This window comes from Momordica charantia (genome assembly GCF_013281855.1).
Source record: "Momordica charantia cultivar OHB3-1 chromosome 6 unlocalized genomic scaffold, Mcharantia_2.0 BLBB01000006.1, whole genome shotgun sequence".
NCBI lineage: Eukaryota > Viridiplantae > Streptophyta > Magnoliopsida > Cucurbitales > Cucurbitaceae > Momordica > Momordica charantia.
Genome location: NW_028275164.1, coordinates 25,001,313 through 25,114,553, shown reverse-complemented (window position 1 = coordinate 25,114,553; position 113,241 = coordinate 25,001,313). Strand labels below are relative to the sequence as shown.

The following is a 113,241-nucleotide window of genomic DNA, read 5'->3' as shown; positions in this document are numbered from 1 at the left end:
ATATACAACCTTAGGTTTTCCAAAAATAAGTAATTAATGTTATGTTTAATTAGAAGAAGAAAGAAATTAAAGAAGATGGAGATGAATGGGGCATGGGTATTATTGCTCATCACTCTTTCTTTAACCAGACAAAAAAGACTTACTTTTGTGGAAGGCTTACATTTTGAAAAGAAGAAGAAGAACCCTTTTTAGAAAAACTTGTAGCAAAGCAATTACTATTTCAATTACTAGCATTAGTTAAATTATAAGTTTGATTTTCCAAGTTTTTAGTATTTGTCTAATAACTGTTTGAATTTCTAAAAAGAGTTTAATTCATCGTTAAAATTCTAGCTTAGAATTTATGAAATTTTAAAACTATGTCTAATAGGTCTCTAAATTTTCAATTTTGTATTTGTTTGATCACGAAAGTGATCAAGTTCGGATTCGCGAAGCTCAGACTCGGTACACCGATATATGAAACGTGCAAAACAGAGTTAGCACATAATCCACTTGGTAGTTTGGCTTCCACTACCAAACTGCCCAGACAGCTTGAACCAATTCGAAAAGTTCATTTGGCTCTTCTGATCATCACAGTGAAGACAGTCTTGAATGTTAACACGTGGAGGGGATAATTTGCCCCCAAGAATTCAATACCCTTTAAATAATTTCTTCAAAATCATACCACTTCACCCAACAAATAAATAAAAGCTATTCAACCCTTTTTTCTTTTAAAAGGAACAAATAACCTTTTTCTTTTTTGTATGTTAGTCTCATATTGAATTTGAATGTGAAATGTGCAATATAGGAAAATGGTAGGCTCCGAAGAACATTTTGAAAATGTAAAAAGCTATGATCTAGAATGTTCAAAAACAAATTCTAGAAGAACAAGTGGGGCATCCTTTCAAAAATATATATTATCTTATAAAAATTTCAAACATAAACATAAACATAAATAAATTGCATTATTAGGGGATGAAGATTAGGTAAATTAATGCATCAAATCTTGGATGCCATTAAAGTACCTTTTTGGGCCTAAAAAATGGTAATAATTACATTACAATTTACAATTGTGAACACGATTTGGACCTCGCAACAAACTCCATCTCTCTTGGCAACCAATCCTCATTTCTTGATTCATTTGCTTAGTTTGCTGGCCTATCCTATTTGATAATATTTGTTAGATGCCTTTGATAACTATTTTATTTTTAATTTTCGAACGTATAAGTCAATAGATACTATTTTAATGTTTTTTTTTGTTATATCTTTTTTATAACGTTTTCAAAATCGAGGCCAAAATCAAATGAAGTAGTTCTCAAAATTTTGTTTTTGTTTTAAAGTTTGACGAAGAATTCAGATGTGTTTATTGTAAAAAAATAATAAAAAAAAAATCAAGAAGTTGTACAGAAACAGGTATAATTTCTAAAAACATAATACTAAAATTGGAAGGGTAATTAAACCACTCCTAAAAGTTTAAAAGTGGATAGAGGTCATAGATGTTAGTTTGGAATATTTTAAATATTTAATTCTACAAATTTATTTTACTATTATAACATTTTAGGATGTATAAAATTTTGATTTTATGTTTTGAGCTATGTTTACCTTGTGTTGTTAACAACAAATGAAAGAATATTAATGTGATATTTCATTAGATAAACTTTTGAGTAAGACCACGTGACCTGACCATAATGAACTAAACATAAGTTAGAATTAATTTGAATTGAGATGGATGGTCAAGTCGAGTGTGAGATAAAACCATAGTTAAACTGTAATTGTTGGTTTATGAAATTGAGGACTCGTTTGGTAACATTATCATTTCTAATTTTTTTTAAGAAATCTAAGTACTTTGCAATTAACTATGTTTATTGTTTTTTTTTTTTTCAGGGAACATTATCAAAATTGTATATAAATTTTGGAAACAACCAAAATAAGTTTATTTTTTCCTGTTTTCATTCCTAATTTGCTTCAAAACATAAGTAAACAGATTGTTTTATCATACTTGAATTCATAAATGTTAGGGTCATGCAATTCAATTTTCTTTATTAAAAATGAAGAAATAGAAACAATAAACATTAACATTACCAAACGGACCCGAGAGTTGTGTCACGTTAACATTCTACTTCAATCCTATGCAGTAATTTATAGTGCAAGGACATAATAAAACTCTTTTAAAATTAATGGGATAAAAAGTTACCATAGTTTAAGAGGTAAATAGTTCCAACAATTTCCTACAAAAATTCAATGCTCAAAATACAGGGAGAAATTTTATAATACAAAATTATTATCACAATTCTTAAAAGTTGGAGACTATTTTTTCTCTTTTTTGTTGGGGCTCAATATTATCATTTTTATGGAGGATTATTTGACACCAATTAGAGCCATTTAGGCAGAAGATTTAATTGTCCCTTTGCAAAGAAGAAAAAAAAGAGATTTAATTGTCAATATGTTTTTTGTGCATTAGCTGTTAACCATAAAACCCTAAAAAAAGGCTTTGGATAATTTTTTATGAAAATTTTGAGCCATTGTCTTATAATAATACAAGATAACATGATTCAATCAGATCATTACACATTTATGAGATAATTCAAGTCTACATCATATGCATTGATTTTCAACTTAAATTTATAGAAAATATGTAAAAGTTTATTATTTGTCTTGTTAGTGGATATTTGAAGAGTGTGTTATATTGACTACTTTATTTTAATCTGTTTGCCACTTTTATTAAACTTGAGTGATTAGTTTATTATAATTTAATGAAGTTTTAAAATTTTGTATTATCTTGTTGAATATAATGCCTGTTTATAACCTTTTTTTTTTAATTTATTTTATGTTTTGAACAATTGTGACTGGTTTTTTTTCTTTCACCGTTAAAATACTATTTTAGTCTCTCTACTTTCAATTTTGTATTATTTTGGTCATTTTACTTTGAAAATGTTCATTTTGGCTCATATACTTTTAACTATGATTCCTTTTAGCTATGTACTTTCAAAATGTTTGTTTTGGTTTCTGTATTTTTAAAAAGTGATTATTTTGACTAAAAGCGAACCTAACTCAACGGTAATTGGCATGTACCTCAAACGAAGAGATTGTGAGTTCGAATCCCCAACCTTTTATTTCAAAGTCATTGCTACATTTTATTAAATATATTAAGTACAACAGCTTGTTGAAATTACAATTAAAAAAATTAGATAGAATAAAATGAATGGACTAAAATGACCCTTTTTAAAAGTCCAAAATGAACTTTCTAAAAGTAAAGAAACTAAAGTAAATCAAAGTTGAAAAGACATGGCTAAAATAGAAGATATTAGAAATATAACTCCGACACTTAGAATGATAATAATTTTTTTCTTTCTAATTTATGGTTTGCCTTCTTTGAAACAGTAATTTTCTTAGTCCTTAGAAAAAATTATAAAAAATAAAACTAAAACCAAAACAAAACAAAACGTGAATATAAATGGTTTAGATTCATTTCATAAGGTTAATTTTTTAAAAGTATAAATATAAATTATAAAAAGTAAAAATCGTTATTAAATAAAATCTAAATGTTTTATTATACTTCAAACAAAATTCTTACAATTTTTTTTAAGCTATAATGTTAGTCTATGATAAAACAAATCATTTAAGATTTTGTATTAAATACAACATGAAAATATAAGCATAAGATTTAAGATGGACTTTTATAAATTTTTATTTTTTTAGTTCTACCATTATAAGATAGAATTTGTCTATTGATATTTGAAATGACAAACATTATAAACTTAATAAATATTGAAATAATGTCATAACTCTTACTTTTCAAGGAAAAAAATGTCAGAACTCTTCAAACAAAGATTCAAAGATAACACAAATTTGATTTTTAATTATTGTATTTTATATTACATTTAATTTTAATTATATTATTTTGTAACACTCCAAACTTTTGTTATTTATCTTATGCTAAATTCATTCAAAATTTTTCATACAAATGTATAAGATAAATAGTGATCCTTTTTTTTTCATTATGATTTCGAACCCCTATAACTTTTGTTTGGTAAGTACACATGTTATATGATATTTAATTTGTTTTTTTTAGACATTTAATTTGTTAAATTTATATACTTTCGTGGAAAATTATTTTTGTTTTGGAGATATTTTATTAAACGTTTATTGTAATCTAATAATCATTTTATAATCAAACGTTTTATTTTTGTGACATTAATTTATAATAGTTGTACTATTTATATTTTTTTTAATACCACATGTAGGAGAGGACATTCGAACTTACAACCTCGAGATATGCATTTATAAATTAATTATATCTATTAATAACATTTAATTTATTTTATAACGGTTTCCTTGGTCTCGTCCATATATAAGTGTCCGCTTGTTTCGAAGAAAGATATATACAATTACAAAAAATTTTCCACATGTTTTTACAATTTTCACTATCGGGTTCTTTACAAAATTAAGAGCTATTTTTTTTTTCAATCCACTATGACGGTTGCACGTTAGAGTTGGGTGTTGTGTTAATCTTAGGAAGCAATTGACGTGTCCAATTTAGCACAATGGTCGTGTCAAAATTACTTTCAAGGCAGTAGTTCTTCCACAACACAACAATCGTTTTCCACAAAAATATAACGTTAGTATCATCGAAAATTCAGGCATAAGAAAACAAAACAAAACAAAACAAAATTCGGTTTCTCAGATAATAATTTAACCATACGTTGGACGTTGTTTATCTAGTCTAGTTATTATCCAAATGTCTTTTTTCTTTTTCTTTTTAAGTTAATATCTCAAATGCAGCCATGCTTAAATTAATGAGTTTAGCCGCATGCCAAAAAAAGCTTGCCAAATGCCAAATATATGCACAATAATAATGGAAGTAGTTGGCAGTATTTACAATTAATTAACACATAGTCGGCAATTTAATATGCTAATTATATTGAATTATTAATCTCTTTTTAACCTTGTTCCCGTGACTATAGCTTAACTTAACTGACTAAAGCATATAGTGCTTTATTATTAACTAATGTCAATTATATTATTTTTCAAAAAAAAATCAATTATATAACCAAAACTAATAAAAATCTATTTTTTTATTATATAACATTAATTTGAAGGATAAACAGTCAAACAGATAACTTACCCATGTATCCAACTATGAGGTTGAGAGTTCAAATTACTAATGTTATATTAAAAAAATTGAAGGATTAATAATAAAAAGAAAAGATACTAATATTAAGAGTTTTTCAATTTAAGTATATATACCCATTGAAGAATAGTTTGTGTGAGTAACCAAGTTTAAATCTCCGCCCTCAAATTTGTAATGTTATTTTTTAAAAAATAAAATAAATAAGTATAGTTGAAATTATTGAATATCGAGTATATAGTATATTTCTTTTATTAAGTCAAGTCTCCACCTTAATTATAATGTGATACTTAAAATTGAAATCTTGGTTAGACAACTTCTTTTCTTCTTATTCTTCTTTTTTTATTTCAGAAAAAAACTATTATTGTCTAACAAGTCCTATAATTGAAGATTTAATTATATTTTACACCAATATTTTCAAAAATATATATTTTTGGGACACAATAGTTTCAAATATTTCGTTTTACTTTTAGATACTATATATAGTATTGAACTTCGCATTAAAAAAAAATCAGTCTCATCAATTAATTTCTATTTATAAAATAAAAAACATAACCCTTTGATAACTCTTCATGTTGTGTATGTTGTTTCTTGTTTTTTTTTTTTTTTTTTGAGTACAACATTTGGGATGGAAATTGAACTCGCAACTTCTTGATTAGAGATATATGTCAATTATTATTGAGCTATGCTCATTTTAGCTGTCTCTTGTTTCTCATTTCTAATTTTTAAGAAACCTAAATGTTTGATAACAATAAAATTAAGTTTCTTGTTTCGTGTTGCTATTTCTACTTCTATTATTTTTTTCAAAACAAGGATAAAATTATTGTTTTATTATTTTTACTTATAAAATACATTTTAAATACCAAAAGAGTAAATATAACATAAAATTTTTTAATATTTAATTTGAAAAATTAAACTTCATATAAAATTGTTACTTTTTTAATTTCAAATCTTATAGAACAAGAGACCATTACTAACTTGTTTAGTACCTCGAATTTTGAAAAATTTTAAAATCACGATGGATTTCAAATGAATGTGGTACCACATGATTTTGAATAAGATTTCAAATCCTATTTTTAGGTAAAAAAAAAAATCACGATCAAAATGGTTGAATTTTACAAGATTTCATAGAATTTCAAAATAAATTACCTATTTAATCTTGTCATATTTTAATTTATATTAAACAAATTTAAATTAAAAGTCCAAATCAATTTTAAAATATTTTCTTTTCCTTTAATTAATTTTAAATCATTATCTTTTCGATAAGATAAAAATTTAAAAACATTTGTCAAATTTTCAAATCAGGAAATTTTAAATCATTTATGTTGTCAAAGAGAGTGTAAATGCGAGCATACTTTTCTCAGTGATAAAGATGAAACGAAATGGGCATCTAGTTTTAAAATTAAAAGGGGGAGAATAATTAAAATATAAATAGAAAGAAAAGTGCTTCAAAAAAAAAAAAAAAAAAGAACAACCGTCTGCAGTGCAGCCATTAAAAGAATGTGGACAGAAACAATATTAAATAATTTATTTAAAATTATTGGAAAATAAGAATTAAGATATCCCGTGGCAGTGGCAGGAGAAGAATTCCTAAACGTTACCTCTGAGCAAAATAAAAAGTACAAAGAGATTTTTTATTTTTTATTTTTTTGATAAAAATTTTTTAAAAAGAATGGTGGAGCATTGGACAAACATCTCATCTTCACCAACCTCTTAACTGAAAATAACATTAATATTAATAAATAAATAAATATTTTATTTTAATAAAGTCAACTCCACTTTAAAGCTGTTAGACACAAAAAGACGTAAATTGCACTCCTCCCCCATTCAATTCACCAACTACGCCCTCCACCTCATCAAATAAAATTTTTAATTATTCATATTAGACTTAATTGAAATGAAATGTTGAAGTTTTGATTTTATAAAAAAAAATGAAATATCCATAAAATGTTGGTATTAATGGAAGGAATTGTAATTGCTAATATAGGTATAGTTCAACGGTAATTGACATATACTCATTCCTTCAAAGTTGTAAGTTTGATCCTCGTATCCTTAAATTATTACACTAAAAAAATAGAAGGAATTACAAAAATCTACAATTTCATACAAAATAATTTTTTAAATTAATAAATAAGTATTTTACTAAAAAAAAGCTAAAATTTTCATTAATAATATATTTTTTATTTTGCCAATTTTTTTTTTCTACATCAAATTTATAAACATATAGAAATGTCAATTGAAATATTGAGACCAGAATTTAATATCTATCTCATATATTTTTAAAACGAAATAAAGATTTTTCCTTTTCTTCTGTAAATTAAAAAAAAATCAATTTTACCTTAATTGGTAAAATGCTTCTTCTTGCCCATTGCTTTGTTTTGGTCCAACAATGCAAAAAATAAAAAAAAATAAATAAAATTCACTATATACCCAATTATTAAGTTTAAACTTGAGTTTAACTCAGATTGATTTAGGTAGTTATTAATTTTTTTTATCTTTTTAAATTTCATGGAGTGATTTTCTTTTTCTCTTTAATAAATAATAATAATAATAATAATTTTATTATTTTTAAGAATTTATGTCCGCATTAATTAATGTGACTATATTGATAGAAACAATTTGATCATATACTACTTGACTAAAGCGAGTCAAAAGGCAAAGAAAAGAAAATTTCTAGGTTGGGAATGCAGACCAAAGCCTCACATTGGTTAAATAAAGAAAACGAAAAGATCATGTATATATAAGTATGAGACAATATTTCGATTAATACACGACATTTTGGGTGATACTAAAAATAAAGTCATGAGCCTTATGTTCAAAGAATTGCACTTAATATCATGCATAACATTGTAAAAATATAAAGAGACTCGTTATCATAATACAATCAAAGACCTACCATGTGCGATAGGTTATAATATATCTAATGTTTTACGTGTCTTATTTTATAAACTTGAAATTATCCATAAGTGTTGGATATGAATTTTTACTTACCACGTGTCAGAATTGAAAAGGTGGGTTGGATTGGCATCCGTGCAAAATATAGAAATTAACCTTAAAACATTGAGGTCGGCAGATGGAGTGCGACCTAAGGAGCCGAACTGACCTTCAGTGATGTCCGTAACGGTGTCTCTTTCGAACCCGACAACACGCCGCATTTTTAGGGTGTGTCAGAGTTTCTGTCGGGTCCAATTTCTATAAACTTCTGTCTTAAATGCAAGGTACGCAAATCTAGACATATTCGACAAGTTAGATCGGATTGGAACTAACTTGCTCGTCGAAGTGTTAACATTGTTTTGCAGGTTCCTCAAGTGTTCTGAGAGGTCATTTAGTAGTTCAGGGAAGATCATTCCGATCACTCCGACCTATCTTTCTTCCGAGCTTGGCGAATCCAAACTCAAACTACGGTTGATTATGACTAAAAATGTAGACACAAAAACAGATTGAAAAAGAAAAAGTTAACAAAATTGTACAAGAAGAAGAATTTTGTGTTCTAAACTTGAACGAACAGTGTGATGTAGAGGTAGGAACATGAAGACTAGAGAGAGAAAATTGAGTAAGGTAAAGAGTCAACAGCCAATAAAATTAGAGATATAAATCAAGAGAAGTCAATGTATGGAAATTACCATACAATCTTCCATGATGCTGGCCAATGAGGAAAAAAGAGAGGGAGAAAATTTTCTTATTATTGTCATTTAATTTTCCAGAGGTCATTGATTATTGTTCATTATTACCTTTCCAATTCATCAAGAAACAAGTCAAGAGTCGGTCATCTCCATTTACTTTGGCTTCCATGTGAATTTGACAAAATCACGTTAATTAATAGTTTTAATGATTTACTAATCCACGATCAAGATGTTAATATTTATCTCTTTCAAAACTTGGGAATCTCACCTCCTTATATTTGAATGGTAATTAAAATAATAAAAAATAAAAATATTTTTTACCTCTTCATTGGAGAGATATATTAATTACCACTAAATTATGTTCACTTTAACTATCGGTTAATTATTCTCATTTGAAAACTCTGTTATATGTTCAAATTACACTAAAAAAATAATTATTCTAATTTGAAAATACAATTCGTCCCCCCTTAATTTGTCTCAACTCAAAATTATGTATAAACAACAATTTTTTTTTATTTTAGTTTTCCTATAGTTTGTCTTCCTTCTCTATTTTTTTGAAAAATAAGCATATCATGGATATGTAGGTACGTAAAACGTTACGATACAAAATTTTGTCTCTTCGCCTCAACTCATGGGACATCAGAACTAAAGTAAGTTGAGATTATTCCAGTATTATAGTATTACCAAAATATGCAATTATGCTATTTGTAAAATTATATTAAACTAGATGAAAATAATAATTTGATATTTGAGTAGCTAAGGCTAGCATGTTACACAATGTCCTTAAAAGTAAATTTGTTTCTTGGGGGATTGGAGATGCGAATTTATGTTCAAATTCGTAGAAGCATGAAAAATATCGGATATATAAGTAAGGTCGTCATTTATTGCTATGATCAATATAATATCATTATAAAAATATAATGATATAGTTAACAATACTCGTAGAAAGACGTTTTCGACCAAAGTCAATGTTCTACGTTAGAGGTGATTTCTCGACTGCCATGTGTCAACATTCCACAGGTCAGAAAGCGTCAAGCCATCATAATGGCTCCATCTGAAGATCGAACCTTAAAAAGAAAAATAGAAAACACGATACTTCGTAAAGGTCGGGCTGACCAATATAGCCATCGATGACATATCCATGTAATGGACGAGCCGATGTTTATAAGCACTTTGCGTCATTTACCTCTAATGGCATTTCAGACAACACACCACGATTTACAAGACAATTGTAACGATTCAGTGAGTGATGTCGGATTCCGAAATCTATGAATAGAGAGATCCTGGTTCATTTTATAGGTACGTAAAATTATTCTCTTTTTGAATAATAGATCGAATTTGAACTTATTTAAGCATGAAAAGCCTTTTCTCCCTCTGTACAAGTTTCATCCTTCATCAGCCACACTCAAGTCCGAGCTTCATGGAATTGGGTCAATTTCTTAAACATTTTATGCATAATAGAGCACAATGAGAAAAATTTTCGAACAATTATTTCTTAACATACTTGAGAAAAGCTACAACTTTCCAATAAAGTGGTCCAATCTACACTACAAATTTTTATTTTTATTTTCCAAAAAACAAACAAACAAACTTCCATGACAGGGACGCATAAATGATGGAAAATAGAGTAGATAAAATTTCGTCATGAGACTAAATTGATTTGAGTGGTCTCAAAATCTAATTAATTATTAATAATGGACTGGATTTGTGGCTGAAATAATGAGGTGAGTTTATGGTGTTTATATATAATGCAAAGTGAATTGACAGATTTCACCAAATAAATAAGAATGAGACACATGGAAATGGAAATGGTACTACTAGTGGTTGCAAAATAGGTAGGCTGTAATATAGAGCTTCTAGAAGCAGAATTACGTATAAAATTGGCCCGAAACCACCGGGGCCCACCCCAAAAATTCCTCCCACCAACTCCCTTCTACAGCTGATATTTTTGGGGAGGCCAATTTTTTCTTTTTCCTCCTCTCACTATATATAAAGATTAATTTTTAGGTTTATCTTTTCATTTTTGGTGAGTTTAATTCGGGTAACTTTTGAAAAAAGTGTTTTGTTTTTAAGCAAACTACTATTACATATAAGTATCATTCAAAGAAGAACATGTTGTCAGCATATTAATATCCATGTAGTAATTGTAGCTTCAATATTTTTTTTTAGTACGGGTGGGATTCAGACATGTCTCTTGGTTGAACTTATCCTAGTAGGCTCGAATTAGCTAATGTAACTTCCATGACATTGAAAACCAAAACGATTTATTTTTAAAAGTTCACAGACTTGCTGACATTTTCAAAGTTTATAGATTAAAATTGAATAAATTTGAATGTAGGAACCACAATATGAGATTTAAACATAAATGTTTGTGCTACTTTCTAATTTTGTTTTTAATGTTTTGAAATTTTTTTTTAGAACAACATTGTAGGGGTGGGGGTTACCTTCTAATCAGAGATAGATGCCTTAACAATTTGAACTAGGCTCGGTTTGGCAATGTTTTGAAAATTTTAAGTTTGTAGATCATTTTTATGCATAAAGTTTATTTTCTTTAAATCAAATTCTTGCTTTCAAGGAAGTTACATAAGGCAAAATGGAAAATGAAGGGTTGAAATCAATTGAACCAAGTTTGATTCAAACGGTTTTAAATAATGTATGTTGGTCGTATGTGTCAATCCATTCATTTCCACATAATTTAATTAAAAACTACTTAATTATTTGTTTAGAATAAATTTTATTGATTTTGGTTGATTTAATTTGATTAGAGTCATCGATTGATTTGGTTCAAATTCACAAAATCCACCTTTCTATATTTTCATGGCTTAATCTTTTTAACACACTAGTTAGATTATAAGCACGTGAGTTAAAAACTTTAGAATGTAATTTTTTATGCTAAAATTTTAAATGTTAATGAATATACCTTTTATTGATGTTTAACTATTGAATTTTAAAAATAATGAAAGCGAGAAAATGATAAAAAAAAATATCATAGATAATTAAAGTTTAAGTCCATATAATGGAAACAACTTTTTCCATGTTCATAGTTTTTCTTTTTTTTGACGGCTCCATGTTCATAGTTAATACTAAAATTCGAATTAATTTTCATTTAGAAATAGTAATATATTGCAAGATTGACATAAAAATAAGTTAAAAATTTTAAAGAAAAAATGCGAATTATGCTAATCGAATAGCTATTAAATGAAACGATAAATATGTAATTGTAGTAAAAAAAAGTGAAATAAGTAATTTCTTTTTATTTATTTGAGATATTTTATGGGAGATCTTTATTATCATCATGTAAAATCTTTAGTTTATAAAACAAATGCTTATTATTATTATTATTATTTTTACAACATTTTTTTTTATAAAAGAGATATTGGATTATATTTTAAAATTATAAAATAAAATATTTTTAGGAGAGAAAGTAATTACTAACTCCTAAATTTTAAATTTATGTTAAATTTTTAGTTTTTGAAAAAAAAAATCTACCTCTTATTTTTAAAATTTTTTTATGACTACTTATTTTCAAAGATGATCTTCAATTACACTTTAAAATCGTTAGTAATATTTTATTTAGTTAAAGAAAGATATCAAACAAAATTGAGAGAAAAAAAACAATGATGCTCTAAATTTTTATCATTATAAATTAAAAAATAAATAAATCATATGCACATTATACAAACTAATGACAATGTTGTAGAGTTAATGTCTATTAAAATCTACTATAAATATACGTATGATTTTAAAACGAAAAAAAAATAGATCAAATAATAAGTTAGTTTGAAATTAAAAAAAAAAAGTTTGAAACTTGTTCGTGTGAAAAAATTAAGAGTTGTTAAAGATAATAGAAGGAAAAATAAATTAAAAAACTTGAAAAAAAAAGAAATTAAGGAATACAAATGATGAAGACTTACTTTTCATATAATCTCGTATTCTTGTTGATTTTTTTTTCACCAAATTGGTAGGATTACAGTTGGTGTAGATTTTCATTCATAAAAAAATTATTCTATAAAAATATTTAAAAAAAATGTAAACATAATATAAACAGAATTCAAAAGGAGTTAAAACCAACATCAACTAAGAGAACTATTCTAGAATAACTATCAACGTTCAAACTAAAATATAACATGAATATTTTGTATTTTAAAACTTAAAAATAACATTAACTAAATATCAAAACTTGAAGATAAAATCAAATAAATTTGTGGATTCTCAAATCTTCAATCTGACACAATTTTTACTTACTAAATTTCATTATTTTTTGGAATGATGTGAATTGTCTGATCAAAGAAAAAACCTTAATAGACGTTCTCGACAAATGGAGAAAAAAGACAAAGTGTATGAATGATCACTTTAGTTTTCTTTTAATTTATAGATGGTTTGCAATCGCACCTATGCGAAGAGTTGCACCTCTATTGTATTAACTTATCATTTGAATGTGTGAAAGGATGTGTGACACAACTCTCTAATCTCCATCATACCCATATGTGAAATAGGCACATCTCTATGGTCTCGATCACACCGTTTCTCTCAATAGACTCCTAGATCCAAATAGAAGGACAAAATAGACGTGTAAGACATACGTATTAAATCAATAAACATCTCGACCAATCGCATCCCTTAAAAATTTGAAAGGCAAAATAGATATATATTAAAAATTTGAGGGTAAAATTGGTAGAGAAAGATTCTCCTTCATAGCCCCATTTATATATGCTAGTTAGATTCACGTGCATTGCACATGGTTTAGAAATTTTGGAATGTGGTGAAACTTTACATTTTGAATATATATATATATATATATATATATAAAACTAAGAATTCTTAAAAAAAAAAAATTGATTAAAGTAATTACATAATAATTAACTATCATTAATAGTAAATAAATAAAAGTTAGGAAATATTTTTTTAACACGGTTATTTTAGATTAAGTAATTATTTAATATAATTATTGATTTTCTTCCTAACTGAAAGGTGTGATTTTTTTTTCTAATACAAAAATGTATACATGTCAAATTTTGATTTTTTTTCTAATACAAAAATTTATACATGTCAAAATTTGTAATTAATTAAGAGTGAAACGTATATAGACAACTCAAAAATATGTTGATATTATACAATAAAGTTTTTTCTTCACATATAAAAAAGTAGTTTTTCACTGTTAAATCATGTTAATCATGAAGTAGTTATTAAACGATCGAATGAAGTAATTCTATTTTTTTTATTTTATAGATTTCTTGCATTCTCTGGTGTTTGAAAAAAAAATGCTAATTGTTTTTGTATGAATTTGTTCTTATTTTTATAAAACATATATTAAGTTATATTTTAAAATTTTAATGTATATTTCACTTATAATATTTTATCAATAAAGTATGACACGAAACAAATTTTTTTCTCTCCATAGATTCTAAAAACTAAAATTTAAAATTCTGTCAATTTTTTAGTTTACGAAAAAAAATACCTCTTATTTTTATTTTCTATGAATTTGATTCTTATTATTGTTTCGTATAATACTTCAAAAGTTTAAACAATATATTATTCAATATTCGATCCATGAGAGTAAGACATTAAACAAATTTGAAAAAAAAAAAGTTAATAATACCATAAAATAAGTTTGATTTGTTAACTTTGTGTTTGGTTGATGTTAGTTAAGTCTAAATTTGTTAATTGTGTGTTTTGTATTTTGTTAAATTGGCTTTATTAAACTTGTGTTTGGTTGGTCGAGTTTAATTTTCTTTTAAAAAATATAATTTATAAACTAATTATTTAATTAAAATAATTTACATGTATTTTCTTATGAAATTAAGAAATACTATTTTAAGGATATATAAAATATTTTAATATATTTGTACACCCACTTTTTAAAATAAATAAGTTATTCAATTATCTAGGAAAATACTTTTCAAGTATTTATCAAAGTTTAAACAAGAGTATACAAATTCATTCGACGTAAATTTTACCGTAGAGAAAATGTTATCAACCATTTATTTTTTTTTCGCTATTTACTATCTTAAGTAAATTTGATTACTTAATTATTCTAAAAAAATTGATTATTACTTAATTATCATCGAAATTACTTATTAAATTTCAATTATTTTTATTTGACAATTACATTTTATTAAAAAGTAAAAATCTTTTAAATAATATTTGTTTAAAAACTATTAACTTCCTAAGTTAAAAAGAATATATTAAAATTAAGATAAATAATTATACAAAATTATAACGTCTTTTACAAATGTGATAGTGATAACAAAAAGTAAATAAAAATGGTAGAAACAAAATGAACAACTATATAAAATGAAGAAGAAAAAAGCTAGAAATAAATACCAATAACAAAAAAAATTATATTTTTCTTGGATCATTTGGAAAAAAAAAAACTAGAGAAAAAATTGTCGAATTAATTATTTATTACATGTCATTTTAATTAAATTGATTTACTTATTTATAATTAAAATTATAATTAATTAATTTCTTCATTTATTTAATATATTTAATTGAAAAATTATTTTATTTTAGAAAAGAGAATAAAGACAAAATATACACTGTAACAACCTGAGGAGTAAGGATAAAGCTTGGTAGCAACCTGTTGAGTGAAATAATATTTATTGTAGCTAGGGAGGACAAAAAAACCCGCGAGACTCAATCCCCGCGAGTACCCGACCATCCCCGGTTTGACCCGAGTCGGGTCAAACCGGGGATCCCAATCGGGGACGAGGGGAGGATTCCCCGCCTTGTCCTCGTCCTCGACCCCACCCTATTTAATATTTTATTATTTTTTTTATATTTTTTATATAATAATATTAATATATATTAATTTTATAAATACTTTTTACTTAAAAAAACTCTAGATAAATATCATTTAGCCACTTTTCGTTCACTTTTTATACTATTAATAACAAAAAATAATTAAAAAATTAAAAATTAATGGGGACGGGTTCCTTGCTCCAAATTTTTTGGGACGGTGGCGGGGATGGAGGAAAAAATCCCCAGCGATGATGGGGATGGAGATGGCCCCCAACGAAGATGCGAGTGGAGGATCGAACTTACAACATTTCGGTTGGAGATATATGTCATACCGCTGAGCTATGCTCTTTTATATATATATATATAGGGAATGACAACTGATAATGTGTATTTACAAAGAAAAATAACTATTGTTTTTTATTATTATTATTATTGCTTATATTTTAAAGTTTTAATAATAACGTTTTATTTATTTTTAATTAATTATTTAACGTTTGAATTAATTCATTTTATTTTGTAACGTTTTAAATAATTATTTCAGTTAAAATATTTTTATTTACTTTCTTTGAGTTTTGTTCTTTAGAGACCAGACAAAACTTTTGAAATTTTTTTTAGGTATGTTTTTTTGATTTCATTCGACTCCGACGAACATACGATATAGTACCGTGGTCGTACCGAGATTGTCTTTCAAGGTTGTGGCTCTTTCCGCAATGCAGCATAATGTTTTTCATCTAAATTCTCATTGAGTTCCTACGGGTGTGCTTGATTGGTAATCAGAAAACAAAAATTTGAAAACAATAGATTCAATGAAAACCATAGTTTTATTCTTTGTTTTCAATGTTTTCAGATATGTGTTTGGTAGCAAATTTGGTAATTGAATCTCAATTAAAAAATTGTTCAATGTGTGTTTAGTAATATATTGATAAACTAGAAGTAGTTACAAACTAAATTTTAGTTTAATCTAAACTTATATTAATTAATTTATTAACACTTTTTTTAAATTTTGTATAATTATTATTTTATAAGATTATATAATTTAGAATACATTATATTTTACATATTTTAATTTTAACAAACATAAAATGAGTTTATAATATGAAGTAATATATTTATCAAATTTTTTATCATTTTTAATGTAATTCTGTATTTTAAAATTTTCAAATTCTGAATCTGAAAACACTGAAAACAACTTTGTTTTCAGAATTTCTACCGTTTGGATCACAAAATTCGAAGACAATTTTAATAACGAATCTCCAAAATCCTGCCAAACGCGTATTCACTGAATCAAATCTGGAAACAAAAAACATCATCGAAGTTTCCAACTAAATAGACCCTACATATTTGTGTTAATTCAAAAACTTGTGTTATAAAGAAAAATTAATAACACATTGAGAACAAAAATATTACAAGAATTTAGATACATAATTAAACTAGGTAAAATATATTTTAACCATAAGAAAAGTAACAGTTGATGGATATAATAATTAATATGGTAACCTAACAAAAGAGTATTTTTTTTCTCTACACATCATTTTATGGAAAAGAAAGTTAACAAAATTCGTGCCACCAACTTCATTTTCTCACCAATTACAAAACATCCCATTTGTTTTTCCAAGTGGGGTTTGGTAATGGCTGCAGCTAACAAATATTTCAATTCAAGGTTTTATTAATTTTTCTCATTACTATAGGCTTAGCTTATAAATAAATTTGATTTTATTCAATAATTTATAATTTATAGTATTAAAAAGACCATCATTAATTAAATAAACTTTTCTCTATTCTACAAATAATTAATACATGTGGAAGATGATATAATGCATTTAGAGTAGGTAAAGACTTTGTAAATACAAATGAAAAGTCTCCTAGCCAAATTTCAAACTTGGGATTTTTATTGTGTCCTAAAATTAGGTCATTAAAACCTAATTTTGTAGCATTATTTCAAAAGGGGGTTTTAAAAACATTTATGGATTGGACTAAGACTAGGAGAAAATAAAAATTTTACCAAGTTTTTTTTCGGAGTAACAAAGGGACAAAAAGCCCAAAATACAAGAAACTAAAAGTAATAAAGCGGGGCATGGAGACCCCTACACTACCCGCCATCAATAGATGAAGAAGACCTCTAGGAGGCTCTTCGCAGATATGAAAGCTATTACAAGCATGATTTGCCAACCAATCTACATAGAATTTTGCCTCCCTACAGATGTGTTGTATCGTTACTGACCATTCCCTATCCACTAAGCATATAATCTTAGTCATAAGTGTCCTAATTAGAGCCATAAATTTTACCAAGCTGTATAGGGTGTTAAATAATATTTCCCAAGTATGCTCAAGAAGCCTCTAGAAACCACTAGGTCAAGTGGTTTGCTAAATCTTGCTCAAGAAGCCTCCTTGGAAATAGAAATCTCTAGAAGCTACCGGGATAAGTAAGCTTGCTCAAGAAGCTTCATTGGATAATTGAAGAAACTAGAAGCTACTAGAGTACAATATATGACAAAATTGTGGCCACTAGATCATCATCTATCCAAGGTTAGTATGTGGCTCAATTACAGCCATATAATTTTGCTTGATGAGCAAGTATGGATGGACTATAAATAGGAGGGCACCTATGCTTGGCAAACCATCCAAAAAATTCTCCAATTCGAAGTGAGCTAAAGTGTGACTGTGAGGCTTAGTGAGATGAAGATAGATAGTGTTTTTTATTTGAGAGATTTTGTTCTCCATAAGAAAGAAAGTTTGTAACTCCTACTTTATTGAGTAGATTTCTTCTTCCTTGCCCGTGGTTTTTTTACCCTAATTCATTTATGGGTTTTCCACGTAAAATCACTGTGTCATTTTCTTCTTCTTTCCTCTCTAGTTCTTTTCAAATCTATTTTAGTTGCTTCTTACTCTATCTCATTCCAATCCTTTTTTACAACAAGTGGTAACAGAGCCTGGTTTTAGGTGTTAATATTTACTTATCTTATGTTCTGTGGTTGCCACTAAAAGTGAATCCTTCACATCATAAAATAAGTTAGATATTTTTCACCTTAATTGAAAGGTGTGCATGATTGTCTACAATTCGCAATAGAAGTAATGGCGGCAAAGTACGAGATTGAGAAATTCAACGGGACTAATTTCTCGTTGTGGAAGATGAAGATGAAGGCTATCTTGAGAAAAGATAATTACCTTGCAACCAGTAGTGCGAGGCCAGTGGATGTCACAGATGATAAATGGAACGAGATGGATAAGAATGCTATTGCAAATCTTCATCTGGTCCTAGCAGATAAAGTGTTGTCAAGCATAGAGGAGAAGAAAATTGCGAATGAGATTTGAGATAATCTCGAGAAGTTGTACGAGGCCAGATCACTTCACAACAAGATTTTCCTTAAGAGGAGATTGTATACTCTTTGGATGTCAGAATCTACTCCAATGACAGAGCACATCAACACGTTGAATACTCTATTTTCTCAACTCACATCACTGGGTTGTAAAATAGAGCCAAATGAACGTCTTCCTGATTCGTATGATCAACTTGTCATCAACTTGACAAATAATGTTCTCACTGACTATCTAAACTTTGAAGCTATTGGAGTTGCTGTCATGGAAGAGGAAAATCGGCACAAGAACAAAGTAGATAAGTTGGCGAGTTCGCAACAAGCAGAGGTTCTGGCGGTGACAAGAGGTAGATCAACGGAACGTGGCTCAAGTGGGAGCCAAAATCAAGGAAGGGCAAAATCAAGAAGTAAGAAGAACATAAAGTGCTACCACTGTGGTAAGAAGGGACATCTGAAGAAGAATTGTTGGAGTCTAAATAAGAAAGATTCCAATCCTCAAGGAAATGTAGCAAGCACCTCAAATAAAGGTGATGTCTTGTGTTGTGAAGCAGCGACAACTGTTGAAGGCAGAAAGAGTCTAGCTGACGTGTGGTTTATGGATTCAGGAGCCATTTATCACATGACCTCTTGACGAGAATGGTTCCATCATTATGAACCTGTCTCTATAGGATTTGTGTTCAGCTGACGGTCATGCCCTGAAAATTGTCGGTATTGGAACTATCAAGTTGAAGTTCCATGACAATACAGTTCGCACAATTCACAAGTGCGACATGTAGAAGGCCTGACAAAGAACTTGCTCTCGATAGGTCAACTAGATGACCTTGATTGCAAGGTGATCATGGAAAAATGAATCATGAAGGCGATTTGAGGTGGAGGGAAAAAAGGTGGCTACAAACTTGTACATGTTGGAAGGAGAGACTTTACAAGATGGGGAAGCATCAGTTGCCTCAAGAAGTCCAAGTGAAAAGCTCTCGATGATCTGGTACCAGAAACTTGGACACATGTCGAACAAGGAATGAAGATTCTTGCAGAGCAGAATCTACTCCCACGGCTCACTAAGGTATCTCTATCCTTTTGTTAGCATTGTGTTAAAAGTAAGCAGCACAGGTTAAAGTTCAACACATCAAATTCTAGAAGTAAAGAGATTCTAGAATTGGTTCACTCTAATGTATTGTAAGCACCGGTTACATCTCTAGGAGGAGCAAGGTACTTCGTGTCCTTTATAGATGACTACTCTAGAAGATGTTGGGTGTATCCTATCAAGAGGAAGGCAAATGTGTGTTCGGTCTTCAAAGTGTTCAAAGTGCAGGTAGAACTTCAATCTGGCAAGGGGAATATACAAGCAATGAGTTTGCAGATTTCTAAAATCATGAAGACATCAAGAGGCAGTTCACAACGGCTTACACTCCTCAGCAAAATGGAGTAGCAGAGCAGATGAACAGAACATTGGTGGAGAGGACAGAGCAATGTTAGCAGCTGTAGGCTTATACAAAGCTTTCTGGGCAGAAGTAGTTAATACCGCCTGTTATGTAGTGAATCGTGCTCCATCAACCGTAATTAAGCTGAAGACACTGATGTAGATGTGGACGGGCAAGTCAGCTGGTTATTCAAACCTCCATACATTTGGAAGTTCGGTGTATGTAATGTACAATGCCCAAGAAACTACAAAGTTGGATCCAAAATCCAAGAAATATTTATTCTTAGAGTATGCTGATGGTGTGAAGGGGTTTCGCCCATGGGATCCCACTGCCTACAAGGTTATCATCAGCAGGGTTGTGATCTTTATGGAGGACAAGAGACAAGCTGTAGAAGATGATAGCACTGTAAATAAAAATTCAGAGACTACAACGGTACACGTGGAGAAAGAATCTGAAGAAGACTCTTCTGAAGGTGAACCAACGCACGAGATCCAAGAACCAAAAGGATCACAAGTACCAGAGACTCGTAGATCAGATAGGCTGACAAAACCACCTGTTGGCAGTCTGATTACATTATGGAGAGTAATGTTGCATATTGTCTTCTAACAGAGGATGGAGAGTCATTATCTCTCCAAGAGGCAATGACTAGTTCAGATGCTACTCGGTGGATGACAACAATGCAGGACGAAATAGAAGCTCTCCATAAGAACAAGACCTGAGAACTTGTAACGCTATCACGAGGGAGAAAGCTCATTGACAACAAGTGGGTGTATAAGATCAAACGCAACAACGATGATCAACTGGAGCGGTATCGTGCTAGATTGGTGGTGAAAGATATGCTTAGAAAGAAGGTATAGACTTCAATGAGATATTTTCTCTAATAGTTCAACTGACTACAGTTAGAACAGTCTTGGCAATGTGTGCTACATTTGATCTACAGTTGGAGCAGTTAAACGTTAAAACTGCCTTTCTCCATGAAGATCTTGAAGAAGAAATTTATATGCTCCAACCAGAAGGCTTTGAAGTAAAAGGAAAAGAGAACTTCGTTTGCAGGTTGAATAAATCTCTATACGATCTTAAACAGGCGCCGAGGTGTTGGTACAAGAGATTTGATGCCTTCATTGTGAGCCTTGGATACAACAGACTTAATGCAGACCCTTGTGCATATTTCAAGAGGTTTGGTGAAAAAGACTTTATTGTCTTGCTGTTGTGCGTTAACGACATGTTGGTGGCAGGCCCCAAGAAAGATCGTATCGAATAATTGAAGGCTTAGTTGGCTAGGGAGTTCGAAATGAAGGACTTGGGACCAGCAAACAAGATCCTGGGGATGCAAATTTACCGAGACAGAAATAACAGGAAGATTTGGCTATCATAGAAAAATTATTTGAAGAAAGTTTTGCGATGCTTCAACATGCAAAACTGTAAGCCAATCTCTACCCTTCTTCCTGTTAATTTCAAGTTATCTTCTAGTATGAGCCCTAGCAGTGAAGCAGAGAGGATGGAGATGTCTCAAGTACCGTATGAATCAGCAGTGGGAAGCCTAATGTTCGCCATAATCTGTACTAGACCAGACACTGCACATGCAGTGGGGGTAGTTAGTCGGTATATGACGAATCTAGGTCGAAAGCATTGGAAAGCTGTTAAAAGGATCTTTAGATACATCAAAAGATACACTGATGTTGCATTGTGTTATGGAGGATCATACTTTATTGTCATAGGATATGTTGACTCAGATTATGCAGGTGATCGTGATAAAAGGAAATCCACCATCGGATATGTGTTCACTTTTGCTAGCAGAGTTGTAAGCTGGGTTTCAAAACTGCATTCAGTTGTGGCTATGTCAACAACAGAAGCAGAGTATGTTGCAGCTACACAAGTTAGTAAAGAAGCAGTTTGGTTGAAAATGCTATTGGAGGAACTTGGGCATGAACAGAAGAATATTTCTTTGTTTTGTGACAGTCAGAGTGCCTTGCAAGGAATCCAGCTTTCCATTCCAAGTCAAAACATATCCAAGTGCAATACCACTTCATTCGTGAGAAAGTGGAGGAAGGAACAGTGGACTTACACAAAATTCACATAAAAGAAAACCTAGCAGACTACTTAACAAAGACCGTCAATGCTGACAAGTTCAATTGGTGTCGATCCTCGAATGGCCTAGCAGAAACATAAGCAACATGAAGGTGGCAAGGTAGAAAGAATGGTGTGGAGATGTGATTGATTATCAATCAAATCTCCAAGTGGGAGATTGTTAAATAACATTTCCCAAGCATGTTCAAGAAGCCTCTAGAAATCATAAGTGGTTTTCCAAATCTTGCTCAAGAAGCCTCTTTGGAGATAGAAATCTCTAGAAGCCATTAAGATAAGTTAGTTTGCTCAAGAAGCTTCATTGGATAATTGAACAATCTAGAAGCTACTAGAGTACAATATGTGGCAAAATTGTGGTCACTAGATCATCATCTATCCAAGGTTATTATGTGGCATAATTATAGCCATATATAAATTTGCTTGAGTAAGTATGGATGGGCTATAAATAGGAGGGCACCATGCTTTGGCAAACCATCCCAAAAATTCTCGAATTCCAAGTGAGATAAAATGTGAGTGTGAGACTTGGTGAGATAAAGATAGAGAATGTTTCTTCTTTTAAGGGATTTTGTTTTCCATAAGAAAGAAAATTTGTAACTCTTATTTTATTGAGTGGATTTCTTCTTCCTTGCCGGTGGTGTTTTACCCTAATTCGTTTAGAGGCTTTCCACATAAAATCGCTTTGTCATTTTCTTTTTCTTTCCTCTCTACTTCTTCTCAAATCTATTTTAGCTGCTTTTTACTCTATCCGATTCCAATATTTTTTTACAACATAGGGTACCTTAATTCCACTATTTCTTATTGATTTTGGAGATAAATTGTACTATTTTAGTTAGCTTTGTACTGCTTATTTATTATATTTTTTAATAGTTACAAAAAACTTATTATTTGTCAATTTGAACAAAACTCAATTGGTTCAAGTATATATTCTGAATTAAAAAGTCGAGGTTTAAATTCCGCACTTTTTTTTACCTAAAGAAAAAATTACTATTTATAATTTTGTGATTACGTATTTTTGCCAACTAAATACTGGAGAGGAACCTTAATTACAACATACACAAATTAAATTTTTAACAAACAAACTTGGTTGTTAGAGTTCAGATCTCATCTTAGCTTTTATCGAAACAAGCTCCACTCTCGTCCCCACACAATACTACAAAATTGAGTTTACATAACTGTTATGAACAGTAAAAAAAATTGTATAGGTTTAGATCTCATCTTAATCAAAACAACAATCACTCTCATCCCAAACAATACTAGCTTATATAACAGTTATGAACAGTAAAAAAATTTGTAGAAAAAAACTGTCATAAATTATTAGAGTGTATTTTTTTTGCCGAAAAAATGTTGCTTTCCTAATTTTTTTAAAATTTTATTATAGTTAAAAACGGTAACAAAAACTGAACTTTTTTTAATCGTGAAAAATTGTTATGAAATGGTTGGGGCGCAATTTTGGCCGGAAAAATGAAGATTTACGATGTTTTCCAAGTTTTATGATACTTTATAATTGTCACGACAAATAAAAAAATTTATAGTATTCGATGACAGTTAGTTTGTCCATCTTGAGAATCTATGATATGAAAGAAAAAAAAAGTCACAAATGATTTCGGACGTGTTTCTTTTAGGGTGGAAAAACGAATATTTAAAATGACTTTAATTATTTGAGAATTCCATGGTTGCAATCAGCAAAGAGATTTATGATTATTATTATTAATTCCCACAAATACCCCATGAAGTAGTAGTTCTATTTCGCGTTTTTCAACTTAACATTGGGACCATATACAATCACGTCGTAAATATTTTTGGGGTCGTTTTTTTGTGGTAAGAAAAAACGGAGATGAAAGTACTCAAAGGCTATGCGCGTAATAGAAATCAGCGATAATGAAGTATTGCAGAGATCATACGTAATATAGGAAGCTCTCAAATTTTATACGGAATATCTATATGAAGTATTGCAGAAATCAACCCTCACTAAAAATTCTATCAGCTCCAAGATTGTCTATTGAGTAAATGGTTCATAGTTTGATAAATTATGATTTAGCTATTTGGAAGGTGGATGAAATCCAAGATGCATTCTCTCCTGATGAAGCTAAGGGTATTCTCTCTATCCCGTTGGGGAGCCGAAATGGGAGGGATAAACTGATATGACACTACGAGAAAAGGGTGGTGTGGGTATAGGATTGCTGTGATGAAGCAACCACTTTTACATGCTTCTTCTTCATCCTCTGAGATTATGACTTCGTGGTGGAAAGGACTCTGGAATATGAAGATTCCCAGCAAAATTAAAGTTTTTATTTGGCGTTTATGTTTGGATAGGCTCCCTACGAGTGTCAATCTTATTAAAAGAGGAGTTGATGTCTTAAATTGCTGCTTCTTTTGTGGCCACAAAGGGGAAAACAACCTCCATTTGTTCTGGGATTGTAGTCATGTTAGATTTCATTGGCTCCACTCTAAGTTCTCTCACCTTCCTACAACTCAACCATATCACAACATGCTGCTTCTTCTTAGGGATTGGAATGAAGTTTTGGGTTGATCGGATTTTGAGGAATTAGTCGTTTTCCTTTAGGGAGTTTGGAGTCGGAGGAATGATAAGGCTTTTAATCCAGATTTGGACAGGACAACCAATGATCTATCGGCTTGGGCCTCTTCTTACATCACAGCTTTTTGGACAGCAAATTCTAATCTTCTACCGAGGGACCATCCTCCTAGAGAAACTCGTTGGCTTCCACCGATTGAAAGGGTATATAAGATTAACATTGATGCTTCATTCTCTCCTATTGAATGTAATGCAGGTTTAGGGATTATAATTAGAAATTTTAGAGGCCAAGTGATGGCTTCTGCTACGAAATACCTAGAGCATGGTCAGTCGGTCGATAATGCAGAGGCCTTAGCGACTTCGGAGGGCCTACGGTTGGCGTTGGAGATCGGTCTTCTTCCAGTGCAGCTGGAAATGGACTCTGCCAGAATCTTCAACCTTTTCGTTCATGAGGTGGAGGATTTATCAGAAACGGGAAATATTGTTCAAACTGTCAAAATGGAGGTGGCTACAGTCATTCATGCATCCTACAGCTTCACGAAAAGAGATGGTAACGGAGTAGCGCACATGCTTGCTTAGAGAGCTCTTCGGTTTTAGGATCATGGCATCTGAATTGAGGATTGGCCAGGGGAGTTGAATAGTCAACTTGAGTTAGAGTGTCTGGATTCCCTTCTTTAATTGTTGTACTAAAATAAAATAATTCCTAAATTTTTAAGTTTATTCTATTTTAGCTTTATTTTAATCTCTATATTTTTTTTAGAAAATAATTATTTGATTTCTAAACTTTCAAATGATTTTTTTTTTCTTGCTCTCTACCATTTTAAAGTAAAAAGAAACTTTATATAAAAATTAAAAATTAAAGTTTAAATGTTATATGTATTATGCAATTTGTAAGTAAAAAATTATAATCTTACAAAAATTGAAAGTAGAAATAAGAAACATGATTTTATCGCTGTCTTACAAAAATTGAAAGTAGAAACAAGAAACATGAAACATGATTTTGTCGTCTCAAAATTTTTATACAATTTTAGAAATGTTTCTTAAAATTGAGAAACAAGAAACACATAAATTACAAAATACTAAAAATTACCAAACTTAAAAATTATTTTTCAAATCGATAAAAAAATTATTTTTCAAAAATTAGAAATAATAAAAAACGAACAATATCAAACGGGCCTTTTAGAAAACAATTATTAAGCCCTAACATGATATATAATCTTTGTATTTTGTCATTCAAATAAAGAAAAAATTATCTTTGTATTCATATAATTGTATTTTTAGTATATAAATCCCTCATCCATATTTTAATACACAAGGCACATATAAATGCCCATGTTATATGCCATAACACACTCCATTTCATATGATTTTTGAGAGAGACCCATTATATTTTCTAAAAAAAATAATAATAATTTTTTGATTAATTAATCATTTGTAACTCAATCATAACGTACGTAATATATATTGGAATAGGACTTGGAAGGTTAATGATATGATATTCAACCCAAAAGACTTCATCCAAATGATAATCCAATTAGCTAGAAAAGCAAAGTTATAATGATTCAATTCACAAACTTATATTATAAATGATATTCCAATAAGCTAGTTTCAAAAGGAAAAAAAAAATCCAATTAGCTAAAAATTATATATATATAATATTTGTATGATAAAAAATCTCTAAAAAATATAAGCTTTTGTGATTATATTTGGCACATTTAAATCTCAGCAATACAAAAGTTCTACTAACTCCAATTTATCTATATAAGATGTTTTAGAGGGAAAATGGACAAAATAAGTATTCTATTGATATAGATCCGTAATCAACATATATACCAACACTAAATAATGAATTAGCTCACAAAATTTGAAGTGAACTGTGTTGGATACTGATCTTTCACCTGCCATGTGTCATAATCGTAAAGCTGCACGGATTGGAAACCGCGTAAAATATAATAATTTGTCCAAGTTCACTAAGGTCGGAATCAAAGGCATGACCTAAGTAAGTTGAGCCGACCTATAGCTTTATCCGTAATGCTGTTTCCTAAAACCCGACAACAGTCGCGTTTTTAGGGTGTGTCGAAGTTCCTGTCGAGCCCAGTTTCTATAAATAGAAATTCTTGTCTTAAATGAAAAGTACGTAAACCTAGATATACTCTGCGAGTTAGATCGAATGTTCCTCAAGTGTTCTGGGAGGTCATTTGGCTGCTCAAAGAAGATCTTTCCGATCACTCCGACCTCTCCTTCTTCCGAGCTTGACAAATCCGAACTCAAACAAACTGTATGAATTCCTTAATACTAAAAAAAGAAAAATAGTATGAATTCGTTAAGGGAATTGGAAATTATTTCCCGCTAATCCTAAAATCTTAGCACACTCAATACTAAGAATTAGATTGGAATTATCTCAAGATTAGAATTCTTAATCATAAAGAATAATTTTTTTGTCCAACAATCAAATACTTCACAAGACTTCACAAGATAAGATGATTAAATCTACTTGATTTTTCTTGAGAATAATAATTGTAAGAGGGACGAGACTCATGACTTCCTAGGGTAGAAACACCAAAATTAATTCATTCACTGAAATATAACCTCTTTCAAATGCAATGGGCCAACTTATATACATTCGACCATCTAACCCTAACTCTGAGCATAAAATTAAAAGTGAAATTGAGCTAGGCAGGTGTACTCAGATTATAAAAAAAATGGCCAAAGATATGAGAAATAATTAAAAAAAAAAAAAGGCCAAAGGTTTTCTCCATGGGTGGACTAATCAACACGATAGGTCAGATCAAATTCACACCCTCTTTGTTGGAGAGCTATACTTGCTTTAGTAACGTTATTTTTATTAGTTTGTTTTTTTCATTTTGTAATTATTACCGATTAAATCATTAATTAAACTATCTCATTCCTTCTAAAAACCATGTCATCCATCTGGTAAGTGGTATCATCTCGTTCTCCGTTTCATATTTCACATTATAAAAAATAAAACAAAAATATGTTTGATAACTTTTTATTGTTTATTGTTTTATTTTTAATTTTCTTAGTACAACAATTGATTGGGGTATCAAAGATTTGAACTGATGAGATCTTGAATGGAGTATACCTAACTCATATTTGACTATACCTTAACTCATATTTAATAAGTTTAGATATTTAATTTAAATTAACTATGACAAAACAAACATAGCTCAATGATAATTGGTATGTACTGAGTTTGAATCCCCTCTCCAAATATTGTATTAAAAAAAATTAATTAACTATATTAAATAAAGTTTTTAATTTTAAAGTGAATTGTTGCTTAATTAGCTCATAATGGATCACCTTTAACCATTAAATGTAAGAATATGACCATTTTACTTATGAAAATGTCGACGTCGATGGAAATATCCAAAAAAGATTTTTTTTTCTTTAATGAAGATTGATGAAAATTATTTGAATATGTAAAGCAAAATTCCAAAAAAAGATTTTTTTTCCTTTAATAAAGATTGATGAAGATTATTTGAATATGTAAAATAAACTTTAATTGTAAACTTTTGACTACTTTTGAGTGTCTTTCATAATAGGATTCATTTGGAAATGAGATAATTACCGACCTAGTTTTCAAACACATTTCTAAATTCTAATTAACTCGTACATTTTTACTTTTTAACTACCTCTCTTTTCAAATTTGAATTCACATTTTTCAAACACATTTTCAAATCAATCATCAATCCAACCTTCCAATCAAATCTACACATCTCCAATTCACTCAAATTATTCTTACTTCCTTTTACCTTTTTAATTTTTACCTAATTTGAATTTATATATGTCAATATTTCATATATATTGTTCAATTGTGTAACTAAGGATTAGATTAGATTATAAATTATCAATAAAATAAATTCCAAATCTTATTAAGTATACTTTTATACCGTATTAAAATGCGAATGTTGCATTGAACATACTAAGGTTACAATCATCGAGGTTGTGAGAATTATAGATTGTAGTGACATAGTAGGAAGAAGACGAAAATAAAATAACCTTAAAAAAACGATATGTCGACAACATGGGAAAAATCGACTTTTCCTCCTGTCGAGCATGTCGGCACGTCGACATGTCGCTCGACATTTTGAACACTAGAATAAAGGAAGAAGTGAAAACATTAATACGGGGAAAACAAAAACATAAATTGGAGGGAGATGGAAAATACGGAAAAAAGAGGGAGCATTAAAAACATTAATTGGGGAGAGAAAATGGATAATACAACATCAAATTAAGGTCGTGTTTACCAACCAGGAATCGAATGGGAATCAATCGGAATAAAAATCAACCATGTTCTCCTTTGATGTTGTTTATCAAAAAAAATTTGGAATCGAAACAGAACTCCTTTCATGTTGTTTGTTGAAACTGTTTGGAATTCGAATCGAATTCAGATATATGAAAATTACTAGTATACCAATTTCTTCTAGCTAATTAAAAATACATTGTGCTAATTTTTTTAATTAAAATAATAATTTATTTTATTACTCTATTATTGATAGTAAATATTTTTTTACCATAACAATTTATTTAATATTAATATTAATAAATAATAAATAATTAAAATAAAATTACTTCCACTAAAATACTATTTTATTAGAATCATCATCATTTGATATAAGATATTATTAAATTTTATTATTATAATAATGCATTATATTTTAAAAATATAATATTAATTAATAATAACAAAATATAATTAAAATATTAAATATAAATTTATAATATTTTATAATAAAATTACATCAAAGTGTATACATTTTTACTAAAAGTAAAAGAAAAATTATTAGTAGTTTAAATGAAAAAATAAAAAATAAAACAATTATAAAAAAATATGGTTTCACTAAAGGATTGATGAAGGTGTAGGAGATGAATGAGATTGTCGTTTTGAAGGGAATGTGAATGAAAAAGGTAGGTGGATCCCACCATTTGATTCTCCTTCCTGAAATTATCTCGATTAGAATACAAGTCAAGATGCGTGTTCTTTCTTAGTACAACACGTGGAGATGGGGGACGATTGATATATGTCAATTACTACCGAGGTATACTCGCTTTGGCGAAATGTGTGTTATTTAGATCCAAGATTAAAAAATGTTGTTTATTGTATACATATTTTGATAAATCTCAATAACCTCCCAATTAACAAGATTTTTCTTTATTTGTTTAAATTAGAGATTTGATTTAAGAAAAGTTTATTCTCAATTTCAGTTTTCTCAGTATTTTTCAGGAGTAAAATTTGGTTCTAATGAAAAAAATTGTAAACTTATTGTTCTAATAAAAATATGTTTGTTCTGTTAAATTTAGGAGGATTTGAAAGGAAGAAAAAAGGTGAACATAATAATTATATGGATTCGTTGTATTACTTCTCTTTAATTTCAACCATCTAAATTAAAATAATATATATATTTTTAAATCAAACGAAAGCTTTTATTAAAACTTCAAAACACCACTACGGGTTACATTTGGAAGACCCACGCCTCGCTACAGCCCCTTTTGCCGGTGCATCTACCTGCTAATTCCATCTAGGCATAGCATGGCAAAACACACACCTTCAAACCCTTACCTAAATGTACTTCCAAACCTAAATCATATCTTAAATTATATCGAGTACCTCACATATCTCCACAATGGTATGATATTGTCCGCTTTCGACATAACCCTCACGATTTTGTTTTTAGTTTCACCTAAAAGACCTCGTACCAATGGAGATCTGATGCCTCCGTTCATTCTGCTTCATTCTTCCATGTTTTTTGTTTTGTTTATTTCATTTATAGGTCCGAAGCCCTTCTTAGAAAGCTCTTCTTAAGTAAAAAAAAAAAAGAGAATGCTGCTTGATTTGAACAAACATTGTAAGAACCTTTCTAACCGACACCCCAGTCATAATGCCACCCACGTCTTTCTTTCTTTCTTTGAACAAAAACCTCATTTTTTGTCTTTTTATATTTGAGTTATAAATAAAATTAGTCACTCCTCCGTCAACTCTCTGAGATCATAACGAGAGTTTGTTCTTATCCAAGGTTCAATGTAACACAACCTGATAGAGTACACCCACAGATTATACCATGACTACACCTTCCGAGGCTCACCACTTCTTGTTCGCCACCCAAGGATTTCACTAACACAATTAGGTTTTAGACCATGGCTCTGATACCACTTGTTAAGGACAAGTGTACCCCGAGTACCCCATGTATCTCTACAATTGTATGATATTGTCCGCTTTTGCACTAACCCTCACGATTTTGCTTTTGATTCCATCCAAAAGACCTCATACAATGGACATAATTGTCATATCTTATATACCTATGGTTGGACATGGACATGTCCTCCAATTTGAAAAAAAAATGTAATTTCAAATTATATCAAACCCTTTCAAAAAAAAAAAAAGATATGGATAAAAATGTAATTCAAATTTGCGTTTTACCTATCATAAAAACTCATTAAAAAAAAGAAGAAGAAAGACCTACAATTGTAAAATGAAATAGAAATGGTAATTTTTCCAATTTTATTAGGCCGCGAACTCCGAAAACTCGCAAGAAAGGAAGCCCGGGAAACAAACGGGCCAATTACGGATTTTCATTATTTTTTTTTCACCCCACTACTCGCGAGATCGCTCGGCATTTTGTCTCCGGAACTTGCAGAAGCTTTGTTCATATTGCCGGAGTAGAGGGGCTTTTGCTCCGGCGAACGGCTGAAAATGGATGCACCGTCGCCGTGTGAGTTGAACTTGAATAAAATTGCTGCACTTATAGAGGGCTTAGCTTTGAACGTCAAACATATCGGCCAATTCGACCCTGGCCAATTCTACAGTATCTGCATTTCCCTTGCCAGGTGTTGATTTATTTATTTGTAATTTAGGTTTCCAAGATTTTTTCTTGTTCTCTTCTTGTTGATATTTGATTTGCATGTTTTTTTTGTTTTTTTGTTTTTTTTACTGAATCCTGTGTGAATTTTGTAAGTAGGGAGGATTTGCTACTGGTAATATCTGCCGTTTGCTTAAGTGGTTGCAGTCAAATTCTGTATTTTCTGTACTTTCGCACTGAAAACTCAGTGGTTGCAAACTTGAACTGCGCGTGAATATAACATTGATTGTTTAAGGAGTGTTAGAGGAAGACCATCTATTGGGAGTTGGCAAAACGAAGGTTCTTTGATGAGTCCGTCTATATTGATTCATAAAGGTCCAACATTAGTGTAAATAGTGGAAGATTTAAATTACGAGGTAATTTTTGAGGTGGTAGAAAAGAAGAGTGGTCTTCAGCAACGATCGGGAGTGGGATTTATTGTTTCAAGAGGGAAGTTTGGATGATAGAAATATGACAGTAATTCCTGTGGGTGAGGCTTTTGATGTTGGTTTTGGGCCAAATTTCAAATGATGAGATATGTTTGGGGGACTCATTTTTTATTATCAAATTCCGAATTGGTGGGTGTTAATGAAGAGACGAAAAACTCACTTTATAATATTCTTATAAGACTATTTGAAAGTATGGGGTTAATCTTACTCCAGTTTTAAGTGGAAAGAAAATGAAGAAAGCTAAAAAGAAAAAACCTTCAAAAGGTAACAATACAATTAGAAAATCTAGTTTCGGTGGTAGATTATAAAAAATGAATTTTGAGTAGGTTGTAGAAGTGTTTATTTCTTGCATGGCTTTTGAGATTTTCTCGAGGTTTTAGTGGGATCTAGAACACAGTGAGTCTTGCGGTCCAGATTTGGTGGTTTTTCTTATATTTTGTTGTCTCTAATATTTCGTTATTTCTTGAAGATTGCCCAGCAAGTATAGTGAAGACTTTGTTATGTGGTTGCAAGGGCAAAGGCAGATTTTTATTTTTATAGGCTAATGGGACCTCTGGGACAATGTTATAAATAAACCAGCTATCAATTTAAGGTAAAAAATAAAGTTGTTAACTAATACTAATTAAAACAACCATAACAATTATAAAGCAAATCGCAAACAACACCCTTAATCATCAATAATCCTCAAAAGATATAAGGTCGACCCCAACCAAGCATCAGGGCCTTTTAATTTTCACTACCCACCCTTGTTGCTTGATATTAATGCCTGCAAGTGCTCTTTTACCAAGAATAATATTCATACTATGACACTAGTTGCTGCTTTGAAATTATCACGAATGAGGATAGTGTTATCAAGTTCTTTATCATCTTAAGTATTAGATGTCCAATAAATGAATTAAATTTACCCAACTCATCAGCTTAAGCTTTTGGGTTGAGTGGTGGTTTGTTCATTCTTAAGATGGTATCAGAGCGCGTGGTCCTGTGATCGAACCCCTACGTAGTCGTTTCCTCCCCATTTTATATTGATTTCCACTTATTGGGTCTTGATGTTGTTTTCTAATGCCACAAGTGAGAGGGAGTATTAGATATCCAATAAATGAATTAATTACCCAATCCATCAGTTTAAGCTTTTGGGTTGAGTGGTGGTTTGTTCATTCTTAAGATTAAGCCTAAGAAATGGGGTATCATGAAGGTGATTTAGTTTGATCTTATTGCTGCCAATTTCAGGACCCTTGAGAAAATTAGATGTATGCAAAGAGAGGTGCATGAGGATAGAAGCCGTATGCGAGAGGGAGTTAGTTAGTTAGGGAGCAGAGAAATATTTTGTAATTGTATAGGGGGACCAGTGGGCATTGTTTAGTTATGCTCTAGTATAATGATATGACTTAGAAGTGTAGTTGTCTGTGCGGGTTATATTGTGTTGTGTATTTTTGGAGAGAGTAGACATCTCATATGTTTCTGTGATTTTCTGTTTTATCTAATATCATAGTATTAATATTGGTTCCAATTGTTCTATGAGCTTTGTACTTTTATTGTACTCTTATTCCTAAGTCAAATACCTCATTGAGGATTTATAAGTAATGGCGAGACAACTAAAATGGATCTCTCTTATTCTTTTACTTTGTGGCCTTTTTTTGTATACTTTTGTTATATACTGGTGTCACTTCATGTGTTTAAATATATAAGTTTTGTGTTAAATCTTTAATTTCCTGCAGTGCAATGCAAGGTTACGACTGTAAATAATTCTTTTTCTTTTTGATAATTGGGAGCCAGCGTTTTGCTCCCTATACCTAGGGGCACCCGTGCCCTACGACTATAAATATTTTTATATCATCAATTATGTAATTTTGTTGGTCTCTTATTTATAATTATTTGTTCTAGTGTGAATGTAATTGTTGTTCTTTTAAATTTCTTTCCATGTATGTGCTTTGGCTTCTGCTCACAACCATCTATTTATTGTCTTTCTTGACTTTACTAGATTAATTTTGATAATACAGATCTATTGACTTATCTATAGCAAACAACAAAGTTCCATCTCAAGCTCACAGTTTACCTGGTCTCTTGAAACAGGTAACGTCCTTTATTCTAGTTGTAAAGGAATTTATGATGTTCTAAATCAATTTCACAGTTTACTGCATGCCCTATTGGCTTCTCTGCATTACTTTGCTTCCACCGCTTCTTGAGTTCGAATCTCAAGGCCTAAAAAAGTCTATTTCTCCCCCAAGACACTAATTTTAAAGCCAAGTACTTCGTTGCCCATTTTCTATAACTTGTTGGTCCATTTGACCGGCAATTTAAGATGGTGTCACTATATGACTCCTGGCCAATATGAGGCTTTTTGGGTATATACTTAACATAATTTGAGTAATTTCTTGACCCTAGAATGTCCAATTTCTGTCAAGTTACTACCTGTTAAATAGCATTCCTCGTTTTTGTACAATCACTACCAAATGTCACTGGCCTAAATAGTTGACTGTGTCATCTTCAAATTATTTTGACATTCTTGTTTTGGTTCTATGCTATGCCCAAATGTCACTATCCTAAATAGTTGACTGTCATCTTCAAATTATTTGACATTCTTGTTTTGGTTCTCTGCTATGCCTTAGAGATCTTGGCAGGACGTTCAATAGGTTGGGTTGCACTAGCCTATTAGTTAACTGAAACTTTTGGATATGTGAGGTAAAGATGTTGAGAAAAAAGTTGTATTTGGGTTTGGAAGATGGGTTGTCATCCTGGTGTAGAAGTATTGATATTAGCCTAATGACGGCCCAGTATAGATATTATTGTTTCGTTTTCCAGCTGCTGTATCCAAAGTCTCTGTTTCTTTGAAAGATTCATTTTCAATTTGTTATCCCTTATTTAAACTACCTTGATTGCCACTGGTATTTGATTTTTCAGCAGGAAAAATGTTCTTCCAATTTGTACTGTTTTGGTTATCCCAAGTTGTTCTTCGAGTGTATTGCTATTTGAAGTGACTGTTATTGTTCCTCTATCATAGTAACCGTAGATATAGCTTTGTTGAGGTATCCAATAGGTGGAGTGCAAGGTATTCTTTAATATCCATTCGCAATCTGCCAATGTATCTTGCCACAAAATATTGCTCATTTTCTCCAAGATTTGTCCTGGCACCCAATCTGTGGTCCGGTGGAATTATTCGGTGCAATCTACTATCGATTGAGTTTCTTGCTTGAAATTTTGATATTGATTGTATAGAATTTGTTCTCAGTTCATGGGTAAGGATCTTTCTCGCATGAGCTTCTTCATTCTTTCCCAAGTTCGGATTGGCTTCTATCCATATCTTTGTCTACTTACCTCTAATTGATCCCACCAAGCGGATGTTCCTTCGTTTAACTCGAGAGCTACTAATTTAACTTTCTTGTTATTCATGTAGCTGAAAAAAATTTCAGCATTTTTCACCCAATCAAGAAAACTTTCAATCTCCATTTTACCATTGAAGCTAAGGAGGTCAATCTTCATTATGTAGCCACTAACATTCTGGAATTGTCGTTGGTCATTTCTAGATGGAAAACTCTCAGTTCTCGGAGCCTTCTTGGATGCGCAAGCTGTTGGTTTTGAAGAACTCTATTATTCTGTTCTATTACTTGTAATTCTTGGTCAATTCTTTCATTATTTTACTGCGGACCCAAATTTTCCAATATTTCGACTATTTCTCCCATCAATTGTTTTATATCACCCACATTTTGCTGGATTTCATTGATAGCTCCTTCAACCAACACAAGCGTTTGGTTGTGGTTCGTGGTGAGTGGGCGCGGTGGTTTTCTCCGCTTCCTTTTCAGCAAGAGAATAGTCTTCTAATGTGGGGGTGGGAGTTTCTTGCTTGCCATGCTTTGATCCCAAGAATCTGGGTGCTCTAATACGAAATATGGTGCAGTAGAGAATTTTAGAAACAAAAAATATTAGGATCAGATTCTATGGTCTAGTCCGTTTGCGCAGGATTTATGGGTTTGTTTCTTTAGATGCTTTGGGATTGGCTAGCAACACGGATTGCAAGGTGATGCTGGAGGAGGTGTTGTTCCCTCTGTTTCGAGATAGGGGTACCTGCCTGTTTCTTGGCTATAGCAATTGTTCCATCCTTGTGAGTGGGAGGCCTAGGTGTAAGATTCTTGCCTCGAGGGATCTAAGACAGGGAGATTCTCTATTCCTTTTCCTGTTCATTCTAGTTGTGGATATCCTTAGTAAACTCGTCTCTATTGGAGTGGAGAAAGGTGTTCTTTTGGGTTTTGGTGTGGGTTGAGAGAAGACTTGTCTCTCTTATCTTTAGTTTGCAGATGATATCATCTTCTTCTGTTATGGAAAGGAAAGTTTGTTTATTAACTTGAATCATTTACTTGCTTTCTTTGAATCCATATTGAGGCTTAGTGACTGGGCGGCTTTGGTGGGGTGTGAAGTTAGTGCTTTTCCGTCCTCCTATTTAGGGCTTCCGTTGGGTCAAAGCCTTAAAAGTGCGTCTTACTGCTGCCAATGCTAGAAAAGATGCAGAAGCGTCTATCCTTGTGGAAGAAAGCGTTTTTCTCCAAGGGTGGGAGGTTAACTTTTATTCAGTCTGTCCTTGGGAGTATCCTGACTTACTTTCTGTCCCTCTTCTAAATTCATGTGGTCGTGAGTGAGAGCTTAGAGAAGATTACGAGGGACTCTTGTGGGAAGGTGCGGAGGAGAGGGGGGGGGGGGGTGATTCTCACTTAGTTAACTGGAAAGTCATTGCAAAGCCGCTAGAAGCTGGAGGATTGGGCATTAGGAATCTGAAGCTTAAGAATGAGGCTTTCTTGGCTAAATGGTTGTGGTATTTTTTCCATGACCCTATTGTGTTGTGGTGTAGGATTATTGTAAGCAAGTACGGACCGCACCTTTTTGACGGGTCTCGGTTGGTGGCCTGAAGTTGTCCGATAGAAATCCCTGGAAGGCTATCTCTTTGTGTTTCCCCTTTTTCCAGTTCATGAGGTGTTTTTTAGGTGGGGTGGGGGTGGTGCATCTTTTGTTTTGTTGGGTCTCTGTCCTTCTTTGACAGATCGAGAGACTTTAGAGGTTTCTGCTTTGATTAATTTGCTGTTTGATGTTCCGTTTCGTTTAGGGGGAAGTATGTGCGGGTTTGGTCCCCCAGCCTTCTAAGGGCCTTTCCTATAGTTCTTGTTTCCATATTTTGAGCTCCCCTTCTAGTGCCTCGTCAGCCCCTTTGTTTTCCTCCCTCTAGAAGGTCAAGATCCCAAAGAAGATCAAGTTCTTTAGGTGGCAACCCTTACATGGTGTAGTTTTGTGAGAAGGGTTATATTTTTCTTATTCTCATTACAACCCATTTAGGGGTAAATATACAAGAAGACCTTTCAACAAATAAGGAATTAATCTAAACCTATAAGGAAAACAATAAAATTACAGAATATACAGAGACATAATGTAAATTCTAATAAGGAAAAAACTTAATTTACGGCTTGATTTTCTACACTCCCCCTCAAGCTGGATGATATATGCTTGTCATTCCAAGCTTTGAGATTAATCTACTAAGGCTGGGTCGATGCAATGCCTTAGTTAAAATGTCAGCAGCTTGTTGTTGGGAAAATACATATCTCAGATTGATAGTATTTGTCTCAGTCTTCTCGCTGATGAAGTGACGATCTATTTCGACATGTTTCATCCGATCATGATGTATTGGATTTCTTGCAATGGCTATGGCAGATTGATTGTCACACAATACCTCTATAGTACCTTCTGTCTTCACCTTGAGTTCAATGAGAAGACGTTTCAACCAAACTCCTTCACAGATCCCATGGGCTAATGATTGAAACTCAGCTTCAGCACTACTTCGAGCTACAACTTGCTGTTTCTTACTACGCCAGGTTACTAGATTCCCCCATACATAGGAACAATATCCTGATGTTGACTTACGGTCAATAGGAGATCCAGCCCAATCTGCATCCGTGTAGACTTCAAGAGCTCGGTTTGTGGTTTTTCTGAACATCAGTCCTTTTCCAGGATCGTGTTTGAGATATCTCAATATTCAATACACAGCTTCCATATGCTCCTTTGAAGGTTTGTTCAGAAATTGACTTACCACACTAACAGCAAAACTAATGTCTGGTCGCGTATGAGTTAAGTATATTAGCTTTCCAACTAGGCGTTGATATTTGCCTCGATCAACTGGTTCATCTTCAAGATTAACTCCAAGTTTTGAATTTGCATCCATAGGAGTGTCTGTTGGTTTACAACCACTCATCCCGGTCTCTATTAGGAGATCTAACGTGTACTTTCGTTGAGTGACAGAAATCCCTTTACTAGATCTTGCTACTTCCATACCTAAGAAATACCTTAGGTGTCCCAAGTTTTTGATCTCAAATTTCTTCGAGAGGAGTTGCTTTAGACGAACCATTTCTTCAGAGACATTTCCTGTAAGTATTATATCATCAACATATACTATTAATACAGTGATCTTACTTGGTGAGAAGTGCTTGATAAAGAGGGTATGATCGGATTGACACTGAGTATAGCCGTCTTGTTTCAACACATTTGTAAATTTTTCAAACCAGGCCCGAGGTGACTGTTTTAGTCCATATAGAGACTTCCTGAGTTTACATACCTTTCCCTTAGTATATCTGTCCTCAAATCCAGGAGGTATGTCCATGTACACTTTTCCTCTACTAAATCACCATTTAGGAATGCATTCTTCACATCAAGTTGAAACAATGGCCAATCTAGATTTGTTGCAATGGAGAGAAGTACCCGAATAGTGTTTAGTTTGGCAACTGGAGCAAAAGTTTCCTGATAGTCAATCCCATAAGCTTGGGTGAAGCCTTTAGCCACCAGACGAGCTTTGAATCGTTCTATACTGCCATCTGGTTTGTGTTTGGTTGAGAAAATCCATTTACATCCAACCGTGCGCTTACCTGGAGGTAAGTCTGTAAGGATCCATGTCCCATTTTTTTCCAAAGCCTGCAATTCTTCTAGAGTAGCAGCCTTCCATTCAGGTTTCTGCAAGGCTTCTTGAACTGTGTTGGGAGTTTGAACCTGATCTAGTGAAGTCACAAAAGCTCTAAAATACGGCGACAGATTAGTGTAAGACAAGTGATACCGTATGGGATGTTGGGTACATGAGCGAATACCTTTCCTGACAGCAATGGGTCTATCATCTCCTGATGTCTCGTGTGCTATTTCAGGGACATTGAGATTTTGGTTTAGATCTTGGCTTTGCTGAGCTTGTGTAGGTTGTATTTCGTTTCTCTCAGGTTGTCTTGTTCGTCGCGAATAAACTTGCAGTTCAGCCTCAGAGGGAGATACGTGAGTTGGCTCAGAATGAGGTACAGGTGAACTCTCAGAGAATGGAATTGGCTCAGAATCAGAAGAGGGTACAAGAGAACTCTCAAAGGATGGGTTTAAAGAGAAGTCAGGAATGCAATCCCAATTTTGTGATTCAAGAACAGAATTCTCCCCCTGAAGGACAAAATTGGGATAATATGGTTGATTTTCAAAGAAGGTGACATCCATGGTATGAAAGAATTGTTGGGTGGGAGGATGATAACACTTGTATCCTTTCTTATTTGGCGAGTATCCAAGAAAGATACATTTTATGGATCGTGCATCAAGCTTACTACGATGCTGAGGATATATATGAACAAACGCAGTGCACCCAAATATTTTTAATGGTAATGGAGACACAAGATGGGATGTAGGATAAATTGAGAGTAAACTTTGTAAGGGTGTGTTGAATTTGAGAATGCGGGATGGCAAACGGTTTATAAGATAGGTAGCAGTTAGGGCAACTTCACCCCAGAAAGATTTTGGAACATGGGATGTGAGCATGAGAGAACGGGCTACATCGAGAAGATGACGATTTTTGCGTTCAACAACACCATTTTGTTGAGGTGTGTCAACACAAGAGCTTTGGTGAACAATACCATGAGATTGAAGATATGGACCAAGGGTAGAGTTGAAGAAATCACGAGCATTATCAATTTTAAGTATTTTTATATTGACTTGAAACTGAGTTTGGATCATTTTATGGAAAACGGTGAATAAGTGGCTTGTTTCAGATTTTTCTTTCATAAAGAATGTCCAACTCAAACGTGTGTGATCATCAACAAAGAGAAGAAACCAACGTGCCCCATTGATATTTTTTACCCTTGAAGGTCCCCAAATATCTCCATGGATAAGGGAGAAAGGCTGAGATGGAAGATAAATGTGAGGTGAATAACAAGCACGAGTATGTTTGGAGAGTTGACAAATCTCACACTTGAAAAATTGACTCTTTTTATTGAGAAATAAAGAAGAAAACAATCGTTCAAGATAAACAAAGTTGGGATGACCAAAACGATAGTGCAACATCATGACAAGATTATCTTTATGATTTAAGGACTCAGAAACATAAGCAGACTCACGATTAGACTGAACTACAAGTTCATTGCATTTCTTTGTTGGTGGAGGACTCGTTGCTTTAAGAAGATACAATCCCGCACATAATTCAGCATTGCCAATCATCTTCCCCGATCCCAAGTCCTGAAAAATACAAGAATTTGCAAGGAATTTAGTGTCGCAGTTCAAGTCTTGATTCAACTTACTCACAGACAATAGATTATACTCTAATGTGGGCACAAACAATATTGATGCAAGAGTTATGGAGCTTGATATCTGAATACTCCCAATTCCAGTGACTTGAACAGGTGTACCATTAGCAATTCGAACAGACAGGTTACCCGTATAAATTGAAAATGATGAGAATAAGGATCTATCACCTGTCATATGATCCGCTCCTGAATCCACTATCCATTCAGATGGAAGAGTTTGAGTGTGGAGAGCACGAGAATTTTGGTTACCTTGTTGTACATTCCCATAACCACTTACTGTTGTTGGTGGAGTTGTTCTGTTCAATAGTTGTTGTAGCATGTCCAACAACTCTTTGGTATGTGGATGTTGGTTAGAAGTTTCAGAGACAGCAGCATTGCCTCGAGTTTCTTGATCTGATTTGGTAGTGTTCGGCTTCCAGTTCGCTGGTTTTCCATGTAATTTCCAACAGGTTTTTTTGAGATGTCCCACTTTATGACAATGATCACACCATGGTCGCCCTTTGCGCTGGCGGTTATCGCTATATAGATTCCCCCAAGCAGCAAGAGCGATTGGATCATTAGGATGATCTCGTTGGGAAATGAGCGCAGATCCATTTTGAGTAGGAGGATGTTCGGTTTGTCCCAACATGACTTGCTTTCGACTTTCCTCCCTACGGACTTGGAAGAAGACTTCTCGAAGACTCGGTAATGGCTTAGTACCAAGAATGCGACCACGAACTTCATCAAGTGATTTATTTAGACCCATCAAAAATTTGAAGATCCTTTTTGTCTCCACAAATTTTCGAAAGAGGATACGATCATCAGAACATTTCCATTCATGAGTTCCAAATAAATCTAGTTGTTGCCAGTAACGAGATAAATTGGAGTAGTACGATGTAACAGTTGAATCACCTTGTTTAATTTCTTGGAGAGTAGTCTCTATCTGGAATAACTCAGCAGTGTTTTCTTTATTGGAAAATGTATCCTCAGCAGCATCCCAAATTTCTTTGGCAGTAGAAAATAGGAGAAAGTTCTCACCAATTTCAGTGGTCATGGAATTTATTAACCAGCTCATGACTTGATTATTTTCAGCCCTCCATTTGCGAAATGTTGAATCATCGGGTTTGGGTGATTCCACTTTACCGATGATATAGTCTTCCCGTCCACGACCATACATGAACATCAGCACTGATTGGGACCACTGAAGGTAATTGTGGCCATTGAGTTTGTGACATGTTATCGGATTATTGTTGCTTTCGGAAAAGGACGAGACGTTAATTTGTGATTCTGAACCTGCCATTACAAAAAAAAAGGTGTAAGGAGCTGTGATTCGGAATAAAGTATGGGTAGTAGCGGCGGCAGCGAGCTCGACGGTGGCGCGGCGGCGGAGAGCTCGATGGCGGCGGCGGAAAGCTCGGCGGCAGCGGCAGACACAGCAGCAGAGAGGCGGGCTTCTGCGCGACGAGCGACGACCGGAGCTGCGACGTGCGACGACCGGAGCTGCGACGAGCGATGACTGGAGCTGCGACGTGTGACGACCGGAGCTGCGATGGGGTGACGGCGCCTGAGACGAGAGCTGCGGCTGGGATCTGCAGCGGAAGCGGCGGCTAGGGTTTTTTCAGATTGTGACGGCGCCTGAGACGAAAGCTGCGGCTGGGATCTGCAGCGGAAGCGACGGCTAGGGTTTTTTTTTCAGATTCTGGCGGCTAGGGTTTTTCAGATTCTAGGGTTTTTCTATCTCTGATACCATGTAGTTTTGTGAGAAGGGTTATATTTTTCTTATTCTCATTACAACCCATTTAGGGGTAAATATACAAGAAGACCTTTCAACAAATAAGGAATTAATCTAAACCTATAAGGAAAACAATAAAATTACAGAATATACAGAGACATAATGTAAATTCTAATAAGGAAAAAACTTAATTTACGGCTTGATTTTCTACACATGGGAAAGTCAATACTTTGTATCATATTCAGAGGTGTTCTTCTTTTATTTTGGGTCCACATACAGAGGAGCCTTGGAGGATCTAGATCACATTCTATGGTCCTATCAGTTTGTGCAAGATTTATGGGTTCGTTTCTTTGGGTGCTTCGTGGTGTCCTTGGCTCGCAATTGGTATTGTAGGGCGATGCTAAAAGAGGTGTTGTTGTTCCCTCTGTTTTGAAATAGGGGTGCTTTTTTTTGTGGCATGCTTGTTTCTTGGGTATTTTGTGAAGTATTTGGCCAGAGAGAAACAATAGAATTTTTAGAGGGTGTAGAGATCCGATGATCTTGTTTGGGATCTCATTAGGTTTAATACATCCTTGTGGGGGTTGGTCTCTAAGGTTTTTTGTAATTACCAATTAGGTGTTATTCTTTTGGATTGGAGCCCTTTTCTTTAGTCGGTATCCTCTTCTTGGGTTGTCTTTTTGTATGTTTTTGTCTATCCTTTTCATTTCTCTCAATGAAAGCTTGGTTTCTTATCTTAAAAAAGAAAAAAAAAACAAAGAACATTATTCGTCATATTTTAATCGGTAAGCAACCAGCCATAGGAAGCCTTTAACAAACAACTAACTTAACAAAACAGAACCTAACTAACTTATAACTAACCGAACTACTTTATTAACAACTAAATAAAGTAGTTAGTTACATCACATCCTATCTCTATAATATGTAGATTGGGTTATAATTTCATGTTAAAATGATTTTCTAGCAGTTATTTGTTCAGGAATGTGTATCTGGTTGCTAAATCTTTCCTATTATGAACTTGTTTAAGCATTAGTTTACATAGGATATTTATTTGTCTAGATATGTCAGAAGAAACATACTCATCAAACAAAAGCAGCAATTATGGTGCTCATGATATCTGTCAAGGTACATTTTGCTCGTTCTTTTACATTCATGTCATGTTTATTTTCATCTTTTAGGACTTGTGATCAAGTTTCTCTAATGTTCCCCTTTATTTATGATGCACATGTTTTTTTTAAATAAAAAATATTAAAGTATGTTTAATTGTTTGTGTTATTGAATCAAAATTTGTTTAGATGAGTAGTAATCTTTCAAAAATAAGTAACAACTTTAACATCACTTTCAAGGGATGGAAGTTTGACAGTCTTTAGGTGAGTATCTTACCAATGAAGTCTGTCTAGGTAGTTTAGTTGTATAGCATATAAAGTGCATTTCAATTAGTCCATCGCTTGCAAGGAAGTTTCATTCTTTTTACATCAGCTTGCAATTGCTAAAATGTTCTTTTTGGAGCCTCTTCAACTTCCTTTGGACTGCAAGTATTAAGAAGGCTAGTTTTGAGAAAGGAGTGATGTGACTGGATAAACTTGTTAATTGGCTGATTTTAATGTGGTTGGTGAGAAAATAGATAATGGTGTCATCAATATGGAAGTTAAAGAAAAGCTTTCAGTCTTCCTTGCATGAAGAATTCGGCTGGTGATTGGATTAATTCTCCGATACCAAGGAGTGTTTTGTAAATAAAAAATGATTTTAATGCATTGTTCCCTTGCATGTAGAATTTGTTAGGGTTAAACTTGTAATTGTCTTAATTTTATTTTGTTTAGTTGGTAGGGTTATTTTCTTTTTTTACCTTGTAGGTAACTAGTGTAATTCTATCTTCTTTACCTCAAGTCTAACCTATTTGCACTGGTTGGGCATCTACTTTTTGTACACTCTTTCCTTTGGGCTAAAAAAAAAAGAAAAGAAAATATAACATTTCTCGTTCTTCTTATTCTTTTTGTAATTTTGTACAAATCACTGCTTCTTCTTGGTGCTTAAACCGCAAGTTTCTTTTGTAACTACAGTCTTATGATGCTCACCTGTGATTGGATAACGGTTCTATTAGTTCTTTTTCTTTTTTTTTTTTTTGTAAGGAGGGGGCTTTCTCATCCCCTGTCCTTTAGGCAGTATACTTTTCCTTTCATTGATGTTTCTGATAAAAAAAAAAAAGAATTGTCTTTTGGTAATTGTTTTTGTTTCTTGTTCTTTTTTTTTTAATTGAACAAAGAAATAAAAACATGTTTGGTGACCTTTTCTTGTTTTTTCCACTCTAAAATTTTATATTAAAAAAAGTAAATTTTTATATGAAAATTAATTTTTTTTAATTAAATATTCGAAATTGTTACCTTATTTTATTTTTTAATTCTTATTATGCATTTTATAAGTCAACAATAATAAAATAATGCTTTTATTTATGTTTTAGAAAAAAATTGAAACGACAACAAGAAAAAAAGAAACTTAATTTTGTTGTTTTCAAAATTTCTACACAATTTTGAAAATGTTTCTTAAAAGTGAGAAATGAGAAACAAGAAACATGAACAATTAACATAAACAATGCCAAACGGGCCCCAAATAACCTTTATTGGCTTGGTTCGGTATTATAAATGTTTAGTTCAATTGAAATAATCTTATACAGACCAAAAGTGATGTAGGCCTTAGTATTAGTTAGCCGTTAGACTGTTAGTTTCATATTTAGCCGTTGGGTAGATTAGTTAGTTAGGTTGGTTATCTATAAAAGCCAACTCTTTTGTATTTGAAAGGATTCATTCAAAGATTGAATAAAAGTTTCCGCCACTGACTTTACATCAAATTGGTATCAGAGCCCTATTTGAAACCTAGGACCTGATGGCCGGGAAGAACGCGGCAACTTCCGACAGAGGACCCACAGCGGATCCTTCAACAAACCAACCTTTGTCACCTAAATCCGCCACTGAGCGTTTACTGCTAGTGGAAGATTCCTTAGGTGAGGTACGTTCCAATGTACAAACAATTCACGGGTTAATGGAGAATCTTTTCCAAACATTTGGAGAACATAGCAATCGAGCAGGAACGGCTGCGTGACGATCTAGGCGACCGCGGTGGTCATCAAGAACGTGTACACCAGCCAAGAAACCGATCGCCTTCACCAATTATTGCAATAAATGCTGACGGACGGGGTCGACGACATCACGAGCTGCAAGTGAGACTTCAAGATTCAGATTCTTCAGGCGAAGAAGAAGATTTTCTTCGTGGAAACCCTCGCTTCGACCTTTGTGACTTCAAGAATAGAGGGGGTATTCGCACAGACTGAAAATCGATTTGCCTACTTTTTGTGGGAAAATGGATGTTGAAGCATTCTTGGACTGGATCAAGAATGTCGAAAACTTCTTTGATTATACAAATACTCCGGAAGATAAGAAAGTTTGTTTGGTCGCCTTCAAACTCAAGTCTGACGCTTCGGCTTGGTGGGATCAATTGGAAATTAGCCGTCGCCGTCAAGGGAAGCGTCCTATTTGCAGCTGGCCACGAATGCTTCGTTTGATGCGAGAACGTTTTCTTCCCGCCAATTTTGAGCAGCTCTTGTACCAACAATATCAACGGTGTCGGCAAGGGTCCAAGAATATGGCTGAGTATACGGAGGAATTCCATCGATTAGGAGCCCGAACGAACTTAACCAAATCAGAGGATTATAAGATTGCCAGATTTGTTGATGGTCTTCGCGAAGATATACAAGATCAAATGGATATTCAGTCGATTGGATTCCTTACTGATGCCATCACCATGGCTACAAAGATTGAGGATAAGATTGATAAGAAACGGCTCAATAACCCTATAAGACGTACGCTCTGGGACAAACCTGTAAGTTCTAAATTCCCTTCTTTTGATGCAGGGAAAACTGGAGGAGCTTCTACATCCACAGCACCTAAAGCCATTGATGACACCGTTAAGCCTCCTACCAAATCTGCAGAGACAGCCATTAAAAAGGGCGCCAATCCGTATGCTCGGCCTACTATTGGCAAGTGTTTTAGATGTGGCCAGTGGGCCATTTATCTAACGATTGCCCTCAGCGGCGTGCCCTTGCCTTAGTGGATGAAGAAGGTCATTACGATCCTGATGAAGAGGTTATTGCCGATGATGACACGGCCTATGTTGAGCCCGATGAAGGGGATCCTGTTAACTGTGTCATCCAACGAGTCCTTACTCCAAAGGTTGATGTTATTAATCAACGCCATTCCCTTTTTCGCACTCGCTGCACAATCAATGGTAAAATCTGCAATGTTATCGTTGACAGCGGGAGTAGCGAAAACATGGTTTCCCAGAAGTTGGTCACTGCCCTTAATTTGAAAACTGATCCTCACCCACAGCCTTACAAGGTTTCGTGGATACGCAAAGGAGGCGAGGTCCAAGTTCAATCAGTTTGTACGGTCTCGCTCTCCATTGGGAACCAATATAAAGACCAAGTTATATGTGACATCTTGGATATGGATGCGTGCCACATCCTGCTAGGCCGACCCTGGCAGTATGATCTCCAAGCTATACATCGGGGCCGTGAAAACACGTATGAATTTAGTTGGATGGGAAGAAAGATTGTTCTTCTACTAACGGTCTTAGATAATAAACAGAGAAAGGATAATCCTTCTCCATCCAAACAACTTTTCTCCTTATTTCCGGGCAAATCATTCGTACAAAAGGATGAATCCCTTCTCCTTGCCATCGTTGCTAAGGGAGATTCCACCCCATCTTCTCCTCCTCCCACACACCCTGCTATTTCCCAATTACTCCAAGAATTTCATGAAATAACAGAAGAACCCATAGGACTACCACCTTTGCGCGATATTCAGCATTGTATAGACCTTATGCCCGGTTCATCTTTGCCTCATCTTCCCCACTACAGAATGAGTCCTGCTGAATATCAAATTCTGCACCAACAGATACAAGATCTTTTGGATAAAGGATATATTCGGTCAAGCATCAGTCCTTGTGCCGTTCCTATGTTGCTCGCACCAAAGAAGGACGGATCATGGCGCATGTGTGTGGACAGTTGGGCAATCAATAAGATCACAATCAAATACCGTTTTCCGATCCCTTGTTTATCTGATCAGTTAAATCAATTACATGGCAGACGTTTCTTCTCCAAAATAGATCTAAAGAGCGGTTACCACCAAATTCGAATCCGGCCTGGAGACGAGTGGAAAACAGCATTCAAGACCAATACGGGTCTTTTTGAATGGCTGGTCATGCCATTTGGACTATCCAACGCGCCAAGTACATTTATGCGCATTATGCACTAGGTTTTGCAACCTTTTCTTAACACCTTTATTGTTGTATACTTTGATGACATACTTGTTTATAGCAAAACCTGTGATGATCATATCTTGCATCTTCGCATTTTGATTGAGACATTACATAACAATAAGCTCTATGTCAACCTAGCTAAGTGCTCCTTCATGACAACTGAAATAGCATTCTTAGGTTTTTATATAAACCAATTTGGCATTTCTGTCGACCCATCTAAAATTTCTGCAATCCAAAATTGGCCTACCCCTACCTCTATTAGAGACATCCAGTGTTTCTTAGGTCTAGCGTCATTCTATAGAAAGTTTATACAACATTTTAGTACAGTGGCAGCACGACTAACGGATTGTCTAAAAAAGGAAAATTTTTTTGGGATGCACCTCAGTAACACACCTGTTCTAGGTCTTCCTGACTTTTCTCAACCGTTTGAAGTGGCCATAGATGCTTCGGGGATAGGTATAGGTGCGGTTCTTTCCCATAATGGTCACCCATTAGAATATTTTAGTGAAAAACTCATACCTCCTAGGCAAAAATGGTGCACCTACGAACAAGAACTATATGCCTTAATAAGAGCCCTTAAACAATGGGAGCACTACCTCATCGGCCGTGAATTCATTCTCTTCACCGACCACTTTTCCCTTAAGTACATTCAAACTCAGAAAACCATTAATAGGATGCATGCTCGTTGGGTTTCTTTCTTACAATAGTTTGACTTTGTCATTAAGCATAAAGCAGGGACAAGTAGCTGATGCTTTAAGCCGTAAAGCAAGCCTTCTAACTCTTTTATTCGGCCAAGTGATTGCTTTTGACAACCTCCCTACAGCATATGAGAATGACAGTGACTTCCACACCATTTGGCAACAATGCAACCAACATGTCAATTGCAATGACTTTCACCTCCTTGATGGTTACCTGTTTAAAGGAGACCGACTGTGCATTCCCCATACTTCTTTACGGGAATCCTTGATTCGGGACTTGCACAGTGGCGGCTTGGCAGGCCATCTGGGACGTGATAAAACGTTGGACATCGTGGCTGCTCGGTTCTATTGGCCTCAACTAAGGAAAGATGTGTATAACTTTGCTTCTAAATGTTTTATTTGGGAAAATTTGTCGATGGACTTTGTTCTAGGATTGCCAAAGACACAGCGAGGTTATGATTCAGTTTTAGTCGTGGTCGACCGTTTTAGCAAAATGTCTCATTTTTTACCTTGCAAAAAGACTTCCGATGCCATCTATGTTGCCAATCTTTTTTTCCGAGAGATTGTGTGACTCCATGGTATACCAAAGACCATTGTCTCTGACAGAGATGTGAAATTAAAATTCTTGAGTTATTTTTGGAAAACCTTGTGGAAGAAATTTGATACCGGGTTGAAGTACAGCACGACCAACCATCCTCAAATAGATGGCCAAACTGAAGTTACTAACCGCACACTCGGGAATCTTATACGCTGTCTTGGTGGGACAAAACCGAAGCAATGGGACCTCACACTTGCTCAAGCCGAATTCGCCTACAACCACTTGCGCAATCGTTCCACAGGGAAGTCCCCCTTTAAAGTTGTATACACTAAACTCCCTAGACTTACTGTGGACCTCGCTAATATTCCTTCTTAATATTCCTTCTAATGTTGACTTTAATCAGGAAGCTGAACACATGGCTGAAAGGATAGTAGAGTTGCATAAAGAGGTCACAGACAACTTACTACAAGCTACAGCAACTTACAAAGAACATGCAGATACATGCAGATAGTCATCGCCGAGAGAAGCACTTCAAAGTTGCGAATTTGGTGATGGTTTACCTATGGAAGTCCAGATTTCCTACCGGAACATATCATAAACTTCATAATAAGAAGATTGGACCATTTGAAATCTTACAGAAATATGGTGCTAATGCTTATAAGATCAATCTTCCAACTGATCTGCGCATAAACCCCATATTCAACGTATCCGACATCTATGAGTACCAAGCGGCAGACTCCTTCCAAATAGCTACATAAACTCGTGGTTGAGTTTTCTTTTAAGGAGGAGGGAATATGATGTAGGCTTTAGTATTAGTTAGCCATTAGACTGTTAGTTTCATATTTAGCCGTTGGGTAGATTAGTTAGTTAGGTTGGTTATCTATAAAAGCCAACTCTTTTGTATTTGAAAGGATTCATTCAAAGATTGAATAAAAGTTTCCGCTACTGACTTTACATCAAAAAGAAAAAGAAAATAAATATATTTATTGGAAACATTTGTCACGCTGATGCAGCGATGCAGAAAATGCAGAGTTTTGTTTTTTACATCTGGATTTAAAAACTTTGTTCGCATGAGGAAGTTTCCTTTTCCGTTTTGTTTGTTAACACTGTGGTTTGAGTCAGTTGGCTTCATTTTTGTTGAGTAGAAATCATCTTGGAATGTTATCTGGTTACAAATATCTCAGCTTTCTTCTATATTCTGCATAGTAGAGTGCTTGCAAGATGAGATGGTTTTCGGAAAAGGAAGCAGAGGAACTCTACAGTCTTGCTAATGAGGTTCTTTTTATTTTTCTAAAAGTAGTATTGACTTGTTCCCTTGATAGAAGTTTGTGTATTTTATGGATTCTTAATATTTTTATGTTGCCGAGATATTATTATGCTATGTAGATTGGTAGTGATTTCTTTGGAGATGTGAATACTGGACAAACCAATTCCCTTACCACGATTACTACTGTTATGGAAAGGTGTGAATTTCTTTCTTGATTTATCTGCATTCTGTTTTCTTTCATCTTCTTTCTGAAAAAAGGACAATTTTCATTGATATAATGAAAAGTTACTAAGTTCAATAAAACCTCCCCACTTATCTCACAATCCCAAAACAAAGAAACCTTTCCCAGCTGGAACTAAGGATAGAATATGAATAACAAAAGAGCTATTTTTCTAAAAATACCCAACATGAACAATTTACTTTGAAGCTTTCTAATGCCTATACCAAATCCCCGGAGACCTCATTAAATAAACCTATAATTCCTTTCCAACCAATTATATTCAATAGAAAATATTTTACAGCATTAACACACAGCTTCTCAAGTCTCCCTTCAAACGTATTCTACAAAGCAACTACTCCATATTTGCCTTTAATGAACTATGAAAAAGCCATGAGAACCCAAAACCTTGTAGCAAAGCCAAATCTTTCTGCTTACTGAACATGAAAGAAAGGATTCAGCATTCAAGTCGGACATCTTTGTCTCAAGATATGCTGGCCACATTAAACATTTAACCCTTTTTGGACAAGTTTCTTTTTAAATTGTAGAGCACAATTCTTTTTCCAAAACATTTCCATTGTAGATCAGTTTAAGATCTAAAGATTTTACCCAAAAACTAACATTAGGCTCCAAAAGCCACACCCTCTTATCAATCTCATCCTTGTACTCACTATTCTTCCAACAAGTGTATGGATTGTGAGCCCTCAGTTTATCTGTATGAGTTTGGTTTTTCTCGACTGAATGCATTATGATTGATTATTATTCTGACTAGATCCCAGTTTGGTTTCCCCATCTTTCACTCCCGTCTTTGCCAACGTTTACTAGCCTCTTTGACGTTGCACATTCCTCCCCCTTGGTACATGAGTTTGTGGCTAGATTTGTATCGGGTTTGAGTTCGACTAATTCATCTTCTGTCTTCCTTCCTTTTATTTTCTTCAATTTTATTTCACCCCTCCAATTCAATTGCCTTTTTGATGAACTTGGATAGCTTCCCACTGCCTTCGCCTCTCTTCCATAGCCTCGAGTCTCAATTTAGTCTCCTTATTGAATCTTACTACTACAAACTCACTTATCATCTCCTCTTTATTTATTATTTATTTTTTTTATAAGAAACTTAACTTTCATTATCAAAAAGGTATATACACAAAAAGGGGAGATGAGATATCCCCACTAGCCAAGAGGTTACAAAAGAGCTTCCCTGTTGGCAAAAATTTGAGAGACACCATAATTTCAAAAAGCTTTGTTACTAGATGTCCATAAAGACACAAAAATTCTAACGTTCTCCTGAAAAACTCTTCTATCTGATTCTTGTTCAAAAAAAAAAAAAAAAAAAAAAAAAAACTCTTCTATCTGATTCTTGTCTCAGGAAAGTCTTTTTGTTACTCTCAAACCAGAGTCTCCACACCAAACCAGCTATCCTATTGGACCAAAGAAGGTTTGCGCGACTTTTAGAGTCTGTCCCTTTGATGAGCTCATGTTGAAAAGTCTGAATAGATCCATCCAGCAGGCTGTCGCAAATGTGCAATTGAAAAAACAAGTACCATTGGTCTTCTTCACTATTTTTGCACAACCAACTAGGTGATAGGCACATATGGGGCATCTGAAGTCTGCAGCAAGTATTTAGCCTCTCATGAATCAGGATCCATAGACAAATTCTAACATTTTTGGAAACCTCCAGCTGCTAAATAAAACTTCCCTTGAAATGTCTAGCATTTGAGTTCTGCTGTATGAGGCTGCCCATGAGAGATTTGACCGAGAAAACACAACTACTTCTGAGAGAGAGAATCTAGTGAGTAAATTTGTCATCCCTGCCCATTATTCAACTTCCAGGTCTGATAAATTTCTTCTAAAAAGCAAATCCCAGCCTCTACTAGCTTCTGACTAGCATTTATCTACTGTAAACTGCTTTGAATTTGCCCACCTTAGTTTTATACCAAACATCACCACTGCCTTGCAACACAAATGGATACTAAACCAGGGACCCTTAGACTTTGTTGTTCCTTTAACTGCTGGCCACCATTGCATATCGATGATATTTTCTCGTGATCACCTATCTCCAAAAGAGCTTCGATTTCAGCCACAAACCTCCAGTTCCATTTTGCAGGTAAAGCACAGTTTTTACTAGCCAAGTTACCTAAACCTAATGCCCCCATAGCCTCATACTTGGCAACCATCTCCCATTGTATAGGATTCGGACCTCTGCCCTCCTTATTGGTTTTCCATAAGAAATCCTTGATCAACTTCTCCAACCTCACTATGATTTGCTTAGGGCATTTGAAAATAGAAAAGTAATACAGTGGTATACTTGAAATCACATACTTCGCGAAGGTGAGCCTTCCTTCTCTAGAAGACAAAGGTAGTTCCACTTTGCCAACTTTATTTCCACTTTATCTTGAATAGGCTGTGGCTGCCAAAAATTTCTTATTTGCCTTACCTCCGAGAGGCATGCCCAGATAGATCAAAGGCCAAGACCCTATTTCACAACTCCAAAGGTGAACGTGGAAGCCAATTCTTCTTTTGAAACATTCGATCCTGCCACTTGAGACACGGCCAAATTAATATTAAAGCCTGAAATAGCTTCAAAACAGCACACCATGTGCTTAAAGTTTTAGAGGAGATTGTTGTCGTCTTGAGAGAAAATTACAGTGTCATCCGCAAATTTGTGGTGATTAATATGAGTCCCATCCAAACCCACTGTAAAGCCTTCAAGACAGCCTTCCATCACACCTCTATCAAGCATGCTACTTAGAACATCAGCTACAAGTACAAAAAGAAAAGGTGCCAGCTGGTCACCTTGACATAACACCTTGAAGCCTTGAAGCTTTGATACGCCAGCGTGGTCTTGCATTGATCAGGATGGAGAAGGACGTATTAGAGACGCAATCTCTCCCAAAGCCTTTCCTATGGAGCACTTCTAAGAGAAAATCCCAGTTAACCATATCATAGGCTTTCTCAAAATCTAATTTGATAATCCAACATTTTTTCTTGACTTTCTATTCATTGACAAGTTCATTTGCCACAAGGATTGGTTCCATGATTTGTCTTCCATGTATGAAGGCTGATTGATTCTTGCCTGCTGTCCAATCCAAGACTCCTCTTAATCTCCTAGCAAGGACTTTTGCCACGATTTTGTAGTGGCTTGTTGCCCTTGATTTTTTGGGAATTAGGCATCTCATTCACGCATGAGTTGACAGTGCCACTTTCGAAAAAGTCTTGGAACACCCCAAGCACGTCTTCTTTAATGATGTTCCACAACTTTTTCAAAAATTCACGAGTAAACCTGTCGGGGCCAGGGGCTTTGTCAGCTCCCATGTCTTCAGTTGTTGATCTAATTTCTTCCTCTATTAAAGTGTCTTCCAACTTCTCACTAAGTTCCTGGGCAAGGACTTCCAGTTTATGTTGCCAGGGCAATAGCAATGGTCAGATCTTTGTTAGACCCCCAATCATGAAGATGTATAGTAGGAAGGGTAAAATGGGGATTTGAGGGATGTTAGGCCATAAGTATAACGGCCAAGAGAGAGAAAATTCTAGCTGTTAGTAAGGGGAGTGAGTAGGCATATAAGGAAGGGAATGTTGTGAGGGAAGGATCATCTTGTATTTCAGTACTTTTGGCTTAATAGTGAAGCTAGGAGAGGTTCCCCACCCTCTTGAATTGGTGGGTTGGCTTTTGTATCGCCTTCGGCCTTTATTTTCCTATCAAAGTAATAGAAATTGTGAGGAGATACCTTACAATCTTCTAGAATACAACTTCTTATAAAAGGAAACAAATGGATCCACAATTTCTTTTTCTTCCAGCAAACTAACCCCGTTTTTGTTTTGAATTTTGGTGGTCAAATTCTTCTTCATTTTAGCAGTCGCATATCTGTGGAAGAGCTTGGAATTTTCATCACCCTCCTTTAGCCAAGCAGCTCTGCACTTCTACCTCCACTTCCTATCTTCTTTCAGGACTAGATCCTCCAGCTGAACCTTCAAAAGAGCTCTTCTGTTAAACTAAAATTCAGATAAGCCCATCCTTTGTTCCCAACAATCAAGCTGGCATATTTCTCTAATCAAGTTGTCCTTTTGAGTTCTTATGAAACCAAAAGTAGCTTTATTCTTACAGGCTTGAATTCTTATCTATAAAAAAAATTCTTACAGGCTTGAATTCTCCTCCTTAATATTTCTCATTTTTTAGTAATATTCTTACAGGCTTTGAATCAATTCCCAAGAAATAAATGCTCTGGTAATAATTTAATAGGAAACTAAACTTAAGATAGAAATCAATAATATAGGGGTTGGATGTATTGTGTTGTCAAAGTGAAATGCAAAGGCTTGCCAAATACTAGAGAGGCTCATTTCTCCCCCAAGACTTCCAAAATATGCTTCCCACACTTTCCTAACCCATGTTATTTATAACCATTATTCGCTTACAGACTTACCATTTAATTATTTATATACTTCCACTATCATTCCCAACAGTTTCTTGAGAATGCAGGATTTGAATTGATTATTTTAGTCTTCTTACTTTCTATTTGCATGTGTACCCAGATTTTTTCCTCGAATGAAGCTGGGTCAGATTATTGCATCTGTGGAAGTTAAGGTGGTTACTTGTCTCTCTGCTGAACTTTTTCCACTTTTTTAAAAAATTCTTTTTAAATTTTAAATTTATTACCTGGATATATTCTCATGTCATTTATGTTTTCCCTGTTCTAGCCTGGATATGGAGTATTTGCCACTGATTTCAATATTTCAAAGACAACACAATATTCACAACAGGAGAAAATAGTAAGTTCCGTGTTTTTCAGAGGCTCTTGGATACCTTAATATCCCATTTGACTTAGCTTATACGATCATTATTCAATTCAAGTTAAAATATCAATGAAAATACCTGTTTCTTACCCAAAAATGTATTATGCGATCAGTTTTGCAGAGTACTAGGTTAGGTTTATATGTTTGATTATCCAGTTCAAGTTTTTCACAATTTGGAATTGGTCTTACAGATGTAATAATGTAATAATGTATTAGACTTTAATAAGATGATGACTTAGAGGTCTTAAATTTATATGTTTTGATGCTTTTGTTGTTATTAAAAACATAAGACGTTTCATTGATTTTATTAAAAGAAACAAATTCTTAGAGTTACAAACCCAAAAGAGAGTGAAAAAAAAAGAAAAGAGAAAGGTACAAGCTAACTATGCCTCGTGAAAGCACCCCGATCAGTACAAACGTCCTGGAAAGAAAAATCAACAAATAATTTAGAAAAGGAACACCATGGAGAAATTATGAATCCGGAAATATCAAACCACCCTAACCAACACCCATGCTTATTCTCATCAACCCTTAGGTTACACTTGAAGTCTTGAACCAAATCTTGGAGATGGTGGTTTTTCGATGGCATTAACCCATATCAAATGGGATCTAGGAGGCAAAGGACCATACAGGAGATGATGAAGATTGCTTCTTGAATATTTAAAGACCCACTGCAAATTAAATATTTGGAATAGACGGAACCAACATGCGATAGCAAAGGGTCAACCAAAAAACAAATGATCTGCACCTCTGCATCCTCAACACACATTAAGCAAACGGATGGCATTAGAAAGGAATTAGGAAGCTTCTTTTGCAAAACTTCAGCTGTGTTTAGGCTTCTGTTAACAAAATCCAGATTAGAAAGTTTGTTAGCTTGGGACTCTTGAACTTCCAAATTGCCGAGAACAACTTAAAAGAGAAGAGGAAGAGTGCAGTCTAGATAGACCCAATGAATAAATTATAGTAGCTTGTGATCAGTTTTATGAAGCATCTAGTTTGGTTTATGTGTTTAGCTATTCACTTCAAGCCATTAGAGTTTGTGGGATTGGCATAATGGATGTAACCATGTATTACCCTTTTGTAGGATGAAAATAGAAAAGGCTAGGGGCCAATATTGCTTGTTTATATAAATACGTGATAAATAACTCCATCAAACTTCAAAAAATTCTTATTGTTATTCCCTATAAATGTATTTAAACAAGTATTCTTCATCTCAGATTGTGTATTTGCAAATTGATCTCTCATTGCAGCTACTATTTGTTGTTCAAAAAGATAATATTGAGACGTCTGCATGTTTAATCACTCCTCCACAGGTTAAGTATGTCTAATACTCCCCCCTAAGATGGGATTGATTTCAATTATATCTATCCTATGCTATAATGAATTATTCATTTTTATATCTGTAGCTTTCTTGTCAATGGGAGGGGAGTCAACGGTAGGACAAACACCGGATACACGGTTCGTTCAGATGCACTCAGAATACGATTTGTAAGATACTTTTCTATATACATAAATTGAATCTTCCGACTTCATTCTCTTTTAAGGATACTGGACCACAGCTTCCAACAAATATAGCTTGTATGCTTAAATTAGGATCAAATCTTCTCCAAGCAGTTGGTAACTTCAATGGTAGGATCTAATTCTGATTCTAAACATCTTGGTATTTTATAGGATAAAATAGATTCTTAGTCTCTGAGTTTGATGATAGGTTTCTATTTGATCTTAAGTTTCAAAAACTAACAGTCTGGTCCTCAACTTTTAAAAAATAGTTCTAAAAGGTCCTGGTGTCAAACTTCCGTTAGTGTCACTAACAGAATACTGACGTGACATTGGTGAGTTGGATATTTATTAATTTAATATTATTTGAAATGATTACTTTTCCTTTTTTTCTCTTCTTCTTTTTTCCCTCTTTCTCTCTCTTCCTTAGTCCTTCTTCTCTCCTCCTTTTCCAATATTCTTCCCTCTCTTCATCTTCGATTCCCAACACGTGCTGTCCACTTCCTCTGCCAAAATGATATCTCTCTTCACCTATTGCCTGTTCGTTAAAATGTTTGGTGGATATGGCGATGATTCATATTCTTGCCATCGGTTCAATTCCCAAAACTTCACTCCCTCCTCCCCTGCATGTCAATAATAGCATCTTTAGGCTCACAAGGACCAGTCTTGTAGGCAAGGGTTTGAGGTCTCTTAGTCCTAACGACTTGGAGGTCTCAAGTTCAAACCTTCCGGTGAGCTTAATACCAAAAATATTTGATGTCTCTCGGGTCCAGGCCTTGAGTTATGGAATCCAGCAAGTCACGGTAAAAAGGAGTTTATTAAGAGTTATGGAGGATGGATTACAATTCATGATCTTCCACTTATGTTCTGGGATAGAGATTGCTTCGAAGCAATTGGAAAGTATTGTGGTGGTTTAGTTAAAGTTTCAACTAAAACACTGAATCTATTTGATGCCTTTGAAGCGGTAATTTGTGTGAATCAGAATCTCTGCGGATTCTTACTTGTGGTAGTAAAGATAAGTCATAAGGCATTGGGGCCATTTACAGTTCGTATTTCGGACTGTAATCCTTCAAAATATCCACATTTTCGAGACTCTTTGGTGGAATTGGGAACATCTTCGAACCCCTTGGATCGTGCCAGATTTCAAACGGTAATGGAACTTGAAAGGTCTTTTCCAAAAGGTTTTGATATTTACTGAAACAAGGGTATTTTTCTCGGATCATGAGAACGAAGCGATCGATCTTCCCAATAAAGAATGCATGCTTTCTCAACCCCTAGGCCAACTGGACATTAATGGTGAGGATTTAAACAAGGAAGCTCAAAAGTCGGCATCTCCTCGTCAGCTGAATATTAATAATGGAAGCTTGAGAGTCTTAGATTGTTTGGAAGGCCCAAATGAGCCGCCAAAGATAATTAAAGGGTCCTCTTTCCCCAAAGAAACAAAGAAGTCAAACGGCCGTGTAGCTCCTTTCCCGCTTTTTATTCAAGAAGCAGGGAGAAAAGAGTGGCCATTAATGATTCGAGAAAGGTTGTCATGGCTGAAGAAGTAAGAGTTAATTTAATCTCTGCATTTAATGATGAAAGAGTATGTCCTCCTTCAAGTGACGCTTTGGGTTCCAAAATGAATCCAAGCATTCAATTACCACCCTCTCTATCACAAGGAATTATTAATTCTACCAAAAGAACCTCCTCGGCTGCCCCTTATGAAGTGGCTCTTGATGATGACGATTCAGATCTCAACATTAGTGGTCCGGATTCATCACCAGTTGCTAATTCTGTCAATGCACCAGATGAAGTTCTATGTGAACAATCTCTAGAGGCAGATTTAAAGATATTGTTTGCAGAAGAAAAAGGAAAAGAGGAGTCGATTTTAATTCCTTCTTTCTTTAAAGAGGCAAGTATCAATTTGATTCCTATCTCTGATTCATAATGAAGATCGTGTCATGGAATATCAAAGGCTTGTGCAAGGACGAGAAGAGGCTGAAGATTAAGAATTTTGTCCAGAATCATTGCCCTGACATGGTATGCCTACAAGAAACGAAGATTCAACGGTTCGATCCGTCCATGATTAAGTCTCTATGGAGTTCTAAAGACATAGGATGGTCAACCATTGAGGAATTCTAATGATGTGGGATGAAGGCTGTATTTGTGTAAAAGAAGTCATTAAAGGGGGGCATACGTTATCAATCCTCATCTTGGCTTACTTCAGTTTATGGTCCGACAGATTACAGGGAAAGGAAGTTTTTTCTCCAGGAACTCCGTGATATTTCGACGCTATCTGAAAATTGCTGGTGCATTGGTGGCGATTTCAACGTTATCCGGTGGCCTTCTGAAAGATCATCATGTACAAGATCATCTAAAGCAATGAAGAAGTTTAATATGCTGATTCAGGAGCTGGATTTGATAGAGATTCCCTTAGTTAATGGCAAATATACGTGGTCTAAGCCTGGAGCTCAGTCCAAGCATTCTTTATTGGACAGGTTTTTGATATCCAGCGGATGGGAGAGTGCCTTTTCCAATTCCAAGGCGCCTTGTGCTGAAAGAACTACCTCAGATCACTTTCCTATCATTTTGGAGGCTGGTGATTTCCAATGGGGCCCCAGTCCCTTTCGGTTCTTTAATTCGTGGTTGTCTAACAAAGATTGTATCGGCCTTATTGAATCTAAGTTAGCTAATGATCAATCCTATGGTTGGGCAGGTTACTCTCTGAATTCTAAGCTAAGGAATCTGAAATCTGCACTTCGTAGTTGGCATTTGCAGAATGAAAAAGGCAAAAAGGAGTCAGAGACAAGAATTTTGCAGCAAATCTCATCACTGGATTCCAAAGAAGAAGTTTGTGGATTATCTAATGAGGAAGCATAAAAGAGAAACGAGCTCCAAGTGGATCTGTTGAAACTTTATGTGGATGCCGAAAGGAACTTGTTCCAAAAAAGTAAGATTAAATGGCTAAGGGAGGGCGATGAAAACTCTAGTTTCTTCCACAAGTACTTAGCAGCTCGCAAGGGAAAATCGATTATTTCTGAATCGATCAATGAGGATGGTCAGACGCTAATCAATCAGATGGATATTGAAGAAGAAATTTTCACCTTCTTCAAAAGGTTGTATACTGCAAGCAGTGGTTCCAGTGAAGGCAGTGGTATATGAGGTGTGGTATGAAAGGAATCCTAGAATTTTTGAAGAAAAGCGACAGTCTCCATCAGCTTGTTTCGACATTGCTAGATTCAAGGCCTCTCAATGGAGTTCCTTATCCCCTCTCTTTAAATCTTATTCTCCTAGTTTGATTAATTCAAATTGGGGTGTTTTTGTGGCATCTCTATAGTACTTTCTATAATACTTCTTTTATGTTTTAGTTTTTTCACTCTTTCGTGAGTTTGTATCTTTGAACAATTTTTTTCCTTCTCATTGAAATAATGAGAAGTTCGTATCTTGTTAAAAAAAAAAAAGAGGCATAGTTGCCGGTGAATATAGGGGAGCAAACCTCTAATTCCCAGTTACCAAAATAATAATAATAATAATAATAATAATAGCGTCTTTAGGAAAATATTTACCCAAAATGGTTAGAAGGTCAAAGAACTGAACGTGATTTTGCTCGGGCCATGGATGCGATGGAAGGAAATACTCTCGCTACGCTCAACAATGGAGAGGTAGCCCATGGATTACCCCAGTAATAGGTTTAGGACCTGTATTGCCACGTGAAAGAGAACCCAGAAGCCAAATCTCACATAAAATGGCTGGATGGGCAACCTCCAGGATCAGTTGTTTTCACCAGTTTTGGCAACGGAACTGCAGCGTCAAGGGAGCAAATCAAGGAAATTGGAGGTGGGTTGGTTTGGGGTAGGTACAGATTCTTGTGGGTAGTGGAAGATAAGATAGTGGACAAGGAAGACAAAGAGGGGTTAGAGGAGGTAGTGGGGAAAGAACTGATGGAGAAGATGGAGAAGATGAAGAATATGAGGATGGTGATGAAGGATTATGTGAACCAACTGGAAATTTTGGGGCACAAAGCAGTGGGTGGGTTTATTAGCCACTGTGGGTGGAATTCTGTGATGGAAGTGGCAGTGAATGGGGTGCCGGTGTTGGAGTGGCTCCAAAGTGGGGACCAGATGATCAATGTGCAATTGGCTGCCAAGATGGGCTCGGAATGTGGGTTGAGAATTGGGGGATGCGGTGAGAAGGGTCTGGAACTTGGAGGAAGGATTAGAGAGATGATGGAGAGTGAAGCTGTTAGAGCACAAGCTGCGATGAAGGGATTTGGAGTGAAGGAATATTGGAAGGAATGCTGGAGAAGGGGAGAGAAGAGGGAAGAAGGAAGAGAGAGGAAGAGAAAAGGGAAAGAAAGAGGGAAGAGAGAGAAAGGAAAAAATAATCATTTAAAAATAATATTAAATTAATAAATGTTCAACTCACCAATGCCATGTTAGCATTCCGTCAGTGACACTAACAGAAGTTTGATGTGAGGGACCTTTTAGAACTATTTTCCAAAGATCGGGGCCTTAGAAACCTATCCTCAAACGCGGGGACCAAAATTGTATTTTACCCTATTTCATAATATGTCTCTAAAAGTCCCTTTAATCTTTGTTTAGGACATTATGCTATAGCAGTTGCCATTATAGGCACTGCACCATCGCCTGATTCATCAATGCTGCAAGACCATGTACAGCCAGTTGTTTCTACTGTGGATTCAGGTATAGCTACAATTGTGAAGGGCAGGTGGAAACCTTCTTTTGTTGTTGTTCTCTCTTCTTTTTTAATTTATTTATTTATCATTATATATTTGTAATTCAGTTCAGGATGGTCTCGCTAATGGCTTAAATGCATTTTCATTTCTTTATGCCATGGTTTTGGATGTTAGTAACTAATTTTTCTTTGGGTTTCAGATTCTGACATAATCGAGGGCCCATCACGAATATCCCTTAATTGCCCAATAAGGTTATATAGACAATTTCTGCATACAATTCTGATACTTTCAGTTTCAGCCATTGCAGTGCTTAAATTTATTTGCATGCTATTTATGTATGAATTCCTCGTGATGTGACGTGTGAGATAATTAGCATAGGCTTGGACTGTTTTGCCACTGATCTGAAACAGAGGATTTTTATTGATTTTCATCGCTGTGGAAAGCATAGGATTTAACTGTTCATGGATATGCTATGTTGTCTTACATAACTATTGGAGTGATGGGGTCAGGTTCCAGTAGGATAAATGGAGAAGGGGAAGCTGAAATAGTTGTATGTAAGGTTTATAAAACAAGCATGTTTTATAATTTAGTAAAAGTGTGTGGTCTAAAATGAAAGAGTAGGAATTGTTCCTAAATGAAATAATGAAACCATGCATTAGCTAAGATGCATGATTCACGGGAGGGAATCACCTGAAACAGTTTGAATTGTAATTATTGATTCACCATAGACAGTTAGGCTTGCTGTATTACCTGATGTCGAAATGGAGAAACCCTTTAGAGATTAGCTAAATGCTCAAACCCACAAAACTGGAGTTACAGGATAACAAAACAATAAAATTTAATAAATAACTGCAACATACTCTGATGGAGATGCACAAAACGTGAAAGCAAATTCTGATTTAGAGCTTGATATTGAATAGGTAGAGCATTGAAGAAAATGGCAGATGGGCACTGGGGAATAGTCGAATAGATAGCTGTACCAGTTACATCAAATTCAAAAATATATATCAAGAGTCTAAGCATCTGAGTTATAAAACTAGAATGAAAAGGAACCATCAAAAGCTTGTGGGGTAATGTACAGCTTACTACTTCTAGGTGGTGCGACGCTTATAGCAAATTTTTTTTTTAATTACTCCCTTTGCTAGATCCTTCAAAATTGGAAGGCGTTCATGACTTAGTGACCTTGGGAAGAAGTTTCCTCTACCCTTGCTCTAGGCTGTTCTTTTTTGTGATTAATATATTTCTTAAGTTTTCCATCCCAAAAAAAAAAAAGAAAAAGAAGAAGAAGAGGAACCATCAAATCTCAAGACAAGAAAAAAAGGAACACATTGATTACACGTGGGAATGACTGAATAATATTGCTTTTCTTATGAATTACATTTTTAATTAGATTTAAGCTGAACCATACTATTGGGTGATGCATAATTCAAAATAAAAATTAAATGTATTTTATGATCTTTATTTGCTATGATATGCAATCTCGATTCTCATAAAAAACATGATCTGATTCACTATTTGATGACCCTAGATTTCAAAAATGACGTCCAGCCAAAAGAATAGATAGCATCTGAAAGTTGGTATTTTCGTTTACACCAGTATAGAGCTAAAGATAGAATTGCCTTTCAGAAAGTATAGAAAGAGACCACAGAGTCATTAAGTATGCGATTACCTAGACCTTGGTTGTGAGAATCCGTGCGTCAAAAGTGAGTGCAGTGGTTTCTTTAACAGTAAAGCATCTATTTTTACCATCGATATTGAATTTAGAAATTGCTTGCTTAATTATTTATCTCCCCCCCTCAAGCCACCCCCACCCCCACCCCCACCCAAGGAAAATTGAAATTTTACATTCGTAATTACATGGATGAGGTCAGAGAAGTTATTATCATATCCCGTGTTTGACAATGTATACAAAATTTACTTGTTACTTGAATACACACACATACATACATATATACACATGCATACATATGTATATATATATTGTCACTTCTTGCTGACACACCTATCGAACACCAGATGAAGTTTATGATCGGGTCAAGTTTCAGTTTTTATGTAACTTAATGATTGACGTGGTGATCGATTCTTCCTGTTCTCAATGTGAAACAGCTATACCCGAATCAAGGTTCCTGTGAAAGGTTGTTCTTGTAAACATCTTCAGGTAAGCGTTCCCTGCCATGGCATCTGAAAGGTGTTGATACCTTAATCTTGGCATGATCGTTCTAAATCTTTTCCATATATTTATCTTTTTCTGTCAAGAAAATTGGCAACTGTAGCATGCACCTTGGTGCCTTTACATGTGTACCCATTCTGTTTTTTTGCTAGATTGTCTTGTAGTACATGAGTTTACTGAATATTATATCTTAAAAGTTTTCTTTAGGTTTAATATCAGTGCCTTTCTGTATGTTGCAGTGCTTTGATTTTGATAACTTCATTGACATAAATTCAAGAAGACCATCCTGGCGATGCCCACATTGTAACCAGTACATTTGCTATTTGGATATTCGTGTTGATCAAAATATGTTGAAGGCAAGTGTAGTGATCAACCTTTTCCGAATATCATTTTCATCTGCAATTTTTTCTTTTCGCTTTAATTCATTCTATGAATCCATTGTATTTCCGTTAGGTCCTTAGAGAAGTGGGAGAGAACGTCACTGAAGTGATTATTTCAGCTGATGGATCATGGAAGGCCATCCTAAATGATTATGGGGATGGTCGGCCATTGGAAGATTCTCTCAAAAACCAGAATGGAGGGGCACAGCAAGAGTCTACTGCTCCTCCTGACGTGTTAGATCTTACTGAAGTTGATGATAATATGAACATCTGCAATCTTGAGACTGAAGACAGAAAACCTTGTCTTAGTAATAAAAACCAACCGGTTTCTTCGAGTTTAAATATATCATCTGGAATGAACAGGAATAGCTTAAATCAAAATTTTGCTGCTGTCTTGGAGGATGACTTTTGGTCTGGAATAGATGAGACTTTGACCTCTATTACTAGGTCAGATGCTCCATTGGGTAATAGCACGCCTGCAACTAGTTCTGCTGATCTTATGCAATCCGCTGTCTTGACCGAAGCTGTCGCACCTGTTCTTAATCATGGTGTGGGGGTTCCAGGACATGCCGCCTTTTCATCTCCTGCATTGCATGATCAAAATTTGCAGGTTCAAGCTTTGAACTCAAATGAAAATAATCAGTATGGGAGGATGACATTAATACCAAGACCTGTCAGCAGGACTCCAGTTACAGTTCAAGCCCTTCCTGCTCAGTCCCAAGGATCAGGCCAGCTGTATAGTTTAAGAACCTCAACAATTTCCTCAGCTCCACAAGTTGGACACGGTTTAAATACAATAACTCGTGATTCAGAACGGAGACTGCAATTTCCGATACATCATGGAGATCCACATCGTGCAACAAACCTAGCTCCATTTCAGCGCCCACCAACAGTGCAGGTGCTATTTTATATTGTTTCCATGATCTTCAAGTGGTCATCTATTTTAATGTTTTTATTTTCAATGGATATGACTTTTGGTGGTGTTAGTTAAATTTCATTACTTTTAGATACAGTGAGATTTGTGCCAGGTCAACATAAGTTTCGTGACACAAGTCAGGATGAATTTTTTGTTCAAACCGTAAGGTCATGACCTCAAGAATTTAAATAAAAGCAGCATATTTTCAAGCATTAAGCCTTTACCATTGGACCAGCTCCTTAGGAATTGACATTATTTGATCGATGGCCTACAGGGAGTGTTCACGTTTTTGTTTTCATTCTGAATTTATGGCCCCCCGATTTCCTGGATGATACATTGTGCAGAGTCTATCATTTTACTGTAGATGTTAACCTATAATTTATTTGCTTATACTCTCAGATCCGGGATCCTCAAGATCGTTCCTTCACTCCTGGGCTAACTGTTCAAGCATCGACTCCTTTAAGGCCATCCTTGGGTCTATTAACGGAATTCCAGAATCCACACCTTCAGCAAGCTCTCAACATGAGGATGCCCCAACTCCGGAATCAAATTCCAAACAATGTCCGGCCATCTTTAGGATCCCCAAGAACTATGAATCAAGTAGGAGGTGGTGGATATGGCGGAGCTGCTTATGCCACAGTGACATCTAGTCAATGTGCAAGAATGATGGTTACTTCCCAGCGAGCTGAGATGCTAAAACAATCTGCAGCCATGTCATTACTAAATCAAACTTCCAGATCTGCCCATTCTCTTCAAACTACTCCTGATGGGCATAGGACAGCAGCTGCTGGGGAGGTGAGAAATGTTGGAGGAATGTCTCAATCTGTTCCCACGTCTGCAGGTTTAGTAGAACCGTCATTAGAGCAGAATTGGCAGCCCACAGGTCGAATGCGTGGCAGTCTTACTGGTCGAACTTATTCTGATGCTCTTGGCCAGTTACTTATTCAGCCAACTCAATCTGTACAATCTGCTCGACCTTCATCTAATCCGACTCCTACTCCCCCCAGTACTGCATCCACACAAGCTCAAATGTTCAATGGCAGGGACACACAAGTTCCAAGGACAAGATAATACCCGTTGAAGAATTTCTTGCCCCTACAGTATTGACTGGATGTACAGGTGCTCTTCCGTTTCCTATAGCTCTTTTATCATTTTAGTAAAGATTTTATGACCCGGGGTGTTTATTCAATAGACTGCGCCCAATTTTGTACAGTACAGGTCAGCTGTAAAGTCTTCTATGAAATTACCTACCATTCTTATATACAATCTGCCCTTTGTGGTGAATTTCTTAAATGGGTTTATTTAGGGCTCGTTTGATAAGGTCCTCGTTTCTTATTTCTTATTTCTTGTTTCTAATTATCTTAAGAAATCTAAGTATTTTCCAACTAACTTTATTTCTTGTTTCTCTTTTTTTTGGGAACATTCTCACAATTGTATAGAAATTTTGGAACCGAAGTAAGTTTCTTCTTTCTTGTTCCCATTTCCAATTTGTTCTAAACATAAATAAAAATTGTTTTATTATACTTGAATTGTTAGAGCTATGCAATTCATTTTTCTTTATTAAAAATGAAGAAACAAAGACGAGAAACAGGAATGTTACCAAACGGACTCTTAGTTTCTCCCACCCCATCATTGCGAGCAGCCTTGTACTCTGAACATTTGAAAGAAATTAATGGTTTTAAACAGGGAAAAAGGGTCATGGAGACTAGATGCCTAGATTAAAATGTCAAACTGGCCTACTGGATGAGATTGGCCTATATAGTTGGTAAGCTGAGAAAGCTATCTGAAGCAATGGAATCTGAGAAGTCTGCAACAGTAAAGCCACCTGTTAGAAGATGAACGACGTAAGGTAAATTGATTTTATTTCATGGGCCAATATTTTTTTTGTTTCTACTTGTTTTAGTCTCAATACAGAACCTAATTTTATGCGAGAGAAAGCTAACCAAATCACAAACTCTAACGTCCCTAAATTTTTGTTTTAGTTAGCTGCATTCTTGTATACTGAGTTTGTCATGAAATTTTTAGTCAGTTCATAGGTTTCTGAGGTCCTTCCCACACCATCTCCTGACTCAACGAGAACTTTGGTTAGGACAAATTCAATAGCTTACTTTAGCATTCTTCACATAATCTCTTACTGAGTCGATGAGTCAAGAGCGGGTGAGCTGCAAGCAAGAACCCCTCGTTTAGAGTTTCAAACCAATCAACCTAATAATAAGAAGGAGACTTTCCGTTTTGTTTCTTTTAGTGTGGTGAATAGGAAAAGCGGAGTTGAGTTTTCAATCTAGAACCTGTTTTGAAACTCAAGTTTGGGCTCTCCACTTAAGCCTGCCGATGGCCTAAGGCCAAAGTTTAGGCTAAAACCCAATTTCTTATGGAGCATTATTACCTTACCCACATGCCTAAACTCATTATTGGCTTAAAGTCTCTATTTCAATTGAATCTCACCCATTAATTGAGACGTGAATCCAATCTTTTACTTCTAACATTTTTCTAATTTGGACTTTTGAAATTAGATTGAGCTGAAAAGGTTGTTCTAGAGAACTGATGCACCTACAAATGATTGAAATTGTGAAATGTGCCTTTGCCGATTATATTTACATACGTATATGTCATACGTTGCAACATCTTACAAGCATAACCCGTTTAAGCCGCTAGATATTTCTAGCATTTTCCAATTTCTTCATTTATTAGTTTTGCTAAGGTTTGAAAACTTTTTTAAAATTTAAAGATTGCACATTCGTTGGTATCTTGATTTGGTTCTCAAATTTAGGAATTAACGGCTAACTTTGTCTTCAAGTTACTTATTTGATTTTGACACTCCAATCACGAGGATTTCGCAGTCAACCTTACACCCTCTTTAATATTCAAATTTTTCTTAGGAATTAGTATATTGATAGGCTATTTAGAAGGTATAAAATTTACTCTTTTGTCGCGAAACAATCCTATTTAAGATGTATCTATCATCCAAATTACTAAATTACTAGTATATCTTTTTGTATCTACACCTCAATATTAAATAACTTTTAAAATCCATAATTGGTTAATTTGAAGGTTATAATTTAAATCCCTTAAATTTTGCTTAATTAGACTTTCCAAGAGTAAAAGAAAAAAAATACCAAATCCCCTGGAATCCCCAAAATCCTCCATTTTGGAAAAAATCGAAAAGCCCTTCCTCCGACTTTTCTTCTTCCTTTGTCTTCCGTCTGTTCCTGCATCTCTGACCGTCATTTGCTTTCCTGCGTCTCCGATCATCGTTTGCTTTCCTGCGTCTCCGATCGTCGTTTGCTTTCCTGCGTCTCTAGTCGTCCTCTCCGTTCTTCTTCATTGTCAAGCAGTCCGTATCACAGTACGTCCTTTCGTTTTCGTTTGATTGTCGTCTCCTTCCGTTTCCATTTTCGTCCGCTCCATCTTCGGTCGCTGCCTCCGTTCTTCTCCATCTCGTTCATCTCTGTTTATTTCGATCGAAAGGTTTTTTTGTCTCATCATATAAACTTCGATATATTTTACATTCAATATATCCTACTAGTTTTCTATTTTAGATTTGAACAATGTTGAAAACCCTGATTTTTTTTTGTTTGTACTGTTAAACCCAACATTATTCTCTCCATTTTGTTACTGATTTTTGTTGCCCCTATTTATTTTATTTTTTATTTTTTATTTTTTGTATGGTTTAACAACATAGTTTCAAAGATTCAAATATGATTTAAGTGGTGCAAAATTTTGGTGTGAATTATTGTATATATGGGAATATATTTTATAATGAGTTTGATTCCTTAAAATTAGTTGAGTTTGGTATATTGGATAACATATAGAAATAGTTAGAATCATTTAGTTGTAAGTATTAATTAAAGTAATTTGAAGATAGTGGTAAGATATTGAAACTTATATGGAATTTAGATTATGTCTGGATATATCTTATAACTCAAAAAGTTTAGTCGGATGTATAATTTATAATGTTCAAGTAGTTGTGTGAACTCTTGTATATATTCAATGGGTGTATCCGATTTATAATGTATAATGTTCAAATATTTATAAAAATGCAAATCATTGACATTTATATCAAATTATTCTCTATAAGTTTGAATAATACATAGTATGAAAGTTATAAAACAATATTAATAAGTATATATATTATATTCACTGTATCCATAATAATATTTGATTTCAAAAGTTTTCACGATGTATACGTCATATCCTAGAAATATACAAATGAATACTTAATTGTTAATATTCTATAAGAATACTTAATATGTAAGTTATATCATACTTAATGACATACATACATAATGTTAATTACATCGCGAATAACAGTAGATTTCAAAAGTACAAGTAGAACATATGTTATAAGTTATATATAACATAAACAAAAAAAAATGAAATAACGAAACAACATGAACGTAATTGAATGCATAATTATAATTATATATATAAAGAGATACTCATGTTTATGTATAAATAAACTGTGTTTTCTTCTCCTTTCAATATTAACGTCAATAAAGTATAATTAAAAAAAACGGCCATTTGAAAACCTGCGGGCATAAGAAAGACCCCAAAACAAACTAAATCTAAAAAACTTTCAGCCACAACCCAGAAAACAGTAAGACAGAGCAGCCGGTGGAATTAAATCTTTTAGACAAGAACGACAATAAAAAGTAAATTAAAGGTTAGGGAACAGAGAGATACCTGTTGAATAATACCGAAATGCTCCTAACGGCAGAATTGGATATTTTTGTAATTAATAATATTGATAAATCATATTAGTGTTGAAAATTTGTATGGACCCAGTAATTAAAGGATTGTGATTACAATTTAGGGATTTAAATCTTTTAAATTTCAAAAGAAACAAATAACTACAATAATAATAAATATTAACTCTTTTTCTTATTATTAGAAGAAATACAAGCGAGTAGGGGTGTTAAAAAGACCCGACAACCCAACGAACTCAACCCAAACCGTAAGGGTCGTGACGAACTCAACCCAAACCGTAAGGGTCGTGTGTGTAACTTAACCCAAACCGTGTGTGTGTGTCTATTGTGGAAAATGTATTGAAAACATAATGGCACGAGAGGCCAAGTAAAGGTCTACTTTTTCGTTCTACAGTACGTTTTAGAGGTTCAGTTTTCTCTTTTACATAATGCCATAGATCAAATGAAAATACAAGAGACCAACTTTCCAGTAGCACAAGGTAAACAATTGTTATGATTTTTCTCCTTTTTTTTTTTTTCTTCTTTCTGAGTACAACAATTTTAATTTGTTATGATGTTAAATAATAGGACGAACAACAAAATAACTTAGTGCAAAATGAACTAATTGCTAACTTTATCTACAAGTTACCAGTTTGATTTTGACACTCAAAAGTATTTTGAAAAATTACCTGTTTGAATTTGCCACTCCAATTACTCGGATTCTCTTTCTAGAGAAGGTTACGCTTTCATCTTTGGTTTTCACTTATGATGAAGGAGGTTATATCATTTCAATAATTACTTTATAACTTTTATCATTTCAGTACATAATTTTTTTTATTAATTATTCTACGATTTTTTTATTACTTTTTTTTTGGTTTATTTATACTACTAATAATTTTTCTTCTAAAAAAAATTATACAACTTTTATTAGTAAATGTAATTTTTTTTACAAGGTATTACAATTTTTTACAATTGATCAATTATTTAATTTTATTTGTTATTAAGAATTAATATAAATAAAATTGTTAAAATAGATTTCATTCTTATAAATTATTATAACAAAAAAGTTGAATAATATTTCATATTAATGGTGGTTATTTTAATAAAAATTATAGTAATACTTTTTAGTTGATATAGTTTTATTTTAATTATTTGTTATGTGTTAATATTCAATAATTTTTTATAATTAAAAACATTTACTATAAATAAAATGGTAATAAAATAAAATTTTATTATTGTTTTAATTAAAAAATAACATTGGAGCATTTTTTTAGCTAAAGAATTTGTAATGAGTTAGAAATAAGAAAGTGGTATTATAGTAATTTTGATATATTTGATTCTTATTCCAATTCTAGACAATTTTGGTAAATAAGATCAATATATTTTTTATTTCAATTTCATAACAAACATTAAAGAAATAATATTTCTATTTCAATTGATTTTTCATTACATTCCTTATCATTCAAATTCTTAGTAAGTAAACGGGTTTTATTATAAAATGAACAAACTGCTAATTCTTTTTCGTTACGACTCCTTATCATTCTCATTGATTTCATTCTATTGATTTTGACACTCGAGTATTCTAGAAAATTACTTGTTTTAATTTGCCACTCCAATCATCGGGATTTGACAGGGAAGGTTGCACGCTTCTTTGTATTGAGTTTTTCCTTCTAATCAAAAGAAGAAAAATGAGGTTCGGTTTTCTTTTTTACCTAATGTCATGGAACATATGAAAAATACATCAGAGATCAACTTTCCCATAACAAAAAAGGAAATAGATGTTATGATGTTTTTTTGTACAACTAATTGGGAGTAGGAGAGTTTGAACTTTCGACCTCAAGAGAAGTAATATGTGTCAATTACTATTGAGTTATGCTAATGTTAAAGATATTACGATGTTAAAGAATAGAATGAAAAACAAAATAACTTTAGTGTAAAATAAATTCACCGCCAACTCTATTTTCAAGTTAATTACCTTTTTTGACCAACTTTGAGAACAAATATTGTTGATGTTTTTTTAGTACAACATGTAGGGGTGGGAGATCGAACTCACAATCTCTTGGTTGGAGATATATGTTAATTATCGTTCTATGCTAATTTTGACAACACTTTTGATGTTAAAAGAATAGAATGGAAGCCAAATAACTTTATTGTAAAATGAAACTAAGTGCTAATTTTATCTCCAAGTTAATTACCCGTTTGATTTTGGCATCCAAATATTCTGAAAATTACCTATTTAAATTTGCCACTCCAATCAAAGGGATTTTGGCAGATATTAAATTCTCTTATAATCAGACGAAGAGAAAAATGAAGTTTGGTTTTCTTCTACCTAATGCCATGGAACATATGAAAAAATAAATAAGAGACCAACTCTCCAATAACAAAAAGAAAACAAATTTTATGATGTTAAAATAATTTAATGAAAAACAAAATAACTTTATTGTAAAATGAATTACCTGATATCTCTATCTCCAAGTTAATAAAATTACCTATTTAATTTTTTGTCAAAAAAATTACCTATTTAAATTTGTCACTTCCATTATTAGGGATTTGGTGGATAAGGTTACACGCTTCTTTATACTCGATACTCTATTATAATTCAAAAGAAGAAAAATGAGGTTCGGTTTTCTCTCTTACCTAATGAAAAATATGAAAAATATGAAAAATATATAAGAAACAAACTTTCCCATAACAAAAAGAAAACAAATGTTATTGAAGTTAAAAAATAGAATAAAAAACAAAATAACTTTAGTGTAAAATGAACTATGTGATCATTCTGTCACAAAGTTAATTAAGTATTTTGAAAAATTGTTTAAATTTGTCAATTTAATCATAGGGATTTGGTTGAGAGAATAAAGAAGAATAATTTTCTCTTTTACCTAATGCTAGGGAACATATCAAAAAAATATTTAAGAGACCAACTTTCCAATAACAAAAAAGAGAAAACAAATGTTAAGATGCTAAAGTATATATGAAATAAAAGTTAAAAAGCGAGCATAGTAATAATTGGTATATATTTGAGCTATGTTATTATTAATTATATTAAATTAATCTTTATTCTAAAATAATTATTAAAGAAAAAAAATTCTCTCCGCAATTCTTCAACCCCTTGATCTATCGGAGAACGTGTTGTCTATTTGAGGTGATGATGGAGAGACCCTATTTAACCTCGGGGTAATTTTATAAATAATGTAATTTAAAAAAGAAATTACAAATGTAATACAGCTTTCAAAGTAATAATAAATTAAAATTAAATTCAATAAAAAAAATTTAAAATTAAAGTAGATATCAAAAGTATTGATAAAAATAGGTTAGTTCAAAACTGGTGTAAATTATGCACGATTTACGGATGCTAGGCATGGAGGGATGAGTCAGCAGCTAAATGGCGTACATTGTACACGATTTCTCATTAAATTACGTCCAATGTATGCCACTTATAAAAAATTTCTACAGAAGATTACTGATTCACACAACCATGTCATATGAAAGTTAGAAATTTCTTCTTTGTCGTTCACAAATTCGTGTAGTACGGAGGAGGTGAATCTGAGTTTGTAAAAAGAGTGAATGAGAATAATTAAGAAGGTGTGAGTGTAAAAAGGTAGAAATTCCTCCTCCGTCTTTTTTTTAAGGTACATTTGTAGAAGTTTTATAATATAAATTACCCCTAAACCTCGTATTCTACGTGAGTCAGTTGACTTCGTATCTTTTTATTCTTATAATATTGAAGTCAACATGTAAATAACTTGAGCAAAGTTAGACGAGCAAAAATAAATTTGACGGGTGAGTGCGTAGAATACATTTCAAACCAAATTTGTTTCGCAAATAATTTTTTGGTTTACAGTGTACTTCATCAATTAGTCAAATCAAATTTTATATGGTCTACTCACCTTTATTTTATCGCTATTAGCTTACTTTGTTATAAAATCTTGTGCCAAATCATAATGTAATAGTTTAATAAGTGTAAAGGGCATCAGTTTATTGTAATCACGATAATCATTTTTCAAAGGTAACTAAAACTTTTTGAAGTTGAAATACCGAATACTGAATCAACACTATCATCAAGGTTAAGTGATTAAATTGATTATTTAATAATAATTAATAGATCAATACCTTTCTATTTCTTTTTGCAATAAAAACAAATAAGAACGAAAAATAAGAAATAATTAGAAAAATAGTTGTTTTTATAAAAATCGAAAACAAGATACAGTGAATAAAAATTTAAAGGTTGTTTGATAACGACTTCTATTATTTATTATTTATTTTTTGTGTTTTTAGTTTAAAAAAATAAAAATCATATATGTTTTCTATAACGTTTTTTGTTTTTTGTTTTCAAAAATAAAAAACCGAAAGTGTTTGATAATCCTTTTTTGCTTTCTTTTTTAAAAAGTCCTAGAGTTGAAGAGATGTGCTAGAGAGAGAAAATCTATCAAAGTAGATATGACAATGAAATGAGTATGAGTCGGGATGCTCTCCCCTACGCACCTTGTACTTCTCGAAATTTTTAATTCTCATCCCCACCCATTCTCCGATTTCGAAATCAAGGTTGAGGACGAGGAATATCTTCATTTCAAGACGAAGATCTTCATGGAAAATATGACTCGTTTAGTAATAAAATTTTAAATATTTCTAGAATTTAAAAAATAAAAAAGAGTAATAAATATATATAAATTATTTTATTTACTGAAAACTTATTATTTACTAGTAAAGTTAATTAGTTTTAAAAATATTTAATACTTTATTCATAATTTTGTAAAAATAGTTAATAAAATATATATTTATTATTTAAAAAATGGAATCGGGGAGGGAGCTGAGGCATGGTAAGAAATACATTCTCTATTCTTCGATCGGGTACCCAACCTTCAGGAGGGTTTTTCATCCTTAATGTATGGACATGAAAAATAAAAGTTTAGAGAGAAAAAAAATTAAAAGAAATTTAAGAGAGTAAATTTAGAGAGATAAATTAAAAATTTTAGTATAGAAAAGTTAGAGAAAAAAAACGGGTGAGATTAAAATTAAAGACAAAAAGATAAAAGTTTTGAGAAAGGGAGTAAAGTTAAGAGCATATGACATGTTAAGAGAAATTAAGAAAGAAAATTAGAAAAAGAAAGAAAAATTATAGTGAGAAAAAAATTTAGACAAAAAATTCAAGATATATTTGTTAGTAGAGAAAAATAAATAAATAAAAAGAAAAAAATTATAATGAAAGAAAATTGAAAGATAAAATATTTAGATAGAGAAAAGTTTGAGATATATTTGCTAAATATAAAAATAGGTTAGAAAGAGAGAGAAAATATAAAAGGAGAAATTTTAGAGGGAGAAAAATGAAAGTGATATGTTAAATAAAAATATATAAAGATAAAATTTTGGAGAGAGAGAAATATAAATATTTTAAAAAGAGAAATTTATTTAGAGAGAAATATAAACTTTTTAAAAAGAGAAATTTATGAATGAAAAAATTTTAGAGTGAGAAAGAAATTTAAGAGAGAAATATGTGAAGAATAAAAATGAGAATTTGAAAAATAGAAACGGTTCTTAAAAGCTAATTTTTTTTAATTTACTTAGATATTAAAAAATGTTTAAAAAACATAAAATTTAATTGGTTATCAAAACAAACCTATTTTTCAAAAACAAAAATCAAAAGATCAAAAACATAAAATGAAATGATTACCAAACGGCTCTTATAAATTTAATTTTTGAACTCCCAATGTAGTGTCAATATTGTCCTTAATTTTAACAAGTGTTTAATGACCCTTAAAATTTTTTTAGTATAGTAGGAGAGATGGAGGATTCGAACCTCTCCGACTTGTAAAGAGGTAAATTATGTTTATCCTATTTTTATAAAAGAGAACTATATCATACCATATATGCTTTAACTAATTGAGTTATGCTCGCATTAGCATGGATCCCTAAACTTTCAATTTTGTATCTAATAGAGTTATTAAACTTTAAAACTTAAGTCTTTTAACTTTCAACTTTATGTTTAACAAATTCGTATATCTATTAGACATATAATTAAAAGGCCACACAAATTTAAAAAACAAATCAGTGAACTATTTGACAGGTAACTTAAAATTCGAGGACTTAATCAAGTTCTTTTAAAATTCAACTACTTATTAGACTTCTCAAAATGCGAGTTCTTATTATCGACACAATCCCTCAAGATCAAAAACTGAACTTGTAATTTCGACCAAAATATAAAACATAAAACAAGAAACAAAGTTGAAATGAAATGATGATGAACATGGTTTGACAAGACAAGATTACTACAAGTAGAGAATTAGGTTTTCCACATAAAAGTGGTAGTGGGATTGTATCTAAATGACGTTAAGGAAATGGTTTGGGAATTTGGATATTGTCTCAAAATTCAAACACCCTTCCATCATTCCCAACCGAATTCCCTTCCCCCACACCATCTCCATTCTTTCATCTTCTATAAGTAATACCAATCTTCTTTTCTTTCTCTCTAACTTTTATCCTTTCCCCATCCATTCATAATCCATCTTCTAAATTCATGGAGCTGGGACGTCGATCCGCGATATGGGATACTTGGATCATCTGCAGCGCGGTGTTCGTCGCCTCTCGTGGGGTTGCAGAACACGCCTTTAACTACGGCGATGCGCTTGGCAAGGCCGTGTTGTTCTTTGAGGGACAGCGGTCGGGAAAGTTGTCAGAAGCGCAACGAGTCAAGTGGCGTGGTGACTCTGCACTCTCCGATGGAGGCCTTGAGAATGTAGGAGAAAAAACGGTTATTTCTGTTGAAATATTAAACTCAAAGTTTAACGTATTGCTTATACTTCAAAGCTTGTGGCAAATCTGATCTATTCATTAAACTCGAAGATAATTGATTACAATAGAATTTATCTTTTATTCATATTCATATTTTTAACATTATGGCTCACGAAATTAGATACACTCTGATAATTATATTGACTATATCACGTTAAACTAATCATGAATCATGGGTTAACTCATTCGTCCAAAATGACAAGGAATATGTTCAAATCTAATGATGTCAATCATCTTAGAAACAGTTGTCTTATAAACTACCTCGTAAAATTTATCTTTTTATTAATGTTGTGTACTATTTTTTTTTTATTCACCTCAACTTAATTTTTAAATTTATTGGTGATTTAATCGATGTCTAAAATTTTTCTTTCATAGCATTTGGAGGGTGGTTTTTTTGGGCAGGTGAATTTGGTAGGCGGTTACTACGACGCGGGCGACAATGTGAAATTCGGGTGGCCGATGGCGTTCACGGTGGCGTTGCTGAGTTGGACGGCGGCGGAATATGAGGAAGAGATAGCGTCCGTGAAGCAGCTGGATCACCTCCGGAGCTCCGTCCGGTGGGGCGCAGACTTCATATTGAGAGCTCATACTTCACCCACCACACTCTATACTCAGGTTTTTATACATTTCAATTTAAATAAAGAAAAAGAACTATTTTTTTTATCACAAAATAGAAAAGAAAAACAATAGAATAGTTCAACTAGTCAAACATTTCAATTACTTTTAAGTTTCACCCATGTTTTTTTTTCTATCTACCTTTTAGAAACATTTTTTTAAATCTAAGATAAAATTTAAAAACTAAAAGAAAAAATAGTTTTCAAAAACTTGTTTCGATTTTTAAAATTTGGATAAGAATTCAAATGTGTTTTTAGAAAAGGTCAAAACGTACTAAAAAATTGTGAACAGATAACAAAATTGTTAAAAACATAAAATTGATTAGAACTTATCATTTAAACTTACGTTGTTCCTCCTTAATATATAATAGTAGAAACTCGTCAAAAGCGAGCATAACTCAACGGTAGGGATAAGGACAAAATTGCTCCTTCCCAAGCCAAATTTTATTTAAAATATATTCAAAAATTAGAAAAGTCTACGTGGAAAAGAGAAATGAAAATATAATTTGCATTATGGGGATGGGGACAGGTCGGGGACGGAAATAGCGATCATCAGTGCTGGGAGCGGCCGGAGGACATGGACACTCCCCGAACGCTTTATAAGATAACGCCAAATTCTCCCGGAACGGAAGCCGCCGCCGACGCCGCCGCCGCGCTCTCCGCCGCTTCCATCGTCTTCAACCGCGTCGACGCCAACTATTCCAGAACTCTACTTCAACACTCCAAATCTGTGAGAATTAATTTTACAAAATTATTATTATTATTATTATTATTTGTTTTTTTTTCCCAATTTTGAAACGTCGTCGTTCTTACATGGGCAGTTGTTTCAGTTTGCTGACCGGTTTAGAGGATCCTACTCTGCTTCTTGTCCATTCTACTGTTCTTATTCAGGCTATCAGGTAATTAATATTAAATAATGGAAAATTTTTGTCCTTTTTGGAAATAGGTGTTCAGGGTGGGGCAAGGTTAGAGATGACTTTTCCATTTAGCTTCCTATCTATTTTTTTTTTCTTTTTTTTAATGCTTGTTATAGTATGTTACTTTTTAAGCCTTTAATTTTAATTAAATTAGTGTGTATATATAAAATTAGATTATAGTTCAATGTATATTATATAAATTTTATTATTTTTCAACTATATATATATTTGTGAAGCTTTAGCATATCGTGCCAATTTAGTATTTCTTTAAAAAAATTGAAAAATTAGTAATCAAATAATATTAAATAAAATATTAATTGTGTTTTAATTAAATGACTTCAAAAGATTGAGGACACAAGGATGAAGAAGGAAGGGCCAGAGATTTGGGGATCATTTTTTTTTAATACAACATGTGGGATGGAAGATCGAATTCATAATCTTCAGATATAGGTCAATTATCCTATGCTCGCTTTGGCGAAAAAATTCTTGGTATAAAAGTAATGGTGACAAGTTCATCTCATTCATATAGAATTAAAAAATATCATATAGTTTTGATTTACATTTATAGAAAATGTAACATCGTGCTGTTATAGAGATATAAGGAGATATGAGGAGGTCGGTTGTCCAAACAATGCACGTCCCCCCTCTCAGTATCGTCTCAAAGTCAGAAAAAAAAGAAAGGAAAAAGAAATCCATTATCATTTATTACATGTGTTTTATTGTGTTGTAGGATGAGTTGCTATGGGCTGCGGCTTGGCTATACAAAGCAAGTGGAAGTAGCAAATACTTGAATTATGTTTCAAGCAATCAAGGTTGGAGTCAGGCTGCGTCTGAATTTAGTTGGGACAACAAATTTGCTGGAGCTCAAACATTATTAGCAAAGGTCTCTACTTTAATCAAAGAAACAAAAATATTTTATACTTAAACATATATGAGAGTGACAATCACATTATTCTAATACCTTCGACGACTATATTTATAGGAATTCTATCAAGGAAAGAAAGAGTTGAGCAAGTTTAAGAACGATGCAGAATCGTTTATTTGCACGGTGATGCCTGGTAGCAGCTCTTCTCGGATTTCAACGACGCCTGGTATAAATTTGAGAGCTTCCTCTATGAAAATATCAACTCATTCAAAAAATAATTGGTGAAAGCTTCATGATGAACTTGCCAAATTTTGTTATTTTGTAGGTGGGCTTCTTTTTGTAAGAGACAGTAGCAATTTGCAGTATGTGTGTAGCTCTTCCATGGTGCTTTTCATCTACTCTAGGCTCTTAGACAAAGCTGGTGTTGGTGGAGTCCATTGTGGATCCAAATATTTCCCCTCTTCTCAGATCAAAACTTTTGCAAAATCGCAAGTAAGTTTTGGAGGATTTTCACTATGATAAATTTGAGTTTTCATGAAAGTAAGTAAAAAGAAATGAATATAAGAAAAATATCATAAAATATTGGAGGCGCGTTTTTCTGGTGCGAAAACACGGAATGTTTGGAATTTTTGTACATTTATGATCTTTTTTTTACGTCACGAAACAAAAAAGATTTCGTGACATTTTAAGAAGTCATAAAATGTTGAGGCATGTTTTTTTTTCTTATTTATAGATTCTTTTGGTAAAAAAATGGAATTTAATGATACTCATAGAAAATATCATAAAATGTTGAGGTGAATTTTTTGTGAAAAAGATAGAAGAATTATGGATGATTACATACCTAGGATTTAATTTATTTTAACCTAACTCATTTAAGAAAGTACATGAAAGGATAGTTAAAATAGTGTTTTAAATACCTTATGTAGACATTTTTAATTAGTAAGAAAATAACGTACAAAATATTGATAAGCATATCTAATAAGTTAAAAATATTTTTTTTTTAATCATTCACCATACTTATAAAGTTATCTTTTCTATATCTAATATTAATAGTCTAGATAGGTTGAGTTCTTTTAAATCAAATCTAATATATTAATATATTAAATATATTCATAGAGAAACAATGTTTGACGATATATTAAAATTAATGTTTAAATTAACTTGCCTTACCTAACCACTTAAATTAAATCACTATTTTTTCTATGGTGAAGGTGGATTATATACTAGGGGAAAATCCCTTAAAGATGTCATACATGGTAGGATTCGGTAGCAAATATCCTTTACAATTGCATCATAGAGCCTCATCCATCCCTTCAATAAAAGCTCACCCAACAAAAGTTGGTTGCAACGACGGCTATTCGAATTATTTTCATTCAAACAATCCAGATCCGAACACACACATCGGTGCCATAGTAGGAGGTCCGAATTCAAATGACCAATTCAGTGATTTGAGAACAGACTACTCTCATTCTGAACCTACGACTTATATGAATGCAGCTTTTGTTGGTTCGGTTGCAGCTTTGGTTGCATAATGCAATCACATTGGACCTGCTTAATTTATAAGATATAGTTGAAACTTTCCCTATTTTATATTGTGTGGTGCAAAGGGTCTAAAATTGTGGTCATGATTATTGTTATAAACTTATGTATTGATGACCTTGTGAAATAAAATAAAAGTTTATTGTGTGTGTAATAAGTTTAAAACAAATTGTTGATTTACTAAGTATGTTATTTATTTTCTATAATTATCTCTCCAGAGAGGATTTTATTAATTTCACGTCAACTCCAATGGCGGTCCATGGCTGACGTGGTGTGAAGTACGTTGTTGAAAACTGTTCAATTTGTCAGATAAACTTTTTGAATAATTTGTTAGGTGAAGTGGCATTGTGTGATTTTGTTGATATCTCTAAAATCATGAGTTTGAGCTATGGATACAACATTTCTCCAAACATTTTTTTTTCTATAATTAAATCGACAATAAATAATAATAATATTTTCTTAAATAAACTTATTAGTTTCATGCTTTCTCTAACACCATATGGAATTAAATCAAATCCTGGGATTCCCACCACACGTTTATTATAATTAAATTACTACTTTTACCCTTACTTCATTTAAATTACTACTTTTACCCTTACTTCATTATTTATTAATATTAAATAGGGATGGAACTCATAAGTATATATTATATATCAAAGTTACGTTCATTTTGACTATTATTATTTTAATTTAAAAAAAAGATTAATAAGCCAGAATGGTGCAGTAGTAATTTTTATAAACATGGCCTAGAATCTAGATGATGTCCAAGAGGCTAGATATTTAACTCAAAAAGATTCAAAAATTGAATAGAATGGAACCGGCGGGTTTATTCAAATCCTCCATGAGATTTTTCTCCGATCAAGAACTCTGCTACGCCGATATCCTCACTCCTCAAGAGGTAAGCTATACAACTCTCATCTCTGCTCTCCGATCCGTGTTCTTCCGTCCCCAGCATTGATTTCGATGCAGGTCCTGGCGAGAATTCAGGTAGCGGTCCTCAATTTCCTCAGAATTCTCACCTCCTCCACTCCTGCCATCTCAAATCTTCCTCTGGTACGACGCTTTTTAGGTTGCTGAGAAGAAATCAGTCGATACGAGTTTTATGAACTTTTAAGTTCTGGTTCTTTCCGTGTTTGCAATCGGATACTATTTTCTGCGACCGGACAGGCTACTGAGTTGGAAATTGTGTTCGATTGGACAGATTGATCGAAGATCGAGCAACAGCGGGGTGAATCGAGGAATTTTGACGGATGTATCGTGGATTTACCTTTCGCACTCTTTTTGCACGAGGTCTTTGATGAGAGCCAATGCTGCTGAGGCTTTTGTTAGAGGTAATGTAACCGATGTCTAATCTTCGACGATCAGATTTTCTAAATGATGATTTGCCAGCCTCTGTTTTGGTCTCTTCCGATCTTTTCCTCTTTGTGCTTTAGTGTGGAAGCTGATGGAGATGTGCTCTCAGATTCTGCTTCAGGAAAAGCGAGTGACGCAGAGGGAGCTCTTCTACAAGCTACTCTGTGATTCACCTGCTTATTTCCCGACTCAATTGCATGTCAATAGGACAATTCAAGGTGATTTTTCTCCTTTCTTGGTGGTTTTAAGGTTTTATTCGATGAACAGAAACTGTTTCCTGTCTTGGATCCTAAAACTGTATTGAACTTAATGATTGAATTTGAGTAGTTTTAGTGCAGATGTTGTAGCGTTACTTCGATGCAGCCGTTATAGCCTTGGAATTATGGCATCTAGCAGGGGACTCGTCGCCGGCCGTCTACTGCTGCAGGCACATTGCTCTGTCTTTCATATTGGTTTGGTTATTTACATTTCACCATTACATATATTTGCATGAAGTGAAAATCGGCTTGTATTGAGTCCTTCTTGATCTTCTTTCACACGACAATTAAATCCTTGAAATGAGGCGATTGACAATACAAGTTTAGTTTTGTAACTTGGTCTCTAGCCAACACGCACTTTAAAGGTTTCTTGAACTAAATTCTTGGACGTTGAATCCTTCCTAAACAATTTAATTGCTCTAGGAGCCAGGGGATGAAGTTGTGGACTGCGCTGCCTGTGGACCTTCTGGATATGCTATTTCTGGTGACTTGAACCTGCTGCAGAAGTTGACTCTGAAGACTGACGCTCGGTACATAATTGTAGTCGAAAAGGTAAAATTTCTCAACTTATGAGTTGCTAATTAGTTATACTCGTGAGAGAAAACAATAATGTAGAAGATGTAGTTGATCCTAATCTGAGCAAAAATGTCGAACATTATTGGTTATACAGCATGCGATCTTTCAGCGGCTGTTGGAGGATCGTGTTTTCAATCACTTTCCGAGTATTCTTATCACAGCCAAAGGATATCCAGACATAGCCACAAGGTAATTTCATCCACCAGTTGTTCCAAAACTGCAGTTCCTCGTTGCCTTGATGGTGATAACAACTTAAAACTTATGAACTGCCTCCTCAGGTATTTTCTTCACAGAATTAGCGAAGAGTTTCCCAATCTACCAATTCTGGGCCTAGTTGATTGGTATGAATCTCTTTTACATCAACTCACCAACAAACTCTAGAATTCTCTTCTTACTTTTAGCTTTCTGGGTTCTTAAGGAACCCTGCTGGATTGGCCATATTATGTACCTTCAAGTACGGAAGTATTGGGATGGGCTTGGAGGCATACAGATACGGCATGTCTCATTCATTTTGATTCTTCTAATCCACTCCTGATCTCAGATTATAAAACTGAAGAATCTCTATACTTTACCAGCTTGCAATGTTAAATGGCTAGGAGTACGAGGAGACGATTTACAACTGCTACCCCAAGAATCTTTGGTTTCACTCAAGCCCCGGGACCTACAAATTGCCAAAAGTTTGATGTCCTCGGAAACATTACAGGTGTGTACTTTATTCAATATCTCTTGATTCTTTGGCATTTTAGGTTATCAAAATCCTTAGAATACATAAAATTGGCAGGATAATTATCGTGAAGAGCTGGCTTTAATGGTCGATAGAGGGCAAAAGGCTGAAATTGAAGCTTTGTACCACAATGGATTTGATTATTTGGAGAAGTACATAGCTAAAAAGATTGTTCAATTTAATTACATCTGACATTAATTTCAGCCTAGAGAATAGGGGGTTTTTTGGTATGCTTTTAAGATGTGATTCTAAAAAAATTTTGCTGGTAAGATTGCAGAGTAGAAACCACGCTTTAATTGGGAAGAAAAAAATGAAAGAATATATAAAGGGCATAAAAAAAAAAGAACCATTTTCAAGATGCATATAACATTTGGTTGTAACTTGTAGCAGCCAAATTTGGATATAATTTAGAATCCAATACCATAATCCAATGAACATAATAATACAAATAATTAAAGCTCTTTCTATCATGGCCTCTGCCTACTTATAATCAGCCGTTGGTTGAGGCAGAAGAAATAAATGGTTGATGCCTGATGGGACAAAATTCAGTTTAAAAAGAAAAAATTACCACAAGAGAGCATATAGAACTGTCCTCTAATCTCTCTGCAATATACAGATCGCCACAGGTATTTAATTTTCATACTACACTACAAAATTGTCAACCACGCCTAGACCGCAGAGTTACTCTTTTCCCCTCTACCAAAAACTTCCCACTGCTCTCAAGCTGCAACCACAAACGTGAAAAAATAACACCAATTGCCATCAAGGAATTTATACTTCAACGAAGTTTTAAATGAAAAACCAAGCTCCAATGCAAGAAAATGAAGATAAAAAAAGTTTAAAATACTATTTTGATCCTCCTACTTTTGACTTTAGTTCATTTTAGTCCTTATATCACCAAAACGTCCATGTACTTATAAAAGTGAATAATTTAGTCCCTATTTGCAATATTTTATACACAATAGAAATCCTTTAATACGAATTTATGGCTACATTTCAAGAAATTTTAGAGGGTGAAGTGTTATGCTAAAATTATGATCATGAGAAATGACATAAAAGTGAAAATAATTGACCAAAATGGTCACTTTAAAAAAGTACAAGAACCAAGATGGACATTTTGAAAGTATACAAACCAAAAAGCACAAGGTCAAATGGACATTGAAAGTACAAAAACCAAAATGGACGTTTTCAAAGTACAAAAATCAAAATGAACCAAAGCCAAAATTATCAGGACCAAAATAGTATTAAAACCAAAAAAAAATAAAAACAAGCCTTCAAAATGTTTTTTAGATAAGATAAGAAAAAAAACCTTCAAATGACAAGCTCTACACAAAAAGATCCTAAACAAAAACATAAACTTCTAATTGAAATTAAAGTATCGTCCAAATACTTAGCACATGAGAAAGGCTATAACTGTACCTTCTGTTTCAAATAAGCAAGAGCATCTTTCTTAGAAGAATAGTTTGAAAAAACTGAAGTGGCACGTTCATCAATTAAAGCTTTCAGCTGTTTCAGCTTTAAAGAATCCCCAGGTACCTGCAATAGTAATAAGAACCAACATCACTTATGCCTCTAGAGAAACATATAAACAAAAAAAATAATAACTCCAAACTATTGGAATAACATACTTGGCCGAGAATTGTTTTACACAACTTTCTCAACTTCACTTTCTGCTGCCCTTCCGATTTTTCTGCACCGAAGGATTCATCATACTTCCGTTTCGCGGGAGGGGCAGCGTCACCAGAGTCCTCGTCATCACTTTCGTCGAAGGAAGTCTTTTTCCCCTCAAAGTAGCAGCCAGCTATTTTCTTTGGTCTACTCTTAATACCCAGTCCTTGCTTTCCTGTTGTGGCTTTATCCTATAATTTCCAAAATTGAAAAAGGATTAGGTTCCTCTGTGAAAGAATGCATGACCCCATGAACAGAAGACGGATACCGTTGCACCATTTACACTCCAGTTTATTATTCACCAAAGTTATATTATATACATGGAAGTCATATCTCATCAGTCTCCCATACCCACACCATGTCCATCGAAATCAAAATTTTAAGTTTCTGCTACTATTTTGTTTTTATAATAAACCAAACTTTCTTGAGAAAAAAAGAAAGAACTGAGAGTAAGATATAAACATATAAACTAGGTTTCCAAACAATTTTATAACTCAAACCAACCAACCCAAACAATTTATTAGTTAAGTTGATCAGCATTTTTTGAGATCAGGTTTCTTGAATGCCTCAATACGAAACAAAATAAACGTCATCCTACATGATTCAACATCTTGTTAAAAATTATTAATGTATTTTCAAATAATTATATTCCTAAAAAGTAAAAACCGAACATGATAATTTTCACAGTCAAACTTGATTATTTTCCACTTCAATTTCTTTGTACCACCATTACTTATTCTTCGTTGAATATTAAGAGATGTAATAATACCACAGAAAGATCAAGTGATAAATAGAGTATATATAGTAACATAACAAGTACTATGATTCCAAAAATTCATAGAATATAATTTGAAGATGGACATACTTGGACAAGCTTGTACAGATTCTCTTGATCATCTTCATGAAAGGCGATTCTCTCATGCATATTCTCTGTGCTTTTGGCTTGAAGGCATTTTCTTCGTTTAGATTCTGCACCCAAATATCCTCCAGACACAAATCCATATTTATAGCCCCACCATTCAGAAGAAACACCATCTTTCTTTTCTGTAAAAACACAGCAAGTCCTAGTCCATTCAGAATATGGTTTAGGTTTCCTTCGAGATGAGAGACAAGAATATTAGTTCTATACCAACTGCATCTAATATCTCCAAACCCGACCCACGACAATGGCTACTAAATTCGGAAGAAATTAGTTTAAGGGTTCAACATGAGAGAGAAATTTAATGGGGTTTTCCTACTGTTGGACTCTGTGGCTACTTTTACAAAGAAAAAGACAGGAAAATAAATAGAAGATAGTAACCCACAAATCAAGACCTTGGGAACTTGCTCAAGGTGGTTTAGATTTAAATCCACAAATGTTAACCCATAAAGTATTTGCTGGAAAATTATAGGAATCGGAGAATTGGAAAAGAAATTGCGCCAAAAACTTGAACAACAAGAAATGCTGAAATAATCCCAAGTAATTCAAGGAACTTCAACTTGGGCACTTCCCTATCAAACAAGCTCAAATCCAAACAACTAAACCTTTCATCTTTCTAACTCACTTTATTTATAGACCCACCCCCACCAACGAGCTACTTGTTCTACAACCAGGGGTTTAACTAATCTAAAATAATACTAAAATATGTACAATAGAACACAAAATAAATCTGAAAATGACGTACAATTAAAATTTAACAAACGTTTAGCACTTACTTGAAAAGGAGATAAAAGTTGTAAATAAATAAAATACAGTATAAGACAAGGCAAGAATTGCATCCCTCCAGAAAAATTAGTACCTCCAACAGCAAGGATTTCAATTTCGGATTCTTCTGATGACTCTGTTTCAGTTTCTAGATTAGAACTTGTTTGTGGCAACTCCTCCACTTTTTTTACCTGCATTGCAGATATACACTTTAAGATCCGGCCTATCACATTCTAACATTCATATATAGAAGCCACACATAATTTGAGCAAAATAATTGATCCACTTATTAGTACGAGTTGCTACAACCATCTAATCAGCTACATTTGAAAGCCTAAAATAACTGTTTATGAAATTAGAAATAACCCATAAAGAAAAGCAGCAGGGAAAAGAGAAATCCAGTGAGAGGACGATGGGTGGAGAGAATAAGGGGAAAACTCATCATTTGTATTTCGTTAGATCTCTTAGTTGACAAGGAAAGAATAACACCCCCACCCCCCAAAAATAAACAAAAAAATTAATATAGTGATTTTAGAGTTGAACTTCAAAACTTACAAGGATCCCTTCAAGATCCTTGGAAGAATATGCGTTGACGAGCTTTCCTCTCTCTCTTCTCTTGTATCTGGCAAAAATGCAAAATGTATATCTCCATGTAATTAAATTATCAAGTGGAGAATAGGAAAATTTTCTTCGGTATACAACTCGAGTGATGGGATGAAGATATAAAATGAGTAGAATACAACAGGACCAACCTTCCTTGTGGTCGTGTTGCCTTGATAACCTGATCATCAGTTGCATCGTTTACAGTTTCCACCGAAGTGCCATCTTTCTCCACACCTGAAAATCATGGAGCCATTACATCAGGAAACAACATACTCGAGCAATACCGAAACCAATTCTCAAAGTTATTACCTTGCTCAGTGTTTTGTACTGCTTGCTGCAATAAAAAAAGAAAATTTTAAGCTACTCTCAGAAGTCAGAACATACACAAAATTAAGAAGAGACAGAAAATAGAGAATGGTAGGAAATACCACTTTCAGCCTCTTCAAGATGTTGTCGAATTGTGTGGTATCAAAAGCCCAAGGGTTGTGCTTCTCAGTGCCAATTCCTATCAAATGAAAGGCACAAAATATAAGTCAAAATTCTCCAAAATTCATTCATAAAAGGTTCATGATCAGATTCATCCTAACTATCTAAAACTGGTACTGCTTTGGAAACCCTTTCACGTATCTCAATGCCATAAAATCTTTGTAAAATCTAGCCATGAGTCAGCTATATTTTCTAGTACAAAACAAAAGAAAAAGCAAAGTACAGAAAAGGATGTTAGGGCAACCGGAAGTGTCTTGTTTATTTTTGACTCGAACGTGGCCTTTGATGCCTTGCTTGTCCTTGCCAAGGCCCTCTCCTTCTTCCCAGCCCTGATTTGAACACAGAGAATTGGATGTTAGAGGGAATGAGGGAAAAATTCATGCGAAAAGATTCGTAGAAAGAGGAGGAAGGAAAAGGAAGTACCATTTGCTTCATCAGGCGGAAAGCGGCGGACTGTCTTGCGACGCCGACGTAGCAGAGAGGAGCTTCGGGAGCAGCCATGGCTGCTGCTTCGTTCTATGGTCTCCTCAGGTTCAGGAAGCAAACAGTTCGTTCGTTCGAGACACTCCGGAAACCTAAACCAGGAGCGACAACATTTTTCGAGGGTTTATGTGTTTATATTTTCAGAATTTTTATTAGGTCAGGTTTTTTATTTTTATTTTTTAAATATGTGATTTATATATATCATAAATTTTCAATTTCATTTCGTTCGATTTTTTTTTCCACCATATTGCATTCCACCAGCAATAATTGACATATATCTTCAATTAAAAGAGAAGAGGGTGAGATTACATAAAAATCTACCAAAATAAAATACTTAAGCATAAAATTAAGTTGATCCATGCACAATATTCACTATTTAAATAACTCACTCAGAAATCACAAATTTCAACTAAAAACCTTTCTTATGTTGTGTTTCTTTCAAATCTCATCAATTCTATATGTTTTATAATTCATTTAATACATTGGGTAAATTTTACAATTTGTTTAAAGCTTAAGACAAAAATTGCAATAAATTTTAGAATTTTAGATAAATATTACAACATTTATCTAAGTTTAAATGTCAATATGATGAAATATAACATAGGATAAATTTTAATTTTTCCAATGTATATAACAATTAGTATCTAACTTTTTCTTAATAATTCTCAATTTGGTTCTTAATTTTGTACCACTTTCCTATCAGCTCTTAAAATATAAAAAAAGATCCATAAGAGTCCTTTCATAAAATAAATAAAATAAAATTTTAAATTTGTTAAAAGATAGTTGTTATTAAATATTTATTTTATTAATATTGATAGATGGGTTGCATCACTGATTTGTCAGACAACGAGCTTTACATATCTTTTTATTTAGTACAAAATGTGGGGGGTGGGGCATCGAACTCATACAACCTTTTAGTTGAAGATATATTTCAATTACCACTAAACTAGATTCGTTTTGGCACAAGCTTTACATAAAACAAATATTGAATGATATATCAAATTTTTGTTAGTCGTTGGTTATAAATTTTTTACATAATAATTTAATTGAGAAATTCTAATATATTAAAAATAAATTTGATCATATTAAAAGATTCAGAAACACCCTTGATTTGAGATCTATGTCCAGCTATGCTCATTTTAGTAAGTATAATTTAGTTCTTAAATTTGGTAGTTATTTTCGTTTTTCAAACTCTCAAATATTTTAGTTTATTGATCTTCAAATATTTTGTTTTCTTTTAATTAAATTTTGCATTAAAAACTATAGCTTTTTTGTAAAAAAAAAAAAAAAAGTTACTTCATTAAAGATAAATAATTTAGTCAGATTCTGAAACCAACGTTTCTTCTTCTACTTTTGAAGTTCTTCGAATGATTGTATGCGGCAACGTACTGTACTGTAGTCTTTAATTTCTAGAAGATTAGATATCAAATATATGAATTAAATTTATTTAATCTATTAGTTTAAGTTTTTGGATTGAGTGGTAGTTTATTCATCCTAATATAGATGGTCCCTCAGTTCCTCGGCAGCACCTCGAGGTGCATTTTGTTGTCTTACATGAGACTCGGGAAAATTTAATTTAATTCAACATCTATACATTAACCATATGTGTCGAGATCAAGTTTTTGTTTAATAATTTAATTACAAAATTTGAGTGAAAATTAAAATGACATTTATATGCCAAAGTTATTGATGTGATGTTTTATGATAAGATAAAAAAAGGCACCACACATATGATAGAACTTAAACCTTATTTTTGGTATTCGTAAAAATAGCAACTAAATTTTTTTAGTACAACAAGTGGAGGTAGGAGATCAAACTTACAACATTTTAATGGTAGATATACAACAATTACCGTTTTAACTATACTCGGTTTTGACCTATTAAGTAATCTTAGTAAATATCTAAAAATAATAAAATAACTATTAATACTAATTAATTAAACAATAATATTCAAACCATTACAGAGAAAATTAGGGACAATACTAACTTACTTGAACATGGAGCGCTAAATTCGGAGTTGACACTATTGTGAGGATGACAACATCACAACATTGTCCTATATCCCACAAGCTCCTGGTCTATGATTAGGTCACTCCACTATTATCTTACAAGTATATTCACGATTTATTTACACAAAATACTTTAAAATGATTAACGTCTTTGATCTTATTCAATTTACTATACATCTTAGTATTTTTTGATAATGTTATGTCCAATCGATTCATTTTAGATGGAGAAAATAAAAACAAACCTTTGTGAGAGAATGAAATTTTCAAAAAGCTTAACTCATTTTAAAAAGTCAATGGGATTTTAAGTCTGAAGTTTGGAATTTTACCCCATCAAATAAATAAATAAACTTAGTTCAATAGAGTAATCTGATGTTTTTTCTTTTCTTCATTGGAGGTAGCACTTCCATATTCCATCATGTGTGTATGTTTGAAAAGTGAATAAACATTAAAAATTTATGCAAATTTTGATCACAATAATTAAGAAGAAGAAAAATTAAAAGGTGTTTGAGATGACATTTTAATTCTTCCGAGTAATCATTACAATTTTTATGTGAAAATCATTTCTTTTTTGTTTCTTTATCATTTTTTTAAAAGAATACTCCCCAACTTATTTAAATCACTAGATTAGGATATTAAATTTTGGTATAGACGAAATTTTCATAATATCATAAATAAATGGATAAGTTATAAAAAAAATGTCATTAATAAAAATATAATATTAATATTAATAATTTTAGACTTATTTTTAAAATAGCAAATTTGTTTACTAGTTAATTTAAATACTTGTTATGAATTTTTGTTTTTATAATTTTTTAAGAAACATTCATCGACATCAATATTTTATCGTTATATCTATCAAGATTTACAAAAAACTGAGATTTCAGCATTTCTATATTATTTAAAACCTCGACTCAAAGATATAAAAGGCCACCTAAAAGAATTGAGTGTAACATAAAATAAGTAATTTGTAAATAGTGAAAGTCATACCTTTAACCGGTTATAACCATCCTGAATTAGTTCATTTATTCAAAGAGACCAAGGTAAGTAAAAAAAAGATTCAAAGAGAATGAGTTCAAACTTCATGATGGTTGAGAATCATAATTAATTTTCCATGTGTTTTCTTAACAACTAAATATAATAGGGTCAGACGCTTGTCCTATGAAGTAATTAGTCGAAGTATGTGTAAGTTGGTCCGGACACGGAGGAAAAAAAACCTTCAAACTAATTTACAATATTATTATAGTGACCAGAGAAATCTATTTTTTTTAGTAATATAGTTCATATGACCATATGTGATATTTTGGGGATTTAGGCAATTAGGTGTCGACTTAGGACACTTTTCAATTTTATTTGATTTTGTTGTTAAATTCTGTAAGTTCTCTCTATTGCCTCAAAAAAACAACAAAAATTTTATCTCTTCTTTTTTAGATTTTGACAATGTTATTTTGTATCACTATGTTAGATACTTTCATAATTAGGTTTAGACTTTTTCTTTTTAATTTTCCCGGCACGAGGGCCCGAACGTCAATCTTGGATATTAACACTTAGGCTTCTTGATACCATGTGCCAACCCTAAGAGAGCTTAATCAAGTAGAACCGGATTGCACTGCTGGATGCTCCGATCGAATTTTCACCCTATTCACCAAGGACTATTTTGGTTGCTTTTGGCGGATTGCTTACTACTAGGTTGGATCGGATGTGAACCTGTGGAGGCACCAATTGTTACTATTGGACACATTTCTATATTAAGTTTAGACATTGGACGTCTTTTTAATTGTTTAATTTTGTAGTTAGATTTGAATATATGTTTGGTTAGGTTAAGAAATTTGTTTACTTACTATTTTTATGCATCTCTTTGTTGAATTTTGTGCGTTGTTACTGACCTTTTGTTGTGGATATTCTCATCACTCTACAAAATTATTGTTCAAACTTTACGGACTAACTAACAAAGAGTGAAAGAGAGAGAGAAAACCTGAGAATAGCTATTAGAACCAGTGTAGTTTTTTAAACATTATTCAATAATTAAGTTAGATTAGAACTTTTGTGTATGTAAAGTAGAACTGAGTTGGAAAAACATTTTCATACTTCAGTCGTAAGTGGGGACATCCTATATATAGCAACTGAAGCATTAATCATTACTTCGTTGGATTTGTAAGTAATTTAGTGCTTGACTCTCGTTGGGCAGCTAATTGTCAAATGGCCTACCATAAGACACGTGTCATTTACTTTTTATTTAAGGAATTATTCAAGGTAGGTTTATATAGGTGGTGCCATATTAGCATCTTGCTTATAGAGTAAGGTAACATGTGTGTCTAACCTCTGATCGACCAAGGTATGACCTTTCGACCATGTTACTATGAGGTATAGTTGTTTAGTTTTACTCGCATCTCCACATGGTCTCCCCACAATGACACAATTTTGCCATCCACAAATATTTTTCTAATTTAATTTTGAGACTATATTAATTTTACCATTTATTTTAATGTCTCCTAATAATTATCGGATAGACATTATTCTTTTGGATTGGAGAACTCTTTCTTTGGTAGGGTTTTTTCCTTGCGGGCTATTTTTTTTATGCCCCTGTTCATATCTTTTTGTTTTCATTTGTCTCAATAAAAAATTTGGTTTCTCAGGAAAAAACAAATATATAATTTATTCAAATTTAGAATTTGATTTAGCTAGACTAAAATTTTAAGTCTCAAACTAACTTTATTTAGCACATATAAAAAAAAACAATTTCTTAAAGAAAAAAAGTTTCATCGCTCAAAACGTAATTAAAAAAAGTAAAAAAAAAAAAATTTTGCCAAATCGAATTATAAATTGAATTGTTTTGGAGAATTATTTGAGCTAAAATTGTTACTCCATGGTAGTGAGTATAAAGTTGTTACACTGAGCATCCACTGGTTGTAAATCGATGGCGCTGTGACTCCCTAATGACTCGCTTCTAGAAGCGACATTTCTCCGCTTTCTTCTTCTTCTTCTTCTTCTTCTTCCCCCTCTCTCTCTTTTCCACAAATTTCTCCCTCTGTAGATTTCGGACACCCAAATTCATATTCAGCAGCATTTTCATGGGGTCTATGCTCGGTGACCTGCCGTCATATGACCCTCATAACTTCAGCCAACTCCGACCCTCCGATCCTTCAACTCCTTCTGTAAGTTCTCATTAATGGCGATACCACCACACCCTTTGTTTCTGCTCTCGTAATTGATTTACTTAATCGTAGAAATATTTCATTTATTTACTTGATCCTTGGTGCTTTCCCTCTATTTGTGATTTTTGTTTGTTTCGTTTCTATTGAATGGGAATTTGCTGGAGTTGCTGTTTTGTTAAGATGGGGTGTGAATTGTGATGAAATTGAACCTACTCGTGATCTTCTTTACTATGTTGTTGTTTGGGTTCTGCTAGTTTTTGGTTGTGTTCATTGGCATTATTGATCTGTTTTGATCTATTGGCACAATTGAGTCCCCGGGAGCGTGAGATTCGTAATTTTGTTCTCGTTTTAGGACTCGGAAACTCTTAAATTCTTGAAATTTTGATATGTGTGTACTTAGTTTAGCTAAGTTAGGAGATGCAGAGTACAATGGAGTTTGCAATTGATGTGTTTGATCCAGAAACCTGAACGAGGAAGAACGTATTGAAGTTCATTAGTTTTCTGTCATTCTACTTTACCATTTTCATGTTTATGTTGTCTTATTCAACATAAACACTATATGTTTGGTTGGAATTATTCCCACTTTCTTTTGATGAAGAATACTGCATGCTGATGACGATATGTGGGTGCTACATGTTATGAATTTTCCGTTTCTTACTCAAAGATGGAACTTTTATGATCTTTTTTTCTTTTTTTGGAATCGACAAATCAAATTATGATTTCGTTTTAATTTTACCTTCTCTTCTTCTCACTCTATTTTGGTATGTTTTGTTAATCTTGTAAAGTCAGCCCTATGAAACAAACGATTCTGTTAACTTGCAAGACAAATTCACTATAATGTGATACTAAGGGAGCAGAATCTGCAGGAACAATCACCAAGTCACTGACCTTCCAGCGAAAAGAATCTATTTACTTCTCATATGTAGGTTCATCTTCAAGTTTCTAATCATTTTGAAGCCTAAACATGCTTTTAGTCCTTCATGTATTTGGACTTGAGTAGCTGCAACCAATTTAAGTTGCCTCTTCAGTTGAGTATATGTAGTCTGTAGGTTCATTGAGCCAAGATAAAAGGTCATGTTACAATGATAAGTCCTCAAATTTCAGTGACACGGATCTCATTTATACTGCAAATAGTTACACTGTGTTCCTGGTTTCTCTGATTTCTTGAGTAGTATACAGTTCATATTCAACGGTTACACTTAAAACTCCAATGAAATACTTTTTTTTTTTTTAATAAGAAACGAAATATATTAAACCAAAAGGAGGAAACAAACTATGGGCAAGGGCCAAGGAGGCCCTCCCTAGAAAGCTACCACATCACACCTTGTCAATCACGGGAAAGTAAAGCTAGAATGTAATTACAAAGAAATCTCCAATCAAATACTTGATAAAAAGTTGTAAGTTTTAAGAACAATTCTCCGTACGTAGAAGGCACCTTAGTGTTTTGCCTTTGTCTTCCTGCCTTGGATGAAAACATTAAGATAATGCATAAGGATCGACAACTCTAGCAAACATTAGTGAGAAGTTGTTGATTGAAAAGATTCTAATATCTTAACTAAAGCTACCAAACGTCAAACCCTTCTTTGGAAGAGAAATCCTATTAGACATAAGACAGTTGGACACCAATTTTTTCATCAAAGCAGGTTAGAACCGATTTTTCCCTTTTGATTGTATGTACAAAACTAATGCTTGCTTTTGATATATCACCCATCTTTGGATTTGTTTCAAATGAGGACACTTTACTTGAATGGCCATCACTTGTTAATTTGCCGAGGATTGGGTGAACATGTGAATGGAAGAGTTTGTCTGGACCAACTAAATACTTTCATCAAAGCTTAAAGCAGTTTAAATTCTGTACTGTAATGCAACATATTTATACAAGTGGAATTGCCAGCTGCGAGAAGAGTGAAAGAAGAACCTGAAGAAGAGTTAATTATATCTGTAATGAACAAGCTGATGATTGAATTGCTCTGCTAATGTCTAAGACGGTTTCATTTTTATGTAGAAGATGATTCCTGCAACCTATCATCCCACCCACAGTAGGACTCTTCCACCACCAGATCAGGGTAAGCAAGATAAATTGTGCCTTCATTGCCATGCTAAGGCTATATGATTTTACAGTGTTGGCTTTCGTTTCCATATCCTTCTGCTGTAATATCTGGAAACAGCTTGGTTCTTGATATCGTGTCACTGATTCTTACTGCAGTTATAAATACTGAGGCTAAAAATATACTTATACGACATATTTATCAGCATACAGGAGAAAAGGTTAGTAAAGTATGTGGTATGCTTTGATATAAAGTAATACATGGGTCAGCTTGTGAGACCACCACTCACATTCCTTGTGGACTTTCCCTGGTCTTTCTGATGGCAGTCAAGGACAAAGAGACCTGCAGCCGAGCATCCGGTGCCCGAGCACGGAAGCAAGCAACCAAGAGCGTCTACTACCAACACTTCAAATTGAGCTCAGGAGGACATATTCTTCCAACAATGTAAAATCTATTCTATGTTGTGAAAGATGTGTCATGTCCTGTATAATGAGAGCAGATTGTCTGCTCAAAGAAGAGACAGCTCGGCTCGATATTTTAATGTTGTATATAGATTTTACTCCTAGTGAAATTGTCACAAACTCAGCCACCAAATTGTCCTCACAATCATTGAATTGTAACTATATGAGTGTGTTTCCAAACAATGGTTAGCAAATTATCACTTATGGCCTTCCATTCTTCTTTCAATATCTTCTCTCTCTGTCATAAGAAGTTTTCTCAAACGTGCTGTCTCTTTCAGAAAAATGGCCTTGTTTCGTCCGATCATTACTCACAGGGGAGCTGAAGCAGAGGGAGAGGGAAAAGAGTAATTAGAATGTGTTCCTCCTAGTTATTCTTGCTGGTTTGGATCATGTTCAAGGTTGTTTGATTATTACAAGGTTTTTAGTTATTGAGAGAGAGAATAGTTATGATGGCAAATCGATGGTGGAAATGGGAGAGGAAAGTTTGAGAATGAACTGATTTGCCCCAGAAGCGAAAACATTCCAACAAGTTTCATATACTCTTCTCGAGACAACTGATCCATTCCAAGTTTCATATACTCTTCTCGAGACAATTGATCCATTCCATTCAACAAATGACACAATAATTAGAGTCTTCTTGTACACTATAGACATGAGCGCAGCAATGAAGATTGGCTCAAGGAAGATTGACTTAGTGTCAAGAACAATTTATGCACACAAGATCGATTCAATTAGTAAAATAAAGTTGGAATATTAAGGATAATGGGTACCCAATACTCCAAATATCTCTACAATATTACGATACTGTCTGTTTTGGGCCTAACTCTTGCAGCTTTGCTTTTGGTTTCACTAAAAATGTCTCATACCAATGAAGATAATTGTTTTCATCTATATACTATGGATCATTCCCTTCCCTGATCAATGTGAGAATTTGTTTGCACTCTTTGTAAACCCAACACGAAATTAACTCAGTACCTGGCCAGAAGAAGTCAGAAAACAGTGAAAGAAAGCAGACCCATTAGAGGAAATCGAATAGGGTTCTTGATGTTGAGACTCACGTACCATTGGTAGTTGGGTTTGATGAGTAAGAGCTTCCACGTTAATTTTATATCATTTTAGATTCTGTCATGTCAACTTTCAATTCAAAATATTGACAGATGTGACTAAAAAGATATTTCTGAAACCTTTATAAAAGGTTGAAAGTATTATTGAAACTTTTGAAATGATAGATACATTTTCGATACAAAGGACAAAGTTCAGAAAAATTCTTGTAATAGCAAAAAAAGCTTACTGTAAGTTAATTAAAACAAAAAATAATCTATGAATTGAATAATAAAAATATAACTAATGATTTATCCAAATATTAGAGACAGATATATTTAGCCTATCTTCTCTGTTTACATTTCCTCCCTCCCTCTCACTTTCTCCATCTTGTTATGCCCATTTAAGATGGGTGTTCTAAAAATGAATTAGTCATACAATAATATTGGATTGTCCAACATGTTTCATTTTTAATTTCACTCAAAAAGTCACACACGAATAAAAATAATTGTCCTCAGGCTACGTGAGACTTTGGAGCAATTCGAATATTGTCCTAAACTTATTCACATTATTTTTCCTTGTTTGCATACATAGCCAAACACATTGAGGATATGTCTAGGAACGATGGTGGGATGAATGATTTTGAAAAAAAGAGATTGAAGTATAATTGAATTTTCAAAATTATCGTGATACCTTACCCATCAATTTAAATGATTTTAAACTTTCCTAAAATCAATTTTTTAATTTGTCAATGGAATGTGATTTTGACGATGACAAAAAGTTATTTTAATTATCTAAGAATTACTCTCGAACACACCCTTGATAAGTATAGGAAATCAGTGGAGGGAAGGCTGAAATTGACATATTTACTCCAAAATGAAAACATTCCAACAAAGTTTCTCAAAACTCAAAATTATTGATCCAAATTCATTCAACATATGACACAAGAATTGGGATTCTCTTCTACACTCAAGACATGGTAATTAGCAGGATGCCAATGAGGATGCCCCATCTGCATAAGTATCTGTTGTAGCTGCTGCTCAGTTGTGATCTTTGGCTTCTCCGGTTCTTTCTTTGCCTCCGGCTTCTTCTCCTCCTTCGCCGGCCCGAAGCTGAGTATTTCGGCGCCGGGCCAATGCTTCCGTATCTTAGCAGCCACATTAACCGGGTCGACACTCCCAATTACTGTCAGCTTCTTGTCCTTCATCTCCATCGCGACGGATTCAACTCCTGCAGGTCACATTAAAAAATTTAAGTTGATGGTCACAGTAAATTCAATCATTTTTCCGTATCAGGTCCCGGGAGTTCTGGATTACCTGTAAGTCCAGAAACTGCCTTGAGGGCCTTCTTCTTTTCTCTGTCATCGTGCAAGTCAAGTTTCATCACCACTTTCTGCAGAAAAGAAGCAGCCCCATGTTAGTGAAACAGAGGAAATAAGTGAAGCAAGAAAACAGAGTGTAGGGAAACAGAAACTCACGCTCATTTTGAATTGGGTCTGGGAATTCCAATGGCTATTTGAGATTGGGAGTGAAGGGGAATAGAGAGATAAGATGAAGATTCAGAAGATTGAGATTGGTTTGTGGAATGAAATTGAAGGGAATGGCTTAAATAGTGAGAGAAGGGAAAGGCAAACGAATGGTGCTTATGAGTTTCCTTGGAAGCTACGCTTTGGATTCAACATGTTGGAGGGACCAAGTCTTAGTCTACGTCAAACCAACACAAAGTCCTCTCCATTGTCCCTACTCAACACATTTTTTTTTTTTTTGCAAAGAATAGCTTTTGCTATGAAATGAATTTTCAAATTCTAACTCTCGAGCTCGAGTATGGTTCGAATTATGTATGTTTAATTAAGAATGTGAGTTCGATCTCTCACTCTACATATTGTACTAAAAAAGAAAAATTGTAATGGTTAGCAAAAATCTTTTACATATTTCAAAATATAACACCCGTTTTTAAAATTTTCAAATATAACAAAAATTTTCACTTATATCAGTAGTATATCAGATGTATATCACATGCAAGTATATCAGATAGCAATAATATATCAGATGTAAATCACATACATATATCCGTAGTCAAATATATCAAAGATGTATATCGTTTTGATATTTGCAAGCTAAATCTCATCTAAATCAATTTTTCTTATTGTTATATATATATAGATTGTGATTGTGCCAAAAAAGGTGATATAGTGATTCTCTCTTTTTTATAAATGGGAAATAAATAAAATGCTTGGATGAAAATGATATATATTATTTTTATTTATTTATGGAAATGAGTTTATTAACCCATAAGGTTTTATTTAGTATTTTATAATTTGGCTTACCCAAATGCAAGTCTTTTTATTGTTTTATGTTTTCAAATATTATTTTTAAAATATTGATAAATTTAAAAAAAGAAAAACTTTCGAAAACAACGTTTCATTTTTTAAAGAGTTTCTAAATAACAATAATAAAAATAATCCTTTTGGAATTCAGATCACCTTTTAAGGAAAAATGATATAAATAAATTTTTATTCATTAAAGGAAGTTATCAAAACAAATCATTATTTATTTTATTGAAAAATACTACTAAGTACTAATGATGTAATGTTGTAAACAGTAGTTCCATCTTCTAATAGAAAAAGGAGAAAGGTGAACTCAAAATCTATTAACCCAATTAAAATTTAATCAATTAATTAATTTAGTGAAAAGAAGCTCTCTTTCCAAAAAATAAAAGTATTATATAGTGCTGCTTCAATTACCCATTTAACCTTCAAAAATTCTCTTTATATATATATATATATATATATATATATTTATTTATTTATTATTTTTTTTGTTGATTCCTTTTCGTACGGGAAGACCTGAATGAATTCCACACACGTTCCTCTCTTTTTTTTTCATAATCTTTAGTCTTTGTTTTTGTTATCTACTACCTAATAAAGAATTCAAAAAAGTTAAATTGACTGTGAACGTGTTATAATTGAGAAGTACGAATTTTTTTTACTAGATTGATAAAAACAAAAAAGGAAAGTGGGAGGATAATAGAAAAGGATAGAAGTTTTATTTCGTATTTTAAAATTATGTTTTGTTGTTGTTTTTTTTTTCCTTTTTAAATCTATCTAAAAATAGTCCTTGATCTATCCTACACACCTAATATCTTTATTACTATCTATAACTAAATTAATAATAATAATAATAATAAATGATTAGTAGAATGAATTTATTATCAATATTCTAATCACCTCGCTTATAAAAAAATGACTATGATAACCGATTCGTAGTTCACTTCTTCTTGGGTGTGTAGTAGTGTCAAACAAAAATACTCAACAAGCATTAACTCTCCCTCAAAAGGATGTTACGACTGATCACTTCCAACCACTAGTCCTATCTTCAAAAAGGTAACGATTTCAGATATGACCAACTTCCATAGTGTGACAGGCGATGTGTACAAGGTCCGAGAATGAATTCACTACCATATGACTGAAACGTTAATTGGGTCGATTTCGATCCATTGAAAACCGATCATGTACACTCCTAGGTCATAAAAGCAAGAAACAAAAAAAAAAAAACTATAATTTCATTTAAAAAGAACTTGTTTGTGTGTGTAGGCAGCTCAAAATGTCAATATAAATAATATTATTGATATATCATTTATATAATTAACGTATATGACCGATACAACAATATAAAGTATGTGATTTAGAGACTGATGCACTCGTGTGCATGGAGTTAAAAATGGAAGGGTGTCCAAGCCTTAGCCCAATCAATAGGCTGGAATCGAGTTTCGGGTTTCGACTCGTCTTTCTTAGGCTCTTCTTTCTCTGGCCCGACGCTGAAAAGTTTAGCTGAGGGCCAAACCTTTCTCACTTTGCCAACTATGGCAACTGGGTCTGCGCTTCCAATCACTATTATTTTATTCTCTTTGGTGTCCGCTGCCATGGAGGCAATGCCTGCAAGTTTTTACCAAAAACCACACATCTCATCAATGTTTTCTTTTCATTACTAAACTTTTAAAATCTCTGTTTTCACAAAAGTTTTGTATAATAGCTTTTTAAAATTAATAGAATTTTGTGTCTGAGACACTTTTGTAGTTTTAATTAGCTTTTTGTTTGGATGAATTTAAATTTCGTGATTGATTTAAAATTTTTTAGAACAATAATTAAATTTCTTTATTTAAGTTTTTATTGAAATATGAAAAGGAAATAAAAAAAGTTTACTGATACTGAGTTAGACTTTTACGAGAAATTAAATATGACGGGTCAAATAAATAATTCATTTTAAAATTCTATGAAATATATATAATCTTGCCACCCTTCTGATTGAAAAGTTTTTCTGTAAAAACAGCATTTGGATGGAATTGGTACCATTGAAAATCTCGAATAACCCAATAATAAAATTAACAAAATTCATTTGAAAAGACGGAGGAGGTGGTTGATCTTACCAAAAAGGCCAGCAATCGCTCTGAACACCTTTTTCTTTGTCTTTTCATCGCTAATTATTTCCACTTTCAGCACAACTTTCTACAGATTAAATAAGAAAAAAAAAACCCCACCTGAAGAACTTGAAGAGAGATTGTGAGAGAAATTTAATTAATTACCATCATTTTTTTTATTTTTTATTTTTTTTACTAAAGAAGGCTAAGATTTAGGAAGAATTAGAGGGAGTTGTGAAGAAGAGGAGAAAGAGAGAGAAATAAAATGGGTTGAAAGCAGAGAGAAGGAGCTATGGAAGATAGAGAAGCAGAAACCGAGAGTGTTTTAATTTATAGAGTTTCATGCTGAGGTGGCTCTTAATTTTCAAACTATGATACTTCTCCCAATTGTTTTCCACGTGGATGTTGTTCCAGCACGAAATTCAGAAAATTGAGCACTCTAACTCAGTATAGGTTCCATTTGCTTTATGACATTTTCTACTACTCAATAAATATTATTTAAAAATAATGTGGATCTATGGATAAAAGTTAAAATAATATATCACACGTCGATTTGTGAACCGTAGGAATAGATACTCTTGTAATAATGAAAAAAATTAGTTTATTTTTCTATTCTAAAGATTATATATTATTGTTACCTCCAATGATATCTTACCAGAATCCTAAGTGTTTTTTGCTTAATAAGACTTTCAAATTCGTATAGATTTCATCTTTTATATTAAAAAAAAAATACACTTAACTTTTAATTTATATCTAATATATTTTTTTTAAGCTATTATAATTTCTCGAAGTTAGCCCTATATATGTAATTCTTAAAGAATATAATTAGTGTTCCCTGAAACATTAATTAAAATTTTAACAATGGACTAGATATATAGTCCATGAGGTTGGACTCTCAGCAACTTAAATACAAAATCAACTTAATTATTTAGGTCTTTCACTCGAGAGTAACTTCACGGAATTTAGAGTAAATTGTGGAAATAAAATGTTAAAATAATAAAAGATTTGGTATGGAATTAGAGTGTGAACAGATCGAGCCGCATTGATGGCTGACGCGTCTGCTCCATCAATAGCTTCGAGACGTTTTTAATTTAATTTAATTTGAACTTGATTGGGGGGTACATAGACTTTCATGTTGACTTTGACTTTGAATTTTCCAATTAAAATAAAAACGACTTAGAACCAGAAAGACCGGAAAAAAAAACAAAAGGGAAAAAGGAAAAGATCTTCAGAGACTGGTTCGAAACTTCTTCCCTTTTTTCTTTTTAATTCATTTTTACATCTTTTTAGAAAGTTAAATGATGGATTTGAAATATTCTTTTGGATCTTTTTTTTCTTTTTCTTTCTTTCCAAGATCTTATTCTAATTTTTAGAATTTGACAAATTCATTGTTCCAATCATTCATATAATTTGGAGGGAGTAAGTTAGGTGGGAGATTCACAACCGACTTATTTATAATTTTGGTTAAAATATTCTTTTAATCATTTTTTGATTCATTTTGATCTAGTACTATTAAAATATTCATTTTAGCCGTTGTATTTTTTAAAACAGTTTATTTTGGTCCCTACTGTTAATAAGTAACATATTTGATCCTGTGACATTTTTCTTAAAAGGACTAAGAGCCTAAGTGGAAAATTTTCCACGTAGGCTCTTAGTCCTTTTAAGAAAAGTGACACATCACCAAATCTGTTATTGAGGATTAATATTAAAATAAACTATTTTTAAAAGTACAGAGACTAAAATAAATTTTTTCAAAATACATGAATCAAAATAGATCAATATGACCCAAAGTCGAAAGTATATAGACAAAATATTTTAACCTATAATTTAATTGGTTAAAATATATGTAATGAGATTCAAATCTCCACCTCCATATAATATTTAGCTAGAAAAAAAAGGTGATTGATAACTTTCAAGCACTCGAGTTCATTAATTGTTAGTAAACCATTTTAAGGATAATTTAAAACTATTTTATAACGATTTGTTCATCAAATCATGGGTGAGGAGGCTTTCTCAAACCTATACAATTTTATTATTTTTTAAATTAGACCCATAGTTGGCAATGGCATGAAGATTTTAAAATTTAAAAGGACATTATGATAAACAAGATAGTAGAGAAACCAAGTCCCAAAGTTACGAGTTTGTTAATTTTACGAGTTGCTGCGAGTTTATTGATTCTACAAACTACATGAATTTGTCAAATCGAACCTAACTCAACACATTAAGACATCTATTTCTAATCAAAATATCGTTATTTTGAATCTCCACACCACTATAATGTACTAAAGAAAGAAAGAAATATTTATATTGTTGATGGAAAATATGACCTACCACATGGTGAGATCATATACGGCCAACCTCATTAGCTCATCTACGGCCAAGCTTTTGTCCATCTAGGAAGAGCTCTTAAGCTCATCTACGGAAAAGCCCCTAAGCTCATCTACGGAAGATATCCTGTCCATGTAAAAAGAGCTCTTAAAGCACATCTACAAAGTAGTTCTTAAACTCATCTACGTAAGATAGCTAAGTCCATCTAGTAAGAGATCTTAAGCTCATTTATGGAATAGTTCCTAAGCTCATCTACAGAATAGCTTCTAAACTCATCCGGAAGATCCTAAGTCCATCCAGGAAGAGCTCTTGAGCTCATCTACATAATAGCTATTAAGCTCATCCATAGGCCAAGCTCCTAAGGGACAAGCTTTGACGTCATGCGAGTTCCATCGATAGTTCAATATTGAAGGGCAAACTGTCGTAGGATCAGAGGTCGGACCCAATTGCTCCAAGGCAGGGATAAATCCAACTCAAATTATTACTGACTTGGGTGTTGGAGTGGCCTACCTATTTTGCAGATACCCATGAAGAACACTCTAAGTACCCATCCCGACCTCCCAGGTCGTACATCAACATATATTATAAGTTTAGGCTTATACCATTTTTTATACTATTTACTAATTTTAGAAATCATAATCCTCCCAACCATATGTAAATTACTCCAACTCAATCTTTTTGACCTCATGCACCATGAACCTAAATTATTATAACTACGGGTCGAAGCACTCATCGTCAAGACGAGAGCAAAAAAAATAAAATCAAGTTAATTCCATTAATTTTGCTTTAGTACTGACATGTGTGGTAGAGAACATTTCAACCAAAAATATAAATTAATAGTTTATTCCATTAATTTGAATAACTTTTCTCGATCGATTCGATTTTCTGAAGTATAAAACTTTAGTTCCTGGGTTTAATTCTAATAAAGTTTGTTGTCTCTATAGCATCAATACGATTTTTATCACATTTGTTAGTTTCCGTCATTTTTGTTTGGGTCGGTCAAATTAAGAAAAAAAAAAGACAATTTCAGTTCAGCATTAATTTCTTTTTTATCCTTAATTTGATATTTCGGTTTTAGTAGAAAAAACTGGAAAAAGAAATCAATTTTTATTATCGTATCAATCTTCACTCTAGATTTTCAATATCAATAAAAGTTACGCCTTTCTAATATCAATTGTTTCACCCACTAATTTTAACAATAAGCCAAGTAAAAATCTAAAAAAGCTCACAAATTTCAATCAAATCAAACTTCTCATAAAATTAATTTCAAATAATGTACAATTTTTACTAACTCACTCGCTAATATCCTTTTTAGTTTTCTCTAAAGTTCTATCAATTTTGTAACAAAGATATGTCCATAATTCATTAAATGCTCCTAAGAATACCTTTTTCAATGACTGTTCAAAATTAAAAACTTATAAAGTAAATTTTTTTCAACACTTTTTGAAGTTTAAAAGTAAATATCGCAACTTCGATCTAAATTTAAGGGCACCTTAATGAAACCATATGATAAGAAAAATAGTGTCCTGAAGGAATGAGAATAATAACCAAATAGCTGAGAAAATTCAACAACCGAAAATCTTTTATTACTGATTGAACTGCAAAGGTCAAACATTTCATTATAAATTAAACTGCAACTCCAACCTGCTGTAAGGATGCTCGGGCAATATCCAGCGCTTCCTCAACTGAAGACGCACTTTGAAGTTTAGCCTTATCAACCAAAGGCTGCAACCTTGCCAGTTTGGGAAGAAGTTCAAATTCCTACCATGAAAATATAACTTCAAACATTAGTTTTACTAATAATCAGTTAAACAAGCGAACCACAAGCATAGCTAACATAGCGAAGCAAGACATATGTATGTATCCAATCATGAGATTCAGAGTTTGAATCTCCACCCCACACGTTTTACTAAAACAATAATAATAAGATAAACAGTAACAGATTTGTATTGTTTAGTATCTGCTATGCATGAAAGCAATTCTCCGGGAAGGCTTCTAAAGAATTTTGTAATTATCGGTTAAGTGTTATTCTTTTATATTAAAGCTCCTATACATTGTATAGAGGGCTGTTTTCTTTTTCTTTCTTTTTTTTCTTTGTAATTTTCTATATTATTTCATTTCCCTCAATAAAAAGAAAAAAAAAACAAACAATTATCTGGGACTGATTGGACTTAGACCAAATAGTTACTAGAAGTTTGTGAAATTACCTCAGGACTTCCGCTTTCAAGAAGAACCCCTTTTAATTTACCTGTGCAGCAGATAGAGTAACCTTGTCATCTACATGATGTTAAAAGCTATAGAGGTAGAATGGATGTGCTATATTTACCAGAATGAATCCAGAAAGTAGCAATTTTGGGATCGAAGTTCCCAATTTCAACTGTCTCACCAACTGTGAAGGGAAACGATTAGAGTCAGAAGACATGATGATTTAGGAAAGAGAACTTCATACAATTTTGGGGGAAGAAAAGCTTCTCACCATTATCCCCGAAAAATTGCCACCATATTTTCCTAGGGCTTCCTTCATATTCAAACACCCTTGAGTAGAAGTATGGAAGATAATCGTATCTGGTAGTAGTGTAAAGGATAAGTATGCTGTTCCTTCGAGTGGATAATGAATAAAAGAGATTGTTTAAGATTCAAATGCCAGTCTCAAAGAAAGTAGTCCAACTTACGTTTGAGTTTGAGCAGTTAATAAAGCTTTGACACAATGCTGAGCTGATCGACGAGCATGATCCACGTGTTCAACCCGAGCTACACGGTCATACAGCTGTTTTATTCAAATCCCAATCATTATCCAGTTGAAAATGGGATCGAAGAACAAAGGTACTTAAGGAAAGATACCTTTAATGGGAATGCTGCCACATCTCCAACTGCAAAAATTCCTGGTATCTTTGTTCTGAACAGGCCATCAACCTAGGTCAAAAGTGTATAGCTTAGCCTCTTTCTACTTGTAATAGAAGTCATTTCCTTGGATATTTTAATGATTCAAAAAACAAATTATGATTTTTTCAAACTCAAGGACAGTTGTGGAACCTACCGAACAGATCCTGTTAGAGTAAGGTTTTAAAAAAAAACAAATTATGATTTGAAACTGAAGTGACACTTAGTGGCAATTAAATTCTGGAAAGTTTTCATAACCTCGCAAAAGTGCACTATGAATAATGCTGATGGTGATACAGAAACCAAAGTAAGGTTCCTGTCCTGCCCCTATTGGCCTACAGAGAGACGTGTTAATGGAATTCTCTCATATAGAAAAGGAAAAATAATAATCCCAACTCTATCCAAATAGAGTAGGCAAGAACATGTATATGTCAATTGTCAAACACATACACAATAACGAACATCTATGACATTTTCAATTCGGTAATTAGTTTGGATGATTAGTTCTGGCTTGATTGCTCCAAAGACTAGTTTATCCTCAAGTAATGTTTTTCATTAAAGGCATGTGAAACAATTAAACTTCTCCTCAACTCTACTATGGAAAACTTTTGTCGGAGTACAATATCAATAATTTAAGACTACAAAAAAGCGTCATTTCTTAAGTAAAAATAATGAAGAATTTCCTTCACATTACACTAGTTTACCTGTATACCACCAACACTGCTATTTAACCCTACTCGCTCAAACGGACCAACAGCAGGCTTTGCACCAATGCCGATTACTACCTGGAAAAATGATAAATGAAATAAGAAAATATCAATGCACCGGGTTTTCCTAATTGACATGTGCAGTAAAATGTTGTACAACCGAATTTTCTGTATTTATCAAACACGTGAACATTGAAAGACATTCCACTCAAGTATTTTGTGTGAATAGCCTACTCATCACTAGAAACGATGGGAAAAAGTCCCAATAATGTGAAAATCGTTCCATCATAGTTGGATTTTCATTTGCTCGAATTGTGTTGTGTATATGGCTTTGTTCCCATCCTACTCAGGTAAAAACCTCTCTCTTCTAATCAGACCATGAGAAAATGGATTGATTTTGGGATTTTGCTTGAAGGTAAATGTCTACAGTTTGGGATTCATAGCAAGTGACAGGTAAAGAGTGTCAGGCTATTCCCACTCGAAGTTTGGAGTAGACAATTAAGAAAGAAATATAACAAAAAATAATACCGTGTCTGCTTCTATGGAGGATCCATCCTCAAGTTTAACAGAAGTGACACAACCATTTGCACCAGCTTCCAAATGTTTTATGGAGGCCCCCTGATCAATGGTGAAAGATAGCAATGATGACTATCAAATATTCAAAATTTTCATAGCAGTAGCAGTATTATCACATATGAGAGAGAAACCTTTAAGAATTTGACACCATTCTCCTGGTAAAATTCCTCGTATTTTCTGGCCAGTGAAGGTGTAAAAAGTCTTTGTAACAGATGGTCCTCAGGAAATATGACCTACAGCGTTTCAAAAGCAGGGGGAAAGGAGTTAAAGACAAAAGAATTAAAAATTTGAACCCACAAATACAGAACGATGATTAAATTATGAGAAATAAATAAAAAAAATAAAATAAACAACAAACATATATTACCCATCAGGGAGCACTCATCCACAGTTCCACTTAATATAGTTTCCTTATCTTATTTACAATTTGGCAAAGTTAATTATGTGATCATTTTGACTAAACTGCAGAATATGCTAGTTTTAGGATTACATAGTGCTCAACATTTCAAATCCCAGCATAGCTACAGTATTGACGGTAAAACACAAAATATCAATGAAAAACTAGGCTAGCCAACAATTGCAATGATCTATCTCTATCACGATGAAATTTCAAAGATTACCCAGGCCTGTCGTCCAAGGCTATAGACTCGTTGAATACAGTTAGCTGGCTTTACTAGAGCAGTACTGGTCTCAGATAAACTGTGCAAGCTGATTGTGCTGATTGAAAAGTGGTGAAAAGCAATTATATGCTAGCCATCACTTTTTTTTCCCAAATTCCCCAAGCTAACTTATATTGTCCCAATGATATATTAAAACACGTACACAAAAAGGGTAAGGAAGATAACTAGATAGAATTTAAGTTTTTTGTTGGTTCCAAACAAGGAACTAGGAAAGGGCTAAATAAAATTGTTCTGTCAACCGAAAACTTTACAGTCAGCATGCTCCCAAATAATACAACTGGGAAAGTTCCACAAATTTAAAATCAAGATCGTGCATGGTCCTCTATGATCACCTGAGTACTTTTGAGTCATAGACAAAGGGTACGGCAATGTAGGATTTAACAATTAAAAATTGAAATTAACTATGAAGCAACAAATATTAATAATTTATCACAATTGCAAACCAAATGACACAAAGCACAAATTTGAATAATTTGTAGCACCATTTAACATATCTTATGGAAATAATTCAAAATTTTGTTCAAGGTTTTCCAAAAGGAAAATTATATAATGTCGGATAGTCATTAGTCTATTTGAAAAAAACAAATACAAAAAGCATTAAGAGCCATTTGCCTGCCCAGTTTCTAGAACGGGAATATATATGGATTTCAGCAATCCTAATTCATCTCAAGGTTCTGCCTCCACTTCCCTAGAAACAGATGCCTACGCATCCAGGAACTGTGCTTAGGGGATCAGTGCTTACATATGGTTATTTTATGACTCAAAATGCAAGGGTCTTCTGAATATCCACATGCCCAGGAGTGCTCGAGGTTAATTTTTTCCTTTTTTCCGTACTATTATATCTTTCATCTACTTCTTACCACTTTCCCACCAACAATAGGAATTTTTGGAAATTTTGGCGCACACAAGACATACATACATAATTTTATTTTATACAAAAGTTCAGGTTATTTTTATTGTTTATTATTACAATAGGTAATGAACTTATCAATGATCAAATGATCTTCAATGCAAAAATAGTATTGTATCTTAAATTGCAACTATTTCAGTTCAAGATTCTTGTGTATATACACAAACAAATATTGTCACACCAACTCAATTTTAGGTTCTTAGTTTCATGGACATCACATGAGACCTCGAACCAAACAAACCATAAGAATAAAACAAATAGTAATCACTATCTGTTTCGAAACAAAATAGCTCTCTATGTCTTATCACTTCAATTAAATGAAAGGATGGTACAAGAACAGGAAGATTAAATTAGCCATTAGGTGAACATAAATTTCAAAATTTCTCCCAGAGAATTAGTTAGTGAAGTGAACAAAATACAAGCAACATAGTAGGCATCCATACCGTTGTATCCAGTTTCCAACCAACAGCTGCCGCAGCAACTTCCATACCAATATAACCACCACCAACAACCACGACCTTTTGTGCTTTCTCCTGGAAAGGAAATGGAAATCAATTGGTGTTGCAAAAAGTACAATGTAACTTCTGGAAAAAAAGAATTCACACAGGTTAGAAAAATATAAGTGAATCTGGATTGCACGCAAGACACAAAACTAGTGAAATACCAATGACGATATAAGTGAATCTGCATCTGCAACATCTCGGATGTAGTGAACACCTGGTAGTCCGCCACCAATCCTATCTGGAAATCTGACAATAAGAGAGAAGAGATATTAGAGTTTTAGTGCAATGGCACCTATCAAGAACAGTATATTCTTAAAGGGAACTGGTGGAAAAAGATAGAATAGCAGCACCTCGAGGCTGTACATCCTGTTGCTATTAGAAGGGATCCATACTTGAGCAGTTTTCCTGAAGTAGTATTCAGGGTTTGGTTTTCTATGTCAATACCCGTAACTTGATCTTGATAAAACGTCTGAAAGGTGAATAACAAGGGATATTCAAAGCAGTTTTACTACACAATGGACAAAGCATGGAACCAAATCTAAAAAGAAAATGAAAACATTTAATTGCAAGCCTTACAACATGGAGAAGATTAATCAAAACCTCGTATTGCATATTATGAACAATAAAATACACGCTCATCATATGCAAGTATAGCATTTTCTGGTATCTATATGTCCATGCGTACAATTAGCTACAGATCATTTTATAATGACTATTTTGGCGACCGCCAAATTTCACATCTGGCATGAGAATAATATACATGGAAACATAAAAGCAACAGAAGTCGAGAATGACCTTAAACATTTGAAGACAACACACGATCATACTCTATGATATCTTAATAATATGGTGGCAACATCAAAATCTAGTGTTCCATATTTTCTGTAAAAATTATAACAGAAGCTTCAAAATATTTACTTGAAAAGTACTTCACGTAAACAGAACACAAAAAATGACATTTACCTCAATACCTTTATCCTTGTACCATTCCGGAGTTTGTCTTTCCCCACCAGATCCAACACAAGTATGAAACCCCTATAAGAAAAGTAAAATCAAATGTACTTCACCACAACAAAGGGCCAGCAAGAAGATTGGATTTAAACTATATAAGCAAAAGGCGATAGTGTACAATTCCGATTGACTATCGGTCCTTAACAAATTCCAGAGTTCACTAAATGGCCAAGCTTAGAATATACGAACAAAGAAATGGAAAATCAGGTTCAGAAGATTGACGGCAAATTTAAACAGTAATCTTCGAGAGCAATTATATCTTACAGGCAGGCGAGCTGGTTTCTTATCGAGAGGAAACAAGTAACCTTTTGTGAGAGCCGGACGCTCGTATGGCGCAAATGCCTGCAATAAAAATATCAGTCGCAAGAATAAGTTAAGTTCACAGTTCAAAGCGGAAAACAAGCTAATTCAATGTCTTCATGGTCAACATTTTAAAATATATGCGATCAAGAACATATGAAACCGAATCACCTCTTTAGATACTATACAAAGCCGTCCATCGGCCATACCGTGCTCAACAAAAGTACGAGCCGCATAACCAGCAGCATTGCCGCCACCAACAATCACAAACCTTCAAGAACCAACACAAAAACCACAAAAATTCATCCTCCAACCCAAACTTCCTTCGCACGATCCAACACAAATCTGGACAAAATTAAATGAAAGCACTGACTCTCTATTCTCGTTGGCGAAAGCCGTGGAGGCAGCAACGTAGCTTCTCCGGAAGCCTCTGAAGGCAACCGAGGAAGGCCGGTGAGGTCCGCGAAGAGGACCAGAGTTGGGGCACCACAGAGAGAGCCCGTGCTTCAGCGACACAGAGTTAGAGGCAGCCGCCATCACCAATCTACGAACTGCAAAAGCTCGCGCAAAAGAGAGTGATCAATGAAGAAGACGGCGATCGGAGATGAATCAGAAACTTTGAACAGCGATGCGGCAGAGAATGCAAACCTGAAGACATGGAAATCGAGGAGAGCGTCGGCGTTGGATATATATACGATAGAAAGCAAGAAATTGGAGTAAATCATTTGCGTCTCTACAAGAGTTCCAAGGGTCGTGAGTGAATGTGAATTTGCTACTCCGCAATGGCTCGGCCATGCGTGTTCCATTTCATTCCCGTTCCACGCTGACCAATTTTTGATTGTCGGTCTGGTAGTTGTTGGACCATGTAGGAAGCGGATGGGCCGAGCGGGAGCGACTTCGGCCCAACAAGAATAAAACTGATTCCGCAAAGTTTAGGAGATTTATACTTCCAACAAAATACATGGAGAGCCAAAGCGAGCAGTTGACATATATAAAGTTGTCATTTTAAACACAAAATAAGCTATCGAAACTAGATTAAACTCTAAAGACTATATTGAAAATTTTAAAACCATAGGTACTAAATTTAATTTAAGCTCAAACTATACAACTCAATCTATTTTCTCTTTTTGTGTAATTTTATTTTATTTATTTTAAAATAACTTTGTAAATTTTAATTACTTTCATTGTAGTGAATTTTTAAATAAATTTTGATCATTAAAAAAATACTAGAACCAAACAGTAGTGTTGGATACTTTTTTGCGTTAAGTACTTATAAATTAAGTCATTTCGATGATAATATAAAATAAAATAAAAGTCACCTTTTGTGAAATCATCAATCTAAGTCAAAAATATTTTAAACTAAAGTATTACAGTTGAAGCTTTAACTTGTGTTATAAGTCACATGTATCAAATGTGAAAATGAAAGATATATGAGAGTTTTGGGTATAAAACAAAGTATTTTAAACCATATATGAGAAAATAAAATAGATGCAAAATTTCATATTTTTTAACATTGTCATATGTTACTTTTGATCTATGGGTGAGACTTTCATATAATAATCTATCTGAATTTCAAACCCTATGGTTAAATCAACTATGGAGTGCTTTCCATGAAATCATCAATCCAAGTCAAAAAATTGTATTTATGACAGCTGGGTAAAAGTTCAAATATTATTTCTCAGGTTCGGAAAGAATCTAAGGCTCCAGGTTTAGGATTTGGACCAAGATTCAAGATCCAGATATGACACGTAATTGTCTCGACATTCCTCTAAATTCTGTGCAACATGGTTGCACCACTCTAAGCTACTTAAAAGAACGAAGACTATTCCTACAAGCCAACACGAATTCTTTCAACATGCTTTGTTCTTACTCAAATGCTTCTTGAGTTCTTATGATTGAGTTGCCAAAAAGGAAGGTGCATATTGTTAGTAAAGGTAGTGACTATCAATTTTTTTAAAGTCTTTCTTAACCGTGCTTCCATGATCTCAAAATCCCTCTATTCAGATGTGGTACTGGTTGATTCATTTACCTCTCGTCTCTATTTGGACATTACATGAGAGCTTGTCTGATCCTTAGTTATTATTATTTTTTAAGAGTAAAATAAAGCTTTATTAAATACTA

At 33.4% G+C, this 113,241-nt stretch overlaps 7 protein-coding genes and 1 long non-coding RNA gene across 16 annotated transcripts; 5 read left to right on the top strand and 3 right to left on the bottom strand.

Moving 5' to 3' along the window:
- The first annotated feature begins 18,105 nt into the window (after positions 1-18,105).
- Positions 18,106-22,883, top strand: LOC148211005 (uncharacterized). Its single transcript, XR_015791221.1, has 2 exons — positions 18,106-19,842; positions 19,979-22,883. It is a non-coding gene; the product is annotated as an uncharacterized LOC148211005 (long non-coding RNA).
- Positions 22,884-31,361: 8,478 nt separating this feature from the next.
- On the top strand, positions 31,362-68,514 carry LOC111015363 (RING/U-box superfamily protein). 3 transcript variants are annotated; one of them, XM_088125085.1, is made up of 17 exons: positions 31,362-31,664; positions 34,122-34,194; positions 43,459-43,524; positions 50,155-50,220; positions 50,332-50,408; positions 54,957-55,008; positions 55,122-55,193; positions 56,468-56,535; positions 56,624-56,675; positions 56,762-56,846; positions 61,298-61,399; positions 61,592-61,643; positions 63,499-63,550; positions 63,802-63,918; positions 64,016-64,840; positions 65,258-65,977; positions 66,545-68,514. In XM_088125085.1, the coding sequence occupies exons 1-16, from the start codon at positions 31,531-31,533 to the stop codon at positions 65,927-65,929; spliced, it is 2,565 nt and encodes an 854-aa protein (XP_087981211.1). In that variant the 5' UTR covers positions 31,362-31,530; the 3' UTR covers positions 65,930-65,977; positions 66,545-68,514. The 3 variants fall into 3 exon arrangements, with proteins under 3 accessions (XP_087981211.1, XP_087981210.1, XP_087981212.1); XM_088125084.1 differs by lacking the exon at positions 66,545-68,514 and having other exon boundaries at positions 65,258-66,193; XM_088125086.1 differs by lacking the exon at positions 66,545-68,514 and having other exon boundaries at positions 31,532-31,664; positions 34,142-34,194; positions 65,258-66,193.
- Positions 68,515-75,890: 7,376 nt separating this feature from the next.
- On the top strand, positions 75,891-80,421 carry LOC111023924 (endoglucanase-like). Of its 3 annotated transcripts, none has more exons than XM_022301435.2 (8): positions 75,891-76,273; positions 76,732-76,944; positions 77,473-77,673; positions 77,765-77,842; positions 78,591-78,743; positions 78,843-78,951; positions 79,051-79,217; positions 79,937-80,421. In XM_022301435.2, exons 1-8 carry the CDS (start codon positions 76,055-76,057, stop codon positions 80,255-80,257), a joined length of 1,461 nt encoding a protein of 486 aa, XP_022157127.1. In that variant the 5' UTR covers positions 75,891-76,054; the 3' UTR covers positions 80,258-80,421. The 3 variants fall into 3 exon arrangements, with proteins under 3 accessions (XP_022157127.1, XP_087981065.1, XP_022157126.1); XM_088124939.1 differs by having other exon boundaries at positions 75,894-76,273; positions 76,705-76,944; XM_022301434.2 differs by having other exon boundaries at positions 75,894-76,288.
- Positions 80,422-80,907: 486 nt separating this feature from the next.
- On the top strand, positions 80,908-83,520 carry SPO11-2 (sporulation 11-2). Of its 2 annotated transcripts, XM_022301466.2 has the most exons (11): positions 80,908-81,162; positions 81,234-81,317; positions 81,466-81,595; positions 81,698-81,835; positions 81,956-82,044; positions 82,298-82,426; positions 82,545-82,639; positions 82,729-82,791; positions 82,869-82,945; positions 83,026-83,153; positions 83,232-83,520. In XM_022301466.2, the coding sequence occupies exons 1-11, from the start codon at positions 81,076-81,078 to the stop codon at positions 83,364-83,366; spliced, it is 1,155 nt and encodes a 384-aa protein (XP_022157158.1). In that variant the 5' UTR covers positions 80,908-81,075; the 3' UTR covers positions 83,367-83,520. The 2 variants fall into 2 exon arrangements, with proteins under 2 accessions (XP_022157158.1, XP_022157159.1); XM_022301467.2 differs by lacking the exon at positions 81,234-81,317.
- Positions 83,521-83,532: 12 nt separating this feature from the next.
- LOC111023946 (D111/G-patch domain-containing protein) lies at positions 83,533-88,218 on the bottom strand. Its single transcript, XM_022301471.2, has 11 exons — positions 88,039-88,218; positions 87,860-87,944; positions 87,558-87,634; positions 87,439-87,463; positions 87,279-87,363; positions 87,082-87,148; positions 86,621-86,717; positions 85,708-85,886; positions 84,803-85,033; positions 84,594-84,710; positions 83,533-83,898 (listed from the first exon to the last, which is right to left on the bottom strand). Exons 1-11 carry the CDS (start codon positions 88,114-88,116, stop codon positions 83,833-83,835), a joined length of 1,107 nt encoding a protein of 368 aa, XP_022157163.1. The 5' UTR covers positions 88,117-88,218; the 3' UTR covers positions 83,533-83,832.
- Positions 88,219-92,973: 4,755 nt separating this feature from the next.
- Positions 92,974-95,994, top strand: LOC111023922 (DET1 complexing ubiquitin ligase). Of its 4 annotated transcripts, none has more exons than XM_088124941.1 (4): positions 92,974-93,259; positions 95,268-95,325; positions 95,513-95,527; positions 95,634-95,994. In XM_088124941.1, exons 1-4 carry the CDS (start codon positions 93,176-93,178, stop codon positions 95,753-95,755), a joined length of 279 nt encoding a protein of 92 aa, XP_087981067.1. In that variant the 5' UTR covers positions 92,974-93,175; the 3' UTR covers positions 95,756-95,994. The 4 variants fall into 4 exon arrangements, with proteins under 4 accessions (XP_087981067.1, XP_087981066.1, XP_022157124.1 ...); XM_088124940.1 differs by having other exon boundaries at positions 92,983-93,259; positions 95,265-95,325; XM_022301432.2 differs by having other exon boundaries at positions 92,992-93,259; positions 95,466-95,527.
- A 1,655-nt stretch (positions 95,995-97,649) lies between these two features.
- LOC111023948 (heavy metal-associated isoprenylated plant protein 39) lies at positions 97,650-98,443 on the bottom strand. Its single transcript, XM_022301474.2, has 3 exons — positions 98,287-98,443; positions 98,126-98,201; positions 97,650-98,039 (listed from the first exon to the last, which is right to left on the bottom strand). The coding sequence occupies exons 1-3, from the start codon at positions 98,290-98,292 to the stop codon at positions 97,741-97,743; spliced, it is 381 nt and encodes a 126-aa protein (XP_022157166.1). The 5' UTR covers positions 98,293-98,443; the 3' UTR covers positions 97,650-97,740.
- Positions 98,444-105,109: 6,666 nt separating this feature from the next.
- Positions 105,110-111,928, bottom strand: MDAR6 (monodehydroascorbate reductase 6). Its single transcript, XM_022301459.2, has 17 exons — positions 111,769-111,928; positions 111,494-111,671; positions 111,292-111,391; positions 111,085-111,162; positions 110,773-110,844; positions 110,160-110,278; positions 109,971-110,055; positions 109,750-109,839; positions 107,848-107,949; positions 107,669-107,758; positions 107,138-107,218; positions 106,395-106,466; positions 106,226-106,320; positions 106,030-106,118; positions 105,880-105,942; positions 105,761-105,801; positions 105,110-105,314 (listed from the first exon to the last, which is right to left on the bottom strand). Exons 1-17 carry the CDS (start codon positions 111,776-111,778, stop codon positions 105,180-105,182), a joined length of 1,500 nt encoding a protein of 499 aa, XP_022157151.1. The 5' UTR covers positions 111,779-111,928; the 3' UTR covers positions 105,110-105,179.
- Positions 111,929-113,241: the final 1,313 nt, after the last annotated feature.

Excerpts from the sequence above, each read along its gene's own strand:
- MDAR6 (XM_022301459.2), bottom strand. Across the intron at positions 107,950-109,749 it reads GTTGGAAACTGGATACAACG|GTCATATTTCCTGAGGACCA; the intron begins GTATGGATGCCT and ends GAAACGCTGTAG. Across the intron at positions 105,943-106,029 it reads GCAATTTTTCGGGGATAATG|TTGGTGAGACAGTTGAAATT; the intron begins GTGAGAAGCTTT and ends TTCCCTTCACAG.
- LOC111015363 (XM_088125085.1), top strand. The coding sequence starts at position 31,531 with ATGGATGCACCGTCGCCGTGTGAGTTGAACTTGAATAAAATTGCTGCA. Across the intron at positions 43,525-50,154 it reads TGCTCATGATATCTGTCAAG|AGTGCTTGCAAGATGAGATG; the intron begins GTACATTTTGCT and ends TCTGCATAGTAG. Across the intron at positions 56,536-56,623 it reads ATCACTCCTCCACAGGTTAA|CTTTCTTGTCAATGGGAGGG; the intron begins GTATGTCTAATA and ends TTATATCTGTAG.
- LOC111023924 (XM_088124939.1), top strand. The coding sequence starts at position 76,055 with ATGGAGCTGGGACGTCGATCCGCGATATGGGATACTTGGATCATCTGC. Across the intron at positions 76,945-77,472 it reads CCACCACACTCTATACTCAG|GTCGGGGACGGAAATAGCGA; the intron begins GTTTTTATACAT and ends GGATGGGGACAG. Across the intron at positions 77,843-78,590 it reads GTTCTTATTCAGGCTATCAG|GATGAGTTGCTATGGGCTGC; the intron begins GTAATTAATATT and ends ATTGTGTTGTAG.
- LOC111023948 (XM_022301474.2), bottom strand. Across the intron at positions 98,040-98,125 it reads GGCAGTTTCTGGACTTACAG|GAGTTGAATCCGTCGCGATG; the intron begins GTAATCCAGAAC and ends TGTGACCTGCAG.
- LOC111023946 (XM_022301471.2), bottom strand. The coding sequence starts at position 88,116 with ATGGCTGCTCCCGAAGCTCCTCTCTGCTACGTCGGCGTCGCAAGACAG. Across the intron at positions 87,464-87,557 it reads TCTTGAAGAGGCTGAAAGTG|CAAGCAGTACAAAACACTGA; the intron begins GTATTTCCTACC and ends TTTTTATTGCAG. Across the intron at positions 87,364-87,438 it reads AGTACAAAACACTGAGCAAG|GTGTGGAGAAAGATGGCACT; the intron begins GTAATAACTTTG and ends CATGATTTTCAG.
- SPO11-2 (XM_022301466.2), top strand. The coding sequence starts at position 81,076 with ATGGAACCGGCGGGTTTATTCAAATCCTCCATGAGATTTTTCTCCGAT. Across the intron at positions 81,163-81,233 it reads ATATCCTCACTCCTCAAGAG|GTCCTGGCGAGAATTCAGGT; the intron begins GTAAGCTATACA and ends ATTTCGATGCAG. Across the intron at positions 82,792-82,868 it reads ATTCTGGGCCTAGTTGATTG|GAACCCTGCTGGATTGGCCA; the intron begins GTATGAATCTCT and ends TGGGTTCTTAAG.
- LOC111023922 (XM_022301431.2), top strand. The coding sequence starts at position 93,176 with ATGGGGTCTATGCTCGGTGACCTGCCGTCATATGACCCTCATAACTTC. Across the intron at positions 93,260-95,264 it reads CCGATCCTTCAACTCCTTCT|AAGATGATTCCTGCAACCTA; the intron begins GTAAGTTCTCAT and ends ATTTTTATGTAG. Across the intron at positions 95,528-95,633 it reads ATCAGCATACAGGAGAAAAG|TCAAGGACAAAGAGACCTGC; the intron begins GTTAGTAAAGTA and ends TTCTGATGGCAG.